This window comes from Peromyscus maniculatus, chromosome 2 (assembly GCF_049852395.1).
Source record: "Peromyscus maniculatus bairdii isolate BWxNUB_F1_BW_parent chromosome 2, HU_Pman_BW_mat_3.1, whole genome shotgun sequence".
NCBI lineage: Eukaryota > Metazoa > Chordata > Mammalia > Rodentia > Cricetidae > Peromyscus > Peromyscus maniculatus.
Genome location: NC_134853.1, coordinates 165,127,370 through 165,270,138, shown reverse-complemented (window position 1 = coordinate 165,270,138; position 142,769 = coordinate 165,127,370). Strand labels below are relative to the sequence as shown.

General features: G+C 51.2%; 1 protein-coding gene, 1 long non-coding RNA gene and 1 pseudogene across 2 annotated transcripts; 1 reads left to right on the top strand and 2 right to left on the bottom strand.

Moving 5' to 3' along the window:
* Nucleotides 1-51,169: 51,169 nt before the first annotated feature.
* Nucleotides 51,170-71,466, bottom strand: LOC121827516 (uncharacterized). Its single transcript, XR_013049465.1, has 6 exons — nucleotides 70,800-71,466; nucleotides 69,880-70,053; nucleotides 59,014-59,082; nucleotides 55,990-56,085; nucleotides 55,298-55,412; nucleotides 51,170-53,551 (listed from the first exon to the last, which is right to left on the bottom strand). It is a non-coding gene; the product is annotated as an uncharacterized LOC121827516 (long non-coding RNA).
* Nucleotides 70,611-126,231, top strand: Disp3 (dispatched RND transporter family member 3). The gene is made up of 21 exons (XM_006975250.4): nucleotides 70,611-70,975; nucleotides 87,709-88,684; nucleotides 89,646-89,865; nucleotides 100,888-101,024; nucleotides 101,781-101,915; nucleotides 102,294-102,454; nucleotides 103,542-103,681; nucleotides 104,157-104,305; nucleotides 104,491-104,652; nucleotides 105,831-105,992; nucleotides 107,505-107,618; nucleotides 108,855-108,991; nucleotides 110,324-110,508; nucleotides 112,082-112,212; nucleotides 112,304-112,476; nucleotides 113,277-113,403; nucleotides 113,844-113,989; nucleotides 119,321-119,480; nucleotides 120,120-120,233; nucleotides 120,692-120,858; nucleotides 121,808-126,231. The coding sequence occupies exons 2-21, from the start codon at nucleotides 87,712-87,714 to the stop codon at nucleotides 122,168-122,170; spliced, it is 4,056 nt and encodes a 1,351-aa protein (XP_006975312.1). The 5' UTR covers nucleotides 70,611-70,975; nucleotides 87,709-87,711; the 3' UTR covers nucleotides 122,171-126,231.
* LOC107401040 (large ribosomal subunit protein eL8 pseudogene) lies at nucleotides 97,115-97,909 on the bottom strand (annotated as a pseudogene).
* Nucleotides 126,232-142,769: the final 16,538 nt, after the last annotated feature.

Genomic DNA, 142,769 nt, shown 5'->3' with positions numbered 1-142,769 from the left:
TGCCAGACAGGGACGCTTTCACTAGGATACAGAGTGATGCTGTCCTTAAACTTTAAACTAGCCGGGTGGTAATGGCACAGGCCTTTAATCCCAGCACTCAGGAAGCAGAGGCAGACGGATCTCTGTGAGTTCAAGGCCAGCCTAGTCTACAAAAAGAGTTCCAGGAGAGTCAGGACTGTTAGACAGAGAAACATTGTTTTAGGGGGAAAAAAAAGAATGGTAAAGACAACTACAACAACAACAGCAACAAAACTTTAACCTATACCTGCCACCTGGCCATTTCTTTGGGCCAAAAGGCCAGGTCAGGAAAGAGTCACCACATTACCAGAGTCGTTGGCTTGGTCAACTGGCAGGAGAAGGTAGGATGGTTGCCACATACTGTGGGTAGGGAGACGGGGGTGGGGTGGGATGGGGGTGGCCCCCGGTGTCCGCTAGGCCCTCGACTCCCTGCCTTTTTTATTTAATTTTGTTTTATGTGTATGGGTGTTTGTCTGCATGTATGTGTGTGTACCGTGTGTGTCTGCTGCCTGCTGAGTCAGAGAAGATGTCACCAGGAACTGGAATTAGCGAGCCATTGTGTGGGAGCTGGGACCCGAACCCAGGTCCTCTGCAAGAACAACAAGTGCTCCTGACCGTGAACCATCTCTTTAGCTGCCCCCTACTTTTTTTTTTTTTTTTTTTCTGAGCATCTTGCTATCTAGCTCAGACTAGCTTCACACTAGAGATCCTCTCTTTGGGCATTCCAAGTGCTGAGATCACAGGCAAATGTAGCCTGTACCTGCCTGTCCTTCACTGTAGAGGACTAATTCAGCACCACAAACTGAGAAGGACATGGTGACCTGGGGCTCCACGAGGTGAAGTCTCTAAAGAAGGTGGGGTGTAAGGTCAAGGGGACAGTGGAGGGAGTCAGGAGAGTCAACGGAATCAGCCTTGAGAAGAGCTGCAGCAGGTAAGGGACATGCCACCAAGCCTGACCACCTCAGGTCAGTCAAGGATCCGGCGGTGGAAGGACAGAACCCACTCCCCAAGTTCTCCTGCTCCACCTGTGCGGGGACACTGCACCCTCACCCCCTCCCCCAAACAAACAAACAAATAAATAAATACAAAGAGAAGAATGCCTGGGTTGTATTTTCTTAGCAAGTTTTTCTGAGTGGAAGAGACCCAGGAGAGAGTTCCAGAACCCACCTGCTGCCTGAAGCGGGCGGACACCGACAGGGCAAAGGGAGGCCGTGGTGGAGGCCGTGGTGGAAGCCGTGGTGACCACACAGATGTGGAAGGACAGGCTGCTCAGGGCCCAGCCCCTCCCACAGCACCTCCCTCTGTGAAGCGGGGCGTGTTTCCCCTACGGTTACACACGGTGTTACTTGCTGCTTTGACAACACAACTGGACAAATTTACACAAAGGGAAACTGAGGCTCGGGCTGTTACTCAGTTGTCTCCAGTTACACAGACAGTAGTGTAACTGGAGACAACTGAGTTGTCAACTCAAGTCTGGTGTGGTGGCACTGGAGTGACTGGGAGTCCTGGTGGCCTGGAGATCCCATGAAGGGCGAGACAACTCGGTCCATTTTACCGGTAGGTTGTCTTGTTAAAAATAAGTAGATGGTTGTTTATTTATTTATTTATTTATTTATTTATTTATTTATTTATTTATTTATTTATTTATTTATTTATTTATTTTGCTTATACATATGCCTGTCTGCCATGTGTGTGCCTTATGCTTCAGGCATTAAATCCCCTGGAACTGGAGTTAGCGACGGTTATGAGCTGCCGTCTGGTTTCTGGGACTCAAATGTGGCTCCTCGGGAAGAACAGTCGGTCGGGCAGTGCTCTGAACTGCTGAGCCAGCCCTCCAGCCCTCCACCAGTCAGTCATGCGTGTTGTCTTCTCAGAAGGCGCTGACCCTGCAGAGGGCTCGCAGGGCTGATGATGTCACGGAGACCTCCAGGCCAGGGCCTGATCCCATGCCTCTCTTCTGCCTCCAGTTCTGTGCCTGCCTGCCTGCCTGTCCCCGCCCCCCACTTGCTCATCCCTGCCTGTTGGTCTCAGTAAGTGGCCTCTGCAGTGTCTGTCTCCAGTGTCCCCGGCCTTGTCTCAGTACCAAGAGCTTGAGGGGACCCCATTGTGATGATATATTCCAATGGATACCCTTGTCAGCCCAGTCTGGGGGTTTGGAATCAATGATTCTTGACTGTGTGTAATTTCAGGCAAATAACAACCTCCTGAGCTCAGTCTTCTTGCCTGTAAAATGGGTATAACATCTTCCACTGGAGAACATTGTGTAGAACAGAAGATATGCAAGAAGAGTGTGTCCTCCTGAGAGGGTCCCACCCCTTCACTCTTTCTTCTCACTGCCTCCTCCCAGGTCCCAGACTGAGGAAGCCTTCATTTACATTTCAGAAGAAATGCCAGACTCCAGTCTAGATCAAATATCTTGTGGGTTCCTCCAGAGAGTGTCTGGGGACTTTCTGTCACACCCTGTCCTCCCTGCTGGTGACTGGGGGAAGCCAGCCCCTTCTCCTCGGCCTCTCCCCTTCTCTGCTCTTCCCTCTCTGGCTCTCCTAGGGTCTCAGGGGCCTCGGCCGGCAGCCATCTTCATCGCGTTCCTGCAACTCAATTGCTTCCTGATATCCGCACACGGTTTGTTGTTGCTGCTTTTGATTAAATTTTCAATCTCTTTTCCAGTTTATTTCTCCTGGGTCTCCTGGCTGGCATGGGGCAAGGAGAATATGGAGGTGGCTGAACTTTGGGGGCAGGCTAGAAAGCCAGATGATGGGAGTGGTGGGGGACGATGGGCATTTGTGGTTTGGGAGAGGCACCTGATGCTGTCAATATCAGTATCCAAGTGCTGGAGAAGGGCTCTGAGTGGATGCACCCCCACGTCCTGATTTCCTCCCAGCTCCTGCCCACTCCCCATCTCCCCAGTGTTACCAGTCCTTTGGCAGGATTACCTGCATGCCCTACGGATGCTACACAAGGCCAGCCCTGCGGCTCTGCTGGTCACATCTTGTGCCCAGCAGTCACCCATCAGTGCTGTCTTGGTGGATCCCAAACTGGCCTGGGGAGGTCAGGGACAACTTCAGCCTTTTCTCCTTGTCCTTCTCACCAGCCTCTGCAGGAAGGGACATGCCCACCAGGGTGGTCAGAGGACAAGAGCCTGGTCTTGGGTGAGTGTCCTGAAGTCCAAGATCCCATTGACCTGAGTAGTCCTGTGACCTTGGACAGTGGCACAGGTTGGACAGGTTCAAAACCTCAAACATTTTGAGGAGATTATTTTAAAAGTTAATGATTCCTTATTCTGCCTCCAGGCATTTCTGAAGCCAGGAATGGGGCGAGGAGGAATCTCCTCCTCCTCTTCTTTTAAATCACAAGGCTTCTTGCATGCTGGGAAGTCACAAGAAGTGGCAATAGGAACTTCAAACTCTGGACTGCAGGGTTGAGGGAACTTGCTAGTCAGGTGACCAGGAAGGAAACAGAGGAGGATATCGATATAGGATATATCCGTAAAGGGTCCTTCAGGGATGCTTGGAGGAGACACAGCCCCCTTCGCTGCCCCTCTGTCCCTCACAGTAATGCACCAAAGTCAACACTGCCCACTTTCCCTTGTCCCTTTCCTCCTTCTGATCATTTGGAAAAACTGCAGATATCTGAGTCTAGCGCCTCCCCCCCCACACACACAATTGGCTCCAGTCTCCTAGGATCAAGGACCCTTTGCCCAGGAGCAGAACGCTATGGTTGTGTGGTTAGCATCATCAAGGATTTTAACCCAGATCCAATGACATTCTTGTCTGAGCTGTTTGTGTTTAGATCTCCCTGTTGCTAGCCAAGCATCCGTGCTAGCTGTCAGGATCCTAAGGACCACACGTTGCATCTGACCATCTGTCCTTTTGGTCTGCTGTAATCTAGGTTTCTCATCCTTCTTTTAATTGACACTTTGAAGATTCCATAGCTGATGTCTTGTAAAATGCCAGCAACCTGAATGGGTCTGATTGTTTCCTCTTGATTCGGTTCAGTTCAAACGCTTTCGGCTGTGAATACTAAATAGGGGATGTCATGTCCTTATTACAGCATTACCCAACGGGGCATGTAATGTCCCGTTTGTCTATTTTTGGTGACCTACATTGGATCAGTAGTGAAGGTGATGGAGGCCAGATTGTTCCTTTGGGGAAGTCATCACTTCCCATTTGTAACGGATCCGTAATCTTGGTGATATGGAGAGGCCTTTGAATATTCTCCTGTACCCACTGACTGCTCACCTGGTTGGGAGCTGGGAGACTCATCTGTCTCTTAAAGGACCAGTGCTTCTGCTGGCATATGGTTTATATGCAAGGCCACACAGAGGTCTAGGTGGGTTGCTTTGTGAGTGTGACAGCCAAGAATTATCCTTGGTCCCTTGTCTCAGACTCTCGAGATCAACATTTTCTTTTTTTCTTGACCACAGGGACTGGTTTCTCTGCCCAGAGAGCTAGTTTTCCACCAGCTGTAGAATCTTGGTCTCTGTGGACAGCCCAGTGTGATGGCTGCTAGTCCTCTAGGTGAGCCAGCTGACTCTATGTGTGTGTGTGTGTGTGTGTGTGTGTGTGTGTGTGTGTGTGTGTGTGTATGCACCTGCTGGGTAGGAAGATGTATAGGGACTTGAGACTCAGAAGTAGCACATCTGCTATGTGCCCAGGAGCTGCAGGGTGCTGGGCTCTGGCCTTGGTTTCCATAGCAATGGGCAACCTCCTTCTGCAGTCTGCTTCTCTCTAGACCAGCTGATGGTGATAGGGTTGGGGATTCTGGACCAGAGACAGGAGGTGGAGAGGAGGCTCCACCAGACCAACACTGAACAGCTTAGGGAGGAAGAGCCCCAGCTGGCTGGTGCATATCTTGGAGAAAATAACTTTTGGCAACAGTTCCTCTCATTGTGCTACAAGGGACCCCGGGGACCTCCTATTTACTGTAGAATGGATTTGAGCACTAGCACAGCTTATAGCCACATCCGGGTGGCAGTGGAGCCCGTATCTTTTCTGTGAATCAACTCAAGCATTGGACTCACTCAGATCCTTGACCTGCTGCACATTTGATCTAGACCTTCTATATATATGGTCCTGTCTTGCTCTGTAAGTCAGACACTGGAGGTCACTATCCCACCCTATGGGAACAGATACTGGGGCTCATAGGGCTTTTCTCGGGGACTCGTGGGGGGTCACATGGCTGGCAAAGCGTGAAGCTATAACAGATACTCAGTGGAGCTATGAGCGTGAACAGCAAAGATGGGCAGCTTGAGTCATCTAGGCAAAGAGAAGGCTCACAGATGGCCAAGGCCAGGCCTCTCCAGCACCAGGGCATGCCACCAGAGGTTTCCTGTTCTCAGTTCACCAATGCTCTCAAGGGAATTTACACCAAGCAAAGTTCCCAGAGGTGGTGTATCTATCTGAAAGGTAAGGAAGCAAAGCATTGGACCTAAGAAGACTCTCCCCTCCTTCTTCCTGCAACTTAGAATATAGTTGTGACAGTCGGAGTATTATCAGCCATATAGAATGAAGAGTGTCCTTGAAGATGGTGGAGCAGAAACAGAGACCTGGAGTCACAACAGCTTGATGGAAAGCCCTTCTTAGCTCAATCCTGTCTGCATCTGGGCTTTTGTACATGGAAGAAACCCTTGTGTGCTTGGGTTACAGGGTTCTGATGCCTACAGGAATAGCTATTTGTATGCAATGCATCAAGTGATTAGTATATCCATTAGTACATCAAGAAAACACATTCTTCTAAAAATTTCAAGATTGTATATGGTTCCATCCATCCATCCACCTACCCACCAACCCATCCACCCATCCATTCATCTACCCACTCATCCCCTCATCTATCCATCCACCCACCTCTTCACCCACCCATCTATCATCTATCCACCTACCCACCCACCCATCCATCTGCCCAACTGCCCATCCACTCCAAACTGTTCATCCATCCACCCATCTATCTATTCATCTACCCATCCACCCATCCACCCCAAACCACCAAAACTACCCATCCATCCATCCAAAACCATCTATTCACTGAGCTGAGATGTATTGAGGGCTCCATGTTCTAAGTGCTTTCACAGGCACTGGGGACAAAGAAATAAATGAGAAGTGGAACCATCTTCTGCAGGACCCCTGGGTGAGCAGGTGGTCATGTCATAAATCCATCTGAGAAGTCAGAGGCCTTGGGAACCTGGGAGGGAGAGCCAATCTGGGTGGAGGACAAGGGAACCTTGTTCAACTTGAGGGGACGTTTGGGCTGCAGGGTGAGTGGGAGCTATTGGTGGACATGTAGAAGGGAAGATGCTGGGGAGGGAGAAGGGTGTTTGGGAGATCAGAAGCCAGAACTGGAGTGCATGTCTGACAGCTGGCTGCGTGTGGCTATACCACAAGGGGGTCACCCAGGAGACCACAAAGGGAGAGATGGACAGGACTGTGGGGCAACCTCTCTGAGGTACCCATGGCATCTTTCTGCTTCAGTTTCCCCTTTGTTGGGACCCTGAGTGGCAGGAGAAGGAAGCTGCTCTTTATCATGTGATCCTCGAGGCCCAGCGGAGGAGGGGGGGCAATCATATGAGTAAAACCACGAAGCCCTTCTCATCCATCTTAGATTTCAAGCCCTAACTTATCTTCAGTCCTTGCTCACCCTAAACCTCCTCTGAGGATCCTCTTTGCCCATCTGGCCACAGGAAGAAATAGGAGCCACACGCCAACTCCCCGGCATCCCTGGCTTCACTCCGGCTCAGTTCTCTGCTCCTCCCGGCTCCAGCCATGGCCTGGTGTGCGGCAGTCAGCCTCTCTCCCTGTTCATGACTGCTTCGAGTTAACCCTCTAATAAGGCGGTGAGACTTTCTTTCAGGGCTTTGGGGTGTGCCGTGGGATCCTGGCAGCTTCTCTGTGACCAGCCGGACCAGCCACATCCTACCACGTGTACTTTTCATGTGACCCTCTGCCTCACAGGGTAGCCCTCTGCTGCAGGCGACAGCCATTCCTCTTTAAAATGTTTTTTTAACATTTATTTATTTTTTTTTGTATACGTGTGTGCAGGCCACAGCATGTGTGTGAGCCGGAAGACAACTTGTAGGAGTTAATTCTCTCCTTCTACCTTGCGGGTCCAAGGACCAGACTCAGATTGCGAGTTTACCCACTGAATCCTCTCATGGGGTGCTAATTTGCTTCTCCTCTCCCTGCAGCCCTGGGCCCCAGGCTGGGAAATCATCCGCAGCATGGTAAGGGAGCCTCACAGACTCTCCCCACCAGAAGGACTTGGTTGTCACAGTGATGAGCCTTTGTTCCCAGCTCCCCAAGGACACAGCCCAATGCCCTAGGCCTCCACCAGTTCTATTTCCCTGCCTGCCACCCACTTGAAGGCCTTGGCTGCAGCTGGGCATGTGCTGGGGGCGGAAACATCAGTAGAGACAGAATCCAGGACCCAGCCTGCTGCTCAGGGACTCTGAGCCATTTTTTAAAAATTGTCTTACTGTCCTGCCTCACTGGGGCCAGAGGAACCTGCTCACAGGTGTGTCCCACATCCTCACTCCCCTCACTGCCTGCTTGCTGTCTGGGGACATGCTAAGGGTAATATGGGACAAGGTACCCTGTGCCAGGGGCAGTGTGGCCTCTGGAGATCCCAGAATCAGACCTCAGAACATGGCTGAAGCCCTAGAGAGGCTCTGTGAATTGATCTGCTCCTTCCTTGCAGATAAGCTAAGGATGAATCTGGGGAGGTCCTGCCCTGCCTGGGCTGTATGAGTTCCTGGGACCCAAAAGTTATGTCTGCCTTGCAGACCAGCGTAGCCTGCACTATGGCCTGTCTAACACACCATATGATCCTGGCAGCTGCTTGCAGCAAGGATACAACCAATGCACTTCTTTATCTTATTTATTTCTTCTTGTCCCTCTTTTAATTACGTTTTATTTTGAGGCAGAATCTCATTAACTTGCTCAAGTTGGTCTTAAACTCACTCCTGTCACCCAAGCAGGCCTTGAACTTGTAACCCTTTTCCAGGAGAGCGCAGGTTTGCGCCATCGGGCCTCCCAGCTCTCAGGTGACCATTTCAGTGGAAATTAGTGGAACTCATGTAACGGAGTTGCTCATCTTGTGGCTGGAAAGAGAGGAGAAGGGAGGGAGGGAAGGGGGGAGGGAGGAAGAGAGCAAGAGCCCCCTTTTTAAGACACACCCCAGTGACCCAATGGAAGGATGAGGTCAGCTCCCTCAGGGTCCAGTGGTGCCATCAGCTGTGGATGGCACCTTTAACACCCGAGCCCTTTGAGGGGTACACTTTATAACTAACCATAACAAGTGTACCCAAAGAGGGTGTTTGCACTAGACATCGGGCTGGGGTGTCACCATGCACCCTTCCAATATCTGAGTAGCTCTCACAACCACCAGCTCAGAGCGAGCACACAGGCCGAGGAAGACTAATGATTTTACTTAAAAACAGCTTTATTGAATTCCATTTACATACCATAAAGCCGGGCGGCTCAAGCTCATGGTTCAGTGGATTTTAGTGGACTCAGCACCACGCAGCTATCACCATCGTGGGCTTCGGGATGTGTTCTTCCCCCACAGGAGCCATTCCCATCCCTCACAACAGCCCGGCCCGCCCCAGGCAACTGCTAATGCTTTCTTGTCTCCTTGGGTTTTCCTGTTCTGGGTATTTCATATATATGGAAATCATGCAATGCACGGGGCTGTGGGACTCGTTTCCTTCACAAATGCTAGTTTTTAGAACTCCATGGCCTTGTTATTAAATAACTAACGGATAAACCCCATGTTATCAACTGCATTAGGAGGGAATTATAGTTGATGGACATAGTTGTACACTTCAGTAACCCCAGCCCTTGGAGGCAGAGGCAGGAGGATCGTAAGATTGAAGTCAGCTTGAACTACACAGAGCATGTCTCAAAAAGACCCAGCAACAACAACAAACTAAAAAAAAAAAAAAAAAAAGATAACAAACAAACAACAGGATGGAGAGGCGATGGGTCAGTGGCTAGAGTGCTTGTATTTGTAGAGGACCTAGGTTCAGTTCCCAGCAGCCACATAACATTTCACAAACCTCCGTAGCTCCAGTTCCAGAGGATCTTCTGCCCTCTTCTGGCCTCCTTGGGTACTGCACACAGGTGTCACCACACATGAAGGCAAATACATAAAATAATCATACAGAAAAATGATAGCTAATGTTTGGAAGAGAGAGAGAGAGAGAAAGAGAGAGAGAGAGAGAGAGAGAGAGAGAGAGAGAGAGAGAGAGAGAGAGAGAGAGAGAGAGAGAGAGAGAAGAAGAAGAAGAAGAAGAAGAAGAAGAAGAAGAAGAAGAAGAAGAAGAAGAAGAAGAAGAAGAAGAAGGTACTCCAGGCCTGGCATCAGAAGCCTTGAGGTCTAGTCCTGCTTCTCTCCTCCCCTTGCTGGGGCCTGGGTGATGGCTCAGTGGACAAAGGTACTCGTCACTGTCTTTCTCTGGGTGACTTTGTGGCAGGCCACAGGTTCTCCAAGGATGCTAATGTTTGTGCAAGTCATACGGCAAAGACAGAAAGAAAGAGCTCATGGCAAGTGTTCTTCTGTCAGGTGGAGCACCAGAAGGAGGGAGCACCAGAAGGTGGGAGAACCAGGAGGAGGGAGAACCAGGAGGAGGGAGAACCAGGAGGAGGGAGCACCAGGAGGAGGGAGGACCAGAAGGTGGGAGAACCAGGAGGAGGGAGCATCAGGAGGAGGGAGCACCAGAAGGTGGGAGCACCAGGAGGAGGGAGCATCAGAAAGTGGGAGCACCAGGAGGGAGCACTAGAAGGTGGGAGAAACAAGAGGAGGGAGCACCAGGAGGAGGGAGCACCAGAAGGTGGGAGCACCAGGAGGAGGGAGGACCAGAAGGTGGGAGTATCAGGAGGAGGGGGCACCAGGAGGGAGTATCAGAAGGTGGGAGTACCAGGAGGGAGCACTAGAAGGTGGGAGCACCAGGAAGAGGGAGCACCAGGAGGAGGGAGCATCAGGAAGGCTCAGGACAAAGGCTGGCCTTGTAGTGGCAGTGGCACTTTTGCTGCCATCTGCCCCAGAGTCTCTCAGGTCTCTCTGGCTAGCTCCCGGGCCACTGAGGGGTCATGGTCAGGAGCATCCATTGGAGCCTAGAAAGACTTGTGTTCCCCCACTTGCTTGTCACTGGCTTCAAAGCCGACCTTCACACCAGCCTTTGTCTTCCCCACCCATACGATGGAGAAAATCAAAACTACGTGTAACCAAGCAGGAGGCAGCCACTCATTCGAGAGCCTGGGAAACCATCTGCGTTCCTTAGGAGAATGACACCTTTTCATTTTGAGATGGGGCTCATATAGCCCAGGCTGGACTCAAATTCAATTTGTAGCTAAGGATGTCCTTGAGCTTCATTTTTATAAATAAAAAAATATTTTGTGTGTATGTGTTCATGATGTGTGTGTTGGGGGTGTGCGTGTGCTGAGGTGTGCATGTGAAGATCAGAAGACAATTTTGTGGAGTCTGCACTCTCCTCAGACATTTACGTGTGGTGTAGTGTTCAAACTCAGCTCACCACTGAGCCGCCTTGCCAGGCTGACCTTGAACTGATCCTCCTGTCTCCAATTTCTGAGTTTGGGGATTTTATGCAGGTACCACACCATTTGTTTATTTGGTACTGGGGATCGAATCCAAGGACCGATGCCATGCTTAAGCAAGCATTCTATGTCCAGGAAAGATGTCTTTGAATAAGGGTGTGGCGGCTGGAAGCCAGGCAGTTTTCTTCAGGACCAGGAGCCACAGGACTGATGTTGCACAGGTGGAGCTGAGGACAGGTCACCAGCGGGGGGTGGCAAAGCAGGACGGGCCGCTTGTTTATCCTCTGGATTCCTGCTTGGAACAGTGTGGTCTCCTGGCTGGACCATCTATCCTGGTGGAAACCTTTTCTGAGATTTATTGTCTTGTTCCTGCTGGCTTCGGACTGTGGGAAGGTAAAAAATGTCCTGTTTGAGGCAATAAAATATAAAATGGAACCCAATTTCTCTCCAGGGTAAGAGTCATTATGTCTGACAACGGCTGTAAAGTGTGTAACGGTGAGGGGTGGGTCTGCGGCAGCAGCCAGAGCGCAGGAGGGGGAGGGGACACCTGCAGACCGGCAAGGGCAGACTCTATCCAGGGATCAAGGATGCCATCCGTCTGGTATCTGGGTACCCTCAGGGACCGGTCCCATCAGGTTCCCACATAGAACAAGCATCTGCATCAGCCTTGGGCAGGGAGACATCGGGTCATATTGTTTGCTGTTTCTGGCATGATGAGGAGAGAAGGAACGTGCTCAATTAAATGCAACTAAATTAAATTGAATGTTCAGAGATTCAGATCTTGTTTGAGAGTCACTGAGAAACCAGTCAAGTTTTAAGAGTTTGCGTGTACGTGCGTTTGTGTGTGTGTGTGTGTGTGTGTGTGTGTGTGTGTGTGTGTGTTTTAGATATCTCTTATAAAGCAGGTATCTTAGGGTACAATTGATTTTTTTCCACCGGCACACATTCACATAACCATCCCCCACCTGATACACAGGACATCTGTAACAGTCCCCCGCTTCTTGTGCCCTTCCTGATAAACACTGCCCAAGGTAAAGGTCACAGATTCACTTTCTCTCTAACCCTAAACCTCACGTGATTGCATCATACCATAAACACACTTTTGACACCCCCCCTCCCTGCCGCCACACTTGTGTGTGTGTGTGTGTGTGTGTGTGTGTGTGTGTGTGTGTGTGTGGGTATTTGTGCACATGTGGGAAGTCAGAAGACAGCTTGCAGGAATCAGTTTTCTTCTGGGGGGTTCCGGGGACTGAGTGCAGGTCCTCAGTCTTGGGGGCAAGCCCCCTGCATGCTGAGCCATCTCGCTGGTCCTGGCTCTGATTTTCCCTCCCTTTCCTGGCCATCACCATCAGGATCCACTCATGCTGGTCTATGTAGAAGCTCATTCTTTTCCACCTGTGTGTATTATTGTCGTAGTTCACAGTGAGCTCATTCTGGCTGCTGGTGACAGGTTTGGGGCTTTCCGCTGTGAATGTTCTCACGAGGACAAATTTGTAAGTGAGGCTTGATAGGATTCGATTGGCTTCTTTTTGACTTTTGCCCCTTTTAACTTTCTTTTTAAGAACTTGTCTTAGATCCATAGAAAAGTTAAGAGAAGCCGGAGAAGCTTCCCTTATTCTGAACCTAGAATGCACAGAGACTGCCCCATCCTCAAACCCTCCGTTCAAGTGACACATGTGTCACACGGTAAAGCTGACGCCAAGTTTACTCCGGGGTTCTCTCTCAGTGGTGTGCATGCTGTGAGTGGCAGGCTGGCAGACACCTATGTGCATATGGTGCACATGCATACATAGATATACACAATACACATATAAAAATAAATCTTAAAAAACAATCAAATTCATTCCCTGTGTGTGTGTATGTGTATGCATGTGTGTTTGCACAAGTTGATGATGTCAGGTGTCTTTTTTTTGGGGGGGGGGGGATACAGTCGCTCACTGACCTGCAGCTCACTGACTCAGCTGGACTGGCTGACCAATGCACTCCAGAGTTCCACCTGTCTCTGCCCCTATGATGCCACCACAGGGGCTCCACCACCACGCTGGCTGTTCTGTGGGTGGCAGGGTGAACTCAGGGCCTCACGCGTGTGTGGCAAGAACTGGGAATCACCTCCCAGCCCCACGGAGAGCTCATCTCTTCTTATTGTTGAATTCTGTTCTACTGTCTGTATGTCCCGCAGTCTGTCCATCACTCATCTGCAGGACGTCTTGGCCGCTCCTAAGTTTTGACAATAATGAACAAGGCTTGCGGTATACATTTGTGTGCAGGTTTTCGTGTGGTCCACGGTTCTAATGATCTCGTGATTCCCAAGGAGTGTGGTGCTGCGTCTGCACTCAGAGCGTGTTGAGTTTGGAAGGAAGTGGACAAGCTGGGCTTCCCAGTGGCTGACTGAACCTCTTCACTGTCCTATGGGCAGTGACCGGAGCTTCCGTTGTCTTTCTTCTTAGCAGCAACGGTGGTGCCAGCGTCTGGAATTTCTCCAGTCCGGCAGTATGTGTGGTTTCTTAGTTTTCTTATTGCTGCTTCATGTCTTTGTTTGTTTTATTGGAAGCTTTCAAAATATTAAAACACTAAAATCATAATGTAACTGTACAGGTTTGGGGGGCTTATGTAAACATAGATTCCCCAGGACCCATGTTAAAAAAAAAAAGGCTAGGGGTCAGGGGATGGCTCAGTAGGTAAAGGTGCTTGCCCCCAATCCTGATGACCTGAGTTTGATCCTCATGACCCACATGATGGAAGGAGAGAACCAACTCCTGAGAGTTGTCCTCTGACCTCCACGCACACGTTTGCCCCTCACATAAATAAATAAATGTAATAAAACACAGGGCCTGGAGAGACAGCCCAGCAATGGTTAAGAGCACTGGTAACTCATTCGTGAGGACCAGAGTTCAGATCCCAACACCCACGTCAGGCAGCTCCTGATGTCTATAACTCCAGCTCCAAGAGATCTGGCAACTTCTTCAGGCCTCCTGGGGCACCTGCACACAGACACATAGACACACACACAGACACACACACAGACACAGACACACACACAGACACACACAGACACACACAGACACACACACACACACACACACACACACACACACACACACACACCGAAAAAGCCAAGAATGGTGGCACACACTTGGGGTGTGTTAGAGAGCCTGAGACAAGAGGGTCTCTGGGCCAGCTGGCCAGCAAGCTTAGCTTGACTGATGAGCTCCAGGTTCAGTGAGAGACCTTGTTTTAAAAAAGGTGTGTGTGGTGGGGGTGGGGGTGGGGTGGGGGTGGGGCGGGATTGGGATTCTGGAGAGACTTCTCTGTAGTTAAGAGCACTGACTGCTCCTGCAGAAGACCTGGTTTCAGTTCCCAGCACCCACATGGTGGCTGACAACCATCTATAATTTCAGTTCCAGGGAATCTGATACCCTCTTCTGATCCCCATGGCCCCCAGGCACACATGTGGTACACATACATGCAGGCAAAACACTCATGCATATATAATAAAATAAATAAACCTTTAAAATTGAAACAAAAAACCAAATCAAAAAGAGTGGATGGTTTCTGTTGAATGAATGTGCATACACACCTGCACACACACACACACACACACACACACACACACACACACACACAATCCAACTGTAGCACATTTTGATGACATCAGTGACCCTTGCTTTTCACATCCGACTTCAACTCTCAGTCCGGCCATGGGCTTGCTTTGACCAGCAGGACAGCAGTGCCACGCTTGAGGCACACAGCATCTATGACCTCAGGGTCTTTTCCCTACCTTTTTCTTGCACCCCTGAGGATGCTCATAACCTGTGAGGGCAGGGAGGGCCTTGGAGTCCAGCTGAGTTGCACAAGCTCTGATTACTTGAGACCACCCAGGCTTCAGCCGCTTAGTGGGACACACCCACAAGACAGCCCTGCTCTGGTTGGCAGAATTTCCTGGCTGAGCTGGCAAGAAACGACAGGACATGGCCATTGTGAGAGTGGGCATGGTCTGTTGTTGACACATGAAGCATTCACTTGTCTGGGAGTCCTGCTTGGCAAGATCTGGCTTCCTGCTCTTTTCCGCCGAAACACTTGAAAGCTACCAACAATCCATCCTGGTGTTTCTGCTCTAAAGACTCCAGTGTCTGTGTCTGTCCTCTGCGGACACCCTCTTACATAACCATGACATAGTGATCACAATTCAAGACACAAAATGTGTTAGTGATAATATCATCTAATAATGGCTCCGTATTCAGATTTCTACCAAGCATTCCAAATCAGCTTTTACAGCTGTTTTATGCATTGTTCCAGACTCCAGCTCTAAGTAGTATCATCCAGGACTCCACCTCCTCCGGTGAGCCTGTGGGGAGGCAGGGCAGAGTGGAGGGTGCCTGGCTGCCTGGGTTCAAGTTCTTGCACTGCCACTTCTCTGCTGTGTGACTTGGGGATGCTGTTTCTCTTTCTTTTGCCTTGGGTACCAAGTCCATGAGAAAGGTGAACTGCTACCCTCTACCTCGTGGTGCTGCTGTGAGCATCCAGTGGCTTCCCGTACACAGGTGCCCATACTGTAGGCGGCTGTGCAGAAGTTAGTGACTTTGGTCAGAAAGACAATTATTGTGCTCAGTGTCTGCTGATCAAAGTGTGTGTGTGTGTGTGTGTGTGTGTGTGTGTGTGTGTGTGTGAGAGAGAGAGAGAGAGAGAGAGAGAGAGAGAGAGAGAGAGAGAGAGAGAGATCATCCATGTCCACGTGTGTGCCTAGGTGTGGGAGTAACGAGGCCTGAGGAGGATGCTGAGTGCCCTATTGTATCATTCTCACCTTAGTATTTGAGACAGGCTCTCTCACTGAACCTCAAACTAGACTGGTAGCCAGCATTCCCCAGCCATTCTCCTGTCTCTGCTCCCCAGAGTGCTAATGTTACGGAAAAGCATGTGGCCATACCTAGCTTTTTATGTGGATGCTGGGGATTTGAACTCAGCTCTTCATGCTTACACAGCAATCTTTCCAGCTCCCCAAATGCTTTTGTTATAGACCAGTCAGTATACTTTTCTGAGTAATGTACGTGTCATAGCTGTTAACTTGACACAAATCTTGAGTCACACAGAAGAGGGAAGCTCCAACTGAAGAATTGTCTCAATCGGATTGGCTTGGGGCCATTTCTGTGAGGCATTTTCTAATTGATGTAAGAGAGCCTAGCCCACTCTGGGTGGTGCTATCCCTAGGCAGGTTCTTCAGCTAAGTAAAAAAGCAGGCTGAGCATCAGCAATGTACAAGCTGGTAAGCATCTGCCTTACACGGTCTCTTCTTCAGCTCCTGCCTTCAGATTCCTGCCTTGAGTTCCTGCCCTGACTTCCCTCGATGACCAACTGTGATCAGGACCTGTAAGCCAAACAAACCCTTCCTACCCCAAGTTGCTTTTGGCCATGGTGTTTATCACATCAACAGAAAGCAATCTAAGACAATATGCTTCATTTTTGTTGGGGGATTCAGCATCTTTTTGATTTTGCTGTGATGGAGGGGAACGTGGGTTTTTTTTTTTTTTTTTTTTTTTTTTGAAAACGCACTGGATTTTGGGGATGGGAGATCTGGAATTTAATCTTTACTTGACCTCTAAAATGTGCTGTGTTGACCTTGAACCCCTTGCTGTCTGGTGCCTGATTTCTCCTCCCTCCCTCCCTCCCCCCTCCCTCCCTTTCGTATCTTTCCCATTGTTGACTAAAGTTCACCCCCCCTACATTATTCTATTTTTTCCCTATTAATGTAGAAGTTATAATAATGCTATTTCTGATCTCCTATAATTACCATAGAAAATTTGACATGCATATTTAGATTATAATTGTTACCTACAATTTCTGCACTCTCCTCCTGTGCAGTTCCAGGACCTTGAGTATACATTCACCCTGTCCCCGCTTCCGACTCAAATGCACTTGCTCACACGCACACAGTTGTGTTTCTGCACTTACCGTCTCGGTTACCCTACTTTGGCTTACACCAACTGTTCCTCCTGAGGTTTGTTTTTCAGGACTGAGTGAGGTGCTTGGCTGCAAACTCTGGCTGTTTCCGTGTATCAGAAAATGCCTTTATTCTGCTCTCATTCTTGGAAAACCATTTCAGAGGCTTTTGAATGCTCAGATGACAGTTGTCTCCCATCCGCTTTTTGAAGGTGCTGTCCTCCTGTCCTGGTTTCCAGAGTCTTCTAGCAAGAATCTTGCCATCTGTCGACTCGACATCTCCTCTCGTCAGCCTTTTATCTCCCATTGCTTTTAAGATTTCCACTTTGTCTGTGATATGCTGTGGTTAGACCAAGGCGTGCTTAGATAGAAATTTCTTTATTTATCCCATTTGGGATTCGTTGAGAGTTGGAGGGTTTTCTACTGTTCTGGAAAAGTCTAAACTATTCTGTCCTTGAACTTGAGTCTCTGCTGTCCTCACACCTCCTTCTGCCGGACCTCCCTGATTTCCTCCAGTTTCTCTTGTATTTTCTATTTCTTTCTCTTTCTCTGAGAAGTGTGGGTTTTAGCTCCTTTCCAGTCCATGGATTCTCTTTTTAGCTGTATCTCACCTTCTGGCTGATCCTAGCTAGTTAACATTAAACTTTAGATTTCAGTTACGACATCGCTTATTCCCATTGCTTCTTTGTAAAACGCCATTTCAGGCAGTGAGGTGGTTCCTTCCACCATCTGGGTCCTGGGGAAGTAATTAGGGTTGTCAGTCTTGGCAGCAAGCACCTTTACCCACTGTGCCATATCACTGGCCCTCTTTTAAAGTTTATTATCATCATCATTATTATCATTATTATTTGTGTGTGACAGAGTAACAGGTACACATATGACCTCCGTGCATGCATGGTCAGAAGACAACTTTTGGAGGTCAGGTCCCTCCTTCCACTGTGAGTTCACAAATTGAACTCAGGTCATCAGGATTACACAGCAAATGCTTTTATTCACTGATCCACCTTGCTGTCACTGCCATACTTTTGGTACCATTTTTACCTATAAAAATATTACACACACGTTTTCTATCCCATGTGGAAAGTCAGTGTTTGCTAGGTCAGTCTGTGCGTGCTCTTCCTGCTGACTGCTCAAAGTTTGTGTCTTGTGTGCTTTGGCTTTTTTTTTTCAGAGCCCAGGTTATTCTCAAACGTGTAAATGCTGAAATTTTAAGTGTGTCCCACCATGACTGGTCTAAATTATACATTCATGTTTTTGTAATTTATTTCCTGTATGAATTATTTTTTAAATTATATTTTTAGACAGGGACTTACATAGCCCAGGTTGGCCCTAAACTCTCTGTGTAGCTAAGGATGATCTTGAACTTCTGATCCTCCCCCCTCCATCTCCAGAGATTACAGGTACACACCACCCACGAATATGGTGCTGGGAATTGAACCTGGTATTTTGTGTATACCAGACAAGCAGGCTACCAACTGAGCTACATCCCTAGCCCCTAAGAAGCTTCTAAACATCAGCATCCACATCAAATGTCTCATAGTCATCTGTAACTCTAGCTCCAAGGGATCTGACATTCTTTTCTAGCCTCCTAGAGCACCCTTAAACAGGTGCACATACACAAACACACACATGAGCATGACTATAAATAAAAATAAATATATGTTAAAAAATGGAGAAAGGTACCCATGGATAGAATAGCATGTAGTATTCTGATATGATGCATTGTGTGATGGCTCCTCACACCCTGCCCACCCTGCAATGGAGGCTTCCTAGTTCCTTCTTTCTAAAGGGTCACGGTGCCTATATTTACAGGGATCCTCTGTGGCCCCAGCTGGGAGGATACATCTCTAGAGACCACATCTGTTTCTGCCAGTTGCCTCTCTATGTGGGCCAATTTACTACTTATATAGCCTTTCAAGACACACATGAAAAACTGAATTCTGGCCCCCAACCCACAATGAGGGAGAGGGCATGATTTCTGTGGAGGGTAATGTATGTTTCCCTTTTGTTTCTGCCCTTCCCACCAGAGCCTGGATGGGCTCTTCTAAGAGCATTATTAGGGGATTTTTACGTGGTCTTGACCCAGGCTCAGCCCTTCTCTCCTTCTCTAAGAAGCTACTGGTGGGTTGACCAGTTGTCCCCAGGGAAAACTGGCTTCCAGGGCCAGCTCATTGCTTTCTCTAAACCTGGTTTCATTTTCTTGCTCTATCTGATCTCTAAAGGTTTTCTTTACTTCCCTACAACATGGTGATACATTAAAAAATCTTCTAAAGCAGTTTACCCACCAGCTTAGGGTGTCCTGTATTGGGAGAGGATTTCCAGAAGCCAGTCTTGTGGCTCTGTATTATTCGTCCTTAGTTCACTTAGCCATACAGCAAACCCTCCCTTGATGTCAATATGCTGTCATGTGACACATCTCCACCTTTGAGAGCTCACCAAGAAATAAGTGAGTGAATGGCATTTACAGAAGGAATCCAAATGATACAGATATAGACTTGTGTCTTTCACTGAGCTCTGATGCCATACCAGGTACTCTGTGTGGGCTGGCTTCTCTCATCAACTCCATGACCACAATAGTGTTCCAGCTTACAAGTGAGGAAACAGGACCAGAGAGGTTAAGTGAGCTGCCCTAGGTCACACAACAGCAGGACTGAAGAACAATGGGAAAGCAGCCCGTGGGGTCCAGGAGTGGGATCTTAGCCTTTGTGCTGTGGGATGTTAATGTATGTCCTGTGGGAGCCCTTTTTGGGTTCCTTGTGGCGTTACCCAGCAGGTTTGCATAGAGGATGATTAGGACCATGGGCCTGAGTGCAGGTGTCTGAGATGGTCTGCACTTGGCTGTACTGGGGGATGGTCTGTATGTCAAGTTGCTCTGATTGGTCAATAAATAAAACCTGATTGGCAGTGGCTGGCAGCGTCTCCTTCTGCCTTCCTGTTCTTTTATTTCTCCTCTCTGTTAGTCCCGCCTATACTTCCTGCCTAGCCACGACCAGTCCCACAGCCGCTCAGACCCAACCAAGCAAACACAGAGACTTATATTGCTTACAAACTGTATGGCCGTGGCAGGCCTCCTGTTAACTGTTCCTATATCTTAAAGTAACGCATTTCTACAAATCTATACCTTGCCACGCAGCTCGTGGCTTACCAGCATCTTCACATGCTGCTTGTCCTGGCAGTGGCTGGCAGAAAAACTCTAGCTACACCTTTGTGCTAAGGGATAGTGTCCCAACCATCCCCTCCTCCTCCTCCTCCTCCTCCTCCTCCTCCTCCTCCTCCATCCATTCTTTCCTTGCCCGTCACCACCTGGCCCATCGGTGACCTCGAGCTCTGCCTTGATGGGGCCACCTCCCTCACAGCCAGTTCTGAGCAAGACTTTTCCCTGCCAGAAGCAGCCCTGTGAGGGGGCACGGCGAGGGCAACCTCATTAATATTCTCCTCCTGTCACCTTGGCAGGGAGCAGCGAGGCACTGGGAAGGGGCTGTGTATGTGGCAGGAAGGGCTTGTGGCGTCACTTCTGAGGGGAGGTATAAGGCTGGCACTGGGGTCAGGGAGGGTGGGGGGTGGGAGGAGTGCTCAGCAGAGGACCCAAAGGATGGGAGCAGTGGTTCAAAATGGTTAATGGGAGGTGGTGGTGGTGGTGTGCGGACCGCCTGCCTGGGAAGGCAGAGCCAAGCCATCTCTAAGCTGGGGCTGACTCTATTGAACCTATAGAGACAGGTGAAGTATGTTTATTACACCCAGACAGACCAGTACACACATATACACACATGAGAATGTGTTAGAACATAGATGTGCACATCCAACAGGAAATGTGTTATCTCTGTCGCTAACATATTAGCTCAGAGCCTTGCTTTCCATCCCACATAGCTGATCACAGTTATACACAGCTAACCGTTTTTTTAAGTGTCATGTTGTGTCTCGGCGTGGGCTTGTGCCGTTCCACACTAAAAGCCATGGATCGTGCAGCTGAGGTGAGATTTCTCCTCTATCCCACCCCTTCTCACTCCCCCACCCCAACAGAGGAAGCCTCTGCCAACAGGTCCATGCTGTCCCATTGCACTGCTTCTCCTGAGCCACATGCTCTGAGAGCAGGTGAGGAGCAGGCCACCCCACAGCCCAGTGTGCGTGCACCATGCACCACCTTAGCAGATGGCCTTCCTCAGCGTGTGTGAGCATACTCACACATCTACCCACCTGGGGGAGCCTTTGGGTTCCTCCATTCCTCCCTTATGCTCTGGGGTCCACACATCTAGAAGAATTCCAGTTTTCCCTTTAAGGCCCTCCCAGGGTTCTGAGCGGGCCTGGTCCTCTGACCCTTTAATAAGAAGGAGAGAGGGGAGTAGGGGAGGGACTGGGAGGAGGTTGTGTATGTGTGTGTGGGGGGGTGCGCACAGAACATAAAGACAGATGGCTAGACCCAGGAGTGGCTGCACCCTCAGAAAGCAGCTCCCTCCCAGCTCCCACAGCCTCTTCAGCCCCCACCTCCCACCTAACAGCTCAACTCCCATCTCCTGTTCCCATCTTGAACCTCAAGCAGAGGTCTCAGCTTGCTCTGAAGGCTTGTCATGTCTGCGTTTAATGAAGTTTAATTATCTTCCCAGATTCGATGAATAATTATAAATCTCTTCAAGATGCAATCACATGGGCTCATGCTTCATTAATGGTGGAAAATCAATTGTAATTCTCGTAATTCCTCTCTTCTAGAGATCGGCCTGTTTGTACACGCACTCCCCTTTGTGCCTCTGTCTTTCCAGAAGTACACCTGGTGCGGCTTTCTCCTTCCCATTGGTGAGCCTGGCTGGGGTGGGTGGGGAGTGTGAGCTGGGGAGTGGGGATGGGCTGGGGCAAAAGCTGTGGGTCCAGTGCTGTCGAGTACTGGGGGTGGGGCAGAAACCGGTCTCTGCCAGTCCAGGCCACGAGAAAGAGATGTTTTCTGACCCTTGTATTTTTATATTTAAATTACGTAATTTATTTTCATTGTATGTATGTGCATGCCTGAGTGTGGACAACTTCGAAGAATTTTTTTCTTCTTCTATCATGTAGGTTCCAGGCATTGAACTCAGGTTATCAGGCTTGGCAGCAAGTGCCTTTGCTCGCTGAGCCATTTCGCTGACCCTTTCCTGATCTTTTCGGGGTTGCAGATCCCTCTGCATATCTAGTGAGGGCTATGAACACTCTAGCTAATGTACCCCAAACCTTGGATGCTCAGACGGCTACATCCTGAGAGCCTTCACGGCATCTGGCCTCCTAGGAGCCCAGGTAACGCCACAGAGACAAATTCTGTTTCACTCACGGTGTTCTTTTATCTCCAGGAATCAAGGGGCTAGAGTGGAGATGCTCGATGCTGGCCTGTGTCTTCGTTAGGTGAGAGGCAGAAGCAGCACCACAGCCTAAGGTCTGCCTGGGCTACAGATCTCAGGCGGCCTGGTGAGACCCTGCCTTAAAAGAAAGAGAAGGAAGTTGGATCAGCCAGGGAGACGACTCAGTGGGTGATGTGCTTGCTGTGCAAGCCTGAGTACCTGAGTTCGAATCCTCACCATGCACATAAACAGCTGGGCATGGCATTGTGCGTCTGTAACCCCAGTGTTGGTGGAGTGGACACAAGTGGAGTCCCAGGGCTGCCTAGTCAGAATGGTAAGTTCCAGGTTCAAGGATAGACCCTGTCTAGAAAACAAGGTGAGAAGGGTCAAGGAAAGCATGCCAATATCAACCTCTGGCCCCCACATCTGCTTTCGTGGGTGCACCTGTACACACACACACATACACACACACACACACACACACACACACACACACACACACACACACTCACGGTGTATGGGGGTGTGCCTCAGTGGTGCAGCATTTTGGCCCTGGGTTCAATACCCAACACTACAAAGCAAGCGGACGCTGTTCAACTGAAGCAAGAGCAATGGCACCCAAGACAGGCAGAGGGCAGAGGTCCAGGGTGTCATTGCCAGAGCCTTCTGGCCTGTACAGCCTCCTGACAGCCAAGACCTGCATCTTGGCTCTTGAGAGTGGCAAAGTGCCCAAGTTCACACCACAGAGAGGAGCAGAACTTCTTCTGGGACCTCAGGAGGAAGGACACAAAGGTCACCACATAATTAGCCCAGCTATGTTGAGAGCCAAGGAAAGGCAGACACACCAAGGACCCTGTGACCCCTTGACCCCTCAGCTGGCTCAGTTTCTTTCCTGGACTCTGGCTCTGAGCCCCACACGGTGCTCTCTAGTTGAACTTTCTGCTCACATAGGAGCCGTTTTCCCTGAGTAGATATTTCAATTTAAATCGAAATCAAAGAGAAATAAACAGTTACCTTTCAGGTGCTCAACAGCCATTCCTGGGCAGCAGATAACAGAGTGCAAACCTTCCATCACTGAGGAAAATCTGCAGGCCTGGGGTCCCTGTGCCTTCTGGTACCAATCCAGTCTCACCAGCTGCTTCTAGACAGTGCTGAACATCCCTGAGCAGTCAGGGATTATTTCCTGTGGCTGTTAGAATAAATGGTCCTGTCCCACATCCCTTTCTGTTGCTGCGATAAAACACTCTGACCCAAAACAACTTGGGGTGGAAAGAGTTTACTTCAGCTTACAACTCCAGGCTACACTCCATCATTGAGGGAAGTCAGGGCAGGAACTCAAGGCAGGAACCTGGAGGCAAATCCATGGAGAAATACTGCCTGCTGGCTTGCTCTCTGCCTCACTCATAGGCTCGTGCTCAGCTAGCTTTCTTTTATAGCCCAAGATGACCTGCCTAGGGATGGTGCTGCCCAAGGTGGCTGGACCCTCCTACATCAATTATCGATTTAGATAGTCCCCCACAGACTTGCCCACGGGCCAATCTGATCCAAGCAATTCCCCAGCAAGCTTTCCCTCTCAGATGACTCTGGTTGTGTCAAGCTGGCCATTAAGCCAACTGGGACAGACCCCAGGTGCAGGCTTAATGTGATACAGATCCGAGTGCTCGTAGCTATAGCACTCAGAATGGATTTCACTGGACTGACGATGAGGTCTTAGCTGAGCTGGGCACTTTTTCTGGAGTCCAGGGCAGAATATGATTCCTTGCTTTTCCAGTTTCTAAAGGTGTCTGCATTCCTTGGTCCCCCTTTGTCCTTAAAGCCAGCAAGGTGCCCCTTCCCAGTTCCCCTGGCCCACAACAACCCATATCATTAGCTTAAGTGGCCTTTTATTTCAAGGCACTTAACTCATATACCCATGCACCTGCAAAAGTACCTTTCCCATACCCGGCGCCCAGCCATAGATTCTGGGAGTGAGGACCCAGTATCTTTAGGGGCTCCCATATGGGCAACCCAGAGCCAGAGAGGAGAGGGGCTTCTTTGAGACCACACAGGGTATGCTGGTACTGCACTGGCCCTCCAGCTCACCTCCTCTAGAACCTACACCCAACCCAGTGCCGGGCTCAAGAGCTGCTGACAGCTGACAGATGCATCGGCCTCCCTCCTCCCGGGGCCTTGTCTTCAGAATTGAAGAGTCAAGGTTGCCCCCCCCCGCCCCCCCCCCCGTCCCACACCTCTCTGCAGAGTCCAGCCTTCTGCCAACAACTGGCTGATGCATATACACATAAGACTGCCTGCTGTCTCCACTAGGGGGTCCTCTGAAAGGGACAGGTCCCAGATAAGCTCAGGTCTAAGTCATGGCTCGATGAGGAGTCTGCTTCTGTCTCCCTAAACTCCAACAGGCCAGGTGTGGAGCCTGTCTCCGGCTGCGGGGCACCTGACTGTGGTCCTGCCTGGCAGGACCTTAGCCTACTGGCAGTTATCATGACTCCATGTGACGCTCAGTTGGGTTTACTGGGGCTGGTAGACGGGGTATTGCTGCACTCTGGCTCCCCTCTCGGGAGGAGACAGTCCCCTGCCCCAGACGGCAGGGCTCACAGTGCTGAGGAAGGAGGCTGGGCAGAGGCTTGGGGAAGTGAAATGCCCTCTCTGGTGATGGGGTGTGTCCTGGCTCCATGCTGGGAACTTGCAGTGGTAGGAGACAGTGCAGTTGGGACTCCCTTGGTAGTGGGTTGGGTTGGGGAGAGGCAGGGTCTTAGGTCATCAGGTGCCTGAGAAGTCCCCACCCCCATCAAGGTTCATCGAGACCCTTGTGCGCCTCACTGAGAGGCAAACATGGGATCAGGGGGTCTGGGTTCCTCTCCAGCACCCACAACTGACCAGGCTCACCCCACCACAGCTTCTTTTACAATGGAAATGACACCTACCTGCCTCACAGAGAGGCTTTGAGGGTGGCATGTGCTGTTCCCAGGATGCCCATTTGATGATGGAGATTATGAATGTCCCCTCTGATGAGCTGGTGACATCTTCTGTTGCCGAGTGTTGCCATGCACTGGACTTTGTCTAACTGCTTTGCCTTCATTATTTCATCACAGCTGTACAAGGACAGGAAACAGATTCTGTTATTTCTAAATAGATAAGGATACAGAGGCCCAGAAAGGTCAATAGCTTGCTCAAGGTCACACAGCCAAGGGAAGGCAGATTAAAGACCAGGTTTATGTACAACACAAGTTCGTGACTGTCATTGGGCTGTGTTACTTCTTGTCATCTGTCCCTTCTCTGGCTTCATGTATTTCCTGGTTTCCCCACACTGTAAGACCTCCCAGCCTGAAAAATGTCTTTCCAACTGTGTTGTTTGCCTTTGGCAGATAGGTGTGGCTCTCCTGGCTGTTGAGTCTGCTAGGCTGGCCTTTTGGAGAGACGTATAGGTTGTCATTGTATCACAAAGTCTCAGTGCCCATCATTAAAAGCTAACTAGATTGGCAGGAGCAGTTTCGAACCCAGAACCCTAGCTGCAAGAGAGTTTGGAAGACACAGATTCATAGTTTGGATTTTCAATCTTCCCCAAAGGCCCAAGTGTTGAAGGCTTGGTCTCCAGCCTCAGGTACCACTGGGAAGCGTGGGGACTAGTGGGAGGAAGGTAGGTCATTAGGGGAGTGCCCTTGAAGGCGATAATGGTGTGCAGGCCTCTTCCTTTCTTTTCCTTCTGGGCTGCCACTAGATGAGAAGCTTTGATCCACTGCATCTGCCCACCATGATGTTCTGGTTTGCCACAGGCCTCAAAGCAAGAGAACCAACCAACTGTGGACTGAACCCTGTGGAGCCAAGGGCCAAAAATCCTTTCCTCTTTTCATATCATTTACCTCAGGCACTGTGTCATAGTTACAGAAAGCTGCGACACACTTGGGTTTATCACCTGTAGTTCAGGAACTCACTAGGAGATGGGATTCTGCTTTTCTGCCTTTTTTGTTTGTTTGTTTGTTTTTCGAGACATGGTTTCTCTGTATAGCTTTGCGTCTTTCCTGGAACTCACTTTGTAGACCAGGCTGGCCTCGAACTCCAGAGATCCTCCTGGCTCTGTCTCCCAAGTGCTGGGATTAAAGGCGTGCACCACCACTGCCTGGCTTTTTTCTGCCTTCTTATACAAAAGGGCAGAACATCTCTCCAGCTCCTTGCTTCTTGTCCCTCCCCATTCTTGGATTTTGATATCAAATATGACACAGCTAGATTTCAGTTCTGCTTCTATTTATTTTTACTTATTTATTTTAAAGGGTTTATTTTATTTTATTTATGTATATATGTGTATGCACACATGTGTGCAGGTACCCATTGGGGCCAGAAGAAGGCATCAGATTCCCTGGAGGTGGAGTTATAGGTAGTTGTGAGCCACCTGATGTGGGTGCTGGGAACTGAACCTGGGCCATCTAGAACAGCAGCCAGTGCTCTTAGCTACTGAGGCATCTTTCCAGTCCTTCCCAGATCTTTACTCATCCTCCTTTCTTGGCCAAGCCATTCCTATCTTCCTAAAATATCACCCTCTCTATCCCCATGTCTCCCATTCCTCTTCTGTGTTCTATTCTCTCTCAGTAGTATACACTTTATTTATTTCTGAATCAATCATCTGAGTCTCCCACTAGTCCCCACAGCAGAGAGGAACTTGAGAAGAATCTGAGGCACATGGGATTAAGCTAGCCAGACATGGAGGGAGTCTGACATATAGAATGAAGGCAAGGCAAAGAGCCATGTGGCAAAATGTAGATTAATATAAATGGGTTAATTTAAGTTATAAGAGCTAGTTGGGAACAAGCCTAAGCTATATGCCAGGTGTTCATGACTAATAACTAGTTTCTGTGTCATTAATTGGGGGCTGATGGTCTGAAGAAAGTTCAACTACATGATACATCCCGTAAAAGGCTCACGTGTTGAAGGCTCGTTCTCCATCTAGAGAGTCCAATCACTGAAGAAGATGATTGGTTCTTGAAGGCTCTGCCCTCATCAATCAACCAGTCTCTTTTGAGACACACCACTGGGAGTTAGGGAAAGAGAGGAGGTGGGGCTTGCTTAGAGAAAATAGGTCACTTAGGCTGGACCCTGGAAAGAGCTACCTTTTTTTCAACCTCTTCCTGGCCACTGTGAGAGGAGCAGCCTCCTCTACCACAGAGGCCACCATGATGTCTTTATCTTACCTCAGGCCCAAAGCGAGAGAGCCAGCAGACCACAGACTAAATTGACGAATGAAGCCTGGAATACAAAGGGATTTTCCATCTCCCTAAAGAGAACTTGAATGTGTATTTTGCTAGGCCATTGGGAAAAGGAGTTACATATTTACTTTTAATACCGAATTTATTAGTTTAATTATGTGTATCTATTAGAAGGTACGGATCTAAAGTAAGGTGTAGTCATGTAGAAATGTGGGTTTTCCCATACAGCACATTTCATGGAATTCTTTTACACAGCCCCCTTTTGGGACCTCTACCCTCAGGAGTGGGGCTCTAACAAAGCATGCCTGCTCTGTCCACATCACCACTAGAAATGAACTGTCACCCTGCACCCCTCCCTGGAGTAGCCCCAGACCTTGGTCTAATATCTTTCCAGCAGTAGATCATGGGGCCAAAAATGACAAGCTGGAGAAGCCCCATATATCTCTATGCTCTTAGTGATACATCCTAGTCCCAACCAAAGCTTATCTGGGGACCTAGAGAGGCACCCTGGGGCATGAACTCCCAAGGCTTGCACATTTTTCATGGAGAGAGAACAGTTTTTATCAGATTCTCAGAACAGTCTAAGCTCTCCCAAATGAAGTCTCAGGCTTTTGACTGACATAAATTGGGTTGCCAGTTATATTGGAAGCGAGCTTAGTCAAGGGGTGTGCAGGGGTGTGCTTGTGCGTGCATGTGAGCTGGATGGAGGGTGGGGCTTGTGCCTGCTCACAGCATATCTTCCTACTCTTAGCCCATGTCCCTCCTTGCTCTTCTGCTGTCCCCTTCCAGCCTGGTGGCATCACAAGGCCAGCTGGGCAAAGGCATGTGTTCCACGCACCACAGGCTGGCCTCACTGCCAGCTACCACGCCATGTTTCATTTCTTTCCTGCCCATCAGCCGGCCCTCCCCAGGGCCCGCTCTCCACAGTTGTTTTATGGAAGGTGTCAGCTTCCCACTCCACTCTCTGGCCTGATGTAGTTATTAGGAACAGCTACAAGAAGAGACAAAATACCCGGCGAGACGGTGGGGGGTGGGGTCCCCAGGCAGCTGCTCAGAACGTGTAATCCCTCATTCCTTGTGTCGCCGAAACCAACCCTATGCTCCTGCCATCACTTCCGATTTAGAACCGCATAATGATTAGGCTGCAGATTCAGAAACAATTAAAACCAAGCTGCTGGCACGTGGCTCATTTTGCCGAAGCCTCGCTGATGAGGTTAATCCCCCAAAGAGCAAGACCAGGGAGGAGTCATCAGGGCCCAGGTGGCTCCTTCTCAGAAACAGGACTTCATTTGAGTCCTGGCTCTTTTTCCAGGTGAATGTCTCTATGGCACCAGCACAATGGCCCAGGCTCCTTGGCTTGCTGCTAGGCCTGGTGGAGGCAGAAGTGATTTGGATCAGCCTCCTAGGATGCTGGTGATTGGTTAGCTGTGTAGGGCTGGTCCAAGCGCACTGTTTGAGCCTGGCCTGCTCTGTTCCTACTGAGTCCATGTGCCTGTGCCCTAGTGGTTTCCAAAGGCTGAATCTCAACCTACTTCAGAAGCGTGACTTCAGGGCTTCATGCATACATGAATCTGCTCTGTGAACCATGAAGGTCTTGGATTCAAGTCCTAGCTCTTGATTCTGGTTGGCAGGGTGACCGTGGCCAAGCTCTTTCCTTCATCTCCACCTTGAGAGCAAGAGAGTCTCAGGCTTGACTTCAGACAGTGCTGCTTCACAGTTGAGCTCTGTCCTCACTCACTCTATGCTTTAGAGCGCGCCCCAGTTTCCGCGTCTGCAGAATCTGCCCCACCTTTTCCTGTAGCTCTTCCGAGGATGAAATGAACCAAATCACACGGAGAGCAGTTGGCAGGGTGCAGGCAGCATTCATGGCTGTTAGGGTACGAGTAGCATTCCTCCTTCCCTGCAAACTCATAGCCTGGCCCCATGGCGTCCCTTCTCTACACTCTGTCCTGGGCAGTGAGGTCTGGAGAGCCAGCCTCCGGCTAAACTTTAGCATCAGCACCTGCTTGTCCAGTGTCTGTGCATAACAGAAGGCCCTGCCCTTTTCTTGCCTCTAACCCACCTCTTGCTGTACTCACTGTGGTGGCCACTGGGGCCTTGAAGGCAAAGATCATACTGCCCCCACTCCCTGCCCAGACTCTTGCTGCTTCCCAGCCGTCTCAGAGTGGACGTGGATGGCTGTGAGCATGCATGTGTCACCTACAGGAGTTTCCTAGGATGGCTGCTGTGACATTTCAGCCCAAACAATGGAAAATGGTTCTTTCCCAATTCTGGAAGCCAGAGGTCTGAATTCAGGACCACATCTCTCTCTCTCTCTCTCTCTCTCTCTCTCTCTCTCTCTCTCTCTCTCTGTATGTTGCATGCTTGTGCGTGCACAGGTCATCCTCGGTCACCCTCTGCCTAATTGCCCTGAGACAAGGGCTGTCTCCCTGAATCTAAAGTTTAGAGTTTCAGCCACAGCAGCAAGCTCTTGGAGGCTCTGCCTCTCTCTACTCCTGCTCCTCGGTGACAGGCACGTGCAGCCATACTCTGCCTTTTACACGGGTTCTTCGGATTTGACTACAGAGTAAGTCCTGTTATCCACTGAGCTATCCTGTTAGCCCTAGAGCCACACCCTGGGCAGGGGACAGTCCTCCCTGTAGCTTCCAGATGGGAGCGAGCAGCTACATTCCTTGGCTTGTGGGTGCATCTCTCCGTGTATTTTCCTGAGACATCTCCTCTCCGTATTTACCTTCCAGTCTTGACTTCTCTCCCACCTCTCTCTCTCAGAAGGACACTTGGCTTCTTAACTCCAAGTTTAGGATGTAAGGATGCCTTTGGGAGAACACCATTGAGATTGTCCCCACTCACTCCAGCACCACGGTCCCCTAGCCATTTCTTAAATGATATCCTTCTCCACTTTTCTTCAGACAAACCTCCCCAGAGCTTCACTTAGCAATGATGTCCCTGGCCTCTGCCCTAAAACCCCGCTGCCGTTTATATGGGTTTCTTTTCTATTGCTGTGACTGGCTGCCTGGGCAAAAACCAGCTCAGGGGAGGAAGGGGTTTATTTCTGCTTGTAATTCCCAGTTGTAGTCCATCCTTGTGGGGAAGTCAAAACAGGAACTTCAAACATGCAGTCACACCATGCACACAGTCAGGAGCAGACAGAAACAAATACACGCTTGCGTGTGCTCAGCTGGACTTCTCCATTCTCATACAGTTCAGGATCCCTGCCTAGGGAATAGTGCCACCCGCAGTGGGCTGGGTCTTCCCAGTTAACTCAAAGCAATTCCCTTGAAGAACAGCCCAATATAGATAATCCTTCACTGAGACCCTCTTCCCAGGTGAATCTAGGTTGCGTTAAGCTGGCAAAGCCACCATCATCCCACTCTTCCCCATTCTTGCTTCATTTTCCCCAGCTCACTCACTGCCTGTCATAGGGATGGTTTTACTTGCTGAGTACTTCCTCTTGGCTGGGAGAATGAGCCTTGACCAGGACAGGGACTTTGTCTGGTTTTCTTAATTAATCTGACTCCATTGTCAAGCCTAACACATAGTAGGTACTCATTTTTTTTTTTTTTTTTGCTAAATAAGTAAATGAATAAATAAAAAGGCTGGGCTGGGCTACAAAAATGGGAGGTGCATTCATTCTCCCTAGTCGTGACCGCCCCACCCCCACCAGGAGGAGAGAGAAGAGAGCTACCATGATGTTCCCCAGGCTCATGAGGGACATGTCCCACATCATCTCACAGGCTTGCATCTAACATCAATGCCCAGGGAGACCTAGACAGGGCCATTTATCAGAGACACCTGGGACTGAGGCCAAGCCCCCTAGACTAGACGTCAGCTCCTGCAGATACTGGGCCAGGGGTTCCCAGGCAAGTCCCTCTTCTTGGAGCCTGTCTCCAGGAAGGAGGTTCCATTCCCTCCAGGAATGGAGGGCCTGGACTTTGCAGACAGCTGCCCACTGTTACTTTCCATCTATCGCCTGCCTGAGGGAGGCCAGGCTCTGTGTGTCCCATAGGTGGGTGTGAAGGGCCAGCTACCTGCTGCTGACCCACTGAAACCAGGGAGACTCATCCAGAGCAATAATCATCGGGAGAAATTTCCTAGTGGAGTAAAAGAAATAACCTGGGAGGTGGAGCGAACGCAAGCTACCCAGAGGAGCTTTCTGTAGACATTCGTTCATTCCTGTCTGGACCTGGAACGCAGGGGGTTTCTTGTCATCTGAGCCAAAGCCTTTATGCCTGAGAAAGCCAGTACAGTGTGAGGGACAGGCTGACAGAGCTGGGAGTCCCTCCCCACCCACTGTCTCTGGAGACACCCTCAAAGATTTCCTACAGTCCGGGGCTTCCTAACCCCGATGCCCTGATGTGCCCTCCCTTCCTCTCTCCCCCCATCCCTCACCCCTCCACTCCCACCACCCACTCCATGCTAGACAGGTCCAAGGAACTGTCTGGCTGTTCCCTCATGGGGCACAAAGATTTGCAGGATTCTGTTCTGGACCCCTAAGGGCTCCTTGTGGCTTAAGGGATAAATCTTAGGGACAAATGTTAAGAAAAGGGATCAGCACAAAGAATTGCAGTCAGAGCCTGCGGATCCTTCCTCTGCCCTCACACTGTGGCCCCCGCTGCCTTCTCCTTTCCTGCCTGCCAACATGGGCTCCTTTGTATCCACTTCTCTGTGAGCCGCTTTTCCCGCTGACAGACTGTATTGTGAACACCGTTCTGAGAAGCCCCTCCCATGCCCACCCAGCTGGTCCGCGGGGTCCAGTGTGTGCTAGGTATGCTTTCTCATGCATTGCCTGAAAACATTCCAGATGACAGCCGACTGTGAGTCTAGCAGACACACATCCATAAGCTCCCCCTTTATAAAACACAAGTGTCTTTCTATCTTCAAAAACAGTCTTATGTAGATGACCAGATACTTCATTTATCTAATTCACAAGTCATCGTGGTGCGTGGGTGTGTGGAGCCCTTGTCATCCAGTTATGGCCTCTTGGGATCTGTGGCCAGCACGGGTCAGAAGGAGGTGACGAGAATGGCCACTGTTGTCTGTTGAGGTCTTGGAGGGGTGACTCTAGCCCACAGTGTCTGGGAGGGGCGACTTCAGCCCACAGTGTGTCTGTACATAACTCACAGTGTGTCCGTATGTTACATTAGGATTTGCTGCTAGAGGAAGTTGTTTATCGTCTCTTCTGGCTGTTATGTCTTTGAGCAACTCTTACCCTCTCCCTAGCCACTACAGCCACCCCAGGCATGACCTGGACAGGAAACCTCCCAGCCATTTCCTTGCAGACTTCTCATGTATAGGTCAGCATGGGTGAGCTTCCTGGAGGGAGGAGGCAGAACACAGACAAGGGAAGCCTGATGGATGAGAGAGGGAGACAGGGCCACAGCAGAGGCGTGAGGAGAACTTTCGGAAGGGCAGGCAGGAAGGGACTCCCAGTAGAACTGGCTAGGGGAGGAGGTGGGAGGATGTAGGTATGCAGTTGTCTTCAGTGCTTGGCTAGGGCCGAGATGACTTAGTCTCCTTGGCAGGCTCAGTAGTCTCAACCCCCTCCTAAAGAAGAAAATCCTAGCTAAAGTGACCCTAGTGGAAGGGTCAACCTAAAATCAGTCATGACCTGTGGCTCCCCTTCAATGCTTTCTACTGTTCCAGACTCAAAACAGAACACAAACCCCAAAACCTCCTGCTGCTGCTTCTCAAGGGTCATTCAGCCCCTGCCTGATGCTTTCTTTCCATTCTGTAGACTTTTCCCCCCACCTCATGAGATTCTCCCTCCTGTCTGAGGCAGCCCATAGCGCCTTGGGAAACTTCTATTTTCTAGAGGAGACATAGATGATTGACAGGGGATCGGCATCTTAGAAACAACTGATTCATTACAGCACTAGACTGAGAGAGGGTACGAGTTTACGTATGATCTCTGGAGGAGACAGGGCTATGATTGATTAGTAATGTCTGCTGTGGACATAGAAGTAATGGTACATGTGCTATGTATCTGCCACATCATAGTGGTAGCTCCTGGAAATAAGTTAGGGCTGGTTTTCTTTGCAGAGCCCTGGTAGCTACATAAGGCCATCTGTATGCCCATGCTTGATGTTGGCTGACCAGCCAATTGGAATGGCTCCACTTTGAGGCCCAGGCTCCTGAAGAGACAGGAGAGAACATCTAAGCCATTAGTTTTCAATTTTTCAGAAAAATCCTCAGTGTTCTTTCTTCAAAGGACATCTTACTTGAAACATGGTATATTTGCAGATGAAAGCAAAGCAAGGTGGCTCTGACCCAAGCTGGGTTTAGGGCTCAGAGCCTCAAATGCCTGCACATCCTTTACCAAAGGCTCCCCCGAGATGCCTCCAAGGAACATGGTAACTCTCCAGAACCCAATCTAGGAACCATAGATGAGGAACCCAAGGTCCAGAAATGGGAAACGACTTCTCCAAGGTCACATAGTAACTAGAGATGAAGACAGCAGCAGCCACAGGCTCCCAGCTCACTGCACCTTCTGCTATAGGTCTAGAATCTCTATGAGGCAGACGGCCTTAGCCCTGACCTGAACTTCAAGGCCAAGAAAGGGCGTCTCCCCTTGGCTCCCACTTCTTGGGATCTCATGTAAGCAGCCATGCCACCCAGACCCCGTGAGGGTGGGCACTGCCTGTCTTGACTGGTTATCATTGCTCTGGGAGCCCAAGGGCTCCATGTGGGGGAACAGCTCCCTCTCCCTGAGTGTGTTTTATTAATTAAACATCCCCCTCTCTGGTAGCAGCTGCTTAGAAAGCTCGGTGAATGTTTAATTCATCAGTTCCGAGCTGGTCCTCCCCCAACTCCCCCCAACACCTCCTTCCTTCAAAGTGCTTCCCGGGAAACCCTCCTGGCACGAGGTCTGCTGCCCGCTTCTGGAACTGCAGCACTGTGCCTGTGCCCTGTGCCCCTCCCGGTGGCTGTGGTGATGCTAGGCAGCTGGAGACAACTGTAAGGAATGAGCGGCTGGGTGCACGCCTTGAGTTGCCTCCCTCAGACGCTGTAAAAGGCGGTGATTTGTTGAATTACTACAAGAGTGTTTAATGACCATCTTCCCCAGCCGGCCGCTTTGAGGCAAAAAATGAGGGCATTGATTAGCCAATGATGCTGATTAGAGGCTTAGGATTCCTGAGGTGCGCGCGTACACACACAGGGTTTGACTCCACAGGATTCTGCGAGGGATCCAAGAGGAAGCCTGTCCTCTTTATGGCTGTAAGAAGAGAAAGGCTGCCATTGGAGGTCTGATGGGACCCTGGAGTGGTGTTTCCCTTACATGGGTGCTCTCCTAGACCATGAAGTCTCCAAGGATGGGCTTGTCTGAATGTGTATACCTTTACTGGAACCTGGTCCCTACTCCAACGCCCTGTGCTTTTGGAGGGACCCAAGTTGAGTTTAGAGGCTGGGTCAGGCTGGGAGACTCCCTTCCCTTTTCCTGGCCAGCTCTGCTGTACACAGGAAGGGGAATCCTGTACCCCATCCTTGCCTTCTTTACAGTGATCCCTCACACTGTCCGTTCCACAGATGTGTTCCAGATCCACATCCAGTCTGAAGTGTGCACACTGTGACATGAACCAGAAGCAAATCCTGTGTATTGTGGGAACCTTGGGGTCATGAGGAGCCGACCTCCTGGGAACAGAGCAGAGTCTTGCCCCCTGGCTGAGCTGTCTCCATGGCTCGGCCACGTGACTCAGTTGTCCCTGTCTCCATTTCTTTTCCTGTTGCTGGGATAAAATAGCTTGAGCAAGCCAGGCGGTGGTGGCACACGCCTTTAATCCCAGCACTCGGGAGGCAGAGCCAGGCAGATCTCTGTGAGTTCGAGGCCAGCCTGGGCTACAGAGTGAGTTCCAGGAATAGGCACCAAAACTACACAGAGAAACCCTGTCTCAAAATCCTCCCCCCCCCAAAAAAAAATAGCCTGAGCAAAGCAACCTAAGGAAGGAAGTGTCTATTTAAGCTCGCAGTTCAGGGTTTAGTCCATCATGACAAAGTCAAGGCTGTGGGAGCTTACAACAACTTGGTCACATTACATTAGCAGTCGGAAGAAGAAAACAATGTATGCTGCTGCTGCTCAGCACACTTTATACAGTCCAGGATCCCAGGCAGGGAACGGTGACGCCCACAGCGGTCAGTTTGCCTGTATGAATTAACTGATCATCCCCCACAGGCATGCCCAGAGGCCCATCTCCCAAGCGAGTCTAGAGTCTGTCAAGTTGAGAGTTGACCCTTCTCAGTAGCCGACCCTCCCACCCACTGGTGATTCCACCCCACAAAGACCTCATGAGTAACCGGCAGCACTCAAAAACACCGCAGTGATTTTTTCAGATTCCTTAGGAAAGGTGCTGAGAAAGTCAGTGTCCACGTGGCCTGTGTGGGTGACGTTCAAAGTTGGCTTGGCAAAGAACATGGCTCCCTGAGTCCTCCCCCACCATGGGAGAAGGTGCCATTTCCTGGGTGAGTAAACTGAGGCAGGCTGAGATGTTGGAACTGCTCAGACTCATTCAGGATTGGGTGGCAGGTGTTTCCTGATGAATTTATCTGACTCCAGGCCAGCAGGGACGATCATGGATATCTGGAGTGGTGAGATCACTCCAGCTAGACAGGGCAGGGCCTCAGCTGCTGGAGCCCACTGCACCGGCGCACAGGGAGGGCTGGGGTAAGGAAGACTGGCCTCGGGCCTAGGGCTTGGTACCCACAGGTCACCCAGATAGACTGATCCCAGCCGTGGTCTCATGGCAGGAGATGAGGACATACATACTGAACAAGATGAGGACTTGTTGTGTTAAAGGACAAGAGGGAGAAGACATGTGACCCTAGGCTGGCAGTAGGCTGGGGTCACATGAGCGCTGTAGCTGGAGCAACCTGGACCTCAGGACTAAACGAGAGAGGGGCTGGGGTAGGAAGTGGGTGCTGGGTGGTGGGATGGTGGGGAGATGTCTGAGGTCCACATGGCTGAGCCTGAGAGCCAGCATCCCTCCGAGATGAAGACTGGCAGTGGGGGGGTGTGGGGGGGTCCTCTGGTATTCCTGAAGAGCTTGGCTTTCCTCTGAGCACAGGGCTGTGCCTGGCAGTGACTGTTACACGTTTGTTATTCCTTTAAGATTTTTTTCTGTAGTCTGGAAGAAGGGCTCCTTCTCGTTCCCAGAAACAAACATTGCCCAATTAGATGCTTGCCCCTGCTACGGGAGTTTCTTTTCCTGTTTTTGCCATGGAGACGGGCTCTCTGGTCCTGCTTCCCCCTGAGAATAGTTACGTTTAGCAAAGTGGGGGCTCACTGCAGGAGCAGCCCCTGGGCAGCAGGAAGGGGAGATGGGGGGAGGAAAGAGGGGGAGGGAATAAACACAAGGTGGAGGAGGAGGAGGGGCGGGCAAAAGGGGAGGATGGGGAGGGGAGGGGAGGAGCAAGGGGTGGGAGGGAGAGGAGGAAGCAGGGAGGGGCACAGAAAGGGAGCACCACCATAGGGCAATCCAGCCCCCTCAGCTGAGGATCTCCAAGTGTCCCTCTCCCCAAGGAGCTTCTGAGCAAGTGTCAAAGAGGTGGTTATTTTGGGTGGCGGCGTGATTGGGAGCTTGGAAAGCAGGAAATTGAGTGGTGATTAAGGTTGTAATAAGTTGACAACATCAAATATCATTACCCCCAGAACATGCAAATGATCCCATCTTTACCGGGATTTGCCGTGCAAATACCAATTAGCAGGAGAGTAGCTGCCTTGATGGGGGGCGGCAGACTCTCCTCCCAGCACACCCCTGCTGTCGCCACAGGAAGGTAAACAGATAGGAGGGGACACTTCTTGACAGGCACCAGCGGAGGACGGAAAGATTGTGGGGGTTCAGCAGCACAGGAGCTGGGGACCCCTGACCTAGAGGGAGGTGGCCTCAGCTGTGGCTCTGACTTCCATGCTGGTCTCAGTGGCTGCTCTTTGTCCCTGCATGCGTTTCTCTGAGTGCCCTTTGCAGCCTAGGGCCCACCCAGTGTCAAAAACTGGAGCTCAGGACCTCATAGCTTGTGATGCCTGGCGGGGGTCTTGTCCCGTCCCCCCCCCCCCCTGCATCTTGGCCATTGACCCTGAAGGCTGCAGGGTAGATGACAGAGCCTCTGGAAGGAGCCCCTAGTTGCCCCTCCCTTTGACCCCCGGCCCCCCCCCCCCCGCCCCCCGGCACAGAGCAGGCACTAGTACACACACAGGGGAACACACAACGCCTGCCCTCTGGAGTCCCAGGCTCCCTTGGGAAGCAGAAGTGGCCGGAAGGCCATGAGGTGTAAGGTGAGCGGCACCAACAGGAATAACTCAGGCTGCTACAGAGGAGAATTTGCCATTTGCTGTGGAGGCAGGAGATGGGGGGAAGGAATCTGCACCGAGCCTGAGGGAGTCATAACAGGAAGGTGAGGGACAGAATCTGCACGGGCCCTTGAGGGGGTCATAATTGGAAGAGGAGGACACAGGGATGAGGGCTTGCTGAGAACAGACAGTAAACTTTGGAGGCCGGGAGAGACATGCTGTGCACTCGGACCAGGGAGCCTGTATCTGTCTGTCCGTCCTTATCTCACTATCCAACCATCTCATCCAGGCACCCATCCCACACACCAGCTCACTGCCAGCCACTAGACCTTTCCACTCACCCCAGCCCCCCAAACCCACTAAACCCATTCACCCATGACCCCAACCCCCAAACCATCAGCTCATTTTGTAACCTACTCACCACGGCTCCGCCCACCGCCCAACTCCCTAACCCAGGTCATCTTTTCCTCCTACCGCTCAGCTCATAGCCCTGCTTGGAGCATCCACTCTGGAGCGGGTAGCCTGGCTCCATTCCTGATTCCACAACATTCCCAACGTCTCCACATCTCTGACTCAGAGCTTTTGTCTCTGGGATGAGGTATGTTTCTCTGGAGCGAGTTAGGGTGCTTACAGCATCAAAGGCTGCCCTGTGTCGTTTCTGGCACCTTGTCTGGGATGGAGAAAGCGTGGGGATGCTTGCTATCTAGGGCCGTACAATTTATTCCCAAAGCCAGTGGGTTCCATTATGCAGAGGAGCGTTCGAGTTGGGACTGGGTAAAGGAGAGTTAGCCTGCAGGGAGATGTGAATAGTATCAAAGTGAACAGAGTCCTGGGTTGGGAACCTAGGTGGCCATTGGCCTCGCTGCAGACATGGAAGGGAGAAGATGGATGGTCTCTGTCTTTCTGTCATCACACCCTCCAGTCACAAAGGAAGGACCCACTTGGGGAGCCGAGGCTTCAGTTCACAACTGGGATGTGTCTTCCCACTCACACCCCATCCTTAATGCCTATGCCCTTTGATGACGGGCATAACCCCAGAGAGCCATCCAAGGCTGGGCAGTGGGGAGCAAGCCCACACCCCTTTCTTTAGAGACCCCCAATTGCCCTGTCTCCTCCCACACAATCCTACCAAAGTTACATATAGAGAGCTTTCTATAGCCTTATCCTGGCAGGAATCTCCAGTGGCTTCCATGCCCCTGCCTCAAGTCATGTTTCTGACCATCTGGGTCTGGGTTATATGGATTGGCCAAATCCCTTAAACTCCCAAGCCTTTTCTCTGGTGCTTAGTAGAGCTCCCTCTCTGGGCTCCCTGGAGCATCCTTGGCTGAGGCTGCCCAGCTTCTGGGTCTTGGAATTGCTCAGGCTATGGTGGCTGAACATGAGAGAAGATGCCAGGACAGGAGCCAGGCAGCTGTGTGTCCTCTGTCATCATTTGGGTGTTGGAGTGCCTACTCTACAGTGCAGGGTGGGGTGGGGCCCGAGCTGGTGGGTTATTAGCCCCGACCGCCCGGCTGGCGGAGCTATTACAAGGCATAGTTCAATTTCATGCCCTGTTTCCTCCCTCCTTGGTCTGCAGTTTCTGCTCTATTTGTCCACAATGAACAGAGATGAAGTGAGATGAATTACGGCATTCCTTCCCTCTCGCTCTCTCCGGCTTGTCAGCAGCCTCCTCGGGAGTCCCGGAGACCCCTTACCCCTCCTCCCCCCACCACGGCCCTCACCCAGGCCCCGTGGGCTCTGCTTCAATGCTTTCTCACTCTGTTCCATTAAAATATGTGACTGCCAGCCAGGCACAGTGGCTCACACCTACAGTCCCAGCCACTTCAGAGGCTGAGGTAGGAGGATCACAGCAATCTAAGAGTTCAAGGTCTGGCTAGGCCACACAGTGGGGACCCATCTCAGGAAAACTCTAACCTGCATTTACCCCCTGCCATGGTTTGAATCTGAAATGAAGGAGGTAGGGAGGGAGACAGAGACAGAGAAATGGCCACAGAGAGATAAAGACAGAGACAGACCAGCAGAGAGACAGTGAAAGGGGCGAGGAAAGCAGGTAGGAGGGGAAAGGGAGGAGGGCCACATGCAAGACAGGAAGACGATGTGAGGAAGCTGTCCCTCCAACCCAATCATCTGCCATCAGTCCTCTGTTTCCCCCTTCTTGACCCCACAAGGAACCTTTAAGACTGTCTAATAACCCCCTTTTGTTCAGGTGAGAGTAAGTGGGATTGTGACCCCAACATCAGTGTCTTAACATGACTCCGAGTCTCTTGAGTTTAGATGGGGACGTGGTCAATCCCTGCTGCAGGGACCCCATGCTGTCTTTCCTGCTCCCCCTCATCCGTCCTTCCTCAGCCTCAGTCCTAGGCTCCTGGAGCTTTCCCAGCTCACACAGCATCTTCAGTCTTCTGACTCCAGTCAGTCAGGTCCCATCCAGTGTCCCGGATCTCTGAGCACTGGTCATGCTGAGTGCTGGGCCTAAGGTTCCGTTCACTACCCCCTCAGTCCCCTGCCATGGGTAATGTCTCCCTCATTACAGACTAGGAGAGCAGAGTGGATGCAAGACTTGCCCAAGTTCATCCAGCTGGGAAAGATGGTAGGGATCTCTCTGTGTTCTCACTTAGTGGTCCCTCTGCTGTCCCTTTGTGAGAATCCCTCCCCCAGGGAGGTGTAAACAATGTCTATCCCTTCCATATTAGGTTCCAACAATCACGATCCCACCAAAGCTCAACCTGGGGAACCCATGTTTTTATTTGTACTTACTTCCAGAGCTCTGGTGAGGGACCACGTGCAGGACTGTGGGTGACTCTAAAGCGGTTGTGGTGCCAAGTCCTTACCCAGCGTGGACGATGGCTTCCCCACAGCTGCAGAGATACAGGAGCCCTCTTCAGTGAACCCCCCCCCCCGCCCCCCGCACATGCTCTAGCACCTCGGAGACTGTGTGACTGTTAGACTTTGTAACTAACTAGGAGGAGTGGGTGGACTCGCACATGAGGCTCTAATAACCTGCCCATCTCTCCTCTGCAATGGAGCGTGGACAGGCCACAGGCCACTCCTGGTGAACTCTCAGAAGTAGGTACAGATGATCTCAACTACACAGTGGCAGTTTTGCTTATAGAACCAAGTTCTACAACAGTCCACTGAGTGCCATAGGATCCCCCTTGAAGGAATGAGACGCCATATCTAAATAAGGGTCCTCTTAGAAGCCACCAACTCCCTAGTGAAGTGGAGAAACTGGGTCAAGCCGGTGTGATATCAGACAGACAGAGATTCATGCAGGGTGTGATAGTGTGTATTATCTGAACTGAGTGATAGGGACTCCCACTAGTGCCAGGCCATCCCAGACTCTATAGTGTGTTCCAAGACAGCCTGGGCCAGAGGGCCACAGGACCTGTCCCAAATGTGTGTGGGGGGGTGACGACAAAGGAAAGAGTTACCCTTTATTCAGGCATGCCCCTTTCCTGACATCAAGGGCTTGTTCCCTTTGGGGGCTCCTGACATCTGGCTTTTAGCTCTGTGATCCCAACCTTTTTGTTGCCGAACTCTCCGAGCTTTATGGCCATATTTCCTCATTGCTCAAAAGAAGTAAAAGGGAGCTAGAGAGGTCGCTCATCCATTAAAGGCACGTGATGGCTCACAATCACCATCCATAACTCCAGCTCCAGGAGATACGACACCCTCTTCTGGCATCTATGGGCACCAGGCACACACTCAGTGCATAGATATACGTGCCAGCAAACACTCATACACATAAAATAAAGTAGAAGTAGATTTGGGTTTCTTATGAGGTTTTTTTTTTTTTGGTAGTACTTGCATGCTGTTGGATGGTCTGTATGTCAAATCTGTTGCTCTGATTGGTCAATAAATAAAACACTGATTGGCCAGTGGCCAGGCAGGAAGTATAGGCGGGACTAACAGAGAGGAGAATTAAGGGAACAGAAAGGGAAAGGGAGTCACTGCCAGCCGCCGCCATGACAAGCAGCATGTGAAGATGACGGTAAGCCACGAGCCACGTGGCAAGGTATAGATTTATGGAAATGGATTAATTTAAGCTATAAGGACAGTTAGCAAGAAGCCTGCCATGGCCATACAGTTTGTAAGCAATATAAGTCTCTGTGTTTATTTGGTTGGGTCTGAGCGGCTGTGGGTCTGGAGGGTGACAAAGATTTGTCCTGACTGTGGGCCAGGCAGGAAAACTCTAGCTACACTTGCAATTGAACCTAGGGTATCTTGCATGTGAAGCAAACACTCAACCACTGAGCCACAGGTCCAGACCTGGTTTGTCTGTTTTTCTAAAGTCCATACTTTGTGGGAAACATGCCAAAGGCTAGAATTTACAAATAGGTATATGGACGGATTGGGCCCCCAGATTGTCAGTGTGTGACCCTTCTTCTAAGTGCCTAGAGTTCTAAAAGCTCCAGAACTCTCCAGAACATGAGGTCTTCCTCTCTGTGTGTTACCATTCAGGATGGATGGATCCCATTTGCTGGGCTGAGATGATTTCCACCTCACTGCCTTCGACACAGGGGTAGTAATTACATTCTGACATTAATATTTAAGCCACAAACAGAGTTAGTGTGCTAATACCATCCCTGAAGGCTTCCGACTCATTGGCGTTTCATCCTGTGAGACTTAATTATTGTCAGGAGTGAATCCGAGAAGACTGCAGGGTTAGGTGAGGCCAGGATTCAGGCAGAGGCCTGAGGCAGGTGACCTTTGGGGCCGAGGCTCAAGATGGCCTAAGGTCAAGATTAAATGCCACTAGGCAAATGAGTCATTAAAGAGTCCTGAGGGACGGATGCTCAGCTACATACCCTGACCTGCCATCATCAGGAATTTTGCCTCTGATGCTTCCCAGGCTGAGGACTGAGGTGCCATCCTATCAGCCCCAACCTTTGACCCTTTGGCTCAGGCCCCAGGGAGAGCACCCTTAACTCACACAGAGGAAATTGGCATTTTGTGTTTCTCATGCTTGTCTGGAAAAAAGAGTTGGTTTGTGAAGCAGAGGGCAGAGGGCAGGGTCAGGGTGTGCCAGGCAGGGGAAGCTGCCTGCCTCTTCCCACGCTGGAGTCCAAATGCTTGCATGGCTCCCGGCTTCTGCTGGGTTTGGTGGGTCGCGTGCCGCTGATGAAGCCTTGAAGCCTTGTTCGCCAGCTGATGGCCAGTCCCCGCTCGGCGGTATGGCTGTGGTGAGTAAGGAAAACGGTGAAGAAACATCCAGAAAGCTTCCATGTCCATCTGCAGTGTGGAAGAATGGCCCTGAGAAGGGGCCGGGTGAGACGTCTAGGAGAAGGAAATAACCAACAGATGGAATTTGATCTTCTATTCTGGAAGCTTCTTATTTACTCTCACACAGGACGGGGCTGAGGGCTGAGGCGTGGAGCCTGGGGCCCTGGGTTAGATCAAGTTCTGTCTGCTCACCTGCTCTATGGCTGTGAGGGACAGGCCTCGGCAGGCTTCATTTCTTGCTCTGTAAAATGGGGTCATTTCTGGGGTATAAAGTTGGAAGGAGAATTAAGAGAGGAAATACAAATTTAGGGGCTGATACCAGGGAAAGCTCAGTGAGAAATATTTACTATTCCTGTTTTTTTTCTGTCCCCTGCTGCTCCTGAGACGCCTCACACTTGCAGAGCACACTTTATTGGAAGCAGAGCAAATGGGCTGGGGTCCTTCCCCTGCTGGCCTCTGTGGTTCACAGGCTGCCCGGCCCCTCCCTAGGCCTGGCCCGCGTTGCCTACTCACAATGACCTGATGGCCTCCCAGGCCGGTAATGCCTCTCACTCCCAGCTTACCCTGGAGAGCTGCAGGCTGTAAATTTTCTCCATTTATCTCAGGGAAAGAAAGGCCCCGAGATAAATACCCTTGGATGAATCCGCCGGAGGACTGTGCAAGCCATAATTCAGCTAGGGCCTCCCTTGCAGCCACAGGAGCTCTGGGCTGCAAGCCTGCAGTGGGGGACCTGAGGAGCCTGAAGGGCTGCCCAGGGCGCTTGTCCTCCAGTGTAGGAACCGGAGTCTGAGAAGGGCAGCCATGTCTCTGGGGGTGATGGATAGACGCCCAGTCAGAAAGGGAAGTGGAACTGGGAGAGGCCAGATCTGATCAGTCTTCTGGGCCTTCCGTCCTCTCTCCTCTTGGTGTCTCCTACTGTTCTACCGCACGTGAGGGTGACTATATGCAGCTCCCAGACGGACATTGCAATTCTCCTCCAGAGGCACACAGTGAGCCTCACTAACCACAGCCTAGAGACGGGAGACTATGTGATGTTGTCATGGTTGGAATGAGAAATGTCACTCATAGTCTCGGGCATTTGAACACTTGGTCCCCTGTTGGTGGTACTGTCTAGGGAGGTTTAGGGAGTATGACCTTGCTGGAGGTTGGCTTTGAGATTAAAAGCCTCATGCCACATCCAGTTCTCTCTGTCTCTGTCTCTCTCTGCTTCATGCTCATGGTTGAGATGTCCCACCACCATACCTGTTACCTGATGCCGTGCTTCTCTGCCATGATGGACACATCCCTCTGGTACCATAAAGTCCAATAAACTCTTCCTTCTATAATTTGCCTCAGTCATGATTTTTTTTTTTTATCGCAGCAGCAGAATGGTAACTAATACAGATGCCCGTATGGTGGACTGGTTGCTCAGTCACACATTGGAACGAAAACAGAGGTGGAGGGAGATGGCACTGAGTGCTGTGGCAATTGTGACCAGGGTCCTCTGCTCAGGGAGGCAGGGCTGGAGAATATCTTTGCAGGGAGGCTGAGCTCAGAATGTTGGAAGAGGGCTGTGGCCACACAGGGTTGCAGGACAGAACTCCAGAGCCCTCAGATGCAACAGCTCACAGTAGGAAAGAGATTGTGAGGGGGAGGGAGGGAGGGAGGGAGGGAGGGAGGGAGGGAGGGAGGGAGGGAGGGAGGGAGGGAGGAGAAAGTACAGCTGAACCAGTGGGACGGATCCAGCTTGAAGAGATGAGAGGGTACAGGAGAAGGACGGTGGTGACAGCTGAGCCACCATGGGATGTCCTCGGTGCACGGTCTCTCTTAAGAATGGCTGGAACAGGGCTGGGGAGATGGCTCAGAGGTTAGGAGCACCGACTGCTCTTCCAGAGGTCCTGAGTTCAATTCCCAGGAACCACATGGTGGCTCACAACCATCTGTAATGAGATCTGGCACCCTCTTCTGTATACATAATAAATAAATAAATCTTTAAAAAAAAAAAAAGAATGGCTGAAAGAGGGCTGGGGAGATGGTTGAGTGGGTTAAAGCCTTGCCATGAAGGCATGAGGACCCGAGTTCAGAACCCCAGAACCCCAACATGTGGCAGCATGCATCTGTAACCCCAGCACTGTGGTGGGAAGGGAGGTGGAGACGAGAGAATCCCCATAAGCTTGTGGGCCAGCTCACCTGTCTCTAACACAGCAAAGGCTCAGCAGAGAAGTGTTTCACCTCTGTCTATACTCCTTTCTACTGTTTCAATGTAGAACCCCCATACATGTGTTACAAAATCATTATTTTTAACTGTGGCACTATGGAGACCCTTTCTCTACCTTTGTTGGCCACATGGCACATCCTGCCCTGGGGTCATAGAAAGTTCAGGAAGGCCAGAGTTCTGGTGGTTTGGCACATGATACATGTTCTTAGCTCTCATGAGGTTTGCTGTGTGAGCTGGGGGAGAGTGGAGGAGTCTCTGGTCTTCCCTCTTGGGGATTTAAAGTTCCATGTTGTGCAAAGAGGAGGTCTTAGCTCATTCTGTCCTCGCCGGCTGCAGCCACTGACTCTCCACCCATGGTTAATGGCCATCAGGGCATCAGGATGAGGGCCAAGAGGCAGCAGTTTGGCAGGGTAGAGCATCCTTGAGGGCCACGTAGCCTGCCCTCTGTCTGGAGTGGAGCCTTAGCGTCAGCCCTGCTGAAAAGTCGTACGTGATCTGTGACAGGCGCTACTGGCACCTCCCCTTTCGAGCTGGCTTCTTTAAGTCCTCCAGCTCCTGCCAGGTCATGTCTTCTACCCCCGCCTTCCACAGTGGACACTGTGCTGGAAGCAAATTCTACCTCACGTGAAAACTATCAGTTTTAGTTGCCTGGCAGCTCCCTGGGGCTAGGTGACCCAGCTATATAGCAGGATGCGGAACAGAGCCTGGGCTCTGCACCCAAGGTCAGGGTGATGGCCGTTCTACCAGGGCAAGACTCTTCGAGAAGTGATGGGCAGGCTCACGGAGGAAGTCAGGGGACCAGGACAGAACTTCAGCCTGTCTCCTGAGAGGCAGAGGGCTGAGGCTGGGAAAGAAAACTGGGAGACCCATTGCCTATCTGGAGAAAAGGGCAAGGGATGGAGGTATGGGAGAAGTACACACTTCAATGTTAATTTGCCATCTCTGGGGCTGGATACACCTGTGTGCAAATCCTCAGCTCTGCAGCAGCCATTGCTGCCCACTGCCTCAGTTTCCTTTCTATAACCTAGCTGCAGACTCATGCCTTTTGCTTAGAGGCTGTGAAGTTAAAATGAGTGATGAGCTGAGCTCGGGGAACTGTGTGCTTGTCCGGGGAGAGCATGGCTGGGAGCTATCATTATTGCTGCTAGGTTGCCACTGGAAACAATTTTTTTGGTGGTGGGTTTGGAGATAAAGAAGTGTACTAAAGAAGAGCTGGTAGGACCTGGAATCCAGCTGGGGGGATGGCATGACGGGGGGGGGGGGCAGCTGAGAGAACAGCAGTGAATTTGACTCTGAACTCAGGGGCACAATCTGAAAATGGGTTCTAAGAACCCCCATCCTTCTTGGGTGCCACCTCTGGTCACGATCTCTCCACCTTCAAGCCTGCTGTCACCTTGTGCCCTGTTTTCCGCCTGTCCTGGCTTGTCCTCTGTCCCAGGATTCACCCCTTCCCAGGACAGCTGCATAACATTCCCTGGGAAGGATTTAAACTGAAGCGAGAATTAATTGCAGGGGAGAGGGACCGCCCTGTGCGCTGTGGTTAGGAGCTGCATTGGGAGCTGGCAGACAGGCTGATGGCTAACTGTGGCTGTTGTGCTCAGAATCGCCAAGCGCCTGGCTGTCTTTCCCCTCCTAGCATCCCGCTTCAATTGCAAGAGAAAATCGAGGTCTAATGACAGACTTGGCTCGCAGCTGGCACAAGCCGCTAAGCAAAAGCAGCGCTTGGTGTGCTGAAGGGGGGAAGGACGCCGAGCCAGGAGCCCGGGCTTCCTCCTGCCATCTCTGCGAGACTTGGCAATTTCAGTAGTCACAGATGATGTGCGGGATACTGCTGACCAAAATCTTCATGGAAGCTTCGAGGGCTGTAAGGTCCACTAAAGTGGCAAACGGTGTCTCATGAATTCCTGACTTCAGAAACCAGAGGAGAGGAAGCAGTCTCCATATGGTAGTTAGTCCCTAACTCTCCTTGCTGCCTGTGCGTGCCTGGACCACGTGTGCCCGTTGCCCAGATGCCTCCCCCCCCCCCCACTCCGGCACACTGCTGGCATTGCCAGCTCATACAGTGGATAGGTCACAGTTCACATCTTGGCTGTGTCACCCGTTGTAAAACCCTGGAGGGTCCGGTTTGTGTGGCGTTGATGACCTCATCGTTAACATTTTACGAACAGGAAGCTGAAGGGCTGTGAGAAGCTGGTGGCTTGCTTGAGGCCTGTGGGCAGTGGGAAGGCTGGGACTTGTTCCAACCCTAGAGGCTGGTCGATTGGTCAACCCTGGCCCTGTCATGAAGGGTGAAGGAAGCTGCAGAAAGAGGCCGAAGGCGACGAGTGTCCCTGTGTCCCTGTCCTCTAACTCTGCCCCTGAGTCCAGAGCCCACACTCATCATTGTGTCCCCAGCCTGACCAAATGCAGCCTTGCTGACACATCGCTCCTGCCCTGTCCCAGACCCTGCAAGCTCTGGTGTTTCCTGTGACCTGGAACGAACTTTGGTGTGGGGCACATCGGGCATCGTTGGCTCTGTTGCAGCTGTGACCTTGGGCGACCTTTCGCTGACCTCACTTCCCTTATCTGTAAAATGGGGATTGTGTCCTCAGCTCAGCTAGGATAATAATGTTGGGTGCTTTGGAAGGAAAACCGCCAGAGGCTCACGGGGGTCTAGCAGGGTGAAGGGCTGAGAGGCTCAAAACCATGGCTATGCGTCGTCGGCAAAGGGGAGGAGCGGGACTCCCGGTAAAGCCCCGTGGCTGCAGGAGAATCTCCACTCTGTGCTTGGGGAGGGGAGCGCACAATCAGGCTGTCTTCATATGTCCAATTATTTCTGCTGAGGCTGAAGATACTTTTACTGTCATCGTTGTGGCCATTGTCACTGTTGTTGACAGTTTCTCCTAGGCAATCTCAGCCTTCCAGGCACCCTGCCTCGGCCTCCCAAGTGTTAGGTTTGCAAAGACCCACTGTCGTCTCTAACCCAGAGTTAACCTCTATCCTGTAGGCTCAGGGCCTGCCTTCCCTGAACTGGTCATGGAGAGAGCTGGGAGGAACAGGGTACAGGGTAGAAGATCTGCTCATAAGCTCCTACCCACCTGATATGCAAGGGATGGGGCTTATTACGGGGGAGATAGGACGGGGGATCAAGTTCGTCTGAAGGACTGGGCTCTGCTATCCCGAGCCCCCACTGAGGTCTCCTACTTCTGCCTTCAGCTGGAGCCCAAACCCCGGCATAGCCTGCATGTAGTGAGCACCTGCCCGGCTAGTTCACTGCTGCAGTCCCTTGTATGGAACTCAGCAGCATCCCAGCTACCTTTGCTCTGAATTCCCCATCCCACCCTCTCTCGCCATCCCCGCCACATTCCTCACCTGCCCAGGGTCTTCTGCACGCAGGGAGGTCCAGACGAAGGGAGGATGCCCTCACTTGTAGGGCTCCATCCTCGGAGGGCTGCTTGGGACCCCAGGAATGGGGTAAGCCATGTAGCTGGACAGTGACAGCAGGGGGACCAGACGACCTTACCCAGACATCGCAACTGCATAGCTTTAATTTATTTAATCAATTCCGGCCCCCGGGCTGAGGAAGGGAAACGGCAGGATATTAAATCTGTCTCCCTTGCTGATCTGTCATAGGAATGTCAGCACGCATTGATTCTCCTCCTCCCGCCTTTATTAACTGTCTCCTCCAGGGGCTGCAGGCACCACAGGTCCCAGCCTAGACCCTGCTGGGAGCCGGGAACAGATTGCAAGGGGAAGGAGGGGCGTGGAGGGGGCTGGATGGGCCGTGATGATCTTTTAGGGGGACAATTACAACAAGAAAACTTTCATTTTGTAATCTATGCTCTTCTGTTTACAAAGAAGACGTGATGTTTAGAGAGCGGTGGGGTAGCTGGCTGCATGCACAGCTCCACAGGGACAGGGCTGACAATTACTGTTCATTGGGTACCGGACTAGGTTCTGCTGGCTGTAATATAGTATATATTATTACATATAGTATATATTATTATATTACAGTAATATAGTAATAACCAATTACTACAAACAGAGTGGTTTAAAAGCAGCAGATGAGGCTTGGCACAGTGGCACACCACTGTCATCCCAGCACTCATGAAATAGAAGGAGGATCAGGAGTTTGGGGCTAGCCTCGGCTACATAGCAAGTTTGACACCAGCTGAGATACAGGAGGCCTTGTCTCAAAAAACTAATACCTTTGGCCAAGAAGATGAAGCAGGAGACAAGAGCATCAGCTGTGGAAGACTGAAGACATCAGTTAGAGCCAGAGAACCCACAAAAAAAGCCAGATACAGTATCGTCTGCAGTTCCAGCACTCTTGCTGAGATGGGGGGCAGATACAGGACAATAGCCTGGGGGTTCCATGTCAGCTAGCCTGGGGGTGTGCAGCACAGCAGGAGGAACAAGCAGACAGACTCTGTCTCAATAAGGCACAAGGCGAGCGCCAACTCCTGAACGCACACATAATGCATGCATGTACAAGCATTCCCTCCAAAATTAAATGAATCAATAACACAAAGCATTGTCCGGCAGCTCTGGGGGTCAGTAGTCCCAAACGGGTCTTGCTGAGCTGACACCAAAGTGTGGGTAAACCTGTTCTCATGAGGGCTCTAAGGAGGGATCCTTTTCTGTGCCTGTTCCAGCTTCTGGAGGCTGCTTGTATTCCTTGACTCATGGTTCCTTCCAAGTTCAGAGTCAGCAAGGCTGGTGAAGTCTGTCTAATATCCAGTACAAACTCTCCTCCTCCTCCTCCCAGATTCCCACCCACCCAATTATCTGAAGGCTAATTGATTGGCAACCTTAATTCCATTTGCAGCCTTGATTACCCCATACCACCTCTCACCCTGTGGCATACATTACAATATCCACAGATTTGGGGGATTAGGATGTAGACCTCACCGTGGGTCCCACACTAGCAAGAATTCCCTGCTTCATGCCCACAGCAACTCCAAGAAGCTGCACCAGACCATCCTGTCTCACAGGTGGGGAAGCTGAGCTTGGGCGATTGTTGCCTGGAGGCAGGTGCAGGTCCAGTGGAACAGAGAGGCCAAGCTCCTCTGCTCAGTTACCCTGGGGACGAGAAGATGCATCCATCCAGGAAGGGGAACCTGGAACTCCCTGCCGGGGATCCAATGGAGGAAGGCAAGAGCCTGTAAGTGACCTTCCCCAGCCTCAACCCATACAGCAAAGAGAAAGAGAAAGAGAAAGAGAAAGAGAAAGAGAAAGAGAAAGAGAAAGAGAAAGAGAAAGAGAAAGAGAAAGAGAAAGAGTGTGCTTTCAAAAAAAGGGGGGGCTTGGACAGCTCCCCTAGACTTCGGGAGGCACTTTCTGCTCTAAATAATTGAGGCCCTGCCTGCCTCCCTCTCCCCAGCTCATCTCCTTCAGACGATTTATTTGCTCATAAAATTGAAGGCCTTCTTTGGCACCATTTTTCTGTTCCGCTTAGACAAATATTTAGCAGCCAGACCTGACCTTAATTTCCTTAAATATCGGTGTGTGTGTGTGTGTGTGTGTGTGTGTGTGTGTGTAAGATGGAGTGGCTTGCCCAGCAGGAGAGGACACGTGTGTCCGGGGCAGGGCCAGGGTGGAGAAGCTGCATACCTTCCCCAGGTCTGAGAGCTTAACTACCACTCTCTCTGACCGTCCGTGTCCCCTCCCCAGTAACAAACGCACCGAGGCTGGAGGAGGAGGGTGCAGATGGCAGAGTGCCAGGTACTTTGTGCCCAGTGGAGCTGGCATTCTGGGACAGTCTTTACTGCAGGTGATAACAATGCAGTCAGGGATCCTTCCCCAATCCCAGGGTTCCTTCCTCTGCATAGAGAAAGACTGGTGCCCATGGGGTGGAAGGCAGAGGCAGGGGCACCTGGTGAGGGGAGGGGGGCTGGGGCTAGGGCTGGAGGGACTGGTAACCCCTTGCGTCTCCCACACAGTCGTCCATGGATTCATTTCGTTCACTGATTCTTGGAGAAGTAGACAAACCTTTGCTGTGCCCTAAGGTCAGAGGTAGAGCTCAGGGCTGCCTCACAGGAGTACAGGTTTAAGAAGTAGGTAAGAAGAGGAAGGAATCACATGGGGAAAAGAACAAAGGTCTAATAGTTTTTATAGAAAAGGGCATGACCAAGATGAGTCCCCAGGACGACTTAAATAGGGTCCCTGGAAATGGCCAGATGAACTGGGGCAGCTAAGACTGAAACAGTGTGGGACTGGGGTTGGGAAACCAAATGGTTGGTGTCCTCGGGAGGCAGGGACCCTCGGGAGGCAGGGACTCCAGGTAGCAGTGACTCTCAGGAATCAAGGAGCCTCATACTCTAAGCTCCAGCCTCTGTAATTAACTCCTATATCTCACCTCTCCTCCCATGCCTGTCCCTCCCTTCTCCACTCCCTGGCTGTGGGAGTGGGGGAGCCACCAGCGCCGCCCTCCCAGACACCCAAGCAGTAACCCTTCCATCTCCTCTGATAAATGAATGAGCTACTGTGCTCAATGCTTTAGGCACATTCCCGTATTTAATTTTCACAGCAGCCCCGTGGAGAGGCTGTGTGCATTTCCCGTGTTACAGAAACTGAGGTCTGGAGATGAAATTCACAACACCGAGACAGCCCGGCATGTTGGATCATTGAGCTTGCACAGTGATCGGGGTGGGTGCTCCAGGCGTGGGGTGAGGCCTCTGCAAAGGCCTAGAGGTGTGAAGGAGCGTGCATGTTCAAAGGATGTCAGGTGGGGGGTGCAGTGGGGCGCACTGCAGAGTGGAGCGAAGAGCCTGCCTTTCCTCGGGTGTCACCTGTTACGAAGGCGTGATGACAGGTTCCCCAGAGCCTTTAGTCTTCAAGTCATCTTCACTGAGGTCACCTTATTTGGTCTTCTTTAGTTGTTGTTGCATTCGGTGGCCCAGAGAGGTAAAAATGGGCCCAAAAATACGTAGCTGAGAAATGTCAGAGTTGGGTACTGTCCCTGCCATAGTGTCCTTCTATTTCTTTTGGAAGAGTGGCCAAGATGGCCAGGGGTCAGATCCGAGGGCTCAGATCATGAGCCCTTCACAGGGAAGGAGAGGCAGAAGCAGAAACATTGAGGACCTGGGTATTAGCTGCTTTTCTGTTGCTGGGATAAAAGAGCATGACCAAGGCAGCAGACAGAAGGAAGGGTTAGGCTTCCAGAGGGTCGGAGTCTATGACGGCAGAGCAGTGTGGTGGCCGGAGTGGGAGGCTGAGAGCAACATCTCCAACAGCAAGCACAGTGCAGAGAAAGCACACCGGGAACGGTGCATGGCTTTGAAACGTCAAAACCCGCCCCCGCCCCCAGTGCCATACTTCCTCCAGCAAGGCCGCACCTCAGCCTGCCCCACCTGACTCTGACCACCGGCCCCGAGCCCGGCCTCCCTTCTTTGATTGTATCGCTCCTCCAGGAAGCCTCTTTGGACCCCACTCTTGCCCCAAATGCTCTCACTGCCTCCACATTCACACATCTTGCTATGGTGTTCCACCCACCAAATGACTGCATTCCACCACATTGAATCAATGTCTAAACTCATCCCATATTAGCCACAGGTCTCTGTTTTGTTTGTATAACTGTGAGTAGAAACCAGGGTCTTGTGCATGGTAGACAAGAGATCTACCACTGACCCTTACTCCTAGCTGTAGGCATAGTGTGTGTGTGTGTGCGTGCGTGCGTGCGTGCGTGCGTGTGTGTGTGTGTGTGTGTGTGTGTGTGTGTGTGTACTCTCTGAGCCTCAATTTTCTCATCAGTAAGATGGGTATGTAACAGTACCTGCCTCATCTCTCTGGTGTTACAATATGATCATCAAGGTCACAGAAGCTCCTAGCAGAGTGTAGGGTGGACAGCAGTGGCCTGTCAGTCAGTATTAAACAGTTCTTGATTGTGGGTTGAATTTTAAGTGTCCTAAATCTCTAATACTGGGAATGGGACTGAATGTGGAAATGGGGTTAAGATGATGTCACACAGGATTAGTGTGGTCTTATTCTAGGTGCCCTCAGAGGAGGGAAATTTGGTCCCAAACACAGACATATAGAGAGCACTGTACGGAGATGGAGACAGAAATTGGAGCGACATCCCAGGGACTCTATCAGCCCGGGGACACTGAAGGAGAAGAGGTGTGGAATAGATCAGCCCCAGAGGCGCAAAAAGGTGTGACCCTGTCAACACCTGGCCGCAGGACTGGCAGCCACAGAAGGTGACAGTATCTCCTGCTCCTGCTGATTTACTGTGGCAGCCCCAGGGGATCCGCGGCCTGCTGTGTGAAGAAAGCAGCCCAGCTGAGCAAGTCTCCAGGTCCTAGCTATCAAGTGCTGGGTACACGGTTCTGCATATGAAGTCCTGGATACAAGTGCTGGGTACAAGGTACTGGATATGAGGTGCTGAGTACAAAGTACTGGGTACAAGGTGCTGGATATGAGGTGCTGAATACAAGGTGCTGGGTATGAGGTGTTCAGTACTCGGTGGTTCTCAGAAAGATCCCCTCCCTTCATTTCCTGGTGCTGACCCTCTGCCCCTGAACTTCTCTGTCCCTACCTCAAATACTTGCTGCACCCACCCTCCTCCCGGGCTCTGCTAGCCAGTCCGGTCCTGGCTGGAGGGAGGCTGGGCCAGGGCTGTTGGCCAGAGCTGCTTCTCCTGGCTGGGGGCCAAGACCTGCAACACCTCATTACCGGGCAGAATGTAACACAATTTCACCCTTGGACGGCGCTGAAAGCCAGGCCTCTGCTGGCCGAAAGATGGGCCGGAAGCCGCTCTGGGGGGCCGCCCTGTCCCCTCCTGGGCTGGCAAGTCTCTGAAGCACCCGAGCTGCTGGCACACAGTGAACTCCACAGCTGAAGGGAGCAGATAACCCTTGCCAGCGTGCTGGTCTGCGGGTGTCCTGGAGCAAACAGCAGGAAATGAATGGGTCTTTCCTCAGGCTGTTCCCCCCCCCCTCCGCCGCTGCCCCATGCATGCTCGCACGCTCCACCTCCGCCCGCCGCCTCCCCTTCCTGGGCTTTCTTCTCTTCCTCCCTTTGTTTCCTGTTTTCAATAAACATGATTCATGCCAAACCGGCTGGCCCTGTCACTGCCCAAGGCCAGCTGTATTTCTCAGCAGTGAACCCAGGTCACTGCAAAAGTTATGTCCCTGAGGTGGACCCAGGAATCTGGGCCCCTCAGGAAATGGTACACAGGTAGAAGGGATTTGGGCAGCCCAGGCAGGTGGCCTGGCGCCACGTCCATGAGGTGCCACTGAGTGGTAGGTATCATGGGAGCCTCAGAGAAGCAACTATGGCGAGAGCCTTTTAGGTCACCCCTCGAAGAACACTGGCAACAGCTCGCTCCTAGGCAGGCTTGTCAGAGCAGGGGCGCAATTGAGTGCTTCAAACACGAGGAGGAGTCGCTTCCCTCTCGTGGTGTCTGGGAGTCCAAGCCCCAGCTGTCACAGGGCCTTGCAGTCTGAAGGAAAACCCTTTCTGGGCCCTTCTGGCTTCTGGTTGGGGGGCACTCACTCCTGGTGCTCCTCCTGGTCTCTGCCTTGGCCCTTGAATGGCCTTCACCCCTGTACGTCTTGGTCTTCACCAAGTCTGACCCTCCTGGCTCTCTCTCCTCTTCTAAGGACACTGATCCCATTAGGCTAAGGCCACCCTAGGGCATCGTGACCTCCTTTTCACCAATTACATCTGTGACAATTCTATTCTAAATAATGTCCCATTCGTAGGCACTAGGGTCTAGGATCTCCCCCCCCCCTCTCTCCCACACACACGAGGGCACATGTGTGTATGTGAGGGTAGGGAGTGGGGGAGGTGAGAGGTCTTCCTTAATCACTGTATCACTGTACACCTTTTTTTTTTTTTTTTTTTTTTTTTCCCCAAGACAGGGTTTCTCTGTGTAGCCTGGCTGTCCTGGAACTCACTCTGTAGACCAGACTAACCTTAAACTGACAGAGATCCTCCTGCCTCTGCCTCCTGAGTGCTGGGTTCAAACGTGTGCACCACCACACCGGGCTTGTACACCTTAGTTTTGAGACAGGGTCTCTCACTGAACCTAGAGCTCACTTACCAGGTGACTGGCTGCCCAATAAGCCCCAGGGGTCCTCCAGTCTCCATCTCCCAACACTAGGATTACAGCCCTACCAACTTACCTCACCATGGTGACTTGGGGTGCATTATCTTAGCCTCCAACACTTTCCAAGACTCCTGATAGCCCAACCTATAATCTCTGCTCACTGCCCAAGTTATAGCTCCTGTCTGGCCACCCTGGGAATTCACAGTCCTCTAAGGGGGCAGGCTTCCCTTCTTGGGTCACTGAATGCTGTTCCTTCCTCCAGATGCCTGTCCTATGGCTCCCTGTTCACTTGTCCTACGTGACTGTCCAGGAGGTGAAAGACCCCTCCACCGTCAGGATGAAGCTTAATTGTCTCTTTGCCATGGTCTTCACTGACTCCTGTCTAAGCTTGCTAAGCGCCCTGTGCTTATCTAGGTCGCCACTTACCAACCACTCCTCGGTTTGACCCCTTCCCACTCCCGCCAGGCCGTGAGCTTAAGCTGGAGTGATTGGGATCTGTGTCTGCATCTCCAGCATGGACACACAAGCACTCAGTGAGAACATGGTTGAATGAAGGAAGTTTTTACTGAGCACTTACCGTGTTGTGCTGACAGGCACTGTTCTGAGACCTCATACATCTCCAATAAGCCTATAAGGCAGGTGCTGGTGTTCATCCCCTTTTCCAGATCTGGAACTGAACTTGGGCTACGGGTCTGATGATTGACAAGCAGGAGAGGCTGAGACTCAAATCAGGCAGTGTGAATAATCCCTTAAAGGGCCGTGCAGTTGAACAGCAAGGCACAGTACCGTCCTAGCCTCCAGGAGCTGGTGGTACCCAGGGTCCAAGGAGCCAACAGACTCTAGCAGTGGTTCTCAACCAGTGGGTTGTGACCCCTTTGTGGGTTGCATATCAGCTATCCTGCACAGCAGATATTTACATTGCAATTCATAACAGTAGCAAAATTATAGTTGTGAAGTAGCATTGAAATAATTTTATGGTTGGAGGTCACCACAACGTGAAGAACTGTATTAAAGGGTCACAGCATTAGGAAGGTTGAGAACCACTGTGGCTGCCAGGGACGGAAATGTGTGGTGGATAAGGATAAGTCCCCTGCCTCTCCCTGTGGGATTCTGTCAGAGCCATGCCCACAGAGGACGGAGCCTGGGTTCTAACACTGGTTCTGTGGCCCACCAGCCATGTGTTGAGGGCATCACTCTGGGTCCGCCTCTCAGTGAAGCTCACAGTGGGCAGTAATCCAGCTTATCATGGCCAGGAGTGGAGAAACTGACCTTGGAGACAGTACACCTGGCTTTGATTGTAACACAGCTACGTATTGGCTGTTCAGCCTTGGTCCAGTAACTTGAACTCTCTGGGCCCTCTTCTTCCTGTGTATATGATGGGGAGGAAGAGAAGGAGGCTGTGCTGGGTAAATAGGGAATAAGTCCAGAAAGCCAGCAGGCTGTGGCGGCCATTATGTCTCCCGTCTCCTCCTCCCAAGGTGTCCGATACACCCCCCATACTGTGATGTGCACAGCTTTTATCTCCTCTGCATTTAACTCACTCACTTAAATTTTAACAATTTTGTCTAAGAAATGAAAGAAAACACAGATAAAAAGCCATTTAGAATCATGGCTCCATAATCCAGGAATTCTCCTTCCCAGGCAAGCTGTTCAGTAGCTATTAGTGGGCGGGAGAACCTGGTGGGTAAATGCAGCCTGCAAACTCCCAGAGGGAGGGGGGAAGCCCAGCCCCTCAAGACTGCCAGCCTCTCACTCAGAAATGTCTTCATGTGTCACCACTTGGGAATGAAACACCTCCCGGCCTTCTGGGCTCCTGGGCAGACATCTAGGGGGGTAATGGGGAGATGAGAGCCCACTTGGGAGCCAGGCAGAATGGCCATCAGGTCATCTCTGTGTACCGGCATGACCAGGGACCGGCAGTTAATCAAGGTCACTCACTCAGTGTCCCTTGGGACAGCTGAGCTTCTGGCTGCACTCCAGCTCTCTGAACTGGTTGGCTATGTGACTCCAGGTGGGACCCATAGGCCTCTTAGAGCCTTAGTTTCCTGAACTATAAAATGAGTGGCAGCCCTCTCTACAGTGTGAGGGAAGAGAAAGCTCCCGCTGGGCAGCGCCATCTCTGCAACGAGAGAGAGATCCACAGACGCATCAGAGCTGCCTGAACGTTCTGCTGTGGGAAAGCGGAGGGCAAGCCGAGGCAGAAGCCAGGCTCTGCGTGGAGACAGCATGCCCTAGAAACTGGGTCTTGGCAGAGAAGGAAGTGGGTCCCTGGACTGGAGGGAGGCCAAGGAACAGCCATGCTTCTGAAAGGCCTGTGGATGGTTTCCATGATGTGAAGGTCTCACCTAGGGCTCAGTGTACACTGTGCCTCCATCCTCATTCTCTGTTCTTGGAGTCCAGTATGGGACCCATGGGGGCCTGCACACAGTAGGTGCCCCATACATATTTTCTGGGGGCTTAGGGGAGCAGGATCTGTGCTTTAGGGCCCCAAGGCATCTGGTGGCTGAACACACAGTAGGGGCACAGTAATGTGGCAGGAATGGACTTCTCCCACCCTTTTCTCCAGCGGGACTGAGCACATGAAGGGGAGAAGAGAGGCAGCCTCTTCCTGTCCTTGAACTCAGCCTGATGAGAAGCATGAGTACAGTCCTGGTCTGACTACCCCACCCTCGGGGTTTGTTGTCTGACTAAAGTTAATGCCTCACTCACCTGCTTGTTAGCTTCCTGTCGATGGCCATGGGTCTGCTGTAGCTTCCTGCCTCCCTCTTCTCACTATCTGTCACCTTGGGAAGGAGCAAGCCCACCAGGCTGTGCACTCGGTTATACAGGGATGCCAGAGGACTACGTTGGATGTGTTCCTAGGAGCTGTCCACCTTCTTTTTGGAGAAAAGGTCTCTTATTGGACCTGGGGCTCATCAATTAGGCTAGGCTGACTGGCCAACAAGCTTCAGGAGTCCACCTGTCTCCACTTCCCCCACCTTTGAATTACAAGCGAGCACCACCACACTTTTTACGTAGGTGCCGGGGATGGGACTCACGTCCTCACGCTTGAGTGGCAAGCACTTTACCAACTCAGCTATCTATCCAGCCCTCGCATTTTTAACAAACGCCTACAAGTTGCTGGTGCTTCTGCTCCATGGACTGCACTTTGAGAAACAAGGTCCGGAGTAGAGGAAGAGACTGCCTCAGAACACCAGGCTGGCGTATTTTAAGATACTGCACGTAGAGAGTTCCATGTTAATGTCAGTGTTTGCAAGCCTTTCCCAGATGGAACTTCCAGAGTCCCTGGCACAGTCTCTCCCTGTGAACCCTGAGCAGGGAATGCAGGGGGCCGTCTGGAGCACACCACCCAAGCACAGTCCCCAAGGGCCCCAGATGCCTCTGCAGGCAGGAACCCAGCACAGCCGCCACTGCTTGCTGCCTTCATCTCCATTCTGGTCTTTCGATTTGCTGCTTGTAAAGCCAGTCTCCAGGCTGGAAATCGACATCTCGCTTTCTCCTGGTGCTTTCCCAAATCCCACCGTCACTCTGCCTAGGATTCCTCCCGCTCAAGTTGCCTATAGGGTATGTCAGTCAATCCATGCACTTACTGAGCACCAACTGTGTGCAAGCGGATGATAATCTGCCCCAGCAACAGCTGCAGTATGGAGAGACTGGTTCTCCACACCCACAGGTAAAGCTCTTCCCATGTTCCCCCCAGACAGGTTTAATCACTATGGGCTTCATCTCTGCCATACCAAACTTATGATTCTAAGCACTCTTTCTCAGCTCTGGGTGTTCAAAATTTTATGATGATACCACCATGCTGTGGTGTCAATGCCGTCCTCCAGGGATGGCAGACACTCCCTGTGGGGGACCCTCAAGATGGAAGTGCTCCATCTATGCAGCTATGGGGAAATGTCATCCATGCTGGGTGAGACTTTTTGGAGATGAGCTTGGTTTGGAATCTCCCACGATTATAAGTAATCTCTCACCTGAGCTTCTATAAGTCAGCCCACTAAGCTCACTGGTTCACCAGCCTAGACTTGGATGGAGTCATCTCTCTGGTCTGCTGTCACTGGTGCTCTCTCTGGAGTGAACTGACATTTGCTCATGTCTCCCCAGGGAAAGTTGACACAAGAAACGGGATTTCAAGTCTATTTAATCAGACTCTTCCGGTTCTAAGTGACAAAAACCCTGCTCTGCCTGGCCAGAGAAAAGCTCAAAAGCGAGCGGAGACTCTCGGCATCGCTTGATCCAGCACCTCGAACTGCGTCTCTCTGTGCCCCGCCCCCTGCCCCCAGTTCGTGGTACCTTTAGTCCTATGGTGAGATAGTTGCCAGTAAGGAAAAGTCTGCGTCCCCTGGGTCACATGAGGGTCTCCTGCCAAGCAAAGTGACAAACACATTAAGATTGATTACTGAACCGGATCTGCCACCAGGCCATCATGGCCACAAACCAAACACAGTGGCCAAGGGGATAACGGACTACTCTGATTGGCTTAACCCGACTCCCAAGTGCTTGTCTCCATCCAAGCCAAACGGCTGGAAGGGAAAAGGCGATTTAGAAATCCAGCGAAAGGGGTGGTCGTCATTTGCTATCAAAAGTGGATGGACATGGGGCTGGCGAGATGGCTCCGTGGTTCAGAGTACTTGCTGTTCTTCCAGAGGACCCCTAGGTTCAGTTCCCAGAATCCGTATCAGAAGGGTCACAGCTACCTACTATTCAAGTTCCTGGAGATTCAACTTCTCTGCCTTTTCTGGGCACCTGGATTCGTGTACACAAACCCACACAGAAACATACACAAACACATAATTAAAAATAAAAATAAATGTTTTTCAAACAGAGGGTGAACAGATATAGGAAGGTAAAAATAAAATCCCCACACAGTTTTTCAGGCTGTGCTGAGCAATGACACTATGAAAACCTCACGCAAAGCTTTTTTTAACTTTCAGATTTCGTGTGTGTGTGTGTGTGTGTGTGTGTGTGTGTGTGTGTGTGTGTGTGCATGCACACACGAGTGCACATGCACACACAGTTCATATGAGGAGGTCATAGGACAACTTGTGAGGCTCAGTTCTTTCTTTCACATGTGGGTCCCAGAAATAGAACTCAGATCTCTGAGCTTGGCAGCAAGTGCCTTTACCTGCTAAGTCATCTTATCAGCCCAACTCAAAGGTCCTCAAAACTCCCCACATTTGGACAGCAGATGGTGCCAGAAGACAGTATGGTAAAGGCACAGGGTCCCAGCTCTCTGCCTGATCAGAGTTGAGCTAGCCAGGTACCCCTGCGCCCTCCCTCAAGGCCACACTGCTCAGGTTAGGGCATTCTTTTTCCAGAGCTCTGCTGTGCTGATTTGCAGCCAGCCCGGGTTAGCTTCCAATGGAGAAAGCGAGAATGAGCCAAAGACTCTGTAGGTAGCAGCTCTAAGGGGAAAAAATGGGGAACTCATCTAGTGGCTTTGGAGGAACATCTAGTTATCAGTTCTGTCTATAAATGGGAAGAGAGGCACAGATGTAGCATAAAAGATTGCATTCCTGGTCTAAATTCTTGGGTCTCCTGAACTGATATTTTACATTTACACCCTTGTCAAGGCCACAGCTGGAGTCTACCCTATCTTGGGCAGAGCTAGAGTTACAAGTGGTTGTGAGCTGCTAGGTATGGGCACCGGGAGCTTAACTTGAGTCTCAGCAACTCCAGCAGGTGCTCTTAACCTCTGAGCATCTCTCTAGCCCCTAGACTGGGACATATCTATGGGTCACAATTGGCCTGTTGTTTTCCCCTAGCTTAGCAAGAAGAAGAACACAGTCAGAGTAGCCTTGAACCCTTCCAGGAGCCCCAGAGCAGAGGTGGCTTCACTCATGGCCCACAGCAGAGCTCCTGACCAGTCTTCGAGCTGTGAGCCAAACAGAAACCTCCTGCTGGATGACTGAAGTAGCTCAAACACAGCACTGCCGCGGCACTCACATCTCAGCGGGAACTGGAGACTCTGATGTGACCCAGGCCAGCACTGCACCAGGGTTTAGGGGCCTTGCAGGATGAGGCAGCAGAGGTCCAGGTCTGCAGTACCCCACAAATGCATGCAATCACAGGACAGTCACACCATCAGAGAAATGTCCATTGTCTCATCTCTGAAATGAGGACAGCGGTGCCTGTCTAACCTGACTGCGGGAGCCTGATGGACCCATAGCTCCAGGATTTGCTACCGAGGTCCTCCTCAACCTTACTGCAGCCCTTGCCTGGGAAGTGGGTCCCCCTCAACCATGCTGGAGCCCTTGCCTGGGAAGTGGGTCCCCCTCAACCATGCTGGAGCCCTTGTCTGGGAAGTGGGTCCCCCTCAACCATGCTGGAGCCCCTGTCTGGGAAGTGGGTCCCCCTCAACCATGCTGGAGCCCTTGCCTGGGAAGTGGCCCCCTTCAGAGATTAGGAGCCTTCACACTTAGTCAACAACCTCCATATAGAACACACAAGTCAGGCTGGGATAAGTGCAGAAATAGATGTGTGAATTTGTTCTGGGAACCGGGAGGGGGTGGGGTGGCACTCTGGAGAGAAAAGGTGTGGGGAGGATGGGGGTAGTTTCTCTGATGACAAGATGAGCTGGCCCTGGAATGGATGAGGAAAGCGAAGAGCATTTCAGGTGGGGGGGGGGCAGGAATGTGAGCCTGGCCAGGGCACACAGGAGCCTGATCAGCATATATTAGGACAGGGGCCCAGCAGGAGCTGCAAAAGCCAAGTCAGTGGCAGGTTATAGGGCTAGAGGGAGGTCATGGAGGAAGAGAGGGTCCTGGAGGGCCAGCCAGTGTGGGGCATGGAGCTCCTGGAACATGGACCCTCTCACCATTAAGGGGGCAGGGGGAGGGGAATTCACCTGGCTCTCCCAGCTCCTCATACCAGGCCCAGATCCAGAACAAGCCTTGGGTTCCGGGTTCTGTAGGCCCCCTGGGACCTGCAAGGTAAGCAGTCTTGGCAGGTGGGCGGACCCTAGGGAGCTGGTGCAGCTAAGTGGGAAGGAGTGTAGTTTAAATGAATGACACAGTGGGAAGGGCGGGCTGCCAGTATAAAGGGTGACTGGGAGAGCAGGCAGGCGGCAGGTGGTGGTGGTGGTGGTGGTGGTGGTGGTGGTGGTGGTGAAGGAGAGCTCCTCTGAGTCACTGGAAGCAAGGGGCTGGCTCACCCCTAGAGGAGCCCACGGACCCCATCCTGCTCATACTTCTGGGTATGTGGTTGCTGTATGAAAGGCATGGGCCTGGGAACCAATCAGACCTGGATTCAAATCCTGCGTTCCAGTAGTTAGGCCATTTATTTGCTGTGTGACCTTGGACTGATGACTCAGTCTCATCATTAACTCTTTTTGTTTTGTTGATGGTGGTAATGGTTGTTTATCTTTTGAGACAAGGTCGAATGTAGCCCAGACTGGTCTAAAACTTGCTGTGTAGCCATGGCTTGAACCTCTGATCTTCCCACCTCTATTACCCAATTCCTGTGATTAACAGGTCCCCATGTCTGGCTCTGTTACCTTCTATAAAACCTTCTGGGGTTGTTAAGGTTAAAAATAATGCTAGCCAACATTTCCTCACCTTATTTCTATCTCCCATATCCCTTGCTTCCTCTGCACAGCCTCAGTCAGCAGGCACCACTATAAGCCCACTTTACAGATGGGAAAATCAATGCATAGAGTGGTTTAGTGACTTTCCCAAAGTCACACAGTGACTTGTCAGTCACTGGGAGGACTGAGATTTGAACCCAAGTCATCTGACTCCAGGACTTGTGTGCTGAACCTGCACACCCTCCATGAGATGATGTGGGCAACTTATGTATCACAATCTGTCTGCTGTGGCCTTGTTATCTAAACCCCACTAAACAAACAAACACTGAGAACAAGCAGCTGTCTGTGAGACAGGCGCCGAGGAGGTAGCCCAGCATCTGTGAGACAGGAACGACATTGCCTGGGGTCTGCCATGCACCGAACGCACAGCACAGGTCGTCTCACTTGACTTTAGCAATCGCTTGTGTGTTTGTTGTTTATTTATTTGTTTGTTTGTTTGTTTTGGTGTTTTCGAGACAGGGTTTCTCTGTGTAGCCCTGGCTGTCCTGGAACTCACTCTGTAGACCAGGCTGTCCTTGAACTCACAGACATCCGTCTGCCTCTGCTTCCTCAGTGCTGGAATTAAAGGTGTGCACCACCGCCTGGCATGTTTGTTATTTTAAAAGACATTATCTCAATACATAGTCCAAGCTGGCCTAGAACTTAAAATCCTCCTGCCTCAGCCTCCTGAGTGCTGGCATCACAGTCATGGCTGCCATGCCCAGCTATAGCCGCTTCATGAGGCAGCTGGAAGGTGAGTTCAGAGACGCGACACAGACAACATACTCCAGCCAGCAGTGCAGACATTAAAGCACCCAAGTTCACCTAGCACAGAGCACTACGTCCCAAAGTAGAAACAACAGTCACAGAATCTCCAGGAATAGAAGTCCTCTGTGCCTGGGTCCCTCTGGAATAGCCTGGTCTGACTCTACTTCTGTTTCTCTGGTTTTGCATCTGATACACTTCTTTGACCCTGGGCAGGGAGAGGATTTAAGCTGGGGCTCAGAGACTCACAGTCTAGGGTGGGTGATGAGATCAGCTCAGCTTCAAGGGAGACACATCCTCCCAACAACCCACCTGAGACCAAGAGTGTGGATCACCAGCTCTGCCCTTCCTGCCTCACAGGGCTGAGGTGCTTGGGAGAGCAGAGGCCCAGGGGCTGGGTTTGAACTCGCTGGGCCTTACAAATCTTGACTTCTACATTTTTCCTGTCTATAGAAGGGAAATAACTATCCCCCTCGGTGTTGGGAAGATGAAGGAAGATGGTGGTGAATTACTGGGACCAGTATAAAAGGAAGAGGTAAAGGATGAGGTCAGGGAGTGTGGGAGTTTGGGAAGAGACGAAAAAGGAGAGGAGAAAGAGAGGCAGGGAGAGACGAGAAGGGGGAGGTCATCAAGCCGATCCTCAGGCACAGCTCTGCCCAAGGCTGCTCCCCCACATACATATTAAGGCTACTCACACATTCCTGCATCCTGCTGACACATCTGCCAGATGTGGCTCGTGTTGCCAACAAGAGCAGCTGTCCCCTGACGTGCCCAGCTGCAAAATGAGGACCTGGAGATGGCAGGAAGGACACAGAGAAATGGCCAGAAGAACAGCAGTGCCGGGAAGTAACTGAAGTCGTGGGATCCCCTGCCCGGGCCTCAGTCTTGCTGCTTGCTGGAAGAGGCAAGATGACCTGATGATCCGGGCCAGAGGATGCCAGGGCTGTGGTGTGTCTGCAGCCTCTAGTCCTGCCCCCTGGATCTTGTCCTAGGAAGACTAGGTGTGACTCTCCCTCCTTGGGGCTGGTCCCTGTAGTTTCCTGAGGCAGACCAACTCTCTTGGCAATGACTTTCCTAAAAAAAAACATGTGCAGAGATATTACAGTAGCTGTGTTCAAGACCTTGGGTGAGACTTGAGGTCCACAGACCAGAGCAGAAAGACAGGATGCTCACCATGGGGGGACAGAGGTGACAGTGGCAGACCTCAGCTCAAACCTGCTGCACTATCATTTCTATCCTCATGAGTGCCATGACATCTCTGACCCTCAGTCTTCACAACTGTGAAGTGGGAAGAATGTGAAAATGAACCTGGGCTACAGGATCAAATTCCCTGACTTTGACCCCTCAGTTTATCTGCTTAGTGACCTGAAGCCACGAGTTACTCCTCCTCTGAAAATAGATTAACAAGAAGATTCACTTCATGGGAGGGAGAGGTCTTGAGTGAAGACATATGTATATAGGGCCTGGCACCCAATCCATGGCAGCCATTGGCTAGGATTAGGACAGATATGGTTGGCAGCCTTCTCGTTGCCTAAAGGGCATCTGCCCTGATAAAATGCAGATTTGTCCACCAGCCCTCCACTCCACTCAGTGCTCTACCACTGTGTTTTTGGAATAGCATGCTCTGCACCCTGCCCCCACGAGATGTGCAGGAATAGAAGCTGGCACTGGGGGGCAGTCCATCAGAGCCACACAGATTCCTGACTGGGGAGATGCCAGGAAAGCTCTTTCTTGCTGTCACTGCAGAGCTCTGATGGGTCCTGGTGGCCAGGGTTAAAGCTAGCCTGTCTCCTGGCGCCAGTGGGCCAGTGGAGCTGGGTGGAGTACAAGATGCTGGCCAGCTCGTACCAGGAAGCCAGGCCGACAAAGGGCAGGATGGGGAACCAGCCTGAGGCTTCATGCTTGTCCTTGAGTATCCCTGGCCATGAATAAGACCTCTGCCCTCTCAAGGTTTGGGCAGCCTAACTGAGCACTCAAAAGCCAGGCAACGCAAGCTTACATTTGAACCTGAGCGTTGCTCGACATCAACTCCAAGCCTTATACCACCTCCAAGGTTTAGACTCCGCAGTCTAAGAGCCCAGGAACCCTCACCAGGCCATTGCGTGCACCAGTCACTGTCCATGGTGCTGAAACAGCCCCAGGGCCAGGCTCAGTCCGATTCCCACAAGCCTCTCTCAGGAGTTCTGCACTAGGAGATAATTGTTGTTTTCTATCTTGATTTTGAAAGTATGTTGCTTCTTTTGCTGTTACAGAAAACACAGGTGCATGCCTTTGGCTGAGTGAGTTCTGTGCTTAGTCTTAGGTTCTCTGGGCCATTTCACTTCCCTTAACTACCCCTGCCACTTGTCCTTTGAAAAACAGGGCTTTCCCAGTCCTCTGATGCTGTGTACCCACTGCACATTGGTCGTGCCTCCCACACTTTTCTGGGACATTCCACCAGGGCACCTCTGGGAGCACATCTATTTTTTTTTATCCTCACTTGGCAAGTAGGAACAAGAGACTCGGTACAAAGGACACTGAGGAAAAGGAGTTAGTTATAGCAAGTCTGGGGCCAGCACCCAGCTCCTCTAAGTGCCTGTCTGCCTCATCCCCATCACCCCACTCTTCCCTGGGGGTCATGGTGCCTCCTTTCAGATCTTTTTTTCCTAGACAGAACAGAAGCACTGTCTTTATTTCTGGCTCATTGTATACCCCTCACTGTGCACTCTACTTAGCCCTTCCCTCATGAGGAAGGGAGCAGGTAAGGACATAAGCCCAGAAACGAGAAGTGACTTCTACCAGGCCACAAAGCAGGTACGTGACAGAGCTGGAATGAAGACTAGAACTTGGTCTGAGGAGATAGTTTAGTAAGCAAAGCCCTGGCTGTGCAAGCCTGAGGGCCTGGTTCAGATCCCCATGGACTGAACCAGGAGTGAGAGCACATGCCTGTAATCCCAGCCCTAGAGAAGAGACAGGAGGAGCCCAGGAGCTTGCTGGCCAGGCAATGTAGCCGAATCAGTGAGCTCCAGGCTCAGTGAGAGAACATAGCTCAGAAAATAAGACAGAGAGCAAGGAATGGCCTGCACAAGTGCACAAACCCATGCACACATACATAAACACACATGACGAAAAGCCCTAGAACTTTTAGGGAGTGTCTCTTACCTCCCATTTCCAAGCCATTCTAGCAACAAGAGTAGCAAGGGATCTACTTATACCTACAACTTAGAGACTCTAATGCTTCCCCCAAGATGTGGCCATCCTGGCTGAAGACACTCATTTAGTCTTGAGCATGGTCCTTGCCTTTTCTCCCAGTGCTATGAGACTCCACTACATGAAATGTCCCTCTGGGTCTGGCCCTGAGTGACATTCACTCTCAAAGGCTTCAGCAGTATTGGGTCTTCTGAAGATGTTGGGGGTTAGCGCAAAGGCCCCTAGAAACATGGGTGGGGGCTGGGGGCCTCTTGTCAGGAGAAGATTATGCAGCAGCGTGAATATTGATGAAGCTGTAATTGGCTCCCTCTTTCAGAGCCTGGGTGTCTGCAGGCCCAGGCACTGGGGCTAATTGTTGCAGGCAATTAATAACTTGGATTGTATTCACTCTGGCGCAGGCTGCCTGCTTCCTTGGAGGAGGCAAGTGAGGCTGGGAAAGGAACGCCAGGCCTGGCTGCTTGCAGAATGCTGGGGGAGGGAGAAGAGTGCTACCCATCTGCCAACCCCCCCCAACCCCCCCCAGCCCTGTTCAGAGCAACCCAGCCTAGAGCTGGCTCCTTTGCCTCCCCCAAAGCACTTTCTTCTCCTAAATGATCAGCTCGTCTATTCTCTCCTTATGGGAGTTCTGTAAGTCCAAACTCCCAAATGGAGCTTTAGGGAAGAGGGGGCTGGGCAGAGGAAAGAAAGTGTTTCAGAGGAAGTGCAGGCCGGGAGCCTAGAAGGCCAGGACTCCAACCCAAGTTCACCCACTAACTTGTTGTGTGACCTCAAGAGGATAATTTACTCACAGCGAACCTGGGCAAGTTTACCAAGCCCTTTCCTAAGCAACCTGACAGCTGCTGAAACACAACCAACCATTCTATCATTTATCTTTCTCACTACACTGAATTAAACTATGTAAGTGACTATTGAACAGTTGCCTAGAAACGAGTCTGCATCTGCCATAAAACTCACTGCAAGTGTAGGAGCCATGGAGGTCCTCCTTAACCCCATTTTTCAGATGAGTAAACTGAGTCAGTGAAGTGAGCTGACTCACCCAAGTTACACAGTTACTAACACACACACACACACACACACACACACACACACACACACACAGCCCCAGATTTCCCAAAAGTCAGAGTGTTAGCAGATTAAAGAGGGAACTATTTCAAAAAGTATTTATTCCTTTCCACTATGCTGGGACAATGTCTTAGTGTGCCGTATTTTTAAAGATAAATACTTCCAACCCTCCCCATATGCTTAACCTCAGCTGCTCAGCCATCTGGTGAAATGACCTGATTTGTGTACGATCTTCCTCACCGGTGGAGTAGAGAAACAGGAGGAACTAGTGTCCTGGCTCTCGGTTAGTGGGTACCAGGAGTATGAAGACAACACTGACATCCACCCAAATCTTAATCCATGCCGTGCGAATGTGTCAAACGCTGCTTTTCCATAGGCATGTTCTTATCTGGCAAACCTTGATAGCCATTGCCATGAGACAGGTACTTTCACTGTCTCCATTTTATAAATGGAGCGGGGAGGGGGACCTCAGCAAGGTGAAGTGACTTTCCCAAGGTCACACAGCAGCTCGTGGAGAGTGGAACAGGAGAACAGCTCTCCCGAGAGTGCTGGGCTGCAAGGCTGAGCTGGGAGGCCCCACTTTTCCTAGCTGGAGACCAGACAGAAAGGGCATTAGAGCAATGGGAACTGAGGACAGAGTGGCTCTTTATGACTCCTATCCCTTTCACAAGAAGCCCTTTCAATTAGTCAAGAAGACAGAGAGTATAAGGGAAGCAGCTCCTGGGCACCAAGAGGCATTTAAATCAGACCCAGGAAACACTTCCGGCAGAAGGCACTGGAATTCGGAGACTATGGGAAGATGGGGAACTGTATTCCTTGCCGCCTCTCAGCTGGGCACATCATGGGGCCACTGGAGTCATCTCTGGGGAGCTCCTGGAGGTAAGAGGTGGGGTTCAGGGAGGTGCCTGAGGTGGGATGATCCAGTCTTGGGGGTAGCCAGAGAGAGAGGGAGAGCTAACAGCCCTGGAGCAGGATGCTCACAGCTTTCTTTACTTGCCCGCTCCACTGCCACCACAGGCGCCCCTTTACAACGGACATATTTCAAAGGCCTGGTTCCATTTGCATTTTTAAAACCCGGCTGATGGCCTGGGAAAGTCATATCCTTTCAGGATTTCTGAGTATAACCCCTGCAATGCGCGCGCGCGTGCGCGCGCGCGCACACACACACACACACACAGAGAGAGAGAGAGAGAGAGAGAGAGAGAGAGAGAGAGAGAGAGAGGACATGGTCAAGTCCCCTTCCTCTGTACATTCCCTTTGAAGAGGATCCCTTACCAAAGGCAGAAACAAGCCCTGGCCCTCTGGAGATTACTTAACCAGAGCTCCAGAGAGGAGAGAAAGGACTCTAATGAAAGTGGGGAAAAGGTCATCAGGGCCCTTATCAAATCTAGTTCCTGGGAGAATGAGGGTCAAATCCACAAGCGTGGGCTCGTGAGAGGCACAGCACCCTGGGGGCAAAAAACGGTGCCCTGTGATTCTATCAGATTGCAGGGAACAGCACAGGGGCTTTGGAGAACTTTAAGGAGGCTCTTAGAAGCAGTCTTAAAAACAAACTGAAAAGAATTAAGTCATTCATCCAGAAAAGCAAACCTCTGCTCTCAGCTGGGCTTGAGAACACACTGTGTGTCTCCCATTACTTCCTTAGAAACAAGTATTTCCCGGGTTCTCCTTCCTCCCACCTCCTCCCGTGGCTCCTCTTTCTCTGCCTCCCCCTGGGATATGTTAGGTGGGGCTGGGTGTTTGCAAGGCACTGCTGGGCTGTTCTGCCTAGAGTATCACATTTGGCCTCTGCCCTTGTGGCAGCAATATACACACATACTCCATTTTAGGCCTTAGTTTTCTCTGTCTCTGTCTCTCTGTGTCTGTCTCTCTGTGTCTGTCTGTCTGTCTTTTTATGGCATCCTTCCTGCCAAGAGCAATCCCTAACCCTAATGTCTTCAGGATGGCATGAATTCACTGCAGATCTTCTGACAGATTTGGTGGCTGTCCAGTGGGTCCCCTAAAAATCCTTTGGTGGAGGGAGGCAAATGCCAGGGCAGAAACATTGGCTCTGGTCATCTGCTTCTGTGCAGATGAGCTCTGGGGCACCCAGGATCATAAGTGCCCATCCATCCACCTGGCAACCAGCCTGTGAGTGCTGTCCCCAGGGGACTGTGTCCAGGAAAGCTGAACCGGTGCTGCAGGTGAGTACTTTACCGTAGGACCCCAAAGTCAGAGGGTTTCAGAGAACTCCCAAGTTGTCTCTTTTTATTGAAATTTATTTGTTACTATTTATTTATTACTTCTAGTGTGTTTGAAGGGGATGTGCATGCGCACCACAGCGAGTGAGTGGAGGTCAGAGGACAGCTCACAGGATTGGGTTTGCCCTGGGGATCAAACTCAGGTTGTCAGGTTTGGCAGCAAGCACCTGTTAAGTCATCGCCCAGGACCCTAGCTTTCCTCTTTAGAAAATACGGATGGAGCATGGGTTATACAGCGTACAGCCAGGTGTGGGACTTTTAATATCTTTATTTCATGATGCTCCTGCATTCTCTTATATAAAATGGAGACTAAGAAGGCAAAGGTTCCAGCTGACTTACTTCTCTATCTTCCTGGTTCTCCAGAAGTTCACATTCTGATTTTGCATCATAATCACCTGAGTGGTCTCTCAGCGGGCAGTGGCATCCCTCCTGCATTGAGAGGCTGGAACCAGGTCCTCTTGAGGGTCCCCTTGCCTCTCCTTGGTTGACATCAAGGCCAATGTCTTTGGAGCACTGAAAGAGAGAAATAAAGGAGGGGGATAGTCTTGATTTCTGGGCTCCTTCCTCCTTGGGCACCTATTAGACAGGGGATGTCAGGCAGACCTTGTGCTGCTGCTGGACGAGTGCCTGGTCCCAGAGGCTGGCAGGGCTCTGGACTCTGCTGCCAGAGAGGTGAATAGAGGAGGGAGGAAGGGATGATGCCAGGCGCCTGGGCTTGGCAACCATCTCCGGAGGGCATACGGGGATGCCCTCGAGTGTCCAGCGGGCTGGTGAGGTGCCAAAGATGGGCAGATGTGGCTGAGGGCCGCCAGCAGGAGCGCACGCCTGGGAGAGACCTGGGCGCTCAGAAACCTCGGGGGCCGGTAGGGGGCATGGCCAGGGCCGTTTGCAGAGCCTGGGACTGACCCCCAGGGGTCGCTGCGCTATGCGCAGCCCCTGCTCGCCAACGCCGGGAGCCTGGCTGTACCACCGCGCGGTTCCCGCAGGGGGAGCGGCAGCCAGGGCGGCGCCTGGCGGCGGGATCGGGGGACAGCAGCGCGCGGCGGAGCGCAAGCCCTCGCCGGACGGTGACGCAGAGCCCGCAGGCGCTGAGGCTGGAGGCGCCAGTGGCTGTGGCGCGGCGCGACTCCAGAGCCTGCCCGGGACACCCCCGCACCCCGTGGTAGGAACCGGGACCCAAACAAAGGCGGGCGGCAGATAAAAGGCGGCGGCGGCCGCGAGTGCTCTCGGTGCGCGCTGGGGACGCAGTTGTTACTGACCTGCCCGCGGTCTGCACGCCCGGGAGCGAAGCTGGGGGGGACGCTGGGCTCCTGCAGCTCCGAGGACCTTCCCCCCTGAGACTCCCCACAAGGGGCAAATCTTCGCGGCGGGGTGGCCGAAGCCCCCTATTCCCTGCGGCACCGGTGTTTCAGCCTAGCTTAGCTCGGCCAGCGAGGTGAGTGGGACGGCCGCTGGGCGCCATCGGGGCTGGGGATGCGCTGCTCCGGGGAAGGGAAGGGACTAACGCGCCACACGCGCCCGGGCCTGCGCGGGGGGCCGGAGGGGATGGGAGTGCGGAAAGTTCTTCCGCTCTCAAGCCACCCCGGGTGAGGGCCTCGGCGTCCCAGGAAAGCCGGCCGATGAGGACGGAGTTCAGATCTCAGAGCTTGTCCCCGCGCTTCCGAGGCCGGATCCCAGCCTCACATCAAGGCGCTGGGGAGCCGCTGCAGCTTCGGTCTGCCGGAGCGAGTTTAACGTCCAACCTGGATCCCGACCTCCGTACCCCTGCTTGTCCCAGTGGGTGTCTGTCTGGGTCCATAAAAGTTGAGCGTCAGCCTGAAGCCATCCCCAACCCGCTGTCCGCCGGGCTTCAGAGGAGGGAGGGGACAGGAAAAGGTGATCGATGGCCTCTACAGCCACCTCCTACTTGTGAGCACTCTCGCGCTCAGCGGGACGTTCTTCGAATCCTGGGCTGCGGTTAACCCGCTTGCAGGTGCCACTGCGTGAGTTAACCTTTGGAGCTCCAGCAGGCAATGGAAGCCTAGCGCTAGAGGGTCCCTGGCTCGGCCCAGAACGCCAGTGAGGACTGCGATGGGGTAGGCATCTGAGCAGCCAGCCGTGTAGCCCAGAGTCAGGGGAAGATCCCCAGCGCTAGTGGCAGCGAGTCCCGAGAGCCAACTCTGCCGCTGGGAGAACTTTTCCCAACTCCCCGGGGGAGACGTCCCCTTGGAGGTTTCCTCTGCTGGACCTTTGCTCCATAGAGGGTGCCAGCTAACCGCTATGCTTCCTGAGTCTGGGTGTCGGTCCTGGTCTGTCCGCACCCTCGGTCAGTACCGCGGACAGCGCACAGGAGCCTACAGCCCCACACAACACACCAACCACGCACTAACGAAGCACGCGCACACGCTAGGCATAGATCACTCGCGAACACTCCATGAGCAAATTCACACTCCATTCTGAAAAATATACTCCCTTCGTGCCTAATAGGCACACACAACGCACGTACAGACCTAGGATTCACACCCACGTGGACAAGCATCATCTTTCCACAAGCCCCAGTTTGTGGACCAGGATACATCCCACTCCATGCTCTAGCTAGAGCCCAGACTCTGGAGACCACTGCACAGGACTCCCGCTGATGCCTAACGACACACAGGTTGTGGTCTCAGGCTGTGGGGCACAGACACTGGTGTGCATACACACAAACACACAAGCTCAAAGAGCCCCTCTCTCCTTCCACTGCAGACCGCCCCGGAATCAGAGTATCTGCCAGAAGGAGTGAAGCAGCTGTTAAGCTCTAAGGAAGCTCCGGGCAGGAGCCCAGCCAGGCAGGCAGGCGCCTCACTGTCTTGGTCTGAAGCTCAGTGTCCATCTCGTACTCTCCACCCCCCGTGCCCACTCAAGCCTCTTCCTGGCATATCTTCTCCCTCCAGGGTCTGCAGCCGTTGCTCATGTCTTTGTTTGCTCCTCTGCTCCTTCCCAGGGTTATCTTTCAAATGTACACCCTTTGGTCTTTCCTGTCCATCATCCCTCCATTCCTTTTCTGACTTTCCTTCACTTGAGTCTGACCCAGTCTGCACTCTGATACCCATGCTGTCACAGGTACCCAGTGCTCCCCTGGACAGTCTCCCTCCATAGCCTCCACTTCAGGCTTTCCACCGTGAAAGGGCAGCGCCGCCCACAGGATCCCTTTTTGGACTTGATTATGAAGAACACTGGCTCTCGAGAGAGTGACTTGACTTGGGTGGGATTGAAAATCATGGTTGTAACTCCCAGTGGTTACAGTGCCTCCCCACTTCCTCAGAACTCCTCACTGCTGCTAAAGTCACCCTGCTCCTGAGCGAGGAATACCCAATTGATTTTCTTAATAGGACCAGAGATGCCAAGTAATTTTCTTAAGGTCTCACTGCTCGGGTCTAGTCTCCATGGAGGCAGGCTGGTATGGTTGTCTGTGTATCCACTGCATCAAGCCATGAAGGTCCAAGACTTTTTTTTTTTTTTTCTGGTAGCAAGGACTTCCCTGACTACCCAGCATACCTGGCTAGTCAAAGACAGATGGGTGGCTGGGTTGAAGATCCTTGTCTCCAGACACATGACCTCACAGAAGGGACTGGCCAAGATATCTCACTAGTCACTATTATCTTGACTGCCAGCCTCAAGCCTCTAGGACTCAACCAAGCAGCCTGCTCATGGGCAGTCAGGTCTGTGCAGGGAGGGGGGGCAGGCCTCAGCACTGTTTGTCTACGCTGTTTCTCACAGCCTTTTGACTGCAAAGTGTGGTGCCGAGAGACAGGGTGGACGCCCTTAGGGAACCACCCATCTACCATTGGTTGTAAATATAGACACCCCAAAATGATGGCCGTGGCGATGTCATGAAAGCTAATAGTAATAGTCTTAGTATTGATAACTGACAGCAACAGAATCTTAATTGGAAGCTCAGTGATTAGTTCTCTGGTCCCCTTCTCCCCTCTTTGAAATTATTTCTTCACCTGTACCCCTCTCTGTTCCCTTTCCTGCACGCTCAGGTGTGGGCAGTGAGAGTCACTGCCCCTTGTCCTAGCCGAGGGAGGGGCTTGTCATTGGAAACCCTCTCTCTCACTTACCCCCCCCCCCACTGGAGCCTGTTTCTGCCCATGGAGCAGGAGAGGCTTCAAAGTCTGTCAAAACACCCTCCAAAGCTAGATTCCAAAGCACCAATATCCCGGGGAAAATAAATAAAGAGAGCAGTGTCAGCCCGAAATAGAAACACGCACCCAGTCACAAATATGCATGTTTTCCATGAGTCGAATTTCACGGGCAGACAGTGCAGCATGCGCTCCAGCTGCTCAACAAAGGCCAGAGGCAGAGATGCTGCTGGTACCAGTCCAGGGAAGCCAGCAGAAGCAGAGAGCTTGCTCCCCACATTAAGAGACCACAGGGCCACACTCCTGGCTGCCCTGACTGGAAGGTGTCAGAAGGTGAATGGCAGCTAATATGTTCCTGTGGGCTAGTCACCTGTTCTTCGGGAAGGGACCTGCAAGGCCGATGGCCTCAGGTCCCCTGCTTACAAGGAGAGGCTGGCAATGGCAGATCCCATAACAGCAGCTGCCAGTGGTTGGATGCCTGCCCTGTGCCAGGCACTAAATACATACACATGCAATCATATTTAAGCTTTGAGATCTTCTCATGGCATGGGGGTTGCTATCCTTAAGGAATCCACGGGGAAAACAGGGCTCCAAGAAGTAAAGAGACTAGTCTGAAGCCACGTAACCTGAAGAGTCCAAGTTGGGACTGAATTTTTGTTTGCTTGTTTTGTTTTTCACGGCAGAGTTTCTCTGTGTATCTCTGGCTGTCCTGGAATGCCCTCTGTAGACCAGGCTGGGCTCGAACTTACAGAGCTCCTCCTGTCTCTGTCTCCTGAGTGCTGGGATTAAAGGTGTGCACCACCACACCAGGCAGGACTGAATTTTTATTTGCATGAAACCCAGGATTTTGCATTGTTGTAGTTATTTGTTTCTTGTTTATTTAATATGTTTTGTCAAGAAAACCACTTATGCTTAGGATTCTGCATTGTTGTAGTTATTTGTTTCTTGTTTATTTAATATGTTTTGTCAAGAAAACCACTTATGCTTAGCATAGTAGTGCATGCTGCAATCTCAATATTGGGGAGACTAGTAAGTTCAAGGCTAGGATTCTGCATTGTTGTAGTTATTTGTTTCTTGTTTATTTAATATGTTTTGTCAAGAAAACCACTTATGCTTAGCATAGTAGTGCATGCTGCAATCTCAATATTGGGGAGACTAGTAAGTTCAAGGCTAGTGGATGATGTAATGAGACCCTGCCTCAAAAAACAAATAAAACAAAAAAACCAGACCCACCTATGCGATTGTTTTCAAAGAATATAAATTTCTCTGCCTGGGGGGTTAAGTTAGCATTGTCACAAACATGTCTCCCAGTGACCTGAGCCCATACCCTGGACTGGGGACCCAGGTTTCTGACCCATGACTAGGCTGAGGTAGGGTCTGAATGCTTCAGGTCTGCATTTTAGGCTGTCTTCAACCTTGGGAGCCCAAGCAGCTTCCCGAGAGGTGGAGCATCACTGTAAAACTTGGGCTATGAAAGACAACTTAATTCAGAAGAGATCACTACCCAAGAGGCTTTGTAGACAGGAAAGTGACCAGATAAGGCAAGTGAGTCCCCCAACATCACGCAGCATTCTGGTGCCAGAACCGGAGTCTCCTCATCCACAGAGGCTTCTTCTGGAGCTGTCCAGCTGGCCCAAGGGGACTGAACTGATGCGGCAGTGAACCCAACAGTGTCCCTTCCAGGGCAGAGATGACGCTCCTGTGGTTGCTGTTCAAGCCATCTCTGTGTCCCCATTGACATCAGTCTGAGCCTCTGTCCTACCCCAGGTCTGCCGTGACCGGTAACTAAGACACATAGCCTGTCAGGCATGGTGCTCAATGTCCTTTATATTCTAATCCTCACAACCACCTTAAAGACAGCCATTCTTGTTCCATTTCACAACAGAAGGAAGCAAGTGAGGCTAGAGAGGTTGAGTCACTTGCCCAAGGTCACACAGCTAGTTAAGGAGCAGATGGGGTCCAGCAGAGCCCCTGCTAGCAGGTTCACTGAGAGGGTGAGGAAAGGGAAGATTTGGGACCAGAGCCAGGAGGAGGGTGGAGCAGCCGGGCAGCCCCGGGCTATTTATATGACACCTCTCCAGCCTTGTCACGATTGCTGGCACCGGTGGCTCCTGTGTTGCTGCCAGTCCCTGGAAGGAAGAAACCCAGGGCAGCATCTGGACCCAGCTGCTGGAGGATATCACTGGAGTGCAGGAGTGGGAACATTTTACCTTAAACTCCAGGTCAAGTAGCCACTAGAGGGGGAGTCATGGGCATGTTGGCCCCATATGCTCTGGGTTCTGACATCCCACTTCCTCCTTTTAATGCTCTTCTCTGAGGGAGCCAACCTGGGGACTGAGGAAGTTTGGAGTTGCATTGGTGACAGGCTCAGGTCTCAATGTATTGGGAACTAGGAGGTAGGGACAGTGGAAAGATCTGTACGGGTTTTGATTCCAGCCTGTGCCATCCAGGTCCCTACAGAGAGAGGTGTCCTAGGAGACAGTACCAGAGCCTTAAGCCTCCTGGAAAAGGTCTTTTTAATCCCCCACAATGCTAAGCATCTGCCTGCACAGCCTCATGGTATGTCAGGCACTGGGAATCCAGAAATGGAAAGATCTAACTCTATCCTTGTAGTACCATGGAGTCCCCTACCCCACCCTGACTCCTGCTGCCTTGAGAGCAAGGGTAATGGGTGAGGAAAGAAGGCTCTCTTGTGTTCCCACCAGAAACAGAAATGGGACCAGGTATTTTCTGGGACTAAGGACCTGATCCAGGTCAGGGAGAAAGTTTGGGTGGATGCTGTAATAACCAGGCATGCTACTTAGCTTTCTGCCTTGGTGGCTGTGGTGGGAGGCACCATAGGGCCGGTTCTTCCCAGCTGATATCTGGTCCTGACATCCAGCACAAGTATGTCACCTGGTCAGTAAGAAAGGAAACGTGATTGGTGATGGGCAGCCAGTCCTGTCCTGAAGGAGAGGTGATGACTTTCCTGACTTAGGAAGGTAGCTTACATGGAGTTCAAGGACAGAAAGATAAGATGATGCTAAATTGGGATGCTGGGGTCCTGGGAAGTAATGTTCTCATCACTTTCCAAGTTCTGACCTTGGTACTATCATGAGGGGTTTCTTGTGAGCCTTGCAGGGGTCAAGCTGCAGAGTGGTCACCCCAGTGGGAAGGTTGTATCCAAACACAGGCAGCATACCTTGAGATTTTAAATTTTTATTTATGTGTATGAGTGATGTTTTGTTTGGTTTTGTTTTTGTTTTTTCTGAGACAGGGTTTCTCTGTAGCCCTGACATTCCTGGAACTCACTCTGTAGACCAGGCTGGCCTCGAACTCACAGAGATCTTCCTGTCTCTGCCTCCTGAGTGGTGGGATTAAAGGATTGTGCCACCACCACCCAGCTATGCATGAGTATTTTGTTTGCATGTATATATGTGAACCACATGTGTGCCTAGTGCCCACAGAGGTCAGAAGAGGTCATCGGATACCCTGGAACTGGAGTTATGGACAGTTGTGAGCCACCATGTGGGTGCTGGTCCTTGGCAAGAACAAGTGTTCCTAACTGTTGAGCCATCTCTCCAGTCCTAGGCAGCATGCTTTGAATGTTTGCTACTCAGGTTACATTCTGTAGATTTTGTCCTCATGCTCACCTGGCAATAGGTGGCATTTACTATGTTCATCATAAGGGTGAGAAATGGGAAGCACAGAGAGGTGAAGTGGGAAACAACAGAGCCAGGATTTGAACCCAGGCAAGCTGATGACAGACCGCTATGTGAGGACGAAGTCCACAGCTTGGCCTTTGCTAACATCACTGGGTCCTCAGTGATCCGGGTAGTTTGTATGTCTGGCTCTGGATGTGGACTGGCCATTTTCAGTCCTGATTGCCAAGCAGCCAAAAAGATCACTTTCCAGATGTCCAGATGTGGCCAACTGACAGGACATCCTCTGGCTTTTATCTAGATGGTTCCCCCTTTCCATTCCTCATAGATATAGTTGGGTCCTAGGTCCCTTTAGATATAGTAGCATCTGAGGATTCCTGGTTGAAAAGCCTTTCCTGGTTTGAAAACTTCATTGTGCAGTTTCACAAAAATAGAATATTGGTTTTGGTTCTTGCCAGCAATCCAGACCTGAAAGAAATTAAGCCAGAAAAAAAAATCAGGCTTTGGAAAAGCATCAGCCACCAGATGCAACCCTTCTGGTCTGGCTGGGGGCAAGCACTGCAGTAGTAGCTGGTGCATGCTACCTGCAAGGCAGCCCAATTGCCCTAGCAGGTCTGACAGAGGATTGGGGCAGACCATCTGAACTAATAGAACTGGAATCTGCAGTAAGCAGGGACATGTCAGAGTCGAGAGATATTTTTGGGCATCTGTGAGCTTGAGAATGAATCTAGGGTGAGAAGGTTCATGTATCCTTTGGGAAGAAGAATTTCAGGCATCACAAAGTCAAGACTAGGATGATTTAACAAAATAACAGTCCTTTTATATAGAAAGTACTAATAAGGTGGTATGGATGCATGGATGAATGGGTACATGGATGGTTTCATGCCTGTATGGATAAGTAGGTGGGTGGGTTGATGTATGCATGGATGGATGAATGCATGGGTAGATGAGTGGGTGGGTGGATGCATACATTGATGGGTGAGTAAATAGATGGATGGATGGATGAATAAGTGGATGAATTTATGCATGCATGGATGGGTGAGTGCATGGATAGTTGAATGGATGGATGGATGGATGGATGGATGGATGGATGGATGGATGGATGGATGGATATCTACATAGATGCCTGCATGCATGGATGAATGGGTAGGTAGATGCAAGCATGACTGGGTAGATAGATGATGGAGGAATGCACACATTCATGAATGCTGGAGAGGTGGCTGAATGGATAGATGGATGGACAGATGGATGCATGGATGGATGCATGGATGATGGATGGATGGAAATGATGGGCTTTGGTAAATAGGACTTTGATTTGGCAGAGCCAGGCCCCAGGTACAAATGGAAGGGCCTATGTCCCTCTCCTCATCTTTAAAGAACTTTCCCTGCTCCAGGAAGAGTTGCCCTGTTACTAGAGGAGGTTTCTGAGTCTGGGAAGCCTGGGGAGGGATCTTTGGCTCTGGATTAGAGACCCTAACAAATTCCTCTCCTGGAGGGATGTACGGTAGACGAAGCTAAGTCCGAGTCTAGGATCGTGGCAGGGCCCGCCACTGTGTGTGTGGGGGCAGCTGTTTTCCTACCACTGCCAATTTAGCCAGGGGCAGCATTTGAATAAGAATCAGTTTGGTTTGCCTGCCACCCTCACCTGCCCAGAAGACCAAATGGATTGTTTCTCCCTCTGCTGTCCTCCATCAAAACATGCTTAGATTCCCACCTCATAGCTCTCCTTGCCCTGCGGTGATGTGGGGCTTGCAATACCATTGGCTCAGGACAGGGAGAGATGATCTGATCCTATGAGTCTCATTCTCTCACTCTATCTCCTGCTCCACCCCATTCTGAAGGACCCCCAGTTATGGGATTCCCTTGGCCCCTGTGAATCTATCTAGGAGGGCACAACACTAAGAGATGGCACGACCCCAAGATCTCAGGGAATCAATAGCCCCCTTCCCAACTAGCTCTGTCTCTTCTGTTACCGTCTACTTCCTGGCCCTTTGGAGACTCTGGAAGACAGAACTGGGTTCTTTGAAGCTCATTGGATTCAGCCTTCCCATTTGACAGAAGCATAAACAAGAGACAGGGATGGGACTTGGTGATATCTCCGTGTGAACAGGAGGGATGGGTGCTGGAGGAGGGACCAGGTGGCCTTAGTGGGTCTCTCCTGATCTTAGCCCTGGGGTCCTGAATCTCCCCAGTACTTTTATGATGAAAATTGCAGAGTTGAGGGTGGGCTCTCGGGGTTCCATTCTCCGCCCACAACCCTCGGTCCTAGATGCTCAGCTCTGACCACTCTTGCCTGTCTCAATAGACTGTGGTCTCGTCATGGGGTGGGCTGGGGACCAGAGCAGTGCCAGACTCCTAGCCCGCTGTGGGCTCTGAGCCAATCTCAAGAAAGGAGGAATACTAGGCTCTCCTCCAACACTGACCACACTTCCTCCGTGGATGCCGGAACTGTCAATCAGCAGTCATGGGTGAAAGCCACTGACTTGGGCACGGAAAGAAGAATTCATCTGAACACCCTCAATGCAAAGCAGGGTGTCCATCTCCAAGGTTGAAATTTTCATTCACCCTTCTCCTGGGGCCCCACTGTCCTGCTGTCCCAGCCGGGGCTTGGCCTAAACTGTCTCTAGAATGACTCAGGGGTAGACGCTGAGTGTGCACACCAGCCAGACTACAGTGTATGCATGTGAATGCGCACACCAGTGAGGGTCAGGAGGGCTGATTTTAGAGCCCAGCATTTTCAAATATGTCAAACTCAAGTAAAACCTAACAGTGAGAAGTTCAGGCTCAAATGAGCCCCTGTAGACCTTTAAAAGATGCAGTTTTCTGCTTTGCAAATTGGAAATCATTCCTCGGGGTAGAAAACACGATACGAAATGGTCTGCAAGCCGGAAGCTGCTGCAGAGCCGCAGTGTCCGAGTCCCCTAGGTTGAGAAGATCAAGGATGTGTAGAAAATGGCTCTGGCTTGGGTCCATGGGGCCTGGGTGGCCTCTACCATTCCCCGACTCTCTCATCTGGTACTGGTTTCCTTTGTGCTTTATAAGCCTGAGAGCCAGGAGCCCCAAGTTCTCAAGGAGAGGGGCTCTGCCCTAGAGATCTCATTTCCTTCCCACCCAGAACCAGTCACAATGCTCCCCCAAGGCTGGAGCACCCTCCTTTAGGTTCCTGCTTATCTTACAGCTTCTCTATCCCCTCCAGCCTCTTCTCTCTGAGAGGTCTTTGGCCCCGAAGAGTGTTGCCACATGCTTGGGCTCATGGGTGGGGTCTGGGCGTATCTGAGGCCTTTCCCAGAGCTAGCACTGTAAAGTGGCCACCTGCTGTGTTGTGTCTTGGGGAAGCCCATGGCACCCAGCACATAGCTACTGGCTATTTGGCTGTCTGTGCTTCATAGTGTGATGATATTGCATTGACCCTGAGTGCCAACTCCCCCTGCCTCATTACACAGTAGCTTGTGATCGGGGAAGGGACAGACCTCCCCCAGCACTCAGTTCCCTTTCCACTGTTTCCCCTGCTTAAATTAAGGCAACTCTTCCCACTCACTGTCTGGGGAACTGCGGGCCCAGAGACGGTAGGTGACTCGTTCCAGGTCACACAGCAGCTCTGTGGCACACAAGGACCCTCCTCCAGCCCCTGGCCCAGTCTGCTGCCACGGGTGCCCATCACTGCTTCCTTCATCTCCCTGGCCCCTGAGTAAGCTCCAGGAGGAGCTGCCTGGAACCAGGGAAGCAAGAGTGGTTTTACATATTTGCTAATCGGGTCTTCGAGAGAGAGGAGCCCTGAGCTCATCAGCCAGGAAGGAATCCAATTTGGCTTTTATAGCCCTGGTTACTCACCCTCCATTGTGGGCTCTTTCTCTTTTTTATTAACCAATCTTCTAGGGGCTGGGGAACTGCAGAGACTGCTGAGCCCCAGGGGTCCCACTCTCCAGAGCCCCACATGGCATTCCAGGCAGTGGCCAGGATGTGATGGGAAGGGGTGACAGAGTGGGGTTTCTGGAACCTTCTGACCCTCCCGCCAGGAATACCTGGGAGAGTGTTCTAATTTCCGTTTTCTATTCATGCTGCTGGTTACATTAAGCTTTCATTGTCTTATTCTCTGTGACGCCGAGGCTGCTTTAAGGGCTCCAGAGTCTGGGCTGATTGATGGGTCTGGGAAGAGGCCTGAGCTGCACAGGTAGGAGAGGAGAGGAGGAAAGGAGTGAGGAGGAGAGATCAGTGGGTGGAGTCCCTTCGCAGCCAAACAGGGTGGCTAAAAGGATGGCCTCTGCCTCAGCCTGCAGGAACTCAATCCAACCCTACCCTGCAGTCAGCTGGCTGCCTTGTGAGCTGGGGGCCGATGAGAAACAGCATAAATTAGAAGAGCAGGGCCGGTGAGATAGTTCAGCAACTAAAGACTCTTGCCTCCACGCCTGACAGCCTGAGTTCGAGCCCTAGGACCCCCATGATGAGAAGAAGGCACTAACTCCGATAAGGTGTGCTCTGACCTCCTCACATACCTCTGTATGCACACACACAATAAATGAACAAATGTAATTTTTAAAAAATACATAGTATGTGCAGGCCACATAGTAGGGCCCAGCTGATGGTAAGCCTCTCACCATTTTATTGAGGGAGGAACATTCCTGCCCCAAACACCCAGCTAGTGGCAGTGCCAGGATTTGAACCCAGGTCTATCTAACTACACAGTCTATGCTGCTCATCTTATGCTTCGCCCCTGGAATCAAGCTATGGTTCTTTCAAGTGTCTGATAACCTCTTGTTGCCAGGGGGACCAGTCCGGTCCCACTGAGCCCACCAGAGGGAATCCACAGAATGGCAGAACAAAGAGCAGCTTCTAGGCCATGATTGTGAGGTTTCTCTGGGGATTGTGGGACAGCACCCTGGCTGATATACTGCCCAGAGCGAGCAAAGCTTGTTTGCCTGATATATATTGAGCTGTTGGGTTTACGAGTCAGCGCCCAGTTTCCTCACCAGCTGCCAGCCTGGGAGGACAGCCGTCCTTCATCTGCTCCATCTCAGCGGCCTGCCCTTCTCTGAGAAATGGGGGGCTGGGGCAGGCTTACCACAGCCCACCCCTTTCCTCTTCCACCCCACCTAGGCTCCTAATCAGTGAGTCCAGAGCGCTCTGAGCCAACTGGAGCTTCCTGGGAGCACATCCTCTCGGGAAATCTAGGCGTCTACATCTACTGGGCACAGCCGGCTTGCCTCCGGGGATGAGCAGAGATCTAAGTGGGTCTCGCTGGAGGAAGGATGAAGGGCTCTGAGAAGTACCCTCTGCCTTCATCTAGAGGTCTGGGGGATTTCCCAGCTAGGATCTGGATTTTTTTTTCCTGCTACTGGGTTTGAAGCAGGGCCTTACACAGGCAAACACCCTCCTGCTGAGCTACATCTCCAGCCTGGGACCTGGGTTTCTTGGGAGAAAATTCTGGAACTGCCCTAATATCTAGTTGCTATGGTAGGGCTCCCTGCATTAACCCCACTTTCTCTCTGCTCCTTGCCCCCCTTGTACTAGAGTCCCCAGTGAAACAGAGCCACTGGACATAAAGAGATATCAATGCTCTCTGTGAATTTTTTTCTTCTGTAAGATGGGGCTGCTCACATGCCTCTGCTGCAAGGCTGGTGCTGGGCCAATGGAAGATGGATGAAAAATCCTGGTGGCATGGTGGATGCAGAACTAATTATGATGCTATAATTATCTTAACGACTGTCGGAGATTCCAGCTAAGCTGTCTGGGCTTTGCCTTCACCCCATGTGTGTGATTTTGCCCCTTCGAGTGTTTAAACTGTCACCAGTCTCTTAGTTTGGAACGGAGAGTTCAGCTCACTGGAAAGGGCTGGGGATGCTGGGCAACAGGCATGTAGTGGGAGCATCTCGAAGGCTGGACCAAGACTGAGGACAGTGATGCCTAGGAGTGTCTGTGACCTCTTTGTTTCCTTCTCTTCCCCACGAGCTGGACTCGTGAAAGGCAGACCCACAGCAGGAGACACACAGTGTCCTCACTCTGACGCAGCAGCAGAGTGGAACTACTTAACTCAAAATATCTCAGTTTGAACTTCTGCCCAAATCTCTCAAGCCTAAAGTGAGGGATTCTAAGGGCTCTGAGCTGTTCATGGACCAGGGCTGAACCAAGGAAGCAAAACACACCCAGTCAGGGAGAAAAAGCTGATTACCTCCTAATTGCCGTTAAATTAGATATATACATATATGTATTTTAAGTAGAATCTGCATGTCTAATGTGAGTTTTTGATTACATTTTAATAGTCTGGCTGAGATGAGGGAATGAAGGAGGAAGGGGTCTGTCATCCCTGGCTAGAAGAAGAGAAGTTGTAAACAGAGAGCTTTGGCTTGGACCTCCTGCCTGGGTGCTGTGTGAGGATAAGTGGGGGCCCAGACTGGTGTCCACACCACTTCCCACCACAGGTCCTTGCCTTGTAGACTTTAAACACAGCTTCTCTATTTTGGATATGCCTGTCATCTCCAGACCTGCTTGTCCCCTGGGGCTGCCAAAAAAATGACCCTGGAATCTGGTGGCAAAATAGAAAACTTCCAGGCAAGAACCCCAGCCTCACCACTGCTAAAATGACCTTGGGTGTCGCAACTCTGCTCACCGGGTCTCAGTTTTCCCGTGTGTGCAATGGAAGTGTTGTATGTGATATATTTTGTTGTTTTTTGAGACATGATTTTTATACAGCCAAAGCTGGTCTCAAATTTGCAGTGGAGCTGAGGATGACCTTTAAACTCCCGATCTTCCAGCCTGCATCTCCTGAGTGCTGGGATTAGAGGTGTATATGCCACCGTATGTGGCTTATGGATGCTGGGGATGGAAGCAAGGGATTCGAGAGTGCTAGGCAAGCTCTCTATAACTGAGCCACATCCACGGTTCCCCTTGCTAGGGTTTTATGTGCTGTGATTTACTTCCCCTTCCTTTCAAGACTGCTCTTTCTGTCTCAGGGGACTGGGAGTGTCCATACTCCTTTCCCCCCAAGCCAGTGTCGCATTTCCCTACTGCATCCTGTGCCCACCCTCCTTGATTTGCTTCTCGGAGGCCAGCACTCTCTCTCCACCCCACCCCATGCACATTATCACGACTCTTCGAAGAGGTAAAGACAGCTGGTAAAATACGCACACGAGTACACACACACACACACACACACACACACACACACACACGCTATTTTTAAATAGCATTTATTTCTGATTCTAAAAGTAAGGCTATACTTAATCATTGCAGAAAATTTGGAAACAGACAAGCATAAAAGAGAAAATAAAAATCATCCGTAATCTTCTCAAACAGTGAGAGTCATTCTCAATGGGTTATATTTAAAATACATATGAGATTCCTTCCCCACCACACCCCCTGATTATAAAAGTGGGATTTTGCTTTGGGTATGACTTTGAGTTCCAGCAAGATTAGCCTTGAAACTGGTGGCATCAGCCAGGCAGGCATGGTAGTTCATGACTGGCATTCCAGCACTTTGGAGGTAGAAGCAGGAAGATCAGGAGTTCAAGGTCATCCACAGCTATATAGAGTTTGAGGCAAGCCTAAGTTACATGAGACCCAGTGTCAAAAACCACACGGGCGGAACTAGAGAGATGGCTCAGTGGTTAAGAGCACTTACTGCTCTTGAGAGGGTCTGGGTTCAGTTCCCAGCACCCACATCAGGAGCTCACAACTGCCTGTCACTTGAGTTCCAGAGACTCCAATGCCATTTGACCTCTGTGGGCATTTGCACACACACGATGCACATGAACTCACACACACTGACATAAATACACACAGGAAGTGTGTAGGCAAGACGGTTTAGGAGGTAAAGGCAAGCCCGCGAGCTGAGTTCAATCTCTGTGACACACGTGTCGGAAGGGGAGGGCTGACTTCCACCAGGCTGTCCTCTGAATGCCATATGCACGAGACTGTGGATGAGTATATGCACGAGACTGTGGATGAGTATATGCACACCTACACAGGGTCGGGGAGGGGAGAGAAGAGAATGTACTACAAAGGCAGTAAGGGGGAGGGGGAAGGAAGGAGGAAGAGAACTGGGTACATCGTTTCTCTTTGCTCCCCGTTAAGGGGTCACTCTCTTGCTTTTCCTTCTTTCAAGTCTTGGACCCAGAGGGTCCCCTCAGTCAGTCTCTCCATTGCATCCGCCTCTCCTCCAACCCACCTCCCATTATTCCACTCTCTTACCTCACTCTCCTCGTGTGTCTATTGCTTTAGTCCTCCTCCTCCCTCCTCCCTCCTCCTCCCTCCTCCTCACTCCTCCCTCCTCCCTCCTTCTCCCTCCTCCTCCCTCCTCCCTCCTCCCTCCTCCTCCCTCCTCCTTACTCCTCCCTCCTCCTTACTCCTCCCTCCTCCTTACTCCTCCCTCCTCCTCCCTCCTCCTTACTCCTCCCTCCTCCTCCCTCCTCCTTACTCCTCCCTCCTCCTTACTCCTCCCTCCTCCTCCCTCCTCCTTACTCCTCCCTCCTCCTTACTCCTCCCTCCTCCTCCCTCCTCCTTACTCCTCCCTCCTCCTCCCTCCTCCTTACTCCTCCCTCCTCCTCCCTCCTCCTTACTCCTCCCTCCTCCTCCCTCCTCCTTACTCCTCCCTCCTCCTTACTCCTCCCTCCTCCTCCCTCCTCCTTACTCCTCCCTCCTCCTTACTCCTCCCTCCTCCTCCCTCCTCCTTACTCCTCCCTCCTCCTCCCTCCTCCTTACTCCTCCCTCCTCCTTACTCCTCCCTCCTCCTCCCCTCCTCCTTACTCCTCCCTCCTCCTCCCTCCTCCTTACTCCTCCCTCCTCCTTACTCCTCCCTCTTCCTTACTCCTCCCTCTTCCTCCTCCTTACTCCTCCCTCCTCCTCCCTCCTCCTTACTCCTCCTTACTCCTCCCTCCTCCTTACTCCTCCTTACTCCTCCCTCCTCCTCCCTCCTCCTTACTCCTCCCTCCTCCTCCCTCCTCCTTACTCCTCCCTCCTCCTTACTCCTCCCTCCTCCCTCCTCCTTACTCCTCCCTCCTCCCTCCTCCTTCCTCCTCCTCCCTCCTCCTCCCTCCTCCCTCCTCCTCCCTCCTCTTCCTCCCTCCTTCCTCCTCCTTACTCCTCCCTCCTCCTCCTCCCTCCTCCTCCCTCCTCCTCCCTCCTCCCTCCTCCTCCCTCCTCCTCCCTCCTCCTCACTAGCTCTGGACTGACAGCATTCCCTTCCTCCTGGGTTGGCCAGCTAATTGAAGCGGAATGCTCCAGAGAATGCCAGTGGGAAAGGGGGCATCCTCAGCCCTGCTGCCCCTTCCCTCTATCTGATGTCTATCTGGATCAGAAGTCTCCCTCCATCCCAGTGACACTGAAGGTGGCCTCTGGGCCACCCTGTGGGAATCCTCACATCTCTGAGAGATGCCTAGCCCCTGCCCGTGCTCAGAGGGCTGCCGTTTGCTGGAGCTGCATATTAAGTGGTCTAAGCCTGACAGACAGTGGCTGCAGCTGCAGCGTTCAGGGAGGGGTGGGATGTACTGAGGGCTCTGTGGCAGACCCTAGTCTTGGCACAGTCCCCTGGGCAATGACTGAGAACGTTACAATCTCCAAAGGGGAACAAAGGAATGTGATTGCCTGACAGACGATATTTACCATATTACACAGACTGCAAAGTACTTCCACCTCTGACCCCACAGTCCTTTGAGATAGGAACGGCTCCCCTCATTTTATGGGTGGTAACTCGGAAGTTCAGGGTGGCTGCAAGTCTTACCAATGTTCCAGTTGCCAGGACCCAAACCAGGGCCTGTCTGATTCCAGAGATCCTTTTTCTCTCCTACCCTGACAAACTCCGAAGGTGCCTTACAGTTAGTTGCTCATTATACACAAGTAGTTGCTATGGAGCCACATCTTACATTGGCCTTGAGTTCTGAAGTTGGACAGAGAACGCAGCAAAAATTGAAACATCACATGTAGCCAGAAGTCTTGGCTGGCCTTTACACACCAGAAAAAAAAAAAAATGTCTTTTCTGTTGCAATTGGCTTACAGATCCTCCCCCCCCCCTTTTTTTTTTGTATTTTTGTGCACATAGCCATTTTATCTGTACGTATGCACGTGCATACATGCGTGCCAGGTGTCCCTTAGATTCAGATCCGCTACAACTGGAGCTACAGGCAGTTGTGAGATGCCACGAGAGTGCTGGGAACTGAACCCGGGTCCTCTGCAAGAGCAGCCCATACCGTATCTCCAACCCCTGTTCTCCCCTCCCCCCCTTTTTTCCGGTCTTAAAAGCCACGATCATCTTGCTGGGTGTGATGGGAAAGAATAATGTGTTTTTCCTGGTTGGGTGCACATGTGCTTTGGTGCCGTAGAGCCTAGTGAGCGCGTGATTCAATCCCACGGTGGAACTGGCGTCTGCTTGTGGTACCCAGGCTGGGTGAAGCCTCCCCTCTCAAGGCTGTTGACCCATCATCCTTTTTCCCTAGGCTATGGACTCGGAGGATGACCCCCTGCTGCAGGATGTGTGGCTAGAAGAGGAACAGCAGGAAGAGGAGACCTTGGGCGAGGCCTGCAGAGGTGTCTCTGGGCCAGGGCTGCCCTCCGGAGCACAGGGCTACTGGCGACGCTGGACGCTGCCCTCCCGGCCCCCAGCCTCAGGGTTCTGGAGCACCCTGGGCTGGGCCTTCACCAACCCATGCTGCGCAGGTCTGGTGCTGTTCCTCGGCTGCAGCATCCCCATGGTGCTGTCCGCCTTCATGTTTCTCTACTACCCGCCTTTGGACATCGACATCTCCTACAATGCCTTCGAAATCCGCAACCATGAGGCGTCACAGCGCTTTGACGCTCTGGCCTTGGCCCTCAAGTCCCAGTTTGGATCTTGGGGGCGCAACAGGCGGGACTTGGCGGACTTCACCTCCGAAACGCTGCAGCGCCTCATCTCAGAGCAGCTGCAGCAGCTGCACCTGGGGAATCATTCGCGACAGGCATCCCGGACCCCTCGCTCAGCTCCGAGGGTCACCCCTGCCACTCAGACATCAGCAGCCATTCCGAGTGAGCGACCTCGACGCCAGGCCCCGCCCCCGACGGACCAGGTAGCCAATCAGAGCCGAGCCCGTCGGGGCGCCTCGCGTTGGGATTACTCGCGCACCTATGTGAGCGCCAACACCCAGACGCACGCGCACTGGCGCATCGAGCTCATCTTCCTGGCGCGGGGAGACGCGGAGCGCAACATTTTCACAAGCGAGCGCTTGGTCACGATCCACGAGATCGAGAGAAAGATTATGGACCACCCGGGCTTCCGGGAGTTCTGCTGGAAGCCGCATGAGGTGCTCAAGGACCTGCCTCTCGGCTCCTATTCCTACTGCTCCCCGCCCAGCTCTCTCATGACTTACTTCTTTCCCACCGAGAGGGGCGGCAAGATCTACTATGATGGCATGGGCCAGGACCTGGCGGATATCCGGGGTGAGCATCAAGGGACTATGCTGAGCTTGGGCGTGGCCACAGGGCGAGGTGCCAATGGGATGTGCAGCTGGGACTGGATATGAAGAGGGAGAGGGAGAGAAAGCGACAGAATAGGATGCCCACTGGGATTGTGGGATTTTGGGAGTTAGGTTGAGTTCAGAGAGAGAGAAAGCATGGAGAGAGACTTGGGAGTGGGGTTGTTTAAAGAGGGCATGGAAGGAAGTGTATCTTAGTTGGGTTTCCATTGCTGTGATTAAAACACCGTGACCAAAAGCAACCTAGAGAGCAAAAGGTGTATGTCATCTTGTATTTCCACATCACAGTACATCATCGAAGGAAGTCAGGGCAGGAACTCGAGGCAGGAACTAGAGGCAGGAACTGAAGGTCATGGAAAGCCACTGCTTACTGGCTTGCTTGCTCAGTTTTCTTTCTTAAACACCCTAGGACCACCTACCCAAGATTAGCACCCACCCCGGTGGCTGGGTTCTCTTCTGTCAATTAGCAATCAAGAAAATGTTCCCACAGGTTTGCCTACAATCAATCTGATAGAGGTGTTTTCTCAGTTGAGGTTCCTCTTCCCAGATAACATTAGCTTGTGTCAAGTTGACCAAAAACAAACTAAAAAACTAACCAGGACAAAAAGATTTAAGGCATCTTGGGGTGGGGCTTGAGGAGGGATGGGACAGTGCTAGACAGTAGAGCTTTGGAGGGGGAGGGCACAGGTCGGGTAGGGCTTGAGCAGATGGAGTTACAGGATTACAGACTGAGCCTTGGAATTAGGTGGGGTTCAAACTGGAATCAAAGCACAAACCTCGTGGGAACTGCCTGCTTAGGCAAAGGAGGCTCGTACTTGGGAAGCTGTAGATTCTCCAAGTCGTGCATCTGTCCCAGATGTTGTGGTGGGGGTGGGGTGCTGGTGGGAGCAGTGCACTGAGCTCTTTGGATTCCCCTGTCCCTGCAGGCTCCCTCGAGCTGGCCATGACTCACCCTGAGTTTTACTGGTATGTCGACGAAGGCCTCTCGGTGGATAATCTGAAGAGCTCCCTCCTGCGCAGCGAGATCCTGTTTGGAGCGCCGCTCCCCAACTACTACTCAGTGGACGATCGCTGGGAGGAGCAGAGGGCCAAGTTTCAGAGCTTTGTGGTCACCTACGTGGCCATGCTAGCCAAGCAGTCTACTAGGTAGGGAGTCCAGCTCCACACCTTGTGTGCCTGCCTCTGCACCTGTGTGTAGTAGGTAACAGGGTACCTCCTGTGCTCCAAATCTCTTTCCTCACAGCCTTAACCCCAGGAAGTCTTTATCCCCAAATCCGAGCAGAGTTAGGTACCTCGTCTGGTCCCTCTGAATGACCTCTTTTCTTGACTGGTGCTAATGGTTAGTAGACATGGCAGATTTGAGGGAGGAAGACAATTCCAGAACTCTTGTTCTGGAGGGCTTGGGTATGACTAGCCCGAAAAGCAGTTCCTTTCTGCCTCTAATATCCAAGGAGTCAGTGGGCAAAATCGCTTCATTTCTCTGGGCCTGACTCTCCCTGTTTGTGAGATGAGGCAGTGGTTCCTGTTACTGTGGTCATTAAGAAGAGAGGGCTGGAGAGGTGGTTTGGTAGATAAGAGCACCCGCTGCTCTTGCAGAAGACCTGGGCTCGGCTCTCAGCACCTCTGTGGTAGCTCGCAGCCATCTGTAATTACAATTTCAGGGGGTCCTACATCCTCTTCCGGCTTCTGCAAGCATATGGCATGTGCATGGTGCATGCACATACACACAGGCAAGACTCATACATATAAAATAATTTTTTAAAAGAAGAGGAAAGGAGCTAGGCCTGGGGAGATTGGCTCCGTTAGTAAAGTGCTTTGCCATGCAGGCGTGAAAGTCTGAGTTCAGGTCCTTAGAAGCCACATAAAACCCCGCTATAATCCCAGCAGTAGGACTGTCAGAACTGCAGGCTCGCAAGCCATCTCTCAGACCTGTGGCGTTTCCGGGGGATTCGTGTGCAGTGTACAGCTTAAGGAAGTGGGAGCTGGGGTGAGGGCTCACTTGGTGCTTGCCATGTAAGTTCAAGGACCTGAGTTCAATCCCCCAAGCCCATGTTAGGAAAGCCAGGTGTATTGATGTGCATCTGTGATCCCAGTGCTGGAGAGGCCGAGAGCTCACTGGCCAGCCTAGACAAATTGGTGAACTCTAGGTTGAGAGTCTGTCTCAAAAAACAAGATGGGGCAGGGCTCGGTGGTGGAGAGTACTTGCTGCTCTCCCAGAGGACGTCCGTTTCCAGAACCCACGTCAGGTGGCTCACAACTACAGTAACTGCAGCTACAGGAGACTCACTGCCCTTTTCTGGCCTCTTGTGGTTATTTGCAGTCATGCTCATAAACACAAACACACACATGCACATAGATTAAAAAAAAAAAAGATATCTTTTTAAAAGGTGGAAAATAACAGGAAGACACTCAAGGTTGGTCTCTGACCTCTGTTCTGTGCGCACACATGCACCAGAGCACACACATGTGCACATGCAGGCAGACACACACACACACACACACACACACACACACACACACACACACACACATTTAAGAAATCAGCAAGATGGCTCACTGGAGCCTGCAACAAAGCCTGATGACCTGAGTCAGGTCCCTGGAACCAGTATGGTAGAAAGAGAGAGCTGACTCCCACAAGTTTTCTTCTGAATTCCATGCACACACCATAGTATGCACATATACCACCACCACCCACACATACATGTTTAAGAAAGATCTGGTTTGGAGATGGGCTTGTTTCTGGCTCACTTCTGTAAGCCTAGCCCTAACAAGGTCCCTGGAAGCACTTGGTAAAGATTAGTCTACAGAATGAATGAGTGGGTGGATGATGGATGGATGGTTGATGGATGGATGGATGATAGGTAGATGGATGGATGGTTGATGGATAGATTGATAGATGGATGGATGGATGATAGGTGGATGGATGGATGGATGATAGGTGGATGGATGGATGGGTGGGTGGGTGGTGGATAGATGGATGGATGGATGGATGATGGATGGATGGATGATAGATGGATATGGATAGATGAGGTACCTCAAGGAAGGCAGCTGAGAGGAGCTGACTGTGGAGGGCGCTTCAGATAGCAGAAATTACCTCTGCTGAAATGTTCACCTGCTAAGTTCAAGGCCTTGCCCTGGCACTTCCTAGTAGGAAGTGACAGCCAGGCCCTGAGGACTTGATTGTAATGCCTTCTTTCAGATTCACAAAATTCTTTTTATTGTTGTATTATTGGCGATTCAAGAGGAAAACACACCTTGACTTAACACAGAATTACAGGAATTGTCACTTTTATGGCTTCGTTGATGACCAGCAACTGAGAACAGCCTGTGGCATTTACCGTTCTTCATCCTCTGTGGCTTTGTTGTGTGCGTTTTAATTGTATATACATTTTAAACACCACAGCCCATTCTGTCGTGCAGAACCTGTTCATTTCTGTTTATCTTCATGTTTACCTTTCCTGTTGCTCCTCATTACTTTCTGTGGTTTCCTGCTTCCTCTGGGACCACTTTCCTTGTGTCTGAAGAACTCTTTTTCGTTTTCTCTGAGTGCAGGTTTGCTGGTAGTGACCTCTGTTTTGTTTGACTGGAGAATATCTTTATTTTATTTTCATTTTTCTAATCTATTTACTTGTGTGGTGTTCCAAACTGGCAGCTATGTTTATTCACTATTTTAAAGATGTCATTCCATTGTCTCACGGCTTCCATCATTTTCTGGAGAGAAGTCAGCTGCAAATCTTCCTTGTTGCTCCATTAGTTTATTAGAATTTTTATTACGCTTGTTCATTTATTTTGTGTGTGTACATGTGTGGGCACATGTGTGTCACTATGTGCATGTGGAGGCCAGAGGACAACTTGCAAGAATTTTTTCTCTTCTTCCACGTATATGGGTTCCAGAACTCATGTTGTCAGGCTTGGCAGCAAGCTCCTTTGCCCGCTGAAGCCATCTTGCCTGTCCATTGTTGCTATCTTAAAATGACTGTTTTCCCTTTCCTTTTAATTTGTTTATTTTTTAAAGGTTTATTTATTTTTACTTTGTGTGTGTGTGTTGCCTATATGCATTTGTGTGTGTTATGTGTGTGGTGCCTATATGCATTTGTAGCTAGAGTTTTCCTGCCTGGCCTACAGTCAGGACAAATCTCTCTCATCTGCCAGTCCCACAGCCGCTCAGACCCAACCAAGTAAACACAGAGACTTCTATTGTTTAAACTGTTTGGCCTAATGGCTCAGGCTTCTAGCTATCTAGTTCTTACATCTTAAATTAATCCATTTCTATAAATCTATACCTTGCCATGTGGCTCATGGCTTACCGGCATCTTCACATGCTGCTTGTCATGGCAGTGGCTGGCAGTGACTCCTTCCGTCTTCCTGTTCTCTCAATTCTCCTCTCTGTTAGTCCTGCCTATACTTCCTGCCTGGCCACTGGCCAATCAGTGTTTTATTTATTGACCAATCAGAGCAACACATTTGACATACAGAACATCCCACAGCATGCATTTGTGTGTGTTATGTGTGTGGTGCCCATATGCATTTGTGCGTGTTATGTGTGTGGTGCCTATATGCATTTGTGTATGTTATGTGTGTGTTGTGCCACCAAGTGAGTGCTAGAAACTGAACCTGGGTCCTCTATAGGAGCAGAAAATGCTCTTAAACATCTCTCCAGCCCCCTTCCCCATAAGACACTCTGTAAATGCTGTATAAATTTATATAGATACAGTAAATGACTGGTTTAACTTTCAGCTTTTTTTTACTCAAAGAAAAAGTATCTAATTCATCAAAGTAAGAAAGCCAGAGATCTTTTCTTCTTGGCTATTATGTGTGAGGCTAAGGAAATTAAAAAAAAAAAAAAAACTGTTGAAGTGTAATTGGCACACGACCAACCGTATATACTTACATTTTAGTCTTGACACATCTACTGTCAAGATTGCGAATTTCCCAGTACGTTTCCTTATGTCCACTGACAACCATCTCATCCTGCATCCTGCTTCCAAGCTGCCTCCCAGCCCCAACCCTAGCAGTCACTTTCTGGTGTTTTTTTGTTTGTTTGTTTGTTTGTTTGTTTGTTTTATATAATTTTATGTGTATGAACATTTGCCTGCCTGTATTTAAATACACCACATGCGTGCAGTGCTCTAAGAGGCCAGAAGGGGGCGTCAGACTCCCTGAAACTGGACAACAGCCAGCTGTCTAGCAGGTGCTGGGATTTGAACCCAGGTCCTCTGCTAGAGCAGGCTGTGCTTTTAACTGCTGAGCCATATCTCTAGCCCCCACTTTCTGCTTTCTACCATCATATATAGACATTCTTTTTCTAGAATTTTGTATACGTGGTATTCTAGGTTCTCCTTTGATGGGACTCATTCATTCCTTCTAGCTAATTTGAATGGTACCTATGTTTTACCGTGTTTGAATAGTTTATTGTTGAACATGGAATAGTATTGGAGATCGTATTTTGTTCATCTGTTCACTCATTGGTGTTTGTATTGCTTCCAGGTGTTAGTGTATAAGTCTTTGTAGGGACAAAACCTTTTTGCCTTAGAGAAAAGCCTCATAGTAAAATCACTGAGCAATAATGGTGGGCATATGTTTAGCTTAAGGGACTTCCAGAGTTTTCCAATTGGTTGTACCACTTTGTTTCCACCATTGGTGTGTGAGAATTCCAGTTCTCCCACATCCCCGCCAACACTTGCTGTGGGGTTCTCATTTGCCCCTCTGTCACTGTGATAAACAGCAACCCTAACCAACATGGGGAGGAAAGGGTTTGCTGGATCTTTCTCTTCCAAGTGGCAGTCCACCATGGAGGGAGCCCAAGAAACTGGATGCAGGATCTGAAGCAGAGGCCATGGAGGAACACAGCTACTGAGTTGCTCTCAGGCTCACATTCAGTTACTTTTCTTGTACCTCCCAAGACCACCTGCCCCGGGGTGACACTGCCCACACTGGACCCTTCCACACCGACAATCAAGCAAACACCCCACAGACTTGCATATGGGGCACTCTGATAGAGAATTTCCTCAATTGAGGTTCCTTCCGACTCTGGTGTGTCAGGTTGATAAACCAGTACATATAGAGTGTGCCATTTTAAAACTATTCTTAATTTAGAAAGAATGGGAGGAGGGATGGAGGGATGGAGGGAAGGAGGGAGGGAGGGAAGGAGGGAGGGAGGGTTGGAGGGAAGGAAGGAGAGGAAGGAAGGAAGGAAGGAGGGAGGGAAGGAAGGAAAGAAGGAAGGAAGGAGGGAAGGAAAGGAGGAAGGAAGGAAGGAAAGGAGGAAGGAAGGAAGGAAAGGAGGAAGGAAGGAAGGAAGGAAGGAAGGAAGGAAGGAAGGAAGGAAGGAAGGAAGGAAGGAAGGAGGAAAGAAGGGTGGGCGGGCTATTCTTAGGCGTGTGGCAGCAATCCCAATGGCTTTGGTTTGCATTTTTCTAATGACTGATGATGTTGGACATCTGCCTTACCTTTCCAAAGGAGGAAGGATGTATTCAGCTCAGTCTTTGGCTTCTTCTGGTCCCATTGGTTTGGGCCTGTGGTGTGTCAGAGCTTTGTGTTGGAAACCCATGGCAGCAGAAACTGCTCACCTCACTGTGCGGAGCCAGGGGCTCATGAGCCATCTAATTTCTTTGGTGAACTATTGATGCAGATCTTGTGCCCATTTTAAAATAACATTTGTGTTCTTTGAGAACTTCAGACATGTATATAATGTGTTTTGATCACATTCTCCTCCCACACCTCCCCTAACTCCTCCCAGATCCACCACCACCACCAACACAACACACCAACAACACACACCAACAGCAACCACAACACCTCCACCACACACCACCACCAGCAATAACAATACCTTCACCACCACCACCACCACCACCACACCACCACCACCAGCAATAACAATACCTTCACCACCACCACCACCACCACCACCACCACCACCACCACCACCACACACCACCACCAGCAATAACAATACCTTCACCACCACCACCACCACCACCACCACCACCACCACCACCACCACCTCCACCACCTCCACCACCCACCACCACATGTAATGTCCTTGTCATTTTATAACCTAGTGAGACTAGTTTGTGCTGCCCACGTACTCATGGATGTGGGGCCATCCACTGACCACAGTAGACCTCCCAGGGGTCACACCCTTAAAGAAAACTGACTCTCCTCCCCCAGAAGCCATCAACATCCATATCTGCTTAGCCAGGGATGGGGACTCATGAGCCCTTTCCACTTCCAAGCTGGATTGCTGAATAGCTTGATGTTGTACAGCCCCCTGCAGGTAGACAGCTGCTGTGAGTTCCTAGTGCAGAGTTCTATCATGTCCAGAAGATACTGTTTCCCTCTGGTCCTCCTCAGCCTCTTGTCATGTACAGACTTTTCATCTGTGCTGAGAGTGCCGAGCAGTTAAGAGCACTTGTTGCTCATGCAGAGGACCCACATGGCAGCTCATAACCATTTGTAACTCCAATTCCAGTGGATCTGGCGCCCTCTGTGGCTGCCATGGGCACTGCGCACACATGGTGCCCATACCTGCATACAGGCAAACTCACATAAAATAAAAATAAATCTTTTTTTTAAATCTTTCCAACCCTCTTTCTCTACCTTCCCTGAACCTTGGGGATGGTGTGTCCTGTTTGTGGCTGGGCATTCTACAAATGTTTATTCTCTGTGCTTTAACCGAATGTGAGTTTCTGTGCTAACCACTGTCACTTGTGCCATTTTTTTTTTTTTTTTAGTTTTCCATTTCATGACTTTCATTTTGAGTTCACCTTTGAGCATGGAACAAGATCTGGATTGAGGTTTATTATTTTTACATGGGCATCTGGTTATCTCGGTGTCATTTGTTGGAAGGGTTCTTCTTCTTTGTTGAATTGCCTTTGTACCTTGGACACAAACTTACTGTCTACGTGTGTGTCTGTTTTTGAACCTTCTCTTCTAGTCCATGGGGCTGCACTTTAGAACTACAGAGTCATGATTATCACAGCTTCATACCAAGGTTTGATTTTGTTTTGTTTTGTTTTTTCCCTCAGTGCTAGGGGTTGAGCCCAGGGTGCTGTACATGCTAGGCAAGCACGCTACCACTGAGATGCATCCTGAGACAGGAGAATGACGGTTTAGCCTGTGTGGCAGAGTGTGTTCAAGTACAGCCTGGATAATTTAGCAAGACTCTGCCTCAGGTTTAAAAAAATAAAAATAGCTGGGGCTGTAGGTCAGAGGTAGAGAATGTGCTTAGCAAGTATGAAGCCCTAGGTCCAATCCCAAGTGCCAGGAGACTGAAAAGTCTGCTGGGCTCTTGCGTGTGATTGACACCTTCAAACACTGCATCTTTGGACCCGTGAACATGGGATGTCTAGTGTCACTTTTCTTTCTTTTTTTTAAGTTTGTAATTTTATATTTATGTACAGAAAACTTAGCAGTGTACACTAACCCAATTTAGTGGCGAGTTCTTTGGCCTTTGCCTTTTCCAGCTTGGCAATCTGAGCCACAGATTTAGGACCCAGGACGTTGCCTCCCCAGTGGCGGCGGATCTCATCATATCTGTCGTTGTAATTGATCCTAATAGTGTCCACCAGCTTAGCCAGAGCACCCTTGTCTTCCGAATTAACCTGTGTGAAGGCAACAGTGGTGCATGTCTTCCTGTGGACCGGCCGCCCCAGCCTGGCCTTTCCCTTGATGATGCCGGAGGGGACCCCCATCTTTCGACACAGGGCAGGCAGGAAGACCACCAGCTCAATGGGGTCTACATCGTGGGCAATCACCACCAGCTGAGCCTTCTTGTTCTCCACCAAGGTGGTGACTGTACTGACCCTGCTCGGAGGACAGGTGGTCTCTTAGTTGGGACGTCCCTTTTGCCCCTTTCTTCTCAGCACGGGCCAACAGCCTTTGTTTCTTCTCCTGCTTTGTCTCTGGCCTGCACTTGAGGCAAGCTTAAGCAGCTGGGTAGCTGTTTGCCGGTCCAGGGCCCTGTGAACTGGTTAATGGCAGGAGGTACCTTGAGCAGCTTATAGCGGACGGCCCTCTGCCGCTGCAGCCTAACATAGCGGGGCCATTTGACGAAGCGTGTGAGATCTCTTTTGGGCTGGATGTCCTGCCCAATGCCCAAGTTCTTAGGCCTTTTCTCAAACAAAGGATTCACCACCTTTTTGGCCTCCTGTTTCTTCCCCTTGGCCTTCTTTCCCTCGGGCATCTCACTCGGCTGGAGGAGAGAGAGGAGTGTCACTTTTCATTTTCCCTCTAAGCAGCTCCTGTTTCCATGCTCCTATGATAATACAACTTTAAAACTTATTCTCCAGCTGTTAATTTATACTTTAAATTTATAGTGTCCTTCGTGTGTAAACTTAGGGTTTTTGTTGTTGCTGCTTGTTTTTTTGGCTTTATTTTCCACACAGATAAGCTTGTGTTATACTGATGAAGCAGAGCTACATCTTCTTTTCCAATAGAGATGCGTTTTATTTCTCGTTTTCTTGCCTGATTGCACTGGCTAACATCATCAGAACCTAGTGCTGAATAGATGGAATGGGAAAGTTTTTTTTTCTTTTGGATGAATTATTTCTTATGCTTTTATTTTAATCTTATCTTTTTCAACCCTAACTCTTAGCGGCTACTTTAGGATTTGTAGTATACCTCCTTAAATATCGCAGTTTGTCTTTGAGATGGTACTATACCATAGTCCATGCCTTCTGAGCTTCCAGTGGCCTCTATACACTATGGGCCATGTTCTGTGTGGTATGAACCCCACACAACCCTATTAATTTTTAAGCGGCCAGTTTTTCTTTTGTAGAGATAACGAAAACGCTGCATTTCTTACTCGTGACATTTCCATTTACAGTGCAGTTTATCCTGAGTGCCGATCCTCCTTCCTGCACACTCTCATCCCCTTCTGCTTGAGGGCCCCCTCGGCATCTCAGTAATGTGAGTGTACCAGAGGTCATTTCAGTCTGTGTATCTGACAGAGTTTTTTTGATTTTGCCTTTGCTTTTTAAATGTATTTTTGCTGGGTATAGAATTCTGGGTCAGGTTTCCCCGGAGTGTCTGGGGATGCTGCTCGGCCATTTTCTGACTTTCGTCATTTCTGACTAGAAATCTGCCATGGCTCTTCTCTTTCTTCTACGGTATGCCACATGTCCTTTCCCTCTGTCAGTTTCCATCTTGACGAGAATGTCGGAGCGGTTCAGTTAGAACGTGCATTGTCCATTTAGTTGTTTGGTCTTTGGAGCTCATGGTTCAAGCTTCTTGGATCAACAGGTTCACAGTTTCCATCAAGCTTGAGGAAGTTTCCGGCTCCTTGAGAATCTAGTAACTGATGGGTGAGGCTGTTCTCAGTCCAGCAGCGCTCTCAAGGCATCAGCCCTGGAAACCACAGCACCTACTTTATTTCTTATCTCAGAGGATCACAGTCCACTGTGGTCTGGTGTCCAGAGTCCCATTTCATGTGTTTTCTCATAATTTAAGTTTATTTTTAGATTGATTTGTTTTTATTTCATGGGCATGGATGTTTTACCTGCGTGCATAGATGGTGCACCATGTGAGTATTTGTTGGAGCCCCGTAACTGGGGTTATGGATGGTTGTGAGCCACCGTGTGGGTACTGAGAATCAAACCCAGGTCCTCTGTAAGAGCATAAGTGCTCTTAACCACTCAGCCATCGCTCCAGCCCTTTTTTTCTCATATTTTTGTGGTTGCAGTCCAGATGTCAACTGCTGCTCTGTCGATGCTGGAAACATCACTTTTGGTTGCATTTTGAAGCGGTTTGGGTGCCAGAGAGATTGCTCAGTGGTTAAGAGCGTGTAGTACTCTTCCAGATGACTCAGGCTCAGGTGCCGGCATGCACATCAGACTACTCACAATCACCTGTAATTCCAGGTCCAGGGATCTGATGCCTTCCTTGAGCCTCTGTGGGTACTCACATATACATAGAGCACACACAAAAACATCCACACAAACACAAATAAAATAAAAATAAATATTAAAAATATAGTTGGGGGTGTTGGGGATTTAGCTCAGTGGTAGAGTGCTTGCCTGGCAAGTGCAAGGCCCTGGGTTCAGTCCTCAGCTCTGGGGGAAAAATAAATAAATAAATATATATATATATATATATATATATATATATATATATATATATATATATAGTTGGGGATGGCTGGGTATGGTGATGTACCTTTAATTCCAATATTCACGAGGCAGGAGTAGATAGACTTCTGTGAATTCAAGTCTAGCTTGGTATACATAGCAGCTCCTAGCCATCTAGGGATACATAGTGAGACTCTGTATCATGAAAATAAAAATAAATAAATAAAATACAGTTTGGGGGTGGGGAGATTGCTCAGTGGTTAAAATATTTGTTGCCTGAGTGTGAGGACCAGAGTTCGGATCCCCAGAAGCCACATACATGCCGGGTGGCTATGACAGCCTACCTGTAATTCTAAAGTTTGTAGAGTTGAGAGGAATCCCCAGAGCAATCTGGCTAGCCAGGCTAGCGGTGTCAGAGAACTCTGGGTTCAGTTGAAAACTCTGCTGCAATGAATATGGCAGAGAGCAATCAAGAAGAATTTCTACATCAACATTGGGTTGGGTTTCCACACCCGCACAAATGCAAGTGCACCTGCACGTGCACACACACACGCACACACACACACACACACACACACACACACACACACACACACACACGTGAACAGGCATATACATACCACAGGCACATCCACATGGGAGAAAACAGTTTGATCATCCTGGTTGGTTTTCCTTTGGAAAATGACTTGTAGTGAGCACACACTGAACAGCAGTGTAAAACGGGGTGATCTGGAGCCGGTTTGATTGACTTTAGATTCTGCTGTGGACCGTTGAGAACTAGAAGGTTACAAAAGAGCTGATTGTCACTGATTGTTATCTGTGTGGAATGGTGGATCTCAACCTCAGCTGTACGTTGAATCACCTGGGAGATTTGGGGGAAAAAAAAAAAAACCACTTGATTCAGCTCCACCCAAGAAATTATGATTTAATTTGCTTGGCATCCGGCCTAGATGTCAGGATTTTTGGAAGCTCAAGTAATTTTAACGAGCAGCCAAGGTAAAGAGCCACTGATGAAGGGCACAGCCCCGGCTCTCAAGTGTCCACAGTCATCTTCAATTCCCTTCTTGTCTCTCCTTTCTCCTCGGCCTCCCTCCCCCAGCAAAGTCCAGGTCCTCTATGGGGGGACGGACCTCTTCGACTATGAGGTGCGCAGGACTTTCAATAATGACATGCTTCTCGCCTTCATCAGCAGCAGCTGCATCGCTGCCCTTGTCTACATCCTCACTTCCTGCTCAGGTACGGCATCCCAGAAGGCTCATGTAAGCCAGTGCCTTCTCTCCCTGCAGCATGCTCCCTGTTCAAAGGTACCAGGATAGCCTTGAATCCAGCTAGTCAGCGCTGGACCAAATGGTGCTCGGACACCATGACAACTTTGTGTAGGGGCATCTGGGACATTTTTAGACTGTTCTCAATTATTCAAGGGCCTACTCTGTGTACCACATCAGCTGCCCTTTTGCCCACAACTTATCTCCCTACCACCACCACCTCCTCACATGTACCAGCTGCCTCTAACTGCTACATGTATACAGTAGGCATGTGATCTTGCCCAAATGAGCAGAGGTAGAAAACTGGACAAGGCATGCAATCACTCACGCAGCAAATATTAGTTGGGCGCTAGATATATGCCCAATGTTCTGACTCACCAGGATCCAGTGGTGAACCAGACAGAGGTCCTGCAGAGCAGAACCTCCAATCTCCTCAGGTGACACACAACATAAAACACTCACAATTCTCTCCTTGTATGTAAGGTTGTCTGGAAGAGGTCCTGTAGGCAGCCTGACCTCAGATGGTTTCATCTGCCACCCAGGCCTCCTGCCCAGCCCCTTCTCTGGGAATGAAGGGCTTCAAATTCTGCAGATTGTCCCTACACCTGGCTGGGAGCAGACAGGGTGGTGCAGGGGCCCAGGATGAGGGGCTGAGGTCAGGGTTACTGAAGGGGTCTGTGTCCTGTGAGGGCCCTCCCGTGACCCTTCTGCTCCTCCCCCTGCCCAGTGTTCCTGTCCTTCTTCGGGATTGCCAGCATCGGCCTCAGCTGCCTGGTGGCACTCTTCCTCTACCATGTGGTTTTTGGCATCCAGTACTTGGGCATCCTCAATGGAGTGGCTGCCTTTGTGATTGTGGGCATTGGTAAGTTGTCTCCCACCCACGGCAGAGGACTCCCTCTTGAGAACTCTGCCCCTTCCCCAAGAAGGTATTCTGGGTAATGATGAGGGTGGTGGGAAGATGACTAAGTTTTGGAAGAAGGGTGGGTGGGGCCAGGAAACATGATGGATGGGGCTTGAAGACAGTGACTGGGGACCAAGGAACATGGCAGGCGGTGTTCCGTCACAGTGGGTGGGGCTTGGAGACTTAGTGGGTGGGGCTTGGAGACATTGGGTGAGGCCAAGGAGTCTGGAGCCAGTCAGATAGGCCAGAGCTGAGCTGCCAGACTGTCCTGCACCTGACCTCAGGCACACAAGTGGGACCTGAGCTGAGCTGCCCTCTGGCTGGGCCTCCCTCCTGCAGGTGTGGATGATGTCTTTGTGTTCATCAACACCTACCGCCAGGCCACCCACCTGGAAGACCCCCAACTGAGGATGATCCACACCATCCAGACGGCAGGCAAGGCCACCTTCTTCACCTCACTGACCACTGCCGCTGCCTATGCAGCCAACGTCTTCTCCCAGGTGGGAAGCCTGCCCCAAAGTCCCTGTCCTGGCGTCCCATCCGTCCACACATCCCTGACCCCAGTACCGTCATCTCAAGGCCCTTGCTGTGACTCTGTCATCCATTTCTGTGACTAACGACCCATTCCCAAACCAAGTGGGACGGTTCCAACAGTGCAGTTAGTTATTGGTGCCCGTGAATAGGCACTCCCCCGCAGCCCTGGGGAAACGGGCATTTTCTGAAGTTCTTCACCATCTGATCTTAACAACCCAAGACAAAAAATGTACAGTCACCATCTCTGTTTTCCCAGTGCAGAAACCAGGGCCCAGAAAGGTAAAGTGACTCTCAGGGCCACAGCTGGTGACCCCAATACAGACTCCCCGCCCCCGCCTGAGCTCGCTTTCCTTGCCACTGCACGCTCCATTTTGACCTCTTGTACAGTCGGTCGGTCCGTCTGTCTCCCTCTCTTTTCTCTCTTCTCTCCCCTCCTCTCCCCACCCCACTCTCACTCCCATATTTCTGAGTGGGCTCTGTGTACATAGGAGCACATCTTTTAGAGACTTCGTGGCCTGGCCCCAAAGCTCATGTAAACCTCTCTGGGCCTCAGTTCCTCAGTGGATTATTCTGGAGCTGAAATGATCGGGTGGTGAGGTGGTTTCACAAACTTCAGATCTGCCTGCTGATTGGCGAGGGTTTCCTCCAATCACCACAGCCTTGGACAGGTCCCTGTGGGGTTTTTGGGACTCCTGTCTCCTGCTTCCACTGTTGGGCACCAATCTTCCCTTCATCCTCATCAACCTGCAGCCTGGTTTTGAGGGATGTGTCTTAACTTGGGTAATGGCCACATCAGAGGCTTCCTCTGGGGCGGATGCTGTTCCCAGCTGGCTGCGGGTAGACCAGAGCCTCTGCTCTCGGGTGGAGCAAGTTCTTCCTCTGCTGCTGTGTCCAGCCGAGCTCTCGGTGTCTGGCATCCTGCAGGCTCAGTACTGCTGTCCTGCAGCCAAACTGTTCCTACTTCAGCCTGGACAGACCCAGCTCTGGCTGCCTCTGGCCATGGAGACAGCCAAGCCTGACCACCATCCTCTTCTCCATGCGTCCTGGCTGCAGATCCCAGCTGTGCATGACTTCGGCTTGTTCATGTCTCTCATTGTGACCTGCTGCTGGCTGGCTGTGCTCTTCACCATGCCTGCAGCCCTGGGCCTCTGGAGCCTCTACATGGCACCTCTGGAAAGTTCCTGCCAGAGCAGGTGAGTGGCCTGCACCCTTCACACCCTGAGTAGCCAAAGCCTCTGGGCTTCTGTGTGCTCAGTCCTAGGCTAGGCGGGGATGGAAGGAGCAGCTGCCGTCCAGCGTCAGTTTGTGGTCATGTGAACAGGAGCTGGGCATACTCATGCACGTCTTTAACCACCATTCCCCTCAAGGACCCATGGACCTGTGTCCTCCTACTGTGCCTTTTATGCAAAGGAGGAACCTAACCTAGGGCATAGGGTATCTTAGGGCAGCTTTCCCACCTGCTGTGACCCTTTGTGTCCCCAGAGGAAGAGTGGCAGCTGAGGGTAGATGGCTTGCTTCAGAATTCAGCACTGGCTTGTCAGTGGTACCTTTCCTGAGAGGCAGGAGCAGCCGTGTGTGCTGCCTGGGCTCATGTGATGTCCAGAGCGTGTGCCACCCTCTCTGGGGGCCGCGACTCCCAGCCTCATGCCTGTCCACTGCCCTCCATAGCTGCCACCAGAAGTGCGGCCGCAAGAGCTCCTTGCATTTCCCTGGGGACCTGTTTGCAGCTCCAGAGCGGGCTGGGGGTGGCCCTGCCCAGGGCCCCCTACCCTACCTGGATGATGACATCCCCTTGCTGAATGTCGAGGATGAGCCAGGTAAGAGCTGGCCAGCCTGACTGGGGCTGGCCTCCACGGGGACATTCAAAGATAGGCTGGTCCCAAGGGAGCCAGGCCAGATGGCCTGTGGGGACCCTGCCCCAGCATGTGGCCTTCCCCAGTGCAGGTGCGGGCTAGAGCAGGTTGAGGCCCAGACTTTGACTGGCTACCACTCTGCCTGGCAGTGTCTCTGGAGCTGGGAGACGTGTCGCTGGTGTCTGTGCCCTGTGAGGGTCTGCAGCCCGCCCCCGACGGGAACAGCAGGGGCCAGCTCCTCGCCCAGCTGCAAGAGCTGTTGTACCACTGGGTCTTGTGGGCAGCTGTCAAGAGCCGCTGGGTGATTGTAGGTGAGTGTGAGCAACTCCCTTCCTGCCTCCTTACAGCTCCACCGCTACACGGGTGTGAAGGCAGACACCCCCCCCACCCCCACACACACACCAAAACCAACCAACCAAACAACACCAGCAACAAAAATAGATAACAAACACCAGGTGTGAAGTGGCACTCAGAGGCCTGGGCAGGACCTCCTCTCTGCCTCCTCCTCCTCCTGCATAGGCTGCCCCTGGGCCTCCTCAGCCACCGCTTCCAAGCTGCCGTGTGCCAGGCAAGACGGCAGAGTCCTCATGCTTGGCCCTGGAAGAGACTAGCCTGGCTGAGTTTGAACCCTGGTTCTGCCCTGTGTGACCTTGGCTGTGCCCGCCAGTCTAACACTTGATAATGAGGGTGGTAACAGTGCCTAGGGTCTAGGGCGTAGCTCAGTGGTAGAATGCACGTTCTGGGCCTGGGTCTAGTAAGACAGCTGTAAGGAGTGTGATGCATTTATAAAGGTCTTAGCCGGGCACAGGCGTGCCTAGTGCTCAGTGTACGTATGAGGAACCATCGCCGTCTTCAGTGGCGCATCAGAGCTGCTGCAGAACCAGCTCTTTGGAGACTCTCGGATGCGCTGAGACACTATCTAGCTGTCTTAGTTAGGGTTTCAGTTGCTGTGAAGAGACACCATGGCCATGGCAACTCTTATAAAGGAAAATGTTTAATTGGGGTGGCTTAGAGTTTCAGAGGTTTAGTCCATTATCATCAATGGCAGGACACAGCATCATGCAGGCAGACATGGTGCTGGAGAAGGGACCTACATCTTGATCTACAGGTAACAGGAAGTGAATTGTGTCTACACTGAACGTAGTTTGAGCATAGGAGACCTCAAAGCCCACCCTCACAGTGACACACTTCCTCCAACAAGAGCACACCTACTCCAACAAAGCCACACCTCCTAATAGTGCCGCTCCCTAGGAGATGATGGGCACCAGTTACATTCAAACTACCACACTAGCCCTTGTGGAGGTGTGTCAGCTTGTAGCTTACTGCCAGGCCCCAGCCACTCCACAAACACGATAGCTATCCCTGCCTCTCATGGGACCATCCCTGTCCACTCCCCTGCTCTCCACACTGAGAGTGATTCTGCCAGGGTGGGGTGCCAGCCTCAGCTCTTTCACGGGGCATCATCTCACAGGGCATATTTTCCTCACAGGACTCTTCGTCTCCATCCTCATCCTGTCCCTGGTGTTCGCCAGCCGGCTCCGCCCCGCCAGCCGGGCCCCACTGCTCTTCCGGCCTGACACCAACATCCAGGTGCTGTTGGACCTCAAGTACAACCTGAGTGCTGAGGGCATATCCTGCATCACCTGCTCAGGTGAGGATCCCCGCGGACTGAGCTCACTGCCTGTGGTGTCTGAGCCCACTGTTGGCCTGAGAGATGAGATAATGCAGCGGTGCAGTGAGCAGGAAGGACAGACGTCCTGGCCTTGGGGTCCACATTTCCAAGTCAGGGACAAGCTGTTACAATAGCAGATAGGAGCCTTTGTGGAGGAAGGAGAGGGTGCTTTGTAGGCATTGATATCCTGGAAGGCTGCCCAAAGGTGGTGTCCAAGCAGATACTTAAAGAATGAGAGTCATCAAGCTAATAGAGCTGGGGAGGGAAGGAATGGGTTAGACCAAAGGAGAAGAAGGTCAGTCAGGCCAGGTGGGCAGAGCCAAGGAAGGGGGACTCTAGGCTGAGGGCAGTGGCGGAGATGGGGAAGGGCAGAGCCTGAGAGGGGTGGCTGCTGGAGCTGACACTGGTCCGTGTGTGGATGGGAGGAGCAGGATTCTGGGGGCAGTTGGGTTGGTGGCGGGTGGAAGGGGGCAGGAGGCTGGCACTATCTCTGGAGGGGACATGGAGGAGCCAGGGAGTCACTGTTTTAGGAGTGATTTGGTACCTGTACGTGACGACTCCGTCGGTGTTAAGATCGGGATCGGGAGGAGTGGCTTCCACGGTATCTGGTCTAGGCTCTTACTTAGGGCAGGGAGACTGGGGGTGGGGCAAAGGTTGGCACGGGTCAATCCACTCTGCCCGGGTGGGCGGAAGCACAGTGAGAGAGTGCTTAACTGAGCTGAGTGCCTGCAGCTCGAGAGAGGAGCCCGGCTGCCACTGCTGTAATTGCCTTCACTTAATTAGGGCGTTGTTCCCATTAACCCAGCCTTCCCCCTTGGTCGTGGCATGAGCTGAATGCGTGATAGCAGACTGGAGCCCTGACAGGTACCCAGAGCCCTGCGTCTCACAGTCAGCCCCAGCTCAGTCCCCAGGTCGTCGCTAGGGCTCACAACTGCTCTCCATGGTCACAGCACACATCCCCAGGGACCCCCTGCCTGCCCCCCGCCCCCTCCACTTCCCAGCTGGATGGACACCAGAGCAGCCAGCCATCTGAAGGAGCAGCCTCCCCTGGCCTCCCCTCACTTCCTGTGCAGTCCCTGGTTCCCAAAACTATGGCTCTCTCCTCTGCCAATGAGGTTAATAACCCTGACCTCGGGCTGGCTGTGAGGGCTGCTATTTTAATGTGTGATGTATCTCTCGATTGAACAAACATTTTGTCTGTAGCACTGCGACAAAGCGGGCCATTGCCCAGCCTTACCTAATAACTGGGAAATCGAGGCACAGAGTGGGCATGTGGGGACATCACCAGCGGGTCTTCCTCCAGATGGGGACGTAATAAACATTTGATGTTTTCCTTGGTTCTGTTGAGTCTCCCTCAAACCACTGATATCCACTCCCTCCAGCCTCTGGGCCCTTCATAGACTCTGGTCTGTCCTCCTTGCCCACCAGGCATGGCCAGAGAGACTCCCATGTCCCTGACTCAGTCTGTGTGTGTGGGGGGGCGCGGGGCAGGTCTTTTCCAGGAGAAGCCCCACAGCCTGCAGAACAATGTCAGGACATCCCTGGAGAAGAAGAAGCGAGGTTCTGGAGCTTCCTGGGCCAGCCGGCCTGAGGCCACTGCGCAGGGTGAGTGGGGTGGGGTCTGTAGATGCACACTGGCGCTCCCCGTCTGACTCCACATGGAGAGCAGGTCACATCTAGAGCTGATGCTCCCATGGGAACAAGAACTTGTGTCCTTGGGTTATTTAAGGGACAGCATATGGAAAACTCAGAGTCCTCACCCACCATCTCAGCAGCCCTCAGAGCTCAAGGAGAACTCAAGGCTTCTTCTGCCAACCGCAGCCTCCATGAGCCTGCCCTGGTCACCAGAGTCATCCTGAGAGTCAGTCTAGGGTGTCCTGAGCCTTGACAATCTCTCCTTGGGTCCCCAGAAGACAAGGGTCCCCTGGGACAAGGGGAAGTAACTCTAGTGGACAGTTGTGTTTGTCCCTGTCACCCATGGTCACACCATTGTCATTCCAGACCCTCCCCATCTTCACACTGGGTCCTACAGATGGCAACACTCCCCTACTTCATTGTGTGTCTCCCACCGTCATTGGTGTGACTCTGTCTGGGACTGCTACCACATTCCATCATCACTGCTATCACCACTGCCACCATCACCGTCACTACCCTGTCACATGACCATCACCACCACTGTCCCATTCCATGACCTTCACCTACCACCACCACCACCCCACCCCATGACCGTTACTTCTCACCATGACGGTCACCACCCCATCCCATGACCGTTACTTCTCACCATCACCGTCACCACCCCATCCCATGACCGTTACTTCTCACCATGACGGTCACCACCCCATCCCATGACCGTTACTTCTCACTATCGCTGTCACCACCCCATCCCATGACCGTTACTTCTCACCATGATGGTCACCACCCCATCCCATGATCGTTACATCCCACCATCGCTGTCACCACCCCATCCCGTGATCGTCACTTCTCACCATCGCCGTCACCACCCCATCCCATGACTGTTACTTCTCACCATCGCCATCACCACCCCATCCCATGACCGTTACTTCTCACCATGACGGTCACCACCCCATCCCATGACCGTTACTTCTCACCATCGCCGTCACCACCCCATCCCATGACCGTTACTTCTCACCATGACGGTCACCACCCCATCCCATGATCATCGCCTCCCACCATCATTGCCCGGTCCCTTGTCAACGCTTGAGGATGAACCCAAGGTCACTGCTCAGCTCCTCAGGCAGCAGAGCTAAGGTGGGCTTCTGTCACATCCTGAAGCTGTTAAGGTCACTGTCCCCTCCTCTTCCATCCCTTGCTTATTCTCAGAGTCCATGAGCACCGTGTACATCTCCAAAGTGAAGAGCAAAGGCCGTCCGGCTGTCTACAGGCTATCCCTCAACGCCAGCCTGCCAGCCCCCTGGCAAGCCGTGTCCCCTGGAGATGGAGAGGTGCCATCCTTCCAGGTGAGCCTCGGTGGTCATGAAATAGGCACTGAGGAGGGGCTGTTGGTGCCATACTGGTGAATACTGGCCGTGTAGGCAGGGAGCAGGGCCCCTGAGGATTCAGCTGCTCCAGGCACATGAGGACTAGGCCATAGCAGTCAGATGTGTTACGGGACCTACAACCGGGCAGACCTGGGTTTGAGTCCTAGCTCTGGCATGTGTAACTTGCATGTTGTTGGACAGGTGACTCAGTCTCTCTGAGCCTCTGTTTCCTCATCTATGAAATGGGGATATAAAAGACATTATTGGAAACAAGAGCTGGTAACCACCCAACAGCCGAAATGCAGTCACTGTCCACACTGGCAGCCCATAGTTCATCCTATAATGAAGAGTGTGTCCGGAAGACAGCCTCCCAGGACCAGCCCTGATTCAGTATCCCCTTAACAGGACCATTCATGTTCCTTTAACCTTTCCCACTGTCCAGACATCTGGCACAGAGGAACCTACCTGGTCAGATTGTCCTCCCCACCACAAATGCCACCCCACCCTCCCCAGCCCCGCCTGACCTCCCTTCTCCTCGGCCACTTCTCTCACCTGATGGTCCTGTCTGACTGAATCTGGCTCAGCTGGAATCTGATACCATCCCCACTGCCAACTCCACAAGGGCGGGGCCTTGCCCATGCTGCCCAGGCTCAGTCCTTAGATCCAGGCGCAGAGCCTGTCCCAAGAAGACACCTACTCGCTCAGTTTCATTTCTCCTGCTGTGATAAATACCCTGATGCAAAGCAGCTTAGGGGAGAGAGGGGTTTATTTCAGCTTACAATTCTAAATTTCAGTCTGTCATTGTGGGGAAATCAAGGCAAGAACTTCAGCTAGTCACACCAGATCTGCAGTCAAGAACAGGGAAATAAATGCATGCTCGCCCGCTTGCTTGTGTTCAGCTGTCTCTCCATTCATAGACAGTTCAGGACTCCCTGACTAGGGGATGGTGCCACCCACAATGGACTGGGTCTTCTCGCGTCCGTTAACTGAGACATCTCCCACAGGCCAACCCAGTGTAGACAGTCCTCCATTGAGAATCTCTTCCCCAATGACTTTTGATTGTGTCAAGTCAACCATGAAGGCTAGCCCAGTGAGTTCTCGGTAGAGAGAAATGAGGTTCAGAGAGAAGGGGGCGCAAAGGGAGAGAGGAGGAGTTGCCCAACTTATAAGTTCAAACCTAGGCCTCTGAGCTCTGGGAAGCAGCACAGGGTGGGAGGTAGCCCAAGGAGGGAGGGGACAGACCTTGAGGCCGGGCAGGCCGAGGCAGCCTCCCCGAGTCACGTGTCTTGTCTCTGTCAACCCACTGCTTAGGTGTATAGAGCGCCTTTTGGTGACTTCACCAAGAAGCTGACCGCTTGTATGTCTACAGTAGGGCTGCTCCAGGCGGCGAGCCCCTCCCGCAAGTGGATGGTGACGGCCTTGGCCTGCGATGCCAAGCGGGGCTGGAAGTTTGACTTCAGCTTTTACGTGGCCCCCAAGGAGCAGCAGCACACCCGGTAAGAGCCGTGCGGACGGGCCTGTGCACGCCGCCCGGGCCACGCAGACGATCGCCATCCCCTGTACCCAGAATGTTCTCCTCGTGTCCTTCTGAGCTTACTCCTCCAGATTCAAGTTTCTAGCCTAATGCACCCCCTGGGGGAGGCTGTCCCTGTACAGAGCCCCGCCCCATCCAACATCACCCCACTCAGACTCTTCATGCAGCACCTGCTGCTGTTTCTGGCCCAGCTGCCATCTACAGTCACATTGCTCTGGCATGTGACCTGTCCAGCCCCAGGAATGTGTCCTTCAGGGCACTCTGAGATTGTTCCGGCTGTGTCCCGCACTTTGTGTGGTGTCTGGCATATGATAGGCACTCAGTATGTCCCTGCTGGCTGGATGAGTGTGTGACACACTTCCTATCCAAGGCTCTCACCCACTTGTGATAAGCAGCTGGTTTCCTGCGCCCTCTCCTACACTGCTGGGGAATGGCATAGATTGTATCTGTTGTACTTTCTACTTTACGCTCAGTCTCCACCCTCTGGCATGCAGCAGGTGCCTAATTCTTGCTGAATAAGAGCTACATTCTCCACCTGATGGGGTCCCAAGCCCCCAGGGCAGCCTTGCCCCGGGCTTTATACCCTCGTGTTATGAACACAGCCTTATTTATCAGGTAAGGCTGTCTTGGCATAAGTATCCAGTCATTAATTTTACAGATACCGTATGTAGACTGTGAGTCATCATGCAAGGGGCAGGATGGGGTAGGGAGCAACTCTCTGGGAGACAGGCAGCTGCCAAGTGGCAGCAGGACCCTGGCAGACTAGGATTCACACTCAGGAACAGCCCAGCCCCCACTCCAGGAGGGCATCTCAATTCCCGGCGTATGCTGAGTGTGCCACCTGGGGACTGCGGTCTGACAAGGAACAGGCTCCAGGACATTCAGCTCCCCCACCCCCCAGGTTGACTCCTCTTGGGGTACAGAGGTGAATTCAGGAGGCAGCTGGTATTGAGGTGGCTCTAGCTAGGTCCTTTCCACCCAAACATCCCTTGTCTCAGGGTGGACTGTCTGCTCCTGAGCCCAGGGCTGGGCATGCTTTGTATGCACAGCTGTGGACTGAAGCCTGGCAGCTCCCTGGATAAACTTTCTGGAAGAAACTAGAAGCCAGTTGCAAACTCGAGGCTCCTTGACCCCTGTGGTTTTGATGGATCATAGTCTGCAGAGGTGGGGACACTCAGGCTGGCCCCAGGTCCTTCCTGAACCGGGAGGACAGTTTTAAAACTGGACACTTGTGCTCCCTCAACTCTTGTGCCCGTGTGGGAGACTGAGAGCCGGGGGAAGAGCTTTGATCAGGGCCAGGCTGGTCTTGGCAGAGGCAGGGCTAGAGCAAGCCACCAGATCCCCAGCCCCGGGCATCCTCTTCCCCTGTGCTGGGGGAGCCCAGCTTGGTCCCCGTCCTCCCTGGCCCCTGAAACGGTCTCTTGCCTCACCTCCCCGACCTTTCCTGGACTGCCTAGGCCAGCCAGGCCATCTCACCTCACATCCTTGCAGTTTTCTTGGTCTTCCCACTCAGCCCGGCCTCCCTGCCTCCACAGGAAGCTGTACTTTGCTCAGTCTCACAAGCCCCCCTTCCACGGGCGCCTGTGTGTGGCTCCGCCTGGGTGCTTGCTCAGCTCCAGCCCTGATGGGCCCACCAAAGGCTTCTTCTATGTGCCTAGTGAGAAAGGTACTTGCGGGGGCACATCCCCGGGGGGACGGAGGAGGGCCTCAGAAGCCCGGGCCCCGCCCTCAGTGTTGGCTTTGACTCTCTCCCGCAGTTCCCAAGGCCCACATCTCTGCCACCTTTGGCTTCAACCCTTGTGTGAACACAGGCTGTGGGAAGCCAGCAGTGCGGCCACTGGTGGATACCGGGGCCATGGTCTTCGTGGTCTTCGGTATCATTGGCATCAACCGCACGCAGCAGATGGACAACCACGTTATCGGGGACCCGGTACGGTCACTTTGGGCAGGCGTAGAAGGGCCCAGCTGCAGCAGCAACTTGGAAACTGGCACCTGCGCGTGGTCTGCCAGCCTAGCCCTTCACATACAATCATGACACCTACAAAGCTCTTCCAGCCCACACGGGACCTCCACAGGCCCCCAAGGGGGCATCGTTCCCCTGGAGAGCCGAGCAGAACTGATTGAGAATTACTCAGGAACATGGGTGCATTTGGGGACCCTACACTGGCTGGCAGTCTCCATTCAGGGCTGGAATAGGGATGAGAGGAAGCATGTGTGAAACCTGTCCTTCTCTGGGATGGGGTCTGTGTGACATCACTGACCGTGTGTGATTGAAAGGCCTGGCAGGTGTACTTAAAATGTCACTAGAGGTCATAGTTGGGTTGGGCACAGGCATGGCAGGCACAGCCTCTCCAGTAACAAAAGGAAGAAGATGAGCCCTGTCTTTCCAGTCCAGATGGACACTGTCCGCATTCAGGGTAGGGGTGGGAGCCTGGGCAGGGGACAGGCAGGCCTGCAGGCTAGAGCTGGCTGGAGGCGAGGGAGAAAAGCATGAAGTCCAGCTGAGAGAGAACAGAGGTGAGAGCAGAGCACTGCAGGGGGAGCTGTTACCAGAGCAGAGGCGCCAAAGAGGCCGAGCAAAGGGAACTGTGGGTGTCCCCGTGAGGGTGTGGCATGGTGGTTACAGTAAAAGGGAGCTGCTGAGGGGTCTGAGTCCAAGGTGGGGAAGGGAGCCCGAGACTGAGTCCGCAACTCACTGAGTGCCCGGGCCGGTGTGTCTCCTTGGGAAAGGGCAGCGTCGTCTATGACAGCAGCTTTGACCTCTTCAAAGAAATCGGACACCTGTGTCGCCTCTGCAAGGCCATCGCGGGCAACTCGGAGCTGGTGAAGCCAGGCGGGGCCCAGTGCTTGCCCTCAGGTATGTGTGGTCATGGCTGAGGAAGCTGTGAGGTCATGGTTCACATGATGCAGCTCAATAATGCATGCCTAGTGTTTGGATGTCTGTGCTGGAGTGTGCCTATACAGCGCTCACGGTTCTGTACAAACATTTCCCGGATATGCACAGGCTTGCAAGAGAATGGGAACGCCCAAGGGTGTGCTGGTGTAATGCTTAGGTATACCTCAAGGGGGAGCGCTTCCAAAATTGAGAGCTAGGCGACTCGCTGGTCCAAAGACTGAGGTGACCCAAAATATTACTTGCCACTGAGGTGGCAGGTGTGGTCTGTAGGTCTCTCAATGACACTGCCCAATGTTTGCAAGCACATTGGAAGCTTGAGAGGCAGGTGAGTGTGCACCCAGGTGTACTGTGTGGCATTGGCCCCGCTTCCTGCCACAGCCTCCTCTTGCTTCTTCCTACAGGGTACAGCATCTCCTCCTTCCTGCAGATGTTGCACCCAGAGTGCAAGGAGCTGCCTGAGCCCAACCTGTTGCCAGGGCAGCTGTCCCACGGGGCGGTGGGTGTCAAGGAGGGCCGTGTGCAGTGGATCTCCATGGCCTTCGAGTCGGTGAGCCTGGGGGCACTGAGCAGTCTGGCTGTCTTAAACATATCCCTCTCCACTCCTGTCCCTCAGACCAGAGAAAGACACCCAGGCTTTGGCCTGAGGTGCACAGCTGGCGTTTGTCAGTGACAAGCATCACCCCACCTGACTTCACCGTTTCATCCTTTCTGCCACACAGACTAAAATCTGTGGGAGGAAAGGGGTCCAGGCTGCTCCCCACTGTCTTCTTTATGTTCCCTAGGCTCTGCCGAGGGAGGACAGGGATATGTTACACACACATGCACACAGTCATATCACCCGGCCCGGCCTCCCTGAGACCTGGCACTTCAGTCTCTCAGGCTCGATTTGGTGTCCTGCCGCCTCCATGTGGAGAGCAGGGACCCAGCCTCTACCTGATCCTGGTGTGAATGACCTCATGGATCAGATCCCCGGTTCCCTCTGTCCTCTGATTCTCCACCTACAAAGCAGGGTTAAAAAGCCTTCCCCTAACTGGGCAGTGGTGGTGCACGCCTTTAATCCTAGCACTTGGGAGGCAGAGCCAATCCGATCTCTGTGAGTTCAAGGCAGCCTGGTCTACAGAGTGAGTTCCAGGACAGCCAGGGCTACACAGAGAAACCTTGTTTTGAAAAAACAAAACAAAACAAAAAAACAAAACAAAAAACCAGCCTTCCTCTGCCGAGCCCAATCTGGCTGTTATGGAGACACAGGCCCACGGAAATGGAGACCAGGTGGGAGGAGGGAGGGTGGGCCTGATCTCCAGCCCCTCGTGCACTCTCCCATGGTCACTGTTACTTGTGATACAAACCATGAAGCCACTGATCCATATCATGGACTGGTGAACCCCAACCTGATGTGTGTGATCCCAGGCTGATGCAAGGTCTGAATCGAAGCTCCAGACAGGCTTCTTCTTCTTCTTCTTCTTCTTCTTCTTCTTCTTCTTCTTCTTCTTCTTCTTCTTCTTCTTCTTCTTCTTCTTCTTCTTCTTTTTTTTTTTTTTTGTGTGTGTGTGTGTGTGTGTGTGTGTGAAACATACTGTAGAACTTAGTGTCTGAATTAGTTGGTTTTTTGTTGCTGATACCACCACCCCCCAAAAGAAAGAAAGGAAGAAAGAGAAAGGCAGGAAGGAAGGAAGGAAGGAAGGAAGGAAAGAAGGAAGGAAGGAAGGAAGGAAGGAAGGAAGGAAGGAAGGAAGGAAGGAAGGAAGGAAGGAAGGAAGGAAGGAAGGAAAATAGAACAACGTATGAAAGGACGTATTCTGGCTCAGGGTTTCGGAGAGTTCAGTTCACCATGGTAAGGAAGACGTAGCAGAGAATAGGGGGGCACACCCAGTAGGCCAGGAATGAGAATCCTGGCACCCCACTGCTGGCACTCCCCTAGCCTCTCTCACTGCACCTGGGACCCCAGCCTGTGGGTGGCGCCACCCACATCCAAGGTGAGTTTTTCTCCCTCACTCAGTGCTCTGTAGAAACCTCCAAGTTTCCCTCGCTGTCTCCTAGGTGTTTCTGAATATGAAATTAACAATAAAGATAATTTGTTATGAGTCCATGCCTTGTCAACTTGACACCTAAATGTATCAATTTAAGCCCTGATCTTCCACCCTGGTCCCCTCTAAGGCTCCTGTCCATCTCACAATGAAAAAAATGTATTCTTAACAGTTCTGACGTTTTTCAAAAGTCTTGACTTCAGAGTCTCCTCTGAGACTCAAGGCAAGCTCTCAGATGTGAGCCCCTGTAAAGCGCCGTGACCTCTTGCATCCTGCATATCCGCAAACCAGCACCATATGGATGACACCAAGGTCTGACACCAACTTGAGCAGTCCAAGGGCCCCTTTGGACCGTGGCTTCAGTAGCCTCTAAGTGCCCAGGTAGCTGAACTCAGGAAAACACTTCCTTAGGTAGCCCTGAGTTTGCCAAGGAAAAAAAGATCTTTCAGATGCATTATCATTTTTATGCACTGGAGTCTAATTCCTGCAATGTGCTTAAGGTCTTTCCTGTTGTACTAGTTAGAAATGCATGGGCTTTCCTTAACAGTGCTAATCTACGCACAATCATTCTTCTACAGCTTTTAACTAGTTCCCTTTGTGAGCAGACTGCATGTTTTTCAAACCCTTCTACTCTGTGTTTTTGAATGCTTATTTTTACTATAAATCTGGCTAAAAGTGGGCATCGTTAACTATGCTGTAGCCTTGACCTCATGCTGTCTTGAAACTTCCTTGGCCAAATTAATTAATCTGTCACCTTCAAATGCATCCCCTCACAATGTTTGGAGACTGTCTTAATATCTTTCCAGTTGCTATTTGTTTTAGTCAGGGTTTTTATTGCAGTGATGAAACACCATGACCAAAAGCAAGTTGGGGAGGAAAGGGGTTATCTGGCTTACACTGCCATATCACTGGTCATTGAAAGAAGTCAGGTCAGGGACTCAAACAGGACAGGAAACTGGAGGCAGAAGCTGATGCAGAAGCCACAGAGGGGTGCTGCTTACTGGCTTGCTCCATGGCTTGCTCAGTCTGCTTTCTTATAGGAGTCAGAACCACCTGCCCAGAGATGGCCCCACTTACAATGGGCTGGGCCCTCCCCCACCAATCACTGATTTTAAAAATGCCCCACAGGCCTGCCTACAGCCTAATCTTAAAGAGGCATTTTCTCAATTGGGACTCCCTCCTCTCAGATGGCTCTAGCTTGTGTCAGGTTGACACAAAACTCCAGCACACTGTTATAAAACACCCTGACAAAAGCAACTCAAAGGGGAAGGGTTTATTTAGCTCACAGTTCCAGGTTCTGGTCAATCACAATAACTCACAGTGACAGGGTCCTGAGACATCAGGTCTCACTGCAGTCATAGTCAGGAAGCAGAAAGTAATGTGCAGGCATGTGTGAGCTCAGCTCTACACTTCATTTTTGTTTTGTTTTGTTTTGTTTTGTTTTGTTTTGTTTGTTTTTCGAGACAGGGTTTTTCTGTGTAGCTTTGGTACCTGTCCTGGATCTCACTCTGTAGACCAGGCTGACCTCAAACTCAGAGATTTGCCTGGCTCTTCCTCCTGAATACTGGGATTAAAGGTGTGTGCCACCACCGCCTGGCTTAAAATTATTATTGTTGTTGTTATTATTAGTAGTATATGAGTGTTTTGCCTGCATGTATGTCCATATAGCACATGTATTCAGTGCCCATAGAGGCCAGAAGAATGCATGAGATGTCTTGGAACTGGAGTTAACAGATGGATGTGAACCAGTTTGTGGGTGCTGGGAATCAAATCCAGCTCCTCTGCAAGAACAACCAGTATTCTTAACCACTGAGCCACCTCTCCAGCTCCTTGGCTTTACAGTCTTCCACAGTTCAAGCTCCCCTACTCAGATAACGGTGCCACCTCCAGTGAGTAGGTCTTCTCCTCTCAATTAATGTAATCAAGATACCACCACAAACAGACATGCCCTCAGGTTCACTTGACCTAGACAGCTCATCACTGGGAGTTTCTTCTCAGGTCATTGTAGATATTTCAAATTGACAATTAAAATTATCCACAACAGGGACAAGATAATATGTAGACAGTGTTTTTGCCAGATTATAACAGAATGGACTCCATTCTAATTCCCAGTAGAGCCCTTGCTCCCACCTGTAACTTCAAGCACATAGTCATTACTCTCCAAACTCCTGTCTGCATTCTGGTCTTCCAAACTCCCACCAAAATGGCCCAGTAAGCTCTGGTTAGAGCATTCTAGAGTTTTTCTAGCCCCACAGAGCCAAACTCTTTCAAATCCCTCCTTCAAATCTCTAGGGGCATAAGAACTACATGGTCAGGCTTAGTTACAGTAACAACCCCACTCCTGGTACCACTTTCTGTATTGTTAGTATTCTATTATTATGACCTAAATTTCTAACTGGGAGTAGGGAGGAAGAGTTTAGTCCATCATGGCTGAGACAGTGTGGAGGAACAGAGTATTTTTGTCATGGTTTGCCAGGAAGCAGAGAAAGAATGTTGGTATTCTCAAGCATTTTCTTAATATTTTATTTAATGTATGCCCCCAGCCCATAGAACAGTGCCACTGACATCCAGAGTGGGTCTTTTCCTCTCAATTGCTCTAACTCCCTGGAAATACCTTCAACATACATGTTCAGAGGTGTATTTCATCAGATCCTCAGTGATTCTAATTCTAGTCAAGTTGAGCATGAAGACTGGCCATCCCACCATTTTAAGCATAAAATTTTTTTGTGACATTGGCCACTGAGCATGGTATCACACACCTTTAATCCCAGCACTTGGAAGGCAGAGGCAAGTTGATTTCTGTGAGTTTGGGGCCAGCATGGTCTATATAGTGAATTCCTAGCCAGCGAGGGCCTTGTGGTGAGACCCTGCCTCAAAAAGAAAGGAAAATACATTGTCACTGTTGTACTACCATTGATACCAGCCATCTGCACAACTTTGCCCCCGTTAATAAAAAAGTTCCTTCCTCCCAGCCCTAGGCAACCCCCACTCTACTTTCTGTAATAAATATATCTGTAGATATATTTAGTGTTAAACTACACTAAATATATCATATAAATGGAACCACAGATTGGTCCTTTCAGTGGGCAACATGTCCTTCAAGATCCATCCACATTGTAGCATGTCATTGAACTGCCTTCCTTTTGTTCAGGCTGATGCCACAGCTACCTTAAAACTGGCAATGCCCTTGATCATTTCAGTCACTCACCAGGGCATCCTCTTCCAAGCTGACCCTCAGCAGCACTGACTCACATGTATGCATGTGCATACACACACACACACACACACACACACACACACACACACACACACACACACACACACACACACACCACATCTGTGCATAGACATGCTGAGACTAAATCATAGCAAGAGTAGAACTGGATCAGTGAGGGGACACAGAGGAAGGTCCTAAACCCTTTTAGGACCCTGCACTGTGAACTAGCCGACTTCCCAAGGCCTTGTGAGCTTGCATCTTCAGCCAAGAGACAAACATCTGCCCAGATGTGCTGAGAGCCATGAGGAAGTCCTGGGGAGAGTGGCCAGTGCTTGAGAGCCCAGAGGAAGCATGCCACGAACAAAAAGAAAATTTCTCAGAGGGGATGGACCCCAGGCAGTCTTAAGGTCATGTGGAGAGGCTTCCTGGAGAGGTAGAGGGTGGCACACGGGAGTGTGGAGGATTCTAAGAGTGTGTTATGTTAGTCCAGAGCTAGTGGCAGTGCATGGGGCGTGGTTTGGCACCCACATCCTCACAGGACCCCCTCCACTGGTGGCCACAGAGCAGCTGTCCCTAGGAAATGCAAGCAGAGTCTCTAGTCTCTGTCACTAGTCTCACCGGCCCCTGTCCCCTGCAGACCACGTACAAGGGCAAGTCCTCCTTCCAGACCTACTCGGACTACCTGCGATGGGAGAGCTTCCTCCGGCAGCAGCTGCAGACCTTCCCCGAGGGCTCAGCCCTGCGCCGAGGCTTCCAGACCTGTGAGCACTGGAAGCAGATCTTCATGGAGATCATAGGTGGGTGTGAGCCCAGCCCTGCCCCAGGCTGGGTGGTGGGCAGCCACACAGGGGCAGCTACCCACGTTGAGGGCATGGTGCGGTCTGTGCCACTCTTCTGTTATCCTGAGTCCTGGCTCAGAACCCAGGGAGAGTGTGGTGTGGCTGCCAGGCTGCTGATGAGAGGCCAGAGTGTGGGTCCTCTCCTGCTGGTGGCATCTGGCCACGTGTGATCTTGAATTTGGCCACCTGGAAACTAACATTCAGGCCAGTGAGATGCCTCCATGGATAAAAGCACTTGCTATGCAGGCCTGATGCTCTGAGTCAATCCCCGAATCCCACAGCGGAAGGAGAGAACTGACTCCGCTAAGTCCTCTGATCTGAACATGTGTGCCGGGTCACATGGGCGCGTGCACACACATGCAATAATAATTTTTAAAGTAGGTCATGGCCCTTCCTAGGGGCCACCCCTCTCTGGGGGCCTGTTTAACTCCTTGAACTCCAAATAAAATTGACCTGTGGGCAGACCTTGCTTCTCCCAGAGAGAGGCTCAGGGTAGCGAAGCTGGCTAAACCACACTGGTAACCTCTGACCTGGGGTCAAGCGGAGCTACAGCCTCTTCGCCCTGCAGCCTGAGTCCCCTTCTCTCCTACCTTGCAGGGGTACAGAGCGCCCTGTACGGCCTGGTCCTCTCGCTGCTCATCTGTGTGGCCGCGGTGGCTGTGTTCACCACCCACGTCCTCCTCCTGCTGCCCGTGCTTCTTAGTATCCTGGGTATGTGTGCCAAGGGTGACGCGCGCTGGGGATGAGATCGGCCGGGGTACGTGGCGGGAGACAACAGGCCGGGTTCGGGCAAGTGCTTGGTGCGACAGTGGACCAGGCTGAAGAGAATGGGACCAGGGAGGGGTCTTCTGGACCTCAAGGCAGCAAGTTTCTCGGACCCTCTGGCCACCCAGTCCTAGCAAAGCCCCTATTGCCATTCTCACTCATACCAAAGACCCTCAGCTTGGCATTCAGTGACAGTGACACATAGAAACTACATGTCTGTGTTCCCTGAGTGGAGCCAGGTGTCTCTCTGTGGCATTGTTTAGGTGAGTGACACATTGCTGTACCTGCCCCCTCCCCCACTCCTTCCCTTCTCTCTGGCTTTGACCCTCATCCCTGGATAGGATAAGGTCTATCCTATCTAGATAGGACAAGGTCTAAGGGTGCCTTTGCTGCCCCTCTTACAGGCATCGTCTGCCTCGTGGTGACCATCATGTACTGGAGTGGCTGGGAGATGGGTGCGGTGGAGGCCATCTCCCTCTCCATCCTGGTTGGCTCCTCTGTGGATTACTGTGTCCACCTAGTAGAAGGCTACCTGCTAGCTGGGGAGAACCTACCCCCCCACCAGGCCGAGGTGAGTGGTCCTGTGCATGCCTGACCCTGACTCAGCTCCCACCTTGGGGCAGTGGGAGGGAAGGACAGATGGACATCCCATACTCCACCCCTAGGCAGGCTGTGTCCTAAGGGCTGTTCCCAAGAATGCGGTGTCTCAATCCACAGCCCTGAGTGCATGGGGTGTCTTTCCAGCCATGAGAACACAACCCTCCTCCCTGCAGCCCACTGATGATGTAGTAACAGCCAAAGCTTGCTGTGGACCTAAGGAAGGGGCCGGGGGTGGGGTTGTTCTAGTTAACGTCTGTTGCTGTCATAAAATACCCCCTACAAAAATCAACATAGAGGAAGAAAGGTTTGTTTGGCTTAAAATTCTACTTTATGGCCCAACATTATAGACGGGCAAAAACTTCAGACATCTAGTTACATACTAGAGAGAAATTGGATGCGTGCTCCCTTGCTTGCTTGTGCTCACCTTGACTTGTCCACTATTAAGCAGTTCAGGACACTCTCCCCCGACCCCCTGCCTGGGGAATGGCACCACCCACGGTAGGCTGCGTCTTCCCATGTCTTTTAGCCATCCCCAACAACCCAACCCGAATAGACGATCCCTCATTGAGACTTTTCTCCCAGGTGATTCTAGGTTGTCTCAAGTAGACAACTAAAGTGAAGACACTGACAAAATTAAGTCAGCTACACTTTTAGTCACTTTATTGTCAGAAGAATGGAATCACTCCGGTCAGAACTCGCATTTTTAAGGACCCACCGTGCATAGCCTCCCATCCTAAATCCTATCAGCATGCTTGTGCCTCTGGCCCTCCATCACCGTCCTACTTACGGGGGTGGGAGCCAGTCTCAGGCAGAGCCAGCCTGGGGCAGCAGTATATGCCCCCTGTCCCAAAGCCAAGCCGCAGGTGTGTTACCCGCCGTGGGTGTCAGCCCCAGCTCACTCTCTCTCTCCACGGCCTCAGGATGCCAGCTCTCAGCGCCAGTGGAGGACGCTGGAGGCTGTTCGGCACGTCGGCGTGGCTATCGTGTCCAGCGCCCTCACCACTGTCATCGCCACGGTCCCGCTCTTTTTCTGCATTATCGCCCCATTTGCCAAGTTCGGGAAGATTGTGGCACTCAACACAGGCGTGTCCATCCTCTACACACTCACCGTCAGCACCGCCCTGCTGGGTATCATGGCCCCCGGCTCCTTCACCCGGACCAGGACTTCCTTCCTCAAGGCCCTGGGTGCTGTGCTGCTGGCCGGAGCCTTAGGGCTGGGTGCCTGTCTCGTGCTCCTGCGCAGTGGCTACAAGATCCCCCTGCCCAGCGGGGCTATGCTATAGCCCTGTGTTCGCATCCTGACTCATGCATCTCACCCCGCAGCCGAGGATGAGGGGATCGGAGACTCAGAGGCTCTTTGTTTTCTGGCCCAGTCCCAACTAGTTCCGCTCACAGGCTTCGTGGAACTGGGACTCAGAGCTGTGTGGGTCCACCACCTTCATCACAGCTCAGACTGGGTGTGAAGTCAGACAACCCCATACTGTCTGGGCTATAGCCCCCACACTGAGGTCTGCCTGGCAGTGGAGGATACTGGCCCTCCTTCCATACTGTCACCACAGAGCAGGTGGCTTCCTACCAGGGCCTCCTCTCACACTGCTTCAGTGTCATGACCTGCTTGGGTGCGCATTTCAGGACTCCCACTCTACAGATGTGGAAACTGAGGCACCAGGAGGCGGGGACTGCCCTGTGGCTGGATCAGGGCAGAGCCAGAGTTGCCTAGGAGCACAGGCCTCCCTGGGCCTTTGCAGGAAGAGCACAGTGGATCCAGGGGGTGCACAACCCCTGAACCACACCCCCTCAGCTTTATGCAGCCAGTGCTTGATGACCTTGTGATCCTCGTGGCCCGGTCTGTATCCAGGCCAGCACAGACAGAGGCACTTCCTGGGGTCATGCATGTCCTAGCCCCAGCCCCAGCCTCCAGGGAGCCTAAAAATCCCTCCCTGGAGTTCTGGCTCAGCCACCCCCACGGATCCCAAGCCTCCTCTCCATCACCTGACTGAGAATGGATGACTCGTGTGTGGTGAGGTGCTGCACGCACGCACGAACACACGCACGCACGCACGGGGAGGAGCTGGCTGCGCCAGCCGCCTGCTCACAGCAGATGGTCCCTATTAAAGTGAGCCGAAACTGCAGACCGCTGCTATTAACACAAGCATTTTCAGCCTCGCTGCCTCCATCATGTTCTTAAAATTGAAATAACTTAAGTGTTCACACGCAGCCTGGCACAGAGGGTGGTACCGGACCTGGACAGGCACGGAGGTGGATGGGGGTGTCCAGTACAGAGATGGGGCACTCTGGGCTCAGTGGGAGGCTGGGGCCTCCCAGTGGGAGGTGGGGCTCAGGAGATGCCTCTGACTTTATGGGGCCCATCCAGTCCACAGTTGGGCATCTCTGAAAGCCTGGCATTTTGTGACAGCCACTGACCTTCCTGGGAATAGACATGTGGCCCTTGGGCTCTCTAAAGCTGGACACAGCTTGAGCTGGGACAGATCCCTGATGGGGAGAAAGGAATCCAGGGTGGTCTACATACCAGCTCACCTGGTCACTAGTAGATATTGAAGGGAGAGCTGGGGTGCAAAGCAGATACCACTGTGTCCTTGTCTGGTGTACATCTGGCATGGCTTGGTGCCCAGTGTTTGTTGAGGGAGTATCAAACCTTTGGACCCACCGTCCACAGTGGAGGAATGAAATGATCACTGGTATAGGCTGGCATGTAACACAGCAGATGCTCTTCTTGGAGTTGGTGTTTGTTTCCTGAGGGGCCATGATGGCACCACAGATGTCTGCAGCAGAAGAGGGTCCTCGGCTGTGATAGTCAGGCTGTTCCCTCTGGGAATCCAAAGAGGGAATCTGGTCCAGCACCCTCCCCTTGGCTGCTGGGTATCTGCTGGCCTCCATGTGCCTATCATTTTATGTCCTTGTCCCTCTCTAAGAGGGACATCTGTCGTGCTGGATTTGGCCTCATCCTAATGACTCCATCTTACCCTTGTTGGCTTCGGAGACCCCACCCCTAATAAACTGTCTGTGAGGACTAGACATTAGGACCATAGCATACATGGGAGCAGGGCAGTCACACACAAGAGTCTGGTCTTTTTCTTTTCTTTTTTTTTTTTTCAGGGAAGGGGGATGGGGGAGTTCAAGACAGCGTTTCTCTGTGTAGCCTGGCTGTCCTGGAATTCGCTCTTTAGGGCCACCTTCCTCTGCCTCGAGAGTACTTGGAACTAAAGGCATGCACTACCATGCCCAGCAGGAGTCAGATCTTTTTCTAATCATCAGGTGTAGGTGATGCATTCAAGGGAGCCAATGCATGAGAGATGGGTTTTTTCTGGATCACGAGCCAGATGTGGAGCCTAAGTGTGTCCCCAAAGTGCATCATCAACCATCAAGGCACATAACCTCTCACAAAGGCAGACTATATTCCTAGGGGGTTGGAGGCTGCAGTCAGATCAAGGGGCCTGTTCTTGAACTCCTGAAGCAAGTTCTTGGATCTGCTTATCACACTCTCCTCTTGGTAAAGCTGGAACCCTGGGAGGCCTGTCACTGGGAGGAAGGTCTCAGGGAACAGGCTGGTTCTGACTCGGGGCTTCTGGAGCCCACTGTGTGGCGCCCACATATACAGGGTCCTTCTATCTGACCACAACGTGGAGTGTGGTGCTAATGGTATGTCAAGAGAGTTGGAGAAGGCTTGGAAAACTGACAGTATGTCCCAGAAGGACTGATGTCTCCAAGACCTTGTCCTGGTGACTTCCCAATAACCCAGTTTAATGTAGAGCTGGGTCATTTACATGCTGTCCACATGGCACTCGCTCACTTGAGGAGAGCCCTGCCTGGTCCATTACTTTAATGGAATAGCTCATTCTTCCCTGAACCTCCGCCTTTTCAGAGAGCTGTGGGGATGCTGCATAGGTGGGCTGAGGATGGAGAAAACTGTGGCTCAGGCTCCCTAGCCTCTGGGCAACTCTGTGACCCGTGGGACTCCTGTAAGTCAGCCTCTGATTTACAGATGAGCAGTCTGGTTATCAGAGAGGGTAAGTGCCTGTGGCACCACTGGCTTCTGACCAGGCTTGCTGTCTCCTCCAAGGATGGCAATCTCCACATCCAATTGTAGCGTCTCAGCCATACTTCCCTACCTTCCTCCCTGGAGCCCCTGTATAGTGACTGATAGACCCACTTCCCACCTGGCTCTCCCCGGGGAGGGGTAGACGTGGGAGAAGGAGGTGGTGACAGTTTGGGTGCTCTAGGGAGCTTGGGCCACGCAGCTGTCTGCCTCTTTGATCCCCTTCATCTTTGTGACTGCTGGCACCACCAGGTCCCAGAGGCACCAGCTCCCATGAACACAGGCTTGACCTTCCTCTGACGCCAATGTGGGCTGCAACCTTAATGAGCTTCGCTGAGCTTAATGAGATCTTTGTTCACTTGAGCTCAGCAACCAGCCCGGGGGGCCCCAGGGTGTGCAGGCATCGGTGTGCCAAGGTGACAGTCCTCTGTGTGGAGGAGGGGCCAAGGGCACGAGGGGGTCTGAGGGTGGTGGGAAATCCCTACACCCACCAAAGGCCCCTTGACCCACCTCTCCATCAAGAGCAGTTGCCAACGACAGCTGCTTTTAAGGGGTGCCTACTCTACTTTTAAAGATTGTTCCCTGTCCCTTGAGAATCCTCAGTGTGCCTCACAAAAGTGCCTTTGTCTTGTCCCATTAAGGAAGCTGCAGACAGAGATGTGTCCCTGTCCTCTTCCCTAGTTGACCACAAGCTTTGAGAATGGATAGGACTGTGCCCACCTCCCCCGTCTGCCAGAGGATGCTGTGTTTCCTCCCGGGGTGGAGGCAGGTACAACGACAGTCTTTCCCAACAGAAGCCCGCTCTCTATCTGCCTGGAAGATTTAAAAGTTTGGTGATGAGGCTGTGGGAAGGCAGGTTCTCGGGGATCTCCTGTTGGAGTGCATAATCTGCTCAGCCATGCAGGACTGTTTGTCAGTAGCAGAATTATAGCCATGCCACCCTTGGATTCATCACCCCTGCCCCTGTGAATTGATCTTGCAGGTAAACTTAACCCTTGACGAGTGCAGAAGGTATGCACTGAAGATTAGTCTGGCTTATCAAAGTGCCAGAGCCCACCACATCCATCAGCACTGGAGGGGGAGTGAGCACCACAGGTCTGCTCTCTGCAACTGAAAATTAAGAGGGAGCTTCCTCAGTGCTGGGATGGAAAAATTGCCAAGGGAGATTAAATGAGAGAGGAGGTTGTAAAACTGTGGGCTACACTAGCTTATGTGTTTGAACAATATCCAAGCAGGTGAGAACCTGTACTTGTTTTTTGTTTGCATGTGCATTAAATAATTCTGGAGAACAATACAAGGAGAAACCGAAACAGTGGTTACCTGTGTGTGCCGGGGGTGGGAGCGCTACTCTGAGGCAGAAGCCATGGAAGAAGCCTCCGACCGTAAATCTTTGTGCACTCGGTGTTCTGACTGCGGGAATCGATCATGTAGATGATTTTCCTGTAAAGAGAGGGGTGGCTGACACTGGCTTCTTGAGAAGCTCACTCCAGCAGCAGGAGGGAGAGAAGGGGTCCCACTACAGACTTCAACAAGCATAAGCTGACATTTGTGGCATCTGATGCCCTTCCAGGAGCTGCTGGTGGCAATGCCAGGAGCCCACCTGCCACCTTCTCCAAGCAAGGACAGGGTTGGAGCTAGAGAGACTGGGGTGATCAAAGCAGTGGTGGCCCTGATCCCCCCCCACACACACACACACCCAGGTGTAGATGAATGAGCAGTGAAAATGCTCAGAATGGGCTGCTTTGGGTAGCGGGAGGTCAGATCTTGGCTCATTGCGCCCTGCCATGCTCTTACAATAGCACCTTCATTCTGCTTCAGCTGGCCTTGTGTCTGGGCAAGTCACACATTCCGTCTTTACCTGCTCACTCATCCGTTAAATAGAATAATACCCACTGAGTGTGGTCTTTGTGTTTTAATAAGATGATGTTTGCCCAGGCCGTGGCCGCAGTGATACCTGTCCTGCCATCCTCCCTGTCGTCTCTTATCAGACAGGTCTCTCCCAACCCTGAGTAGATGGATGTGTTCAGCATTCCAAAACTCTTCAGTAAGCAGGAGCTGTTCCTCCCCACCCTTCTGACTGGGGTGGAATATGCTTTCTTTCCCTCCCGACAGTAAGCCTGGCTGTGGGGCCCATGTTATTCAGTGGGACATGGCAAGCTGGAAGCAGTAAAGGCTTGAAATATGGCTGTCCCTCTGTGTTTCTGCCTCTCTGAGTAAAGAACAAGGTCCATAAGCCTACTGGCTTCAGGAAGCTGAGAAGCCCGTGGGACCAGCTTGAACCCACCTCTGGCCTGCGGCCAAACCTAGATGGCCCTAGCATAGATCAGACTCTCAGGGGACAGTAAATGATTAGTAACGGAAGACCCTGTGTTTGGGGGGGTTTGTTATGACAGCACCTCCTGGAACCTTCAGAGTTCATCTGAGGGTTTTCTTGCAGCTTTTGGGTCTCTACGGGGTCCCACCGTCATTCCTACACTGTCAGCTCATGCCACACCCTCCCTTTGCCTCCAGGCCTCTGCTAGCCAAACTTCACCCCAACGTGCGGTGCTGCAACCCCCAGCCCGTGCACGGGCCTTCCCCTCTTGAACCCCCTGCACTGTGTAGTACCTTCTTGCCCTGTAGGAGTTGGCTTCACCACAGAAGCCTTTTGTGGGGACCCCAAGTGTGGGCTAGTCAACACATAGCACCTAGCCTCCCTTTTTGTGCTGTTTAATGACCTGCTACTTGGCTGTCTCCCCCAGTAGGGGGGGGGGTGCTCCATGGAGGCAAAGGATGGGTGTCCAAGCTCTCGCATAATGTGTTCACTGTAAATGCTGACTGAACACACACACACACACACACACACACACACACACACACACACACACACACAACCTCCATCTACATGAGAAATTAGATGATCTCTTGTGATGGAGCTGTATTAGTTACTGACCTATTGCTATGAAGAGACACCATGACCAAGGTAACTTATAAAACAAAGCATGTGACTGGGGACTTGCCTACAGTTTCAGAGGGTCAGTCCATAGCAATCATGACCGGGAGCATGGCAGCAGGCAGGCATGGCACTGGAGCAGTAGCTGTGAGCTCACATCTGATCCACAAGCAGTGGGCAGAGAAGGCTAGACTGGGCTTTTGAAACCTCAAAGCCCACCTCTGGTGACACTCCTCCTCCAACAGGGCCACACCTCCTAATCCTTTCTCAATGGTCCACCAACTGGGAACTAAACATTCAAATGTGTGAGCCTATGGGGGTCATTCTCACTCAAACCACTACAGGGACAGAGCAAGGTTTGGGGGTAGGAGGGGCCATGGTGCTTTCTACCCCATTTCCCAAATCCTATTTCTCACCCCCACCCTCTACTCTTTGTATTTTAAGTACAGTCTCATGTATCACCAGGTTATCTTCAGACTCCCTATGTATCCAAGGGCAACCCTGAACTTCTGACCCTCCCTCCACCTCCTGAGCGCTGAGATTTCAGGTGTGCACCACCATGCCCAGAGTATTGCTTTGATTCCTAAGGGGCTCAAAAAGAATGTTTCTACAGTGCTCCATCCTTGAGGTACAGCCATTTGGCTCCTGGCTTCAGAGCTTTGTGAACTTGCACGGGCCCCTCTATCTCTGAGACTCAGGGTATCCATTTCTTGGTCCTAACAAACCACTTCAAAGTCCACTGGCTTAAAACAACAAGTACATGCCAGACAGTGGAGGCACACACCTTTGATCCCAGCACTCCAGAGGCAGAAGACAGGTGGATCGCTGTGAGTTCGAGGCCAGTCTGGTCTACAGAGTGAGTTCCAGGACATCCAGGACTATACAAAGACACCATGTCTCAAAAAACAAAAACAAAACAAAAAACAAACAAGTACACCAGGCTAGAAAGATGGCTCAGCAGTTAAAATCACTCACTGCTCTTACAGAGGACCCAAGTTTGATTCCCAGTACCCACTCACAACCACCTCTAACTCCAGTTCCAGGGGACTCGACACCTTCTTCTGGCCTCATGCATCACTTAAAAACAATAAAAAGAAACTTTAAAAATTTATGTTTATCCCCTGATTCCATAGTACCACAGAGTAAGCTAGGCTCCTCTGGGCTCCTCTGGGCTCCTCTGGGCTCCTCTGCGTGGTTTTGACCCTAGTGGGGCTCTTTCATGAGTCTGCACTTAGCTACAGGTTAGCTGGGTGGCTGTATCTTCCGGGGTTGGAGACTTGCTAGTTAGTAGACTGAAAGATGTGTCACAAGGCCACGGGTCACCCAGCATCCAGCATTCATCAGACCAGCTCAGCCTTGTCTACAATGCCATGTTCCCAGAAAGTGTGGGAATGTACACAGAGCCTCCTTTTGTGAGCTGAGCATCACCCTTCAAAAATGGTATTTTGAAATCCTGACCTCTGGTATTTCATCATGTGGCCTTGTTTGGAAGCAGGCTCTTTACAGATTGAATCAAGTTAAAGTGAGTTCATTAGGACAGACTCTGCTTCTAATAAAGTGTGACTGGTGCTGGGGCCTGAAGTGTGTCCCACCCTATCCCAAAATTCATATACTGATCCCAAATTGTGGACGCTCATGTGTGACTTCCTTGGAGGTGGGCCTTTGGTGGTGGTGGGGGGTGAGTAGAAACCAGGCGGACAGCATGGACCCTGACCCAATCTGGCTGCTGTCCCTACAGGTGAGAAGCAATTAGGATGCAGAAATCAAGAGCATACAAAGGGTGGAGGACACAGGGTCAAGGTGCTGTCTGCAAGCCAAGCAGGGGGACCTGGGCAGAACCAGCCCTGCCAGCACCCAGTCTAGGGAACAAACGTCTGTTGTAGAAGCCCCAGCCTGTGGGGCTTTGTTATGGCAGAAAATGAATATAACTGGTGTCTTTAGAAAACGAAGTGTGGGGCTGGGTGAGGGGATAGCTAGCTCGGGGACACACAAGTGTGAGAACCTGACTTCAGACTCCCAGAACCTGTGTAAGAGCCAGGCATGGGGTCAGGAGTCGGAGAAGCTAATGCTTCTACAGCAAGTCAAGATGAGAACAGAAAAATCCACAGACGCTCGCGGGCTAGCTTGCCCAGCATACACAGTGGGGAACAAATGAGGCACCCCATCTCAGCAAGGTGGGACGAGAGGACTATCCTCTGACAACACACACACACACACACACACACACACACACACACACACACACGGGGCTGGAGAAGTGTTTAATGAAGGAAGCTGGACATAGACACACATAGATAATATGGCCATACAGAGATACATGCCAGGTGAAGTTGGAGGACCAGAGCTGCTTATCTTTAAGCTGAAGAGCACCTATGGACTGCAAAGTACCTGAAGGTGGGGAGAGGCAAGGATGGACTCCACAGGCTTCACCAGGCCATGGGCTACTAGCATCCTGCTTTCCTGCTTCAGAAACAAAAGATCTTGCATGTCTACTTTTGGTACTTTGTTAGGGCAGCTAGGCAACCAAGACACCAGCATCCTTTCTGCAGTAGAAGGGATGCTGGCAGGCTCTGACCCAGGCCTGGTGTCAAGTCCATATGGACCATGAAGTGGGATCTGTTGGGTCAGATGCTGGTAGAGAGATGCTGTCTATCCATCCTACTAAAGGAGCTGAAAAGTCCTCTGCAATAGTTTGCAGATTCAGATTCTGTGAGAGAAATGAAAGCAGCCTGTGGGTCATGATCAACCATTCCCAGACTTCATCTGTTGAACAAGGCAAGGATGCAGCTCATCCACCTCACACAGTATTGTTGCAGCCAGGTTTCAGTGGAGAGTGTGGCACAGAAGGCACAAAGTGATGATATGTTGAAGTTTTTTTGTTTTTTGTTTTTTAAAGAAAATTCTTTGTTCACAGTTTAACTGAAATTTCTAGAACAGTGCTGTGCTGGCATGGAGCAGAAACTCAGAGCTAATGAATTCCAGTTGGCTTGGCATTGAGGTCCCTGCCTGCCCACAGGGGTCCACCTGGCACTGCCTCTTCTGTGCAGGTACCTAGTCCGTAGGAAGGAAACTGCCTCTGAATGCAACAGCCTCATTCCCATGACAGCTGCTGTGGAAAACCCAGACTGTCAGCCACTGTGCCCTCCTCATCGCAGGAATCTGCTTCACACGACAGGCTCTTGTCTCCTGGTTCAGACAGAGGCAATGAACCCTAGTGAGGGGAGCAGGCAGGCAGCTGGGAGGGGGTCAGTCCTGCTCTGCTCCGACCGCCTTCCCGAACTGTCGCTAGTGTGTGGGCAGAGGCACGGGAGGCATGCGAGCGCTTACCAGCATCCCTTTCCTTCCCTAATTGCCTCAAACACTCGATGGCTCTTGAGTAGCTGCGGGTCACAAGCTCAAAAGCACGGGAAAGACGGCCAAGCTTCGTGTCAGAGGAAGCCAGGGGAGAAGTGACATCCACACTCACTCCGGCCAACCCCGAAACCCAATTTATAAAATGAAAATCTGGTGTGACATTCAACTAAATTAACAATTTATAGATAATTCACAATGCTCATATCATTAAGCAAATGCACTTTAAATTGATTTCAAATTAGTGGGCTAATGATTTCCCTCAGGACCAGTCTCCTCCAGCCCCCAGCATGGTGTTTCTAATAAGAGGTAGGTGAGATAACAGCCTCTTTATTCCATAATTGAAGCCATAATTGAACTCGAGGTCACATCCAAGGGCCCTATTGATCCTCGTGGAGAGGGAAAATGCTGACAGGGACCAGCCTTGGGCCAGTGGGGGCTCCAGGGGCCACGGAGACTCCTGCAGCTGTGGCAGATTTGAAAGCGTTTTTCTGTGTGACCTGCAGGTAACCTCGATGGCTGATAGGAAAGTTAAGTCCCCTTGAGACTTAGAGTGTCCCCAGCTCCAGATTCAGAGCATCCCAAGATGTGTAGGGAATCTGCAGGATCCTCCATTATCCCCCCAAGAACCTGGGGTAAATACTGCATCCTACTGTGACTCTCCCTGTCTGCCTGGCCCCCAACTGTCCAGGCTGAGAGAATCCTAACAAGCTATGCACTTCCCCCTACACACACACACACACACACACACACACATGCTGTGCCTTGAGGCCTACAACCCTCAACTCGGCTCCCTGGATGTCAGTTCAGAAAGTGCAAAGTTAAGAATGCTGTTGACCCAGCTCTGGGTCAACATCTCACAGCACAGAGCATTGCCCGTCTCCACTGTGGCCACAGAAGGGGCCATGAGCATCTTCTGCTCCATCTCAAGAGAACTCAGGAGCTTCACTTTATTCTGCACCAGCCTTTTGGATATTTTGAATTCAGAGATCTTTTCTCTAAAGAGCACATGAGGGCAGAGAAGTGGGAGGAGAAGCAGCTGAGGGGGAGAAAGGAGGCCAGAGGAAAGGAGGGGGGAGGCCAGAGGAAAGGAAAGGAGGGGGCAGAGGAAAGGAAAGGAGGGGGAGGCAGAAACACAGTGAAGAAAGAAGTGAGAGGAGAGAGGGAGACCCACATAAGATGCACAGAGACCGGGAGACACAGAAGAGGCAGAGGCAGCAGCAAGAAACACAGAGACACACAGAGAGACACAGGCAGGTACATACATGTAAGGATGGACACACACGTATACAAACATGCACCTATGGACATAAACATATAGTCCAGTGGCTCTCAATCTTCTTAGTGCTGCAACCCTTTAATATAGTTCCTCATGTTAGCAAATCCCCAACCATAAAGTTAGTTTGTTGCTAATTCATAACTGATTTTGTTACTGTTACAAACTGTAATGTAAAAATCTGATGTACAACCCCTGTGGGGGTCATGACCCACAGATTGAGAACCACTGAAGTAGACATAACACAGACATAGGCATGTAAACAGACCAATGAACACTCATACATATACATATGGACACACACATAAGCATACACATACATATACACAGAGTTATACACACAGAGAAACAGACACACACAGGCATATGCATACAGACACACTCAGACGTAAACATAAACAGTCATACACATACATAAAAACACACAGACATACATGTGCAGATTGGTTTCACAGAAAAGTAACTATATAGCTGAAAACCTTGTGACTCCAAAATCAGAATGCACAGTCAGCAGGACAAGGGGGATGGGGCCCTCGTGAACAGATCAGTGTTGAGAACAGTGTGAAATACTCCATGTTCTCCTTGAGATTATTGCACTATCTATGACACAGATCCAGCTTGTGCTTTAGAATTACTTAAACCCGGAGGCTGGTTAATGGCTCAGGAACAGCCAATGCAAACATGAGGACCAGATTCAAAAGCTGGGCATGGCCTCACGCACACCCGCCACCCCAGTGCTGCTGGGGTACAGAGTGGAAAGCTGGGCATGGCCTCAAGCACACCCACCACCCCAGTGAGGAACAATGGGGCTCAATGGCTGACTGCTGAGCTCCAGGTTCAGAGACAGACTTTATCTCAAGGGAATAAGGTGAAAAATGACAGGACAGGACACTCAGTGCCCTCCTCTGGGGTCTAAATGGATGTGTGGACACACATGCACACACACACACACACACACACACACACACACACACACACTTAAGAACTGTGCAGCAGCAGTCCATATATTGCCCACACATCTCAGAATGCCTTGAGAAAGGAGAAAATGGGAGCGAAGGAGTTTTCTCTTTCCGCTGCCTTTGTCTCCATCTTGTTCTTGGAGCATGACACTTCCTGCAGGTCTTAAGTTGGCCTTTGAGTGTCCAGAGCTCCCAGGACGGTGCTATGGCTCCGAGGGTGGAGAACAAACCCTGCCTGGCTGGATTCTTCTCTCAGTCACATTCTAGCCCAGGATGTGGGAGATGGAGATGGGGTCACTCACTCTACACCCTGTATTATCTCGTTCAGATTCCATTACAGACAGGGTCGTGTCAGAGACAGAAAAGAAGAAAGGTGCATGGGGAGAATGTCTCTGTTCCAGGCAGAGGTTAGCAAGGAAGTCATCTAATCAGTATTGATCAGTGAAGTGCTCCAGAAAACTCTCAGGCCACAATTACCCAAACGGAGACTTCCAGAACATCTTCTTCACTGGTCAGGAGAAAAGGCAAAGCCAGGAAGGAGGAACTAATTTTTTAATGACTGTAAATCAATATGACCAGTTTGAAAACTGACGTCTACACTGTGATCCAGAGATCCCAGTCCTGAATATATATCCAGCACAGCTGGGTGTTTTGCCCATCCCCCCAAAAATGCACAAAACATGCTCAGCTCTCTTCCAAATAGTTTAAACTGAAGACAACCCCATTGCTTATCAATGAAGTAACAAATGAACTACAGTGTGCTTATCACACACAAGCACTGTACAGCAACAACAACAAAAAATAGACACTGGTGTACAACAACCTACCAGAACTGAAGACATGATATGGAAGGAAGGAAGGAAAACTGGGAGAAGGCATGTTGAATAATCCAGATGATACGAAGTTAAGGATAAGAAAAACTAGTCTGTGGTGACAGATTTCAGAAAAACAGTTACCCTTGGAGGAAGTTCTATGTGTGAGGGAACTTAGGTGTCTGCTAGGAATTCTGTAATTTTATCTAGATAAACTCTCCCTCTCCATGCCTGAGACTTAAGATTTGTGTGTTTATGTTATACATAGAAATTTTTAACAATTTTCTTGCAGATAGGGTCTCACATCATAGCCCAGGCTAGCCTTGGACTTTTCAATCTCTCTGCTTCAACTTCCCTTGCTTGGATTATATGTGGCCTTTCTAACAATTATTTCTATATGATTCTGCCCCACAGGATCCTTGGGTTCCATCTTGAGGGGAGCTGTATCACATATGGGAATTCCTGAACATGGGTCTCCAGACACAGGGTCACTACAAACCTTGCAGCCTAGGTCTCAGAGACAACTGTGGTAAGTGGGGTGTGTGAGCCAAGGCCTGTGGCACCTCTGCTCTTACTTATAGTACTCTTAATGTGCTCCAAACTACCCCACAGAGATGCTGAAAGGGCTTAGAATCTGTGATTATTTGAATGAGAATGGCACCCATAGGCTCATATTTTGGGATGCTTGGTCCCCATTTGGTGGAACCCTTTGGGAAAGATTAGGAGGTGTGGATTTGTTGGAGGTGTGTCACTGGAGGAAGGCTTGAGTTTTCAAATGCTCACTCCATTCCCAATTTCCCAGCGCTCTCTCTCTCTCTCTCTCTCTCTCTCTCTCTCTCTCTCTCTCTCTCTCTCTCTCTCTCTCTCTCTCTCCCCTCTCCCCATTTCTCTCTTCTTCTTCTTCTTCTTCTTCTTCTTCTTCTTCTTCTTCTTCTTCTTCTTCTTCCTCCCTCTCCTCTTTTCTTCTCCCCCCTCCCTTTCTGCCTCATGTTTGTGGAATCAAGATGTGAGCTCTAAGTGACTGCTCCAGCACCATACCTACCTGTCTGCCTCCTGCCAAACTCCATGGTGTTCATGGATTCACCTTCTGGAACTGTAAGGCCCCAATAAACTCTTTTTTCTATAGGGTTTCTTGGTCATGGTGTCTGATAACAGCAATAAAGCTAGCTAACATAGGCTCCCATCACCCATGTCCCTACAGTGGAAGAGGATCCCTGCAATGAGGAACTGGATGACAGCGGCAACTCTTGGGTGGGTTTCAAGAGATAAGAGGTTGTGGGATTATTTTCTAGCCTCTGACTACCGTCATTTGTTAGTGTTATCTCACAGTGGTGGAGTGTGGTGACCCCACGATGTAGTGACCACACACTGCCTGGGCAAGGCCCACCATAGGAAATGAGACGGATTGACTCAGCACCTCGGACAGAGGTCGCACTGGGAAGTCCTGGGCTGATCGTTTCAGCACCGTGGACAGAGATCCCGCTCACTCTGGCTGCGGATACAGGCGGAGTTCGTGAGTCGTGTTTGCAAAGAGCAATCTTCCCACGGTTTGCTATTTACATGCGGAGCTGCCGTTTCCACCTTTATATAACAAATTAAACCCTGGCAGTGTTAAAAATGTATGTGTAATGAGAAGACTGACTTGGAAAACACCCAACATGTACCTCCCACTGCCACCTTCTTCCTACAATCCAGGTCTCTTCCCGGGTTCCTGTATGCCAGGAAATGCTCAGATAAATGGAGCTCTTGGTATCTGGAACTGTCAGAGTACATGCAAAAAACAACAGGGACTCACTTTATTTCCCAAAACCTAGACTCAAGAATACTTTCTCTCTTTTTTTAATAAATATTTTTTAGTAAATCTTTTTTTTTTTTTTTTTTTTTTTTTTTTTTTTTTTTTTTTTTGATTTTTCGAGACAGGGTTTCTCTGTGTAGCTTTGTGCCTTTCCTGGAAACCAGGCTGGCCTCGAACTCACAGAGATCCGCCTGCCTCTGCCTCCCGAGTGCTGGGATTAAAGGCGTGTGCCACCACCGCCCGGCTCTTTTTTTAAAAGATTTATTTATTTATTATGTATACAGTGTTCTGTTTGTATGTATGTCCGCACACCAGAAGAGGACACCAGATCTCATTATAGATGGTTGTGAGCCACCATATGGTTGCTGGGAATCGAACTCGGGACCTCTGGAAGAGCAGTCAGTGCTCTTAACCTCTGAGCCATCTCTCCAAGAATACTTTCTGAGAAAGTGAAAGGAGAAGCTTTTTTTAAAAAATGTTCCTTTAAAATATGACAACAGACTGAAGACATGGCTCTGTGGTAATGCTCCTGCAGAGGACCTGAGTTCAGTTTCCAGCACCCACATCTGGCAGCCCACAACCTCCTGCAACTCCAGTTCCAGGGGATCCAACACCCTCTTCTGGCTTCTTATGGTCCCTACACACACGACACGGTACACATAACCTCATGCAGGCACAGACACAAGCACACACACACACACACACACACACACACACACACACACACACACCATCACCATCAATTCACACACTGGACTCTTTTTTAACCTGTTTTTTTTTTAACCCGTTTTTTAGAAGACGGTTTATTTTTATTTTATGTGTATGGGTGTTTTGCTTGTATGTTTGTATGTGCACCTCATGTGTGCAATGCCCACTGAGGGCAGGAAAGGTGTCAGCTCCCCTGGAACTAGAGTTACAGATGGTTGTTAGCCACCATGTGTGGGTACTGGGAATTGACCCTGGGTCCTCTGGAAGAGTGGCCAGGGCTCTAAACCACTGAGCAATCTCTCCAGTCCCGATATATTGAGCTCTTATTGAAAGCCTACTGTGTGCTAGGCATTGGCCTATGAACTCTCCTGCTCTCAAGCAGTTTACCTTCCAGTAAGGGTGGGAATGTGAACATAACCAATAACTGGGGTCATTTCTGCTTGTAGAAACTAAGTGTCTTGATTGGGAGTCACTGTCTGGATGGTTAGAGACATCCACGATCAGGTGATGTCTGAGATGAGATCTGAGCAATAAGAAGAGCCAGACATGGGAAAACCTGGACAAAATGCATCCAGAGAGAAGAGTGCAGCTGCCAGACAGGGGATACAGTGGACACAAGTGTGGTGCAACCAAAGTAAGGGGAGGAGGCCCCAGTGAGTGAAAGAGAGGGAGGAAGATATGGAAGAAGTAAGACTAGGGACTCGGAAGTAGGCTGGGGTGGGGGCGGGGCTTGCAGGTCATATGGAAAGGAAGAGCAGGCAAAGCCTTTAATTCTCTCCTGGGTTTTCTTTCTCTGAGGAGAGCACCTCACCACAGCCAGTGGGATGTACGGGCTCAGTCCGATGGGATGCCAACCACAGAGACCACACACTATCAGTAGTGAGCAGAAGTGGCAGCATGTATTTACAGTGTGGGGGGCTGGGGAACTGCTCAGTTAGTAAAGTACTTGCTGTGTTAGCACAGGACCTGAGTTCAATCCCTAGGACCCACGGGAAAAAGCTTAACATGGTACTGTGTGCATGCAATCCCAGAATCAAGGAAGCAAAGACATGTAGACCTCTGTGACCTGCTGGCCAGCTAGCCTAGCAAGCTCCAGTGAGAAACCACATCTCATAAAACAAAGTGAAGGGGCCAGAGAGCTGGCTCAGGGGATGAGTGCTTGCTGCTCTTGCAAAAGACCCGAGTTCAGTTCCCAACATTCATGTCAGGTGGCTTACAATCATCTGCAACTCCAGCTACAGAGAATCTCATTCCCATTCTGTAAATGGTCTTTGACCCCATGTTCTGCCTATAATTTGGTTTCACATCCAAGTGTCTCTTGTGGCACCAAAACTCAAAGTATAGACTGCATGTATTTGTTATCACGGATTGGATGTCAAATGTCTGTGTTTAATCACTTGGTCCTCAGGTGACACTGTTTAAGAAGTTATAGAGCCTTTGGGATGAGGGGCGTAGTTGTAGGAAGTGATCTCTGGGGCCCTCAAGGTGAGCCTTGAGGTTTGCAGCCAGGTCCCACTTTCTGTCCTGCCTCTGCTTCCTGGTCCACAAAGTCATGAGCAAGTGGCCATAACAGCCAGCTGTTCCCACCACTGCATCCTCCCCGCCCCCACCATAATGGACTATGCCTTCCACTGGTCCACCAAGATATGAGCAAGCTGCCATGACAGCCAGACATTCACATCACTACATCTCCCCCATTAATGGATTATACTTTCCACCGAGAGCCAAAATAAAACTTCCAACCTGGTCAGAGGCAAGGCTGCAGAGACAAGAAAAATAACTAACACGCTGCTTTCCAGATGGGGACAATGAGACCTGGAAGCCACATGCGACTGTTGACAAGATTTCCGCTGCTTCAGCTCAGGGTGCTAAATGAGGGCCCACTGCAGCTTGCGCGGTCAAACTGAACTGGAGGGCACTGACATGCTCTCCCTGGCCTCACTCTCTAGATGTCCTCTTCCTCTCCTCCCAGCCCCTCCTAGTCTCTGTCAGGCCCTGGCTCTCCTGCAAAGTCTCATCACCAGCAGGCATGACAGGGCTAGGAAGCTGCCTCCCCCCCCCCCTATTTTCTTTCTAAGGCCTTGTCAGAGCTCATCACACAGGCCCCTCCGCTGTAATTGGAGTCTTGGCTCATTAGCATAGGGAAGGGGAGGAGGACACTGTGGCTTTTCCTGAGAGTACTCATTCAGAAGGTGTTCCTTCCCTTCAAGGCTCCTGGTCTGGAAGGATGATGTTTGCTGTGGAAATTACCACTGACCCGTACATATAAATCTACCCCAGAGCCTCCTGCAGGCTCCAATCCCTCCCCAGCTGTGCTAGAGGAGGCAAACAGAGCTGGGCTGCAAACACTGAGATCTCCATCTCTGAACTGGCATGGCAGGGATCTTGGTGACCTAGAGAACCCATGTCATCCAGGCTCAGGTCCCTAAGGGTTTATTGTGTGCCTTGCACTGCAATTGGGTCACACTTGCAGTCTTTCTTTAAATTTTTATTTGTGGAGGCGGGGGGCGGGGGTGCACGTGAGTGTAGGTATCTGTGGAGACCAGAAGTGGAAATCAGGTACCCTGAAGCTGGAGGCACAGGTGGTGGTGATCTGTTCAATATAGATTTTAAGAAGTGTGCGGGCTAGTTTTATGTCAACTTGACACAAGCTAGGTCATTTGAAAAGAAGGAACCTCAGTTGAGAAGATGGCCCCACAGATTGACCAGTCTGCAACACTGTTACATTTTCTTGATTGGTGTTTGAAGAAGTCAAACATCAACATTTGAAGAAGCTCACTATGGATGGTGCTACCCCAGGGTAGGTCCTGGTGTATAAGAAATCCGGCTGAGAAAGCCATGGGGAGCAAGCTAGTAAGCAGCATTCCTCTGTGGCCTCTGCATCAGCTCCTGCCTCCAGGTCTCTCTCCCGTTAGGTTCCTGTCCTGACTTTCCTGGATGATGGACTACACGCTGTAAGCTGAAATGAGCCCTTTCCTCCCCATGTTGCCTTGGTGATGGTGTTTTATCACAGCAGTGGAAACCTTAACGAAGGCAGGACCCAAACACTGGTCTTCTGGAAGAGCCGCAAGTGCTCTGACCAGCTGAGCCCTCTCTCTAGCTCAAGCAAATGTGTAAGGGCACACATATGTGCAAGTGTGTGTGTGTGTGCATCTGTGTGTGTGTGCGCGCGTGTGTACATGCACTCGCCACCATGAAAAAGTGGAGGCCAGGGAGCAACCACAGGTGTCGTTACTCAGGTGCCATTTATCTCTACCCCAAACCTTTAAGACAAGGTCTTTACTGGTCTGGGACTTAACACATAGGCTAGGTTAGCTAGCCAGAACCCAGGGACCCTCCTGTCTCTGCCTTCCCAGTGCTGGGATTTATAAGTAGACACCATCATGCCCAGATTTTTTTTCAACATGGGTTCTAAGGATCAAACTCAGGATCTCACATTTGTAAGGCAAGCAAGCACTCTACCAACGGAGCCATCTCCCTAACTCCAACTGGGACATAGAGTAACAGCTGGATAGAGGAAGGCATGGGGTAATTATACCCATGGGAGTGAGGCCTCTGTGGTGATATTGTGTTCCCCAAATATTGTGCACCCTAATAAACTTATCTGGGGTCAGAGGACAGAACAGCCACTAGACAGACATAGAGGCCAGAAAATGGTGGCACACACACCTTTAATCCTAGCATTCTGGAGGCAGAGATCCATCTAGATCTTTGTGAATTCAAAGCCACACTGGAAACGGCCAGGCATGGTGACACACGCCTTTAATCCCAGGAAGTGATTGCAGGAAGCAGAAAAGTATATAAGGCGTGAGGACCAGGAACTAAGAGCTGGTTAAGCTTTTAGGCTTTTGAGCAGCAGTTCAGCTGAGATTCATTCCAGATGAAGAATGAATTTTGAGGAAACAGGATCAGCTGAGGAACTGGCGAGGTGAGGTGGCTGTGGCTGGTTCTGCTTCTCTGATCTTCCAGCATTCACCCCAATACCTGGCTCCAGGTTTGTTTTTATTAATAAGACCCTCTAACAATTCATGCTACAGGCCTCCCCAAAAGCATTCCCGTGCCGTTTCTCCCCTGAGTGATGCTGTGGTTCTGCAGGAAGGCCTGTACAGACTGAGCCATTGGACACACTCCGGGTGCCTTTGCTGGGTTGGTGGTGCAAGCATCTCCGCTCCCTGCTCAACTGTTTGTGGCATGAATTGTTAGAAGGGCTTATTAATAAAACAAACCCAGGGCCAGCTATTGGGGTGAACACTGGAAGATCAGAGAAGCAGAACAAGCCACAGCTTCCTCACCTCACCAATTCCTCAGCTGATCCAGTTTCCTCAGACTGGAAGCCTCTGTGTCCTCATATCCGAATGGATCTCAGCTGAACTGCTTCTCGAAAGCCTAAAAACTTAACTGACTCTAGTTTCTGGTCCTCATGCCTTATATACCTTACTGCTTTCTGCTATCACTTCCTGGGATTAAAGGCTCTTGTTACCATGCCTTGAACTCACAGAGAGCCAGGCGGATCTCTGCCGCCAGAATGCTAGGATTAAAGGTGTGTGTGCCACCATTTTCTGGCCTCTATATCTAGTGGCTGTTCTATTCTCTGACCCCAAATAAGTTTATTAGAGTGCACAATATTTTGGGGAACACAATATCACCACAACTGTTTTTGTTTTGGGGGGGTTTTGTTTGTTTCTTTGTTTTTTGGGACAGGATTTATCTGTGTAGTTTTGGTGCCTGTCCTGGATCTCACTCTGTAGACCAGGCTGGCCTCGAACTCACAAAGATCTGCCTGGCTCTGCCTCCTGAGTACTGGGATTAAAGGCGTGCGCCGCCGCCGCCGCCGCCGCCGCCGCCGCCGCCGCCGCCGCCGCCACCACCACCACCCGGCCCCTGCTCAACTGTTAAGAATTACTGTGCACTGGACATGGTGCACACACCCATACCAGGATACCCATAGCTACAGAGAGAGAGGGAAAGAGAGAGAGAGAGAGAGAGAGAGAGAGAGAGAGAGAGAGAGAGAGAGAGAGAGACCCTGTCTCGGGGGAGAGGATAAAAAAGAAAGGAAGCAAAGAAAGGGAAAGGAAAGGAATCATTGTGACTTACAGAGCAAAGAACCACGTGGAGGATCAGGCAGTGTGCAGGCATCTGTCTGTCTGTCCAGTGCTCAGGTCCACGTGTCTGCTGTTCATCACTCTGCTGCGGGCATCCCAGAGGGTCACAGGCAGTCACAGGCAGGCCAGACACAGCTTTCCAGAACACTGTTCTCCCAAGTCCATGGGATAGAAGTCTAATGCCCCACGTGAACCATGTGTCCATCCCTAAGGCGACACCATTGCCAGAGGGATTGGTAGCCTGACCAACAGACCCAGAGAAAGCAACTACCCCTCATGGGACACAGGCGTGTCCTTAAGTGGTCACCACACCAAGCCTCCTAGGAGTGCATGTGCTGAAGATGGAGTCCCATCCCTTCCGTCCTGTGATAGGGACACTCTACAAAGCAGATTAGTAGCTGACCCTAGACGGGCCTGGCCTAAAGTAGCTGAGGCTGTTGGTGCCCTGAGAAGATGGGCATGACATCTTTGGTTCAGAGTAACTTTCCAGGACAGGGAGAGCCAGGACTTTGTCCCCCATTCTTCTGGAAAAAAAGATCTTCAAAGCTTTAGCCCCATCATGTTGCCTCTGAGGTAGATGATGTGAGACAAGGGGCCTCCCAGCCATGATCCAAGTGAGACACCATAGTGCAACATTCTCTCTCTCTCTCTCTCTCTCTCTCTCTCTCTCTCTCTCTCTCTCTCTCTCTCTCTCTCCCTTCCTCCCTCCCTCTCTCCCTCCCTCCCTCTCCCCTCTTTTTCTCTCTCTCCCTCCTTCCCTCCCTCCCTCTCCCTCTCTCCCTCTCTCTTTCTCCCCCCTCTCTCTCTTCCTCTTCCCTCCCTCTCTCCTCTGTCTGTCCCTTCTTTCTCTTTCTGTCTCCCCCTCCTCACACTGTCACCCCTCCACCGCT

Excerpts from the sequence above, each read along its gene's own strand:
- Disp3 (XM_006975250.4), top strand. The coding sequence starts at position 87,712 with ATGGACTCGGAGGATGACCCCCTGCTGCAGGATGTGTGGCTAGAAGAG. Across the intron at positions 104,306-104,490 it reads GAATGTCGAGGATGAGCCAG|TGTCTCTGGAGCTGGGAGAC; the intron begins GTAAGAGCTGGC and ends TCTGCCTGGCAG. Across the intron at positions 112,477-113,276 it reads ACCACGTTATCGGGGACCCG|GGCAGCGTCGTCTATGACAG; the intron begins GTACGGTCACTT and ends TCCTTGGGAAAG.